This window comes from Mytilus californianus, unplaced genomic scaffold, assembly GCF_021869535.1.
Source record: "Mytilus californianus isolate M0D057914Y unplaced genomic scaffold, xbMytCali1.0.p SCAF_13, whole genome shotgun sequence".
NCBI classification, from domain to species: Eukaryota; Metazoa; Mollusca; class Bivalvia; order Mytilida; family Mytilidae; genus Mytilus; species Mytilus californianus.
Genome location: NW_026262615.1, coordinates 37,651,004 through 37,795,182, shown reverse-complemented (window position 1 = coordinate 37,795,182; position 144,179 = coordinate 37,651,004). Strand labels below are relative to the sequence as shown.

The following is a 144,179-nucleotide window of genomic DNA, read 5'->3' as shown; positions in this document are numbered from 1 at the left end:
TTACCAGGAAATATTGGCCATACCCTTAACCAAATTAAATTTGTTATACAAAAATGTATATGGACCAGATTCACATTCTAACAATAAATTGTTGTGGTCCTTGCGTGTGGCCAATGTCATTTGAAGCAAAAACTATTAAAATTTTGCCAAAAAGTTATTCAAATTATGATTGTCTTCATAAAAGTGCACAGTTATGATGATCATACATGTTCTTATACATCAGAACTAGTTGATTTTGTATTTGTAAGATATGTTAAAATATTTTGTAAAATAGATGTTTACTATTATTACTGAATTAAATTTTACTGAATTATAGGGCCAATATTGACCCTTCGTGAACCTATACTCCTTTGCTGAAATGGTTATCATGGTTAGTAGACTCTTTTTAGGAGTGATTTCCCATAAAAGACAATTTTGTTTGCACTTTTCTGTGTTGTGTGCAAAAACTAAAGAAGATAGATAGGAACTGTATATCATGTATATTAAACAGAAAAAATGATCAGCCATACAATATCAACAAAAAGAGATTTTTGTCACGATTTATATTCTTGTCTACAATGTTGGAGCATATAACCATTTTTGAAGATGCACAAAGACCAAGGTGAGCCACACAGGCTCTCTAGATCCTCTAGTGGAAGAAATTGTAGCTAGAAATAGTGACTGTATTTGGACCTTATCAAAATATACTCTTTTATTATTTAGGTTGACCTATAACTTGAAAGGTTTATACAGATGTTATTCTTATTATACCATTAAATCATTTTTAATTTAGACCGTTTTATGTTTCCACGGCAACCCCTGTTCAGAAGGATGTAGTGGTTGTTATTGATAGATCTGGATCAATGAGAGACTTGCATAATTCTAAGACATTACTACAGATAGCCAAAGAAGCTGCCATATCAGTCCTGGAAACACTTAATCCAAATGACAGGGTAATGTAAAAACGATTAAGAAGATCAGCTTAATAGAAATGGCTAGAAAGAGTAAGAGAGGGAGAGTTTCAAAGATCCTTTACCTCGATCTTAATCCAAATTATTATTTTTGTCGAGCCTGAGTCTTTTGTCGCAGAAAGCTCGACATAGGGATAGTGATCCGGCGACGGCAGTGGCGGCTACGGCGGCGGCGTTAGCTAACTTCTTAAAAGATTTATATTTTAGAAGGTGGAAGATCTGGATGCTTCATACTTTGTATATGGATGCCTCATGTTACGAAGTTTCCGTAGGTCACATGTCCAATGTCCTTGACCTCATTTTCATGGTTCAGTGACTTCTTGAAAAAAAAAGTTAAGATTTTTTGTAATGTTAAATTCTCTCTTATTATAAGTAATAGGATATCTATATTTGGTATGTGCGTACCTTGCAAGGTCCTCATGCCCGTCAGACAGTTTTCACTTGACCTCGACCTCATTTCATGGATCAGTGAACAAGGTTAAGTTTTGGTGGTCAAGTCCATATCTCAGATACTATAAGCAATAGGTCTAGTATATTTGGTGTATGGAAAGACTGTAAGGTGTACATGTCCAACTGGCAGGTGTCATCTGACCTTGACCTCATTTTCATGGTTCAGTGGTTATAGTTAAGTTTTTGTGCTTTGGTCTGTTTTTCTTATACTGTATGCAATAGGTCTACTATATTTGGTGTATGGAATGATTGTAAGGTGTACATGTCTAGCTGGCAGCTGGTGTCATCTGACCTTGACCTCATTTTCATGGTTCAGTGGTCAAAGTTACGTTTTTGAGTTTTGGTCTTTTTTTCTAATACTATATGCAATAGTTCAACTATATTTGGTGTATGGAAATATTTTATGATCTATATGTCAGTCACGCAGGTTTTATTTGACCTTGACCTCATTTTCAAGGTTCATTGCTCAGTGTTAAGTTTTTGTGTTTTGGTCTGTTTTTCTTAAACTATAAGCAATAGGTCAACTATATTTGTTGTATGGAAGAATTGTTAGCTGTACATGCCTGCCTAGCATGGTTCATCTAACCTTGACCTCATTTTCATGGTTCATTGGTCAATGTTTAGTTTACTTGGTTAATGTTAAGTTTATGTGACAGTTGTAATAAAGCTTCATATTTAGGACTATCAACATAATATCAATGATTAGTAAAGAAGGCGAGACATTTCAGCGTGTGCACTCTTGTTTATCAAAGATGGAAGATGGAAGATGAGAAGGGGATTAGAAAGTCATTAAGATGTTTGTGATTGTGGCTACTACATTTATAAATTCAAACTGCTCCTTGGGGCTTGGCTGGTGACCTTGCAACCTTAGGCGAGTACATACTCTACTGAAGCACCATGATTGCTTGACAGGAATCCTTAACATATGTATATATAATAAATGTTTTCAGAAATCTTTTGTTTGACTGACTTTGATATTATATGACTTCTGATATCAGTAAAAACAAATTGTGAGGTATACATCAACGAGATAGTGAGTCGGAGGTCAACATAAGTTTTATAGCAAACAGTTCTTATACTTGTTTTCTTGGCAGATACTTTTTTTGCATTTATCCTTTTCTATATTAAACTAGCAAATTGGAATCAATTTTTGTTGTTGTGTTATCTTATTTTATGTAACCATTTATGAGAAAATCCAAATTTACCATATTCTTGATAATGTAAATCCATGTTACCTTTATACTTTGCTGAAGCCATAAAAAAATAAGTAGTTATTTTTCAATACTTAAATTGACTTTTTACTGGAGTATCTAGGTGTCTGGCTTATATATAGGTCCTGAGTTGAAATATCAATATCATGAGATGTTGTATGAACTGTCCTTTCTGGAATATTTTTGCATTCTTATTACGAAATCTACATGACTTTTTTTGTAATTCCCAAATTGTAAACATGTCTATGGCTCTACTTAACATATTGGTCAGAAAATACACATATATAAGTGTCAATAGCATGAATACGTACATATACACTCAGCTAATCTTCATACAAGGATAAATAAATTCAAAAATATCATGACATAATGAAAACAGCAAAGGGTAGTACAGAGAAAATACACCTATTTTTGCCCTTATTGTTATACCGTTATGCATGGAGACCACTTTTTTTCAGTTTGGGGTAGTCGCTTTCGGCACCACTGCTTACATACCAGGGGCTAGTACAATTCGCAGGGAGTGTCATGGAACAGAATTAGCAAAAGCCACACCCCTTAATATTAAATTCATGAAGAGTCAAGTGAGTGTCATCAGTAGTGGTGGATCTACTAATTATGAAGCAGCAATGCAAGCAGCCTTCCAATTTTTTGTGAACACGCCAGACACATCTGATGATAGAGGTATTCTGTAATTTAATTAGTTATATATGTCATAAAAAACCTTCATGAGATCTGTAAAATAAATCATTATTAAATATTGCTATTTTCTTTAACACGCTTTGATCTTTTTGTATGATAATTTTTTATCTCAAGCTACTCGATAATGGGTTTTTCTCAGTCGAATTGAGAGAGAACACAATGCTGCCATTAACCAATGTCATTAATGTTGCCTAGGTAATTATAAATATTGATAAACATATCGTTTATGGTCTCTCTATTTAAGAAGGTTTCTCGGCTGTATCTCATCTCAAGGGCAATCCTGCAACAATCTGTTTTCAAAACCATAGATAATCTGTTAGGATATGTATGACCATGGATGATGATGAATATCGTTACTCTGTTGCTGATCAGCCAAACAATTTGACTGTCAGTGTGGGACTTTATTTTGCATGGTAGTCATTCATATTTTTGGCTATTTCTTTTTTTACAAACCATGTGTTGCAAGACAAGATGTTTGACAAATATTGGTTCTTTAAAAAAACTCCGGAAAATTATATTTCCTTAGGAGATATTACATGTTTTTTTTATAAAATATGTATTTAAAAATAAGAAGGCTCAGCATAGCATTAATTATAGTATTAAATACCATATAAAAACGTGTTGTCAAATAGGTACCAGCTTAGCATTGAAAAATGCAAATTTATATTTCCTATAAAATTTACTTTTTCAGGAAAAGTTATTCTGTTTTTAACTGATGGCGAAAAAACTGCCGGTGGAGAACCACTTGAAGTTATAAAGGAAGAAAATAAAAAGATGGGCAACCGTGTTGTGATATTGACATACGGTCTTGGACAGCGTAAGTATCGGCTCATTTTTTCGATTCCCCTTTTTTGTGATATATTTACCAGAAGGTTTTTTTTTAAATGAAAAAATAAAATTTAGAATTGAAGAGCAGAAATCTTGGTTAGGGATCTGAAAATAATTTATCTGTACTGATTTAAGTAAAAGGAGATGTGGGGTATCATGGTATTTATCAATGTAATTATTGAATCCTTTGATAGAACTAAACATTTCACTTCATCTACATAACTGTTTAAAAAAAGCACACACACACAAAATATATAATAGTATTGCAATAAGATTCATATTTTCCTGATAACATTACAGCAATAAAAAGTAACGCCAGTAAAAGATATCAAAGGACATCCAAACTCACAAGTCGAAAATAAACTTAAATTTAGTAAGTGTTCTGCAATTATATACTGTAAATTCAGAAATTAATGTGTGCATTTATAATCGTGAATCTCTGATTACTTGTAAAAAATAGTGATCTAATTAACATGAGTAATGCGATTGGAAAAATTTTGTGAATGAAAATCACTACTGAAAAAATGCATTCAAGTTTTTATTATTGCGAACCTGATACTGTCACAATAATTTTTGAATTTACAGTAACTTAATTGATGTAAGGATACATCTTTGATTTTTTTTCTAAGATATTTCAAAATGGTTACATTTTGCCTTATTCACAATGAAGTTCAATTCAAATCCCCTCCTTTTTGGTGGGGTTTGTGCTGCTAGAGCAGTTTTTAGTTTTTATGCCCCACTTAGGGGCATTATGTTTTTCGGTCTGTGCATCCGTTCGTTCGTCCGTTTGTCCGTCTGTCCGGCTTCAGGTTAAAGTTTTTGGTCAAGGTAGTCTTTGATGAAGTTGAAGTCCAATCAACTTGAAACTTAGTACACATGTTCGCTTTGATATGATCTTTCTAATTTAAATGCCAAGTTAGAGTTTTGACCCCAATTTCACAGTCCACTGAACATAGAAAATGATAGTGCAAGTGGGCAATCCGTGTACTATGGACACATTCTTGTTTATGTAATGTTTTGTAGACTGTTGCTTTATTTTTTCAACTTTTTTATGCCCCATTTATGGGCATTATGTTTTTCTGACTGTACGTCTGTTCGTCCGTCTGTCCTGCTTCAGGTGAAAGTTTTTGGTTTAAGTTTTTGGTTAAAGTTTTGGTAAAGATAGTTTTTGATGAAGTTGAAGTCCAATCAACTTGAAACTTAGTACACATGTTCCCTTTGATATGATCTTTCTAATTGTAGTGCCAAATTAGAGTTTTGACCCCAATTTCACAGTCCACTGAACATAGAAAATGATAGTGCAAGTGTGCAATCCGTGTACTATGGACACATTCTTGTTAGTTTTTGTGATGATATTCTCCTTCGACTTGATAGGATTGATTCTCCTTTTGGTATCATCTATTTGATCTCTCCTGATTTTAAGATGGGGTAATATTCGGAATTAAAGCCAAATATTAAAACTATAGATATATGAAGATGATTTGCAGAAAGTATAAAACAGCATTTAAATCATCTATCGTCAACTTTTCATACTTAATTTGCGCTTAAATGGAGAAAATGAAATTGAACAGTGACTAAATTTTCAATAACACCACTTGCATAAAGTTCCTTTGTAATCCAAAATTACTTTTGTATTGTAAATCTTAAGTTAACCAAAATTGGTTTCCAGTTGCATCATGGACTGAGGGTGTTTCATGTATCAAAGTTGGGTCTTTCTGACCTTGACTTCGACCTTTAACCCCTATGATAGTCAAACCTTGTCCCATTCTTTTTCGACTCATAACTAATTTACCTTAAAACATAGGTTAACCAAACTTGGTATGCAGTTGCATCATGGACTTGAGGTGTGTCATAGGCCAAAGTAAGGTCACTCTAACCTTGACTTTGACCTTTGATCTTATGATAGAAAAACCTTGTTCAATTCCTAACTGGCTCATAGCTTTTGTACCGTAAAACTTAGGTAAACCAAACTTGGTATGTAGTTGAATCATGGGTAGGTGGCATGTCATTTACCAAAGTCAGGTCACTCTGAACTTTGACCCTATGATATATAGTAAAACCTTGTCTGATATGTGGTCTGCACACAACTTTTGTACTATAGAACTTATAGGGAGACCAAACTTGGTATGCTGATGCATCCTGGGATGGGTGTGTGTCATATATCAAAGTTAGGTCACTCTGACCTTAAATTTGACCTTTGACCCCTTTAATAGTGAATAATTGTCTGATTTGTGTTTGGTGCATAATATTTGTGGTGTATCACTTAGATTGACAAAATTTTGGATGCAGAAACATCATATTGACATTGACTTTGACCTTTAAATTTCTAAATTTACAGAATACAAACCTCAGACTTATTCCTGGGTCAGTATAATCATTTCAGAATGACCTATCAGTAACCATGTGCCAATCTAACACAGAGGCAATGATTATATAAAATGAAAGTCTGAATACAAAAAATCTCAAAATTTCATTGTCTCATTGAATTTAATTTCAAAGAAACAATTAAAATGCATGTACGGAGGGTATTGAGTCCAGCTATGTTGACAGTTCTAATTTTAAACAGCAATAGCTTTGTCAAACTTTTATGGAATTATATTAACCTGGGATGACAGAAACCTCTCATGATCTAAAGACAGTATTCAGAGCAATATTTTGAAATATTTTTTTTTCATTGTTCTGTATTTTACTGATTAACGGACTTAGTTTTTTTGGCAGTTTACAGTAAGATACAGTCTAAGGTTAAAGTTTTCTAGACAGCAATAACTTCATCAAATCTTCATTGAAATTTGAGAAACTTGGGCACAAAATTTTTTAAGATCAAACTACAATATCCTGACAAAAATTTTGAAAACATATTTTTTAAACTTGCACAGTTGCTTCTTCCTGAAATAGCATCTGTGCAAAGAAGTTTGATTATTTTACCCATATTTTATTGATGAATGCACTTAGTATTTGGCAGTCAATATCACACAAATGATTAAACTGACAGCACCAAATAACAGGTGAGACACTGAGTTCTGCAGAATTCTTTACGAATAATTTAAATAAAAAAAGGGAGATCATTTAATCTGTTATCCAAAAATTTATTATGTTCGGTTCAGCAAACATACTGTAAACATGCATACAACAATATAATCTTTTGCATTGCATATAATTTTATTTCAGAATTAAGTGTAAATGCCTTACAGAAGTTGAAAGATATGGCCTTACAAACAAGGACTGATGTTAGTTATGGTGAAATACAGGTATTGTATTGTTACTAAAATTTTAGAGTACTTAAGATAAGTAGATGTGGTACGTATGATTGCTAAAGTGACAACTACCAACCTGAGTTTAAATGACTATGATGTAATTTATTAAAGGTCACAGTATGACCTTCAAAAATGAGAAAAATCCATACCATATAGTATGCTATGAAAGACCCTAAAGTGAAAAATGTGATACTATTTAATCAGGGAAATCTAACAGCCGAATTTATAACATAATATAATTAACAATAACAGAATCAATTTTCAATGATTGCATCATTATACATAATTCGGGAGTTTAAATACCCTGTTAAATGCCTATTTTTTTTTTTAGATTTGATTTATGCAATCTATTACGGTATAGCGAGTTTTTTTTCGCAGGTGTAAAATTTCGCGATTATAGGGGCAACAAAGTATACGAAAAATTTTGGCGGTTTTATTTTGGTGGATTCTTAAATACCAATTAAATATTTTGGCGGATACCGAAATGGTTGTAGCTAAAAAGTTGTAAAAATTGACAAACAAGTGCTAGTGTACTAATTAGTTTTAAAATAACCAAGAGTGACTTGCAACTCTAAAATATAATTTGACACTAATTGATAAGGTTAAAACTCTCACAGAGTACCTTACACTTATATTATTTGACACTAATAAACTAATTAACACCTATTAGCCATTTTATAAAATATATGTAATACTACGTATAATGCCCTTTGGCATTGATGTTGTTAAAACTAACATAAACCGTTATTGACCCGCCGAACGGAAAAATACATCGTTTACAAAAGCTCCAGCTCTTGGAAAGTATCGTACTTATGCATAAATTTTAGCGGAATTTATTTTCGCTATTTTCCTTTATCCACCAAAATAAGCGAAAATAAACACCCCGTGAAAATAACCCGCTATACAGTATTTAATTTTAATCAAAAACAGACGATGTTATCATATAGCTTGTAGAATAAGCAAAAAGAGTACTTTATGATGAATTTATGAACGGGTCACTTTGACCTACATTTTAAGCTTCATTGACTTTTATAGTTTTTTATCCCAATTTCAGATCTGAATAGATATATCAGTCTAAAAGAGTTTATTGTGTTACTATAAGTCACATTTATGCAATGAGAGTTAACAGTGAAGTCAGGTATCATCTTTCAACCAGATATTAAATCTGTATTTGTTGACATAAAATTAAACGAATCGACTCATAAGACAAAATAAATTACCTGCCAACATTGAATTGCTCAAATTGTTCTTAATTAAATAGCTTAAAATGAGTGCACATGTATTGGAAAATCCAATATCTGTATTTCTGTATTATCTATATTTTTCTTTTCACATGTTTAAAGATCGGTGAATTCAAGCACATTTCTGATCCTGACTTCCTCAGATCTTCGATGGCATCATATTACAATCGTTTCAGTAGCAGTGAAAAAATTCAGAACCCAATTTTTTCTGTACCATACCAGGATTTGTTTGGGATAGGTATGTTTATGTTAAGAGAACATTTAATGTTTGGTTCAATTTAAAAAAAAAAAATTATTAGTACCACAACACTAGATAAGGTATATTTTGGTTTTTCTTGAAATATTATTGTTTGACATCTCAATTATTTATATCCTAAAGGAGCGGTATGATTTAACTCTCTGTCTGTCAGTTGTACATTTCAGTCACATTTTTCTCAGCAACTACAAACCAAACATTTTTTTTTTATCAGTAAGTTATACTGTGTAACACAATTACAGATCTGACACTTGTTTACTTCCTGTTTGCTGGATACTTGTATGTTATTCCCATTGTTGCCCATATAAGAAGTTTCCATTGCATTTAATTTTCCTTTAGTGTTTACACATCAGAGTTATACTTGTTATTTGGTACCAAGCTGTATTTTAGGAAGTTATATTGTATAACACATTTTCAGAATCGTCATTTATCTATTCCCTGTTTGCTTCATTCAAGTATGATGATAATCAATGATTCACATATAAGAAGTTTCTGTTGCATTTTCCTCAGCAACTACAAATCAGAGCTTCTTGATAATATATACCAAGCATTCTGTTGGTTAACTTTACTGTGTAACACATTTTCAGATCCATTACTTACATGTATATACTTTCTGTTTGCGTCATACAGATATGCTCTTCAGGTTGTTGCACATATAAGAAATGGCTGTCACATTTTTAGCAAACCTGGCCTGAAGGGCCAAGTGAGTTTTTCTCATCACTTGCCGTCCTTCGTCCATCGTCACCTTCTTCGTCTTCGTCGTCTGTCGTCGTTAACTTTTACAAAATCTTCTCCGACGAAACTACTGGCCAAAATTTAACCAAACTAGACCACAAGCATCATTGGGGTATCTTATCACAGATGTTTTTTGACTTAAAAAGAGCAATGGATTTGGAAACAGGGATGTTTGAATAATCAAACTACACTAATAAAAGCCATTATACCAGTGTCAACATAAAGCATGGCAACACATAAACCTTGTGTTAAAAAATGGGAAGTAATTCTGTCAAACATAAAGCATTTTTTCAATTTGTTTTGATCATTTCTACTTTAAACAGAAACAATCATACCCAATAATTGGTTTTCTTGCTTCATTTAACATTATTATTCATTAAAACATTCACAGATTATCATTCAAATTACAGCTAATATTAGTATTATTTTTATTTATTTGTTCATTTTGACAGACATTTCCTTTTCTTTTATGGAATCTGCCATTTGCCTATGATCTTGAAAACTATATATATAATAGAGAGAGAGATACTTTAAATTGCAAAAATGATCAGCATGACAAGTTCTACAAATAAATCTACATGGTCGAAATCGTCTGTCAACTCCTTATTGGAGTAATTGCCCTTACATGACGATTTTATCATTTTTTTTGCGTTTTGCCTTAAATGTTAAAATATATAATAGATAAATAGACCTTTTAAATCACAAAAATGATCAACAAGACATTTTCTACTAAGAAGTCAAATTTTGCGGATATAGTTAGTAGACTGTCACTCTTTATAGGAGTGAATGCCCTTAAATTAGGATTTTTTTTTACCCTCTTTTGTGTTTTGATGAGCAAAAACTAAAGAAGATAGAGGGACACTAAACAGACTAAATGATTAACAATACAAGATCAACAAATCAGAGATTTTTGTCATGAATTCTATTCTTGTCTACAATGTTGGAGAGTGTCCTTTGTTGAATATGCACATAGACCAAGTGAGCGACACAGGCTCTTTATAGCCTCTAGTTATCAGAAACTACAAGTTATAGCTTCTTGAAATTTTGTACCAAGTTTAATATTGGTTGCTTAATCATGTGCTTATCTACCTTCTCTTGTCTGTTTCCTATTTCTTAAGGCTAGGACAATTTGATTTTCAGGGAGGGGAAGGGTGGGGGTGGATTTTATATGAAGCCAAATTTTTTTTACCATGCAAATCAAGCTAGAATATTTTTTTCAGTCAATTCAAAGCAAGAAATATTTTTTTGGACATGATACATGTCATACTTGCTGAAGATGAAGCCAGAATATTTTTTATGCCCCAGCCGTAGTGGAGGGGGCATTAAGTTTTACCCTTGTCCTTCTGTATGTCCGTCCGTACGTCCCAAAGTTGGTTTCTGTTCTCTAATTTAGTTTGCCTCAACCAAATGTTATGAAACTTATACACAATGCTTATTACCACATAACACAGATCAAGTTTGAATTTTGGTGGTGTCACTTCAACCGTTATGCCCCTTTACAATTAGAAAAATTGCTGAATTTTTCGTTTCTGTTCTCTAACTTTAGTTTGCCTCAACCAAATGTTATGAAACTTATATGCATTGCGTATTACCACAAAATACAGATCAACTTTGAATTTTGTTGGCATCTCTTTTACTGTTCTAGAGTTATGCCCCTTTACAAATGGAAAAATTGCTGAATTTTTCATTTCCGTTCTCTAACTTAAGTTTGCCTCAGCCAAAGGTTATGAAACTTGTACACAAAACTTATTTCTCAGATCAAGTACAAATTTGGGTAGCGTCACTTTTACCGTTCTTCAGTTATGATCCTTTATAACTTTATATGATATGCAAGATGGGCATCATCTGTGTCCCATGGACACATTCCCCATTTATTTAGCAACTGCATCAGACAGATTTTTTTTTTATAAAAACGGGGGACAAATTTTGTTTCTTCAATTTTTCTAATTGTTAGGTATTTGTATTAATAATTTTAATTCACGGAAAAGCAAGAGCTAATGTATCAATTTGTCAGCAGTAGCTCAAACTGCATTTTTTATTTATTGTATATTTTTAATTGTCTATTTTTAATTATGATGTAATTATAGGTTTAATTTCCTCTATATGCCTGCCTGTCTATAGACCTGGTGGAAATTTGGTGGGCGTTGCATGTTCTGATGCAACTGTCAGTGATATCATGTCTGACATTTCATACTTCAGACAAGGAGAGTTATCATATGCATTCATTATTGATGGAACAGGAAGAACTCTCATTCATCCATTGTTACCATTGCCCGATAGTGTGAAGGATGACCCAATATATGTAAACATTGAACATTTAGAACGCTCTACATCAGCTACCATGGTTATAGAATCAATGAAAATGTAAGTAAAGTAAACATAGCTCACCTGATGTGATCAAAAATACTATCCTGTGTCAAGTACTATCCTCTGTCTGATACTATTCTGTCAGATACTATCCTGTGTCAAGTACTATCCTCTGTCTGATACTATTCTAGCAGATACTATCCTGTGTCAGATACTATACTGTGTCAAATACTAGTCTGTCAGATACTATTCGGTGTCTGATACTATCCTGTGGCAGATACTAACCTATGTCTGATACTATCCTGTGGCAGATACTATCTTGTGTCTGATACTATCCTGTGTCAGATAGTGTCAGATCCTGTGTCAGATACTTTTCTGTGTCAGATACTATCCTGTGTCAGATACTATTCTGTGTCAGATCAGATAGTATCTTGTGTCAAATACTTTCCTATGTCAGATACTATATTGTGTCGGATACTATCCTGTGTCAGATCAGATACTATCTTGTGTCAGATACTATCCTATGTTAGATACTATCCTGTGTCAGATTTTTTCGTGTCGGATACTATTCTGTGTCAAATACTATTCTGTGTCAGATACTAACCTATGTCAGATACTATCCTGTGTCAAATACTATCCTGTGTCAGATACTATCCTGTGTCAGATCAGATACTATCTTGTGTCAGATACTATCCTATGTCAGGTACTATCATGTGTCAGATACTTTCCTGTGTCAGATACTATCCCGTGTCAGATACTAACCTGTGTCAGATACTATCCTGTGTCAGATACTATCCTGTGTCAAAAACTATCTTGTGTCAATGCTTTGCTTAACAGGGATCAGACTTTTGGTTGAGAAGACCATTTCCATATATCCTAGGGTCCATGGTGCAGAGGACATAGAAATAGCAGGCTTCTGTCTGTCTGTCCACTGGTCTTGTAAGTGCTCTAACATGTACAATACTCTGCCAGATTTTTCATGTTTTATATTAGCAATCTTTCAGATGAAATTATAAATCAATGCTGATCAACCAATTTTAAAAGAGTTATGCTTATTTGAAAATAAATTCTATGGAAAATTGCATTGTAAGCACTCTTGAGCCTACATTTCTTGTCGGATTTTTGTCCTGTCTGTGATGAAAATCATGGTAGGCAAGATATAGGTGTTGCATTTCCGGCAGCGGTAACAAAGGGGACGTCAACAATTGTAAAGTTTTCTGCTTAAGTCAGTTTGATTTGAACCACATGTGACTTATCAATGATATTTTATAAAGTTGTAATACCATCAGTATATATTAGTTTGATGACTATTTATAAGCCGTTCCCCTAGGTCATGGTCCAGTGACTTTGAATTACCAGTTATTGGTAAATTTCAAAGTTAAGTTTCTGCTAAAAAGTCAGTTTGATAGGAACTTCTTTTAAAAGATCAATGATATTTTCATTAAAGTTGCATTACTATCAGTACATATTAGTTTGACAATCTTTTTGACGTGCTGCCCTATATGTCATGGTCCAGCAACTTTGAATTAATTAGCATGTTGCTGTCCATCAGATTGTCTTTTTCTGTATTTTCTGCCGGACGGCAAGACATACCTCTTCGTCAACAGTTTATTATGAAATTTAAATGAAGTGAAAAATCAGTGCTGATCAATTATTTTTGAATGGATTATGCCCCCTTAAAAGTAAATGCTATGGAAATTGCATTGCATTGCATTAGCACTGGCCTACATCATGAACATTCAATGTTAACAGAAGTTATGCCCATAGGAATAAGAACTTTAATCGAAAATTGCATTCTTAGTGATACCTACATTTCTTGTATGGTATTATTGAAAGTTTAAAAGAATCAAATAATATATATAAGAGTTATTGCCCTTGGTCAATATAATATGTCCATTGGCAGGAGAAATTGGAATGCTATTGTTTTATTATAACTATTTTTGTAGTGGAAAAACAGGAAATGAAACACTTTATTCCAAGAGGACAGTTCCACGGGGTAACATGCTGTATGAGGGCATTGAAACTGAAAACATCCTATCACATTATTTTTGGAAACCAGTAAGTAATTTATAACATATTATTTGAATTTTTTTTTTTTTAATTTGATACTGAGAAGTTATTGAGGTGAGCAAATATGTATCAGTATGTTTTAAAAGGATGTTTATAAGAAATTCTTAAACAAGTATTCAAATTTTGTCTAACAAATGTGTTAATAGTCAGTTGAAGACAGGATGTATTATGTTATACCAATGCAATGTCTGTTCATCCGTCCGTCCAACACTTTGTATGATAACTAAAACTTGCTTTTACCAATTCTCATAAGATTTTAACACAACATTTGGATTGAGAGATGAAAGCTACCTTTATTTCTTTTTTTATTTTTGGGTTATGTTGTTCCAGAGTTACTGGACTTTAACCGTTAGATTTAAGGTAATTTTTCTCATGTCTTGCACTTACTATAGTATTCCCGGATTTATTTACTCCAAACTTTACCTTATTGTTTGGATTGTTAGATGGATTTAGCTCTCTTTGATTTTAAAATTTTATGTTTTGTAGTTCCAGAGTTACAGGACTTAGGTTCAGTAAATTTTTCACATACTGTACCATAACTTGAGTTTGCCTGGGATGATTTACTGGAAAATTTACATAATTGTTAGAATTAGTAAACATAACAAACTTTTTGATTTAAAAACAGTTCTGGAATGACCATCTAGAGTTATGGGACTTTAACCATCAGATAAGTAAAAGGAATTGATAAGATATCATGCACCAGTTCTAGTATGCTTGGATCAAATTACTACAAACTTAACACTGCTGTTAGGATTAGTGAATGTTGATTTGATTTTAGGGACGGTGCAATATTTATCAGGCAGGTGGGACCGGTGCAAATTCTGGTTATGACAAAAAAAAGTGAATGTCCTATACTGATTTGGGCTGTAAAAACTCAATGTCCTATGACTTGCATGCAGAAAAAAAGTATGTGTCCTATTACACTACAAACCACTAAGTCTGAAAAGCCCATATTTTGACTGGTCGACCACAGATTTGACATGATTCATCATAATCTTGACTTTACCCAAATTTAATCTCGACTTTACTTAATAAGTCTGATTGAGTGCTTGATAATCCTTGTATAATCTAAATATGATGTCAACAAATTGCGCGACCAGTCTTGACCAGTCTCGGCCAGTCTCAACCTGTCTTGACCTTTTAATTTAGTCTCGACTGGTCTGAATCAGCCCATCTATCTCAGTTTGGTAGTTGGGTTCATTGCTGTCAAATTTTAGGATTTACTTAAAAGGTAAAAAAGGCTAGAATTTTCAGTTCAGTTTAAATTCAGATAGTCACCCTTAAAAATTTCTATAATTTTTTCAAATCAACTTGGATTTTCATATAACTCTACAGCAATCTCAATCATGTCAATTAAATATTGATCTTACAGAATGCCAGGTTGTTTGGTAGTTTGGTTTATTGCTGTCAAATTTAAGCATTTAATTAATAGGTAAAAAAAGCTTGAATTTTCAGTTTGGACAAAATTCAGATAGTTACCTTTAAAAATTTGTATAACTTTTCCAAATCAACTTGGATTTTCATAACACTCTACAGCTATCTCAATTGTATATTGATCTTACAAAATGCCAGATTATTTGGTAGTTTGGTTTATTTCTGATAAATTTTTTGATTAAATTAGACCATAATTGCTTTCTTGAAAACTAGAATAGATAAAGTAACATTGTATATTTAAAATATATACATGCTCTGTTATAAACACAATAATTGCTTTGGGCCAGATCCAGGGGTGGGGTTCCGGGGTTGGAACCCCCCCTTTTTTTTGAAGAACAATGCATTTGAATGGGGACATATAGTTGGAAACCCCCCTTTATCCTGGGTTGGGACCCACCTTTTAAAAATGGCTGGATCCACCCCTGCATTGGTAATTCAGCATATGATAATATGCTTACTAGTATATGAGTTATGTCCCTTAATGTAAAATTTTGCCTTAATTCTAAATCAATAGGATATTTTGAAAATTGTATACATGTACATGTATATTAAAGGTAGATAAACAATGTAAATTGCAAATATACAGTATTTTTTCACGATAAGTTTCTACGATTATGACAATCATAAAAAATATCAGGGAAATTAGATGACAGGTCGAAGAGTTATTGCCCCTGACTTGTCAAAATCTATAAAGATACTAAGAAAATCATGTTTTATAAAAACAAGTTCAAATTCATCTAGAAAGAGTTTTCCTCATTTAATTTGTCCATTTGATGATTATTTCTTGCTTTTTAATGTCCATTTTTAATTTGTCTGTAAATTGTTAAAAATGAGTTAATTCATATGAATATGAAAATATCATGTATGTCCATGATAATATATCAAAGATGATGATTTAAGCAATTAAATAAAGAGCCGATATGTTATACTTGAACATTAATAAAATTTGCCAATCAGTCAGTTACTACAGTAAATATCATTTAAGTGTGTTACCTATTATAAAACATGTATACTGAGAAAAAAAGTTTAGCAGCATATATTTTTAATTTAATATATTTTAACAAACAAACTTCACTTTTAAATATAACAAATATGTTATTTTATATTGTGTTTTGTTATAAGCTAAACTATTATATTGATTGTACAAATGTTTTGTTTGGATATTTAGTTATTTTTTTTTTGTTTTGTTTGATAGCAATAGTTTGAACAATTAAATCTTCATGTCCTATGGTCACCAAATGTGAAAAAAGTGGAGACCCTATGCCTGAAGTGGATGAAAAATGTTTTTGTCCTACTTTGGTTTGCACCAGTCCCACCTGCCTGATAAATATTGCAAGGTCCCTTAATTTTGAAAATTTTCTGGTTTGTCATTCCTGAATTATTGGACTTTTATCAGTCATGCATATTTGACACAATATTTATATGCCTAAGGGTATCATCCAGCATTTTTTTCTACAGGGCCATTTTATTTGCTTCTGATTAAATGACTTCTTAACATCCCATTTTATTCTTGCAACAATTTCAATATGCATAATTAGATTGTACCATGCACTCGTGGCACAGCAACTGAAGAGAATTAAACATTATATCGCATGTTCATCTAGATCTTGATTTCATAATGAGAATCACGCTTCAGAAAGGCATGGCGTAAAAAGTTTAAGGTATGAAGTTTGATATTTCAGGATTGCTTAATATAAATAAACAGTCTCGCCTACTTTGTCATTGACATTATTTGTCTCATACAACTGTATGCAGAAATTCTAAGTTAATAAATTTTCAGATTTAATATAAAAAAAAACAGGTTCACACTTTTATTCAAAGGTTTAAACTGCCACAAAATAGTACAACAGTGCTGAAATTGAAAATAAACAAAAATCAATCAGTCAATCAATTCAAAGGATTCTATTTTTGCAGGTCAGTCGGAGTAATTTTTCCGTGTGTATTGTTGTTGGTGATAAAGATAAACAGCCTATACTAGATCCTCAGACTGTTACACAAGACAGTTTTGTTTATCATCGATTGGACTATACAACAGCAGAAGGGCCAAACTGTCAACACTTCACACGATTGGGTACAAAAGGTACTGTATTTTACTGTGAATTCAGTTGTGAACATTTTTATTCTGCAGGATTAATCTGACCTTGACCTCATGAATCATTGACAATGTTTACTTTATATGATGCTGCAGTAAAACCCTTATCTTTAAGACTTTCAACATAAAATCAATCATGGTCAGTAAGGCAGGCAAGACATTTCAGCATGTCTGACTGTGCACTCTTGTTTACAGTAATGGGCCATGTATAGTACGCATTTGTGTATAATATACCCACTTTTCATTCCCCCAAAATCATGAAAAAATCTAGTTTTCTGTAAAAAAGTCTTTCACAGGGAACTTATAAACCATTGTTTAATCTTTATTTAAGTCTATTAAAAATAAGAATATAATATATTGTTTGAGCAATTAAACATTTTTTGTAATATTTTTGTAAATAGGTTTGTTTCCTGCAGCACCACCGATCCTAATTTATAGGCTCCGACCAAAAAAAAAAAAAAAATAAAAACTTGGTAATTTTCGATGTGATCGGAAAATAAAGCTCTTTTTTTTTAGCTCTTCCTTTACCATGTCTCATCTTGTTATAATTTGCGCTATTTGTAAAAGTGTTTTTGGTGACTGAATGATAATAAATAAATGACTTGCTTATCTAGTGTGCTCACAGATCTGTTGCAGCCATAAACAAACATTCATGACAGTTTCACACTAAAAAAAATTCAAACACTGGTTCAAATAACTTCATAATGAGATTGATTAAAGAAATAAAAAATTGTTAAATAAAAAAAATGACCCACCAACCTTATTTTTTGGGGGCATGCAACCGGAAATATACCTATTTTTTTTGTCCTAAACAATGAAATGGTAGAGCTTTTATGTTAGTAACTTTAAATAATTTCATCAAGTTAAGTTAATAATCAAGATAATTTAAGTGGTCCATCTTGATCGGGGAGGACATTTTAGCGGAAAAATCAGATGTTTTATCACCAAAGTATATAGATTGTACATAATAGCGCCAGATTTTATAATAAATTTTAGTGAAAAGTGAAATTATCAATGCCCATTTTAACTATGAAAAATTATTCATAAACTTTTTTAAAAGAAAGTTGAATATTGTTCAGTACGTGATGCTTTGATTTGGCAGATACAAGGAGAAATTGCTCTTTGGCAAGTAAAGCAAAAACTTTTTTATTTATAAAAATTCATTGATAGAACAATATTTATATTAGTTATTTTCAGGAAATGGAGAAAACCATGTGTCTACCAATTCAGTTTTTTTATTACTTCTCAAAAGTGTGTTTTATTAGAAGCTTATATTATGTATAAGTGTTGTTTATTGATGACACATCATAGTTTGCATGTGTGTAGCAAATGTTTGGTACTGACATGCCTCTGGCTGCATGATCACTCCTTATTTGGTTATAAGGCAAAGGAGTGATACATACCCTTCTCAAATTTCCCCAGGATGCTAGGTAGTTGTTCATTTTGAGTTTTGCTGCTGACAGGGAAAGTCATACATTAGTTATCATAAAGTTACAAAATACCCACCCACCTCCCTTTGATCACCTTCAACTACTCACTGTATATGGGAGCAGTCTCAGCAAACCAGTGGTTTTCTTCAATTTCAAAACTCCCTTTCGAAATTGACCACTGGTCTAATTTCTCATTTCCCCCAAGTCATTAAATGTAATACATCTACATTTATTTCTCTCTCCACCGTCAATCTAACCCCCTTTTATCGTAGCCACCTGCTATGAGATGGAGCAACGCTTCATCCCCTTATAGGAACTCATCTGGTTCCGGTTGGTTGACGGAGTGTCCATGTCCATGGGGCTTGGTCCATCTATACCAAGTGTCGTCGACAGGGCCTGGAGCTAAATTTCCCTTTGCTGAGTACTTGACTCCCAAGGGCCAAATTATTTATATATTTTATTAATAAAAAATAGAAATTAAATAATCTTGTTGTCAGCAGCAAACTCATTGATATACTATTTGGTTATACTGGATTGTCTGTTTCAATCTTATAGGAATGTCCAAGTCTGAAGGTCTCGTTTATTGTCAAGGTTGTCAACACTGCAGGAGTATGTTAAGAAATAAGTTACAAATACAGGGTATAAAAGAATACCAGAGAACACCTAAACAAGAGAGCTACAAATACAGGGTATAAAAGAATACCAGAGAACACCTAAACAAGAGAGCTACAAATACAGGGTATAAAAGAATACCAGAGAACACCTAAACAAGAGAGCTACAAATACAGGGTATAAAAGAATACCAGAGAACACCTAAACAAGAGAGCTACAAATACAGGGTATAAAAGAATACCAGAGAACACCTAAACAAGAGAGCTACAAATACAGGGTATAAAAGAATACCAGAGAACACCTAAACAAGAGAGCTACAAATACAGGGTATAAAAGAATCACCAAGATCACCTTTAAAAAGAGGAGTTCTAACAAAGTCACAGTTTACTTAATCATGAGGAACACCTAAACAAGAATCAACTAGCTAAACAAGGTACATGAATCATTATCGATAAACCACAGAAAATAGAATACAGACTTAACAATGAATAAAGTCATTACTTGCTGCATCCGTCGTATCGTCAATGTCATAGTTGCTACTGTTAAGTTATGGATTTCAGCCCTTCTGTCATATACCTAAGTCCCTGGAGTCATAGAATAAAAGCTTATTATCAGTAATATCCAGTTTAATTATCTCCCCTTATTTGAAAGCATATGTTCAAAATTAACTTGCTTTAGAATATAAATCATAGATTTTTTTATCAAATATAACAGATAACGCATTTGTCTTGTTATTTCACAAAAGGTTTAGCTTGTTTCTAAATATATATTCTGTTTAATTTTCTTCACCTAAAGTCATCACATTTGTTCAAAAGTTATCTGCTATAGATTGTTAATCATAGATATTTATGCCCCCGCCGTAGCGGTGGGGGCATTAAGTTTTACCCTTGTCCGTCTGTACGTACGTACGTACGTACGTCCCAAAATTGGGTTTCCGTTCTCTAACTTGAGTTTGCCTCAACCAAATGTTATGAAACTTATACACAATGCTTATTACCACAAAACACAGATCAAGAATGAATTTTGGTGGCGTCACTTTAACTGTTCTAGTGTTATGCCCCTTTATAAATGGAAAAATTGCAAAATTTTTAGATACCGTTCTCTAACTTAAGTTTGCCTCAACCAAATGTTATGAAACTTATACACAATGCTTATTACCACAAAACACAGATCAAGTGTGAATTTTGGTGGCGTCACTTTAACTGTTCTAGAGTTATGCCCCTTTTTAAATGGAAAAATTGCAAAATTTTTATTTTCTTCTAAATATCAAGTAATTTTTAAAATTGGAGTTATCTTCCTTTGTCCATGATTATAGTTTAATTAACTACAATCAATGCTTTATACAATGCAATGTTTAATTTTGACTTCCACTGATAAAACACAGATCAAGTTGAATTTGGGTAGTGTCACTTTAACCATTATTGAGTTATGCCCCTTTATAAATCGAAAGATTGCAAAATTTTTAGTTTTTATTCTGTAACTTAAGTTTGCCCCAACCAAACATTATGAAACCTATACATAATATTCATTACCACAAAACTAAGATCAAGTACAATTTTTTTGTTTCTGTTTTCTAATTTTAGTTTGCCTCAGCCAAATGTTATGAAACTTATACACAACCGTTCTAGAGTCATACATGTTTACAAATAGAAAAATTGCTGAATTTTTAGTTTCTGTTCTCTACTTAAGTTAGCCTCAACCAAATGTTATGCTTATTACCACAAAACTCAGATCAAGTTCAAATTAATGTAGCTTCACGTTTACCATTCTTCAGTTATGTCCCTTTATAACTATATGATATGCAAGCGGGGGCATCATCTGTGTCCACTTGTGGACACTATCCACATTTATTTTAACAGCATTTATCTGGCTTCAGACCACAATTAATTCCCTTTGTTCATGGTCTAGGAATATAGTTCCCAATAATTATATGGGTTATTTCTTCCTGAGTATTCTGACTACTGTTTTCTTTGAAATGTTTACTATTTAAGTGGTCCTTTCAGTTGCATATATATTGAAATAAGTAAAACATATGGAAAAAAATTTATTGTTGAAAGTGAAAGGAGTGATTTGGCCAAAATGAAAGTAGGGAAGAAATAAGCCTTCGTCATTTATTCAAGATTCAAATCCTACCATTGGCATGTTAATAGGGCTCTCAAAAGAAAAAGCACTGATGGATTGTCCTAGGACGAGCATACTTTATTAGAATAATAATGGTCTATGAGCAGTTAAATATATTTCATGTTTGATGCGGTACAAATTTTTTAATTCAATTTGACTTTTACAAAGAATTGCATTGTAACCAATGGGAAGAATAATTGTGGTCTGAGGCCATCTACTTAAATTATTCGCCATTTTAGAATCCACTGCATTCTGGGTTATATTTTTTAAAGCATTCACCAAAACATTGTGATTGCTTTAAAATGTTCTAAACGATGGAAAATCAACCAAGGATGTGAGATGTTTTTATTCTCAAGAAAGAACAATCAAATTACCAATGATCCTTTAGATTCTGAAATGGCAAATTACAGAAAAGTGAAATGTCAGCCATTGGATAAATATGTTTCTAAAAATGCAAATTATTCTGCCTGAGTCAAAATTTGTATTTGTCTTAAAATGCTGTTTTTACATGTAATATAGATGTAACTGAAGGATGAATAGAATAAGTTTTATGTTACAGATAAGTCTGTTGTTATGTTGACTCCTGGTGCATTCCTAGAGCCATTTAATTACCTAGATGTAGATGAAACTAAAGCAATGATTACCAAGTATGAAGATTTTTTAACAGGGAAAAATGTTCTGAATAATCCAGGATTAAAGGTTTGTATGTGAAGTCATTAAATTTTGTGTTAAAATTAAACCAAATGTTTTCATAGAAATTAAAAGTACAGAAGAAGGATGGGCTGGTAGGTCACCAGGCTTCCAATTAATTCCATTCAATAGTTTGAGAACCTTTCAACCAATATCCTTTTCAAATTTTAGTATGTGTATCCTAATGAAGAAAATGATGTCAAGATTGATAATAGACATATCACTTTTGCTGTTCTGTAGTTATGGTCCTTGTACGCTTGAAAAATGGAGCTTCATGTCTTTTCCAAAATGTTCAAGTAATTCTTTTTAAATTTTAATATGCTGCATCTTATGACAAAATGGAGGGCACTTTCAGTATCAGTATGAAATATAAAACTTCTTGTTCTGTAATGTGAATTATCATTTAGTAGATATATTAAAGAAGATGTGGTATGAGTGCCAATGAGACAACTCTCCATCCAAGTCAAAATTTATAAAAGTAAACCATTATAGGTCAAAGTACGGTCTTCAACACGGAGCCTTGGCTCACACCGAACAGCAAGCTATAAAGGGCCCTAAAAATTACTAGTGTAAAACCATTCAAACGGGAAAACCAACGGTCTGATCTATATAAAAAACGAGAAACACTTATGAACCACATCAACAAACAACAACTACTGAACATCAGATTCCTGACTTAGGACAGGTGCAAACAATTGCAGCGGGTTTAAACGTTTTAATGATACAAAACCTTCACCCTTATCTGAAACAATAGTGTAACATCACAACATAGAAAAACCCACTGTAAAATATCAATTGAAATGGCTTAACTCAATCAAAAGACATATTAACACCATTGAACATACACTGAACAAATAAATTTGATCTATGATACAATGCAAATACAAAATAAATAAACTAAGGGAAGAATGATAAAAGTAACATGTCTTATACCGCAGTGAAATGTTAAACAATTTAAGAAAAACAATATACTTGAACAAAAATATCAGCAATTTGCAATTACTTTAAACACATAAAAATAATGTTGTTGTTAGGTATACGTGTACAGTTCAAATAGAGAAAGGAAATATTTTTACAAAATAAATAATTTTGATGTTCATAGTACGAAGAAGTGAAAATTTATAGTAATACCAAACAGTTATCAAAGCTGGTATATAGACCAGATATAACCCTGAATAACATTAAATAACAAAACATGAAAAAGCATTACAATTAGTATCAACAGGTCATAAACAAGAAAGTAAGATTTTTGAGTACTCGCAGTTACTGACAGCTAGTTAAAAGCTAAAAACAATTAATAATAAAAATTCATGCATCAGAGACTAAAATCAACTAAAACATATCCCAGGGATTTAGTATTTTAACGTCATGGACAGTCAAAGAAGACGTGACTTTTGCAATGCCAAAAATAAATGTATCGACAGGCAGTAGGCTAGTTAGGAGTTAACCTCTTTATAGATCAAAATGAACGTATGTGTGTCTTTACACATCCCATTTGAAAAGAATACAAATTTAGTTATGTTTTAATTTGCTGATGACAAAATCGATATTAGTGCCAATGTAAACTATATTCAAAGATCTAATTACAACATTGGTAAGATAACCTTTACTAATAAGTTTGTTTAAAGGTTCGATGAGTTTACACGGATCACATAGTGATTTCAGCGCTTTAAGTACAATATTACCGTAAAATTTAGGATGTGAAATACCGTTTTTAATCAGTTTTCTACAGGTACAGCCAAATTTACTAATCAAATCTTTCTATCTATGAAAGAATTTAGTAAAAGTTTTACATAATTTATGGTAATGAAATCCCTGACTTAATAATTTACCAGTGATGCTCTGATTACGTTCGTTAAAATCTATGACATCACTACACACACGGATATGAATTATCTTTTTGATATAAATTATCTTTCAGGAATCCATATTAAATTCTGTTTCCTCGACTTTTCCCGCTGAAAATATCTGGAAAAATAGTCGAGAGTTATCTGAATTTGTTGTATGGAGATATATCGGTACAGCAGATGGGGTGATGAGGCTATATCCAGGTGTTGAACTACCTAAAAACTATGACCACACAAGAAGGGGATGGTAAGTTGATATCAGATGAACAACTCAATTTATTTATCATTACATTATAGATTTTGTTAACCTTCCTTTACCTGCCCTTTCCTTTCATATGATACCTCAAATTTAATGAAAAGTTGATGATGTTTAATATACTGTCTGTCTGTCTGTCTGTCTGTCTGTCTGTCTGTCTGTCCTTTCATCCAACAAGTATTTTTGTCAAACGTATATCCTGGAACCCTGGATCTGCATGCATGAACTGACAGAGAACTGTCTGTCTGTCTGTCTGTCTGTCTGTCTGTCTGTCTGTCTGTCTGTCTGTCTGTCTGTCTGTCTGTCTGTCTGTCCTTTCATCCAACAAGTATTTTTGTCACACTTGTATCCTGGAACCCTGGATCTGCATGCATGAACTGACAGAGAACTGTCTGTCTGTCTGTCTGTCCTTTCATCCAACAAGTATTTTTGTCAAACTTATATCCTGGAACCCTGGATCTGCATGCATGAACTGACAGAGAACTGTGTGTCTGTTTGTCTGTCTGTCTGGCTGTCCTTTCATCCAACAAGTATTTTTGTCAAACTTATATCCTAGAACCCTGGATCTGCATGCATGAACTGACAGAGAACTGTGTGTCTGTCTGTCTGTCCTTTGCTCCAACAAGTATTTTTGTCACACTTATATCCTGGAACCCTAGATCTGCATGCATGAACTGACAGAGAACAACACCATGTCTACAGCTTATAATTATATTATTGTAGGTATAAGAGAACTATAGCCCTGAAAGGACAGGATGTGGTGTCTGCTCCTTACCTGGATCTTTGGGGCTCTGGGTACCTGATTACACTTAGTAAAACTATTACAGAAGGGAGGTAAGCCATTGTATCTTAATCAATTATTAATTATATAGTTTATTATATAACCATTACTAAATGTAGAAGGCAACCCTAAAGGAGTGGATTTAAACAATTTGATAATTTCAAAATTTATTCTTTGGCAGATTAATGTTTAAAAATTTCAAAATTTAATCTTTGGCAGATTTATGTTTGAAAATTTGATTGTCTGAATATGATTATTAATATAAGAGGGTAGGAATGCCACTATACTGTCAGGCGTCAAACAGTCATTTTTGGCTACCATTAGCTTCAAATTGATTAAAAATTTATTGTGATTCATCAAAATATACTTATGATTCATCAGAGATCTCAAATGATATTCGGTTACTGTTATTTTGGAGAAAAAATTAACGTGATTCGTCAAAATCAGTATCTTTAGATGTACATTTTATTGTCATGCACCAAAAATTACCATTCATGTCATTTGGCAACATTTTTACTGTTATTCGTCATGAAGGTACCCCCCTAACAATCCTCATATAAAGGAATGTGGGGGGGGGGAGGGGGGGAGTATACATCAATTTGACAGCAACCCAATGACTAAAATAACTTAAAGACATCTGGAAGTAGATTGATTCTCCTGTGTTGTAAAGAATATTAGGATCAAGAATTTAACACTCATCTTCAACCTTCATTATAAAAATAAGTAGATGTGGTATGATTGCCAATGAGACAACTATTTACCAATATTCATATGAAGTGGTTGTAAGCAATTATAGGCAACCATACCTCCTTCAACAATGACAAAAAAGAACCCATACCTTGTAATTGGCTATAAAAGGCCCCAACATAAAAACTATGAAACAATTCAAACGACTAAAACTAAAGGCCTAATTTGTATTGAAACTATATGACAGACATGAACCAAGGACAACCACTTTCATTACACGTTACATTTGGTCACTAGGTAAACATAATCACTATTTCTCTAAATTGTGAAAGGATACTGTTGTCATACCTGTGAATAAAAGGAGTGAGAGTACGCCTAATGTCAATGTGACAGCAGCCCAACACAATAAAATCAGTAAATACATCTATATGATAAAAGTTGAACAGATTTTCGAGGACTCATACAACAGCATAATCCTGATAAATGGACAAATGTTAGTGTCAGAATTCCAAAGAATTAACATTTGGTCTAAAATTAAACCTTAACAGTATGGGTCACACAAAATAACAAGATGAAAGACATTATAAAGATAGAATTTTATTGGGTAGTTTAGTTTTGATATTTTTTATTGAGCATTGTAGATGTCAGATTTTAATTCTGAGTTAAAGTTGCTGAGATCTGAACATACCTTAAAGAATGGTACATGACGTCACACAATAATTGATTTCATCCTGAATATGTTTGAAATAAATGTCACTGCATTAATGCGTATTAGGATGTGAAATATACATTAAAACTTTTTTTCAGTGGAAGTGGACCAGTATCTAGTCAGACTGTAGCAGTGATTGGAACAGATTTTACAATCAGCTATTTTTATCAGATGATGCAGAACACTTACCCAGATTGTCAAAATACCCAACAATACAGGTAAGTCAAAATATACAACAATACAGGTACAAAAATGAGGTAAGTCAAAATATACAACAGTACAGGTAAGTCAAAATGTACAACAGTACAAGTAAGTAAAAATACCTAACAGTACAGGTTAGTCAGAATATATACAATCGTACAGGTTAGTCAAAATACACAACTGTACAGGTTAGTCAAAGTATACAACAGTACAGGTTAGTCAGAATATACAACAGTACAGGTTAGTTAGAATATATAACAGTACAGGTTACTCAAAATACACAATACAGGTTAGTCAAAATATACAACAGTTCAGGTTAGTCAAAATATACAACAGTACAGGTAAGTGAGAATACACAACAGTACAGGTTAGTCAAAATATACAACAGTGCAGATTAGTCAAAATATACAGCAGTACAGGTTAGTTAAAATACACAACAGTACAGGTTAGTCAAAATATTCCACAGTACAGGTTTGTCAAAATATACAATTGTACAAGAAAGTCAAAATATACAACAGTACAGGTAAGTCAAAATACTCAATAGTACAGGTAAGTGAGAATACACTACAGTACAGGTAAATCAAAATATACAACAGTAGAGGTAAGTTTCATCTACAAAAGACTTATCAGTGTGTGGCTACAAAAAACAAATAAAGTACAAAGATGAAGACCATTGGTGACCCAAAATTCCAAAAGGTTTTGACAAATACAGCTAAGGTAATCTATAAGATGGGGGTAGAAAATCCTGAGTAATTGGAAGCATTAAAATTTCTGTTAACAGTTAATTTATACTAATGAATTTATCAATGATAATTCATTCCAACACAGAAGTGCTGACCACTGGGCTGGTGATACCCTCGGGGAGTCACCTCCACCAGTAGTGGCACTGACCTAGTGGTTGTAAATAAACTCATCATGGATACTAGGATTAAAATTGTGAAATATCCTAAGTCATCAAGAATATTGTTGCTAAAATTCATGTATTGATAATTAATTTCCTCCTTTTTTTTGTGAAATATCAAAATACTTTGTATCTTGTTACTTTAATTTCGATTTAGAAAAGGTTGTCATGCAAAATCTCCCCCTTAATTGTTTTAATTTGAATTTTACCATGCAGCGACTCTTTTCACAAAAAATCTTACATGTGAAAAATCTTACGATTAAAATTGATCATTATTCATACTAAAATGTGTATGACTTACAAGTACTTATAACCTTTATTAATTTTTGTGAAAAGAGCCACAGTTATTTTTACAGAAGATAGCTATGGGTATTCAAATTATGTGATATCTTATTTTACTTTTCAGTTGTTTTGTATTAGACAGCAGTGGTTACATAGTTATACATGAAGATTTTGTTAATCCTGATTCTACCTCGCCCAAAATAGAAAATGTTCATGTTATTTACAAGGTAAGTTAATAGGTAAAGAACCACTAATTTCGGCACTGTCAGAAAGAACATACAAGGAATTAGTAGTATATTTTTTAAACAAAATAGTTCTGTAACTTTGTAAATAAGTAAATTATTTGGGTAATTTGGGTATCAAATGAATGCTTAAGGACTTGGGATCACTTAAGAAACCTGAATAATAGAAAAAAGTAATAGGAAATTGAAATAGGAAGGCACATTTTACCTGTTGCTCAGATCAGAGGTCAGACAGAACTTTGACCCTTAAATTTAAGGCAATTTTTAGCTGTGGAGCAGAATCTGCTTACCCTTCCTGAGCACCTGAGATCACCCCCAGCTTTTGGTGGGGTTTGAGTTGCTCAGTCTTTAGTTTTCTATGTTGTGTTTTGTGTACTATTGTGTGTCTGTTGGTCTTTTTCATTTTTAGCCATGGAGTTGTTTTATTTTTGACTTATGAGTTTGAATGTCCCTCTGGTATCTTTCTCCTCTCTTTTAGCTAATGGCACAATTACTCCAGTATTCCTGAACTGATTTCCTCTGAACTTAATATTATTGTAGCTCAGTTGTGATATTTTTAGTTTTTTGGGTTTGTTGTGCAGAGTTACAGAACTTTAATTTTTACATTTAAGGCAAATTTTTGTTACATTATTGTAGGGATTGATGAAAGGAAGGTCCCTTTTTATTACTTTAAACTTTCTGGTGTGTCTCTCTAGAGTTATGGGAATTTAATTGTCAGATTTTAGTAATTTTTTCACATACTGTGCCATAACTTGAGAGTTTGCTAGGATTGAATGAGTAGAAACTTTACATAATTGTTTGAATTAGTGAACATAACAAACTGTTTGATTTAAAAAACAGCATCCTTAGGCTTGTTTTTCTACAGAGCCATTCTATTTGCTTATGATTAAATGTCTTCAAAATATCCAAATCTATTCTTGCACGATTTCAATATGCACAATAAGGGCTTATCATGAGGTCTTGGCACAGCTATTTATAAATATAGTTGCCCAATATAACTTAATTTGATGTAAACAAGCCTAAATTTTGAATCACAATGAAACAAATGAAAGTATTGAATCAAGCTGGAGCAAAATAAAGATTTTGGTCAGTGGTTGTATTTTTACTACCCTGCATGACCAGGGTTATGATTCTTGATTTAAAAGAGCCTTGGTGGTCGATCCGTCTTAAGTAGTACTACTGTATCACTAGCCTGTCAACACTGATGTTGTGAGTTCGAATCCCACACCTGGCAGGTGCGTTTGACTCCAATCTTATTTGACTAGAATTGTCAGTTTTCATACCGAAGAATGCTGGTGATGTTCTGGTACTCCGGCTTCATCAACCAATAAATACTGACCACCAACGAAATAGCCAAAAGTTCTGAAAGTGGCATTAAACACGAATCAATCAATTAATCAATCTTGCATGATTATTAATAAAAGCAGTTAATTTACCTGATATTTAAGTTTATATTCTACATATATATATATATATATATATATAGAGTCTATAAGAATCTACCAACCAGTAAACTTAATAGGTATTGGATCATCAAAATTGACAATACTACACAAACAGGGAAAATTATATGAGTCTAAAAGATTGTGTAACAATACCGATTAATAGATGGAAAACAAAACACTAAAAAGTGTTGAATATCATCGCACAAAGATGGAAAAACTGAACAGATGATATAAATTATACAATAATTGCAAATATTTCGGCTCAACAAATGGCCTTCCTCAGTGTTAAAAGTTTTAACAATACTGATATATAATGTATAAGGTGTAAACATAGATCAGTAATAATACAGGTAAGTTTTGGTCGATTGATTTTAATCCAAAATCCTGAATATCATAATATAAACATTAGACTGGAAATTTAATTATTTCTTTCTATTGATTCCATCTGGATGGAGGACACCCAGTGTTTTTATCCAAAACTTCTCCCGATTCTCTCTTTGCCTATTTTGCCATGTACAATCCTGTTCGATCACAAGGATCTTCATGTGATCAAAATCTTTCAGACTGTGATCTGGTAACCTGAAGTGTTGGCTCAAAGGACATTTGAAAAGAAGGGGATATAAACACAAAAACATCAAAAATAGTTTTCGAAAAGCAGAATCCATCCCTAGAAGCAGTCTGCTAACTTACAAAGAAAAACAGAAAAGTAAAAGAATCCCATGTGTGCTCACCTACCATCCATGCCTGAGAAATAGTTTCAAGACCATTCGTGATCATTGGACAGCAATCGAGAAACATTCTAAGTTATCCAAAATCTTTCCTGAGCCTCCCATGATTGCCTTCAAACAACCTAACAGCCTGAGAAATATACTTGTCCGTGCTGACCTTTCCAAACCTAACCATACTGTAGGCAATTGCCAGCCATGTGGGGATAAGCGCTGCAAATGTTGCAACCAATTGCAGCATTCATCAACATTTCACAGTAAGACCACAGAAAAGACATACAAGATCTTCTGCAATGTCAACTGCAAAAGCTCAAACGTGATTTACGTTCTTGAGTGTCCTATATGAGGTCTCCGATATGTTGGTGAATCTATGCAGCCATTTCACAAACGCCTTAATGGCCACAGGAGTAACCTCACAAAAAAACCGTATATTCCTGTCAGCCAACACTTCAGGTTACCAGATCACAATCTGAAAGATTTTGATCACATGAAGATCCTTGTGATCGAACAGGATTGTACATGGCAAAATAGGCAAAGAGAGAATCGGGAGAAGTTTTGGATAAAAACACTGGGTGTCCTCCATCCAGATGGAATCAATAGAAAGAAATAATTAAATTTCCAGTCTAATGTTTATATTATGATATTCAGGATTTTGGATTAAAATCAATCGACCAAAACTTACCTGTATTATTACTGATCTATGTTTACACCTTATACATTATATATCAGTATTGTTAAAACTTTTAACACTGAGGAAGGCCATTTGTTGAGCAGAAATATTTGCAATTATTGTATAATTTATATCATCTGTTCAGTTTTTCCATCTTTGTGCGATGATATTCAACACTTTTTAGTGTTTTGTTTTCCATCTATTTATCGGTATTGTTGCACAATCTTTTAGACTCATATATATATATATATGTATAATTGATTTGTTTGTTGTTTTATTTGTAGGAAAGTGCAATTGCTGAAGACCTAATAAAAAATAATATGATGAACAAAGCATCATGCATTGATTTTGAAACTATCAAGGAGCAGTTTACATACAGGGTAAATTTATTTTTTCTGCCTTTGAATTTTTGTTGTTATACATAATCATAAAATTAAAAGGAGATTTGGGGTTACATAATTATAAAATTAAAGGAGATTTTGGGTAATACCAAATGCCAAAATGTTTTATCAGAAAAAGATGATTGAGGGCATAGAAAAATGTGTTATTTAAAAAAAAACTATAAAAAAAAAACTTAACACAATAAGTGGGCTCACCATGTTTCTGTATGAAACCATCACATCTTATATATCTGACCATGCCTAGATATTGCCTTGATATTTATATGACATAAACCAACTAGTGTAAACATGACTTTTGTTCATAATGTCGCGACTGAATGTGAATTCAGGATATCAGAATTATATTTATTCTTTTCAGTCTTTGTACTATGAATCGACTCCATTAAATAGTTGCTGTAGTTTCGTTTTCACATATTAATTCTTTTGAAAATAGCAAGAAAGAAACAGCAGTGAAAATTTCCCTGTATTCTGTAAGATGTGGAAGGCAGTCTTATTTTCATGTATCAATTCTTGCTGCAAAAATAGCGGAATAAAAACTGCAGCTACATTTTTTTCCATGGTTACAGTAAGATGTTGAAGGTCGTCTCATTTACCAATATCTGTGACATTGGTACTGTTTCCTCAACTGTATTAAGGTTCTCGGTGGCCGAGTGGTCTGATCGAGTAGTTCAACTACTGTACCACTAGCCTGTCAACACTGAGATTGTGAGTTCGAGCTCCACACTTGCCAGGTACATTTGACTCCTATGTTAATTGACCAGGGATGCCAGTTTTCTGCCAAAGGTTAGGGGTTCTTGCAGGGCACTCTGGATTCCACTACCAATATAAAATGGCTGCCACGAAATAGACAATAGTGCTTACAGTGGCATTTAATCAATGAAAACTAATAAATCAAGTGTATTAATTGTATACCTGTTGTGGTTTCAGGTAGCAACAAATGGTGTTGATAGAATGAATTCCAATGCTAGATACAAGATAGATCCAGTTCCTAACAGCAATATATTTATTGTCATAAGACAGAAAGTCTACACAACTTCTACAAGGTGTTGCAGTGTAAGTCATTACCATATGTACAGTAAGAAGGAGATGTTGTATGATTGCCAATGAGAAAACTATCCAACAGAGACCAAATTACGTAAATATAAACAACTATAGGTCACTGTACAGCCCTCAAAATTAGCAAAAGCTAAATCCTATACAGTCAAAACTCATTGTGTCGAAGTCGGATGGATGAGACATATATATATTTGAATCATCCAAGGTTCAAGTCATTCCAGGTCGCAAGTTCATCATGTTCTACCATGTCAATATTGTATCCTTGTGTTGTCAGCCTGACATGTAATGGCAGAAACTTATTTAATATCCCAATCCATATTCATTGATAGAACATATACAGTATTAAAAATAATAATTAAATTTTATAAAAAACGAGACAGAATAGACAGTTCACATCTGATGTTCACAAAGATAAGGGAATATAAAAAACAAAAGTACTTGCAAAATGAAACAAACCGTTACATTGGTTTGGTGATGGAAATGGAAAATACATTTTGAGCACACTCAAGCCACATTTCTTCTCAGATTTTAATGTCTTGGACAATTTCGAAAATCAGTACATATCAAGTATTTTTTAAACAGGAGTTATCTCCCTCTCAAATGTAATTTATATGGAGAACTGGTTTGTAAGCACTCTCATGCCTTTATTTATTATCATATTTTTATGAAATTTTGTATGAAAAAGTGGACAATGTTGGTTAACTATTTTTGCAGGAGATAATATGCCCTTGGAAGTAGAAATAATATGAAAGATTTGCATTGTAATTTACTCACCTATTGGCGGATATTTATTAAAAAGTTCAAAAGAACCAAACAAAAAAAGATTATATCCCCACTGCTCTTTATTGATTGCATGATGTCTTTCTGTATGCCAACTCATCCGACAAAACTTTTCATCAAACTAGTCTCCAACACTACACAGAATGACTTTGTATTTGGTCATTATATTAGCTTAGCATTCTTATCTATCACACACTTACTTCCTGTTTTCTGATACTTTGAATTAAGAGTTGCCGTAGACTTAATTACCATGAATATGTTCATTTGCAAGGGGACATTGGAAAATTGTTCTTTTATGAATTAGGTTCATCTCAAATTAATGGGTGTATGATAGCTAGGGTGATAATATTGTGTGAGTGAATTCAATTCCTGAAGATAGACATGTTCACCTTACAGATTCATTTCCTTAGTTAACTGACATCATCAGAGTTCTTTAGTGAATTTTCCCTTTAGAAAAAAAAGTTAACCAACCCTTAATGTCGCACATTTCTCCAATACTTCTGAACAGAATGACTTTATATTAGGTCAGCAGCTCAACAGTAATAAGTTGTAACTTTTAAGACCTTTGTGACACCAATGATTCTTTTCTTTGACACTTTTATATACGAGTGGGTGTAAGCTTAGTACAACAACATGTGCATTCTTGTTTCAGTAGCTATAGGCTTATTATTTAAGCAAATGTATATATCCTATTTTTATTAAAATAATAATTATCTAATTATTTTATTTTTCATAGATTTACGGAATATCACCTGATTCCCATAAATGCAGCTCCAAATCATGTGATTGTTTATGTTACAAAGATGCAGATTTTGATTATTGCAAAAACACATACACTTTGTTAGGGTAAGTGCAACAATACATACACTTTGTTAGGGTAAGTGCAATAATACATACACTTTGTTAGGGTAAGTGCAACAATACATACACTTTGTTAGGGTAAGTGCAACAATACATACACTTTGTTAGGGTAAGTGCAATAATACATACACTTTGTTAGGGTAAGTGCAACAATACATACACTTTGTTAGGGTAAGTGCAATAATACATACACTTTGTTAGGGTAAGTGCAACAATACATACACTTTGTTAGGGTAAGTGCAATAATACATACACTTTGTTAGGGTAAGTGTTCACTCAAAGAGGGATGAAAGATACCAGAGGGACAGTCAAGCTCATAGATCGAAAACAAACTGACAACGCCATGGCCAAAAATAAAAAGACAAACAGACAAATAATAGTACAGATGACACAACATAGAAAACTAAAGACCAAGCAACACGAACCCTACAAAAAATTTGGGGTGATCTCAGGTGCTCCGGAAGGTTAAGCAGAGCCTGCTCCACATATGGCACCCATGTCAAACCTGATTGAACAGTGATAAGATTACTAGTAAATTGAAGATAGATTCAAAGGGAATTCAATAAAGGGAAGGGAGACAATTTGAATTTTCACGACGTAAAATCAGTATTGCGTATCCTGTTGATCTGATCCCACACTGTACTGGACACTAAGCTGAACCAGGTTTTTCGTTTGAAAAAGTGTTTTTTGTTTACTGTGGTTTTTTAAATACAAATTTTTCTAATTTAGCAACTTTTTTCCTTTTAAGTTTGAAACTTTGTTGTGATGAATATCAGATAAAGAGATGTAGACTGATTGCCTATGAGATGTTGTAAACAGTATAACTTCTCCAAGAATTTAAAATTGAAAAATATTCAACACATGACTGACTGAACAACACTGATAATTAACTCATGTTCTACACTTATTTGTGAATTAATGTGTTGTTTAGTCGCTAAGTGAAGTGGGCTTAAGTGTTACCCATGACTGTCGGACCATCTTTCTGTATGTCTGTCTGTCCCTCCTTCCTTCCCATTTTCATTTCCATACTCTTAAATTGAGTGTTCCTTATCCAAATTTTATGAAACTCGTACACAATACTAAAAAATCTAAACTGTCAGACAGAGGTCATATTTACTGTTCTAGAGTTATGCTCATTTACAACTTGGAAAATTGTAGATATTTTGTTTTCACACTTTACCTTATAAGTTTTCTCACATAGTATAAGCAAGCTTGAGTGGAGCATTCATGTCCTCAGACGTATTCTTCTTTTATTTAAACAAAGGTTGACTGTATATGTATATCTGTATTTAGCAACCCCTATATTGAACATGCTTTTTCACAGTGATGCTGCACAAACATGTAGTCCTAGAGACCCAGAACTTCAGACAGAAAATCTGAATGATGAAGAAAAGATTAAAAATCTTCAATTTTGCTTTGATCCTAAATGCTCCACAAGAACACAGAAATCGTAAGTTTTCTCTCAAAAATGGCTAATCATTTGAAGTTTTTCTGTACTCTACAGTAATTCCAATATCTTTACTGGTATAATTAGCCATTGGGATAGGGTAAAAAGGAATCTTCATACTAAATTTGTCATTTGGAGGTACTGAAATTTTTATATGTTTATATTCATTGGGAAAAGCAACAGGATAAGAGTTATGTCTCTTTGAAATGTAATTATATTGAAAATATCATTGTTAGGGATCACATTGCATGCCTTCATTTATAGAAAGGTATATATTTATTAAAAATTTTAAAACACAAAAAAAATATTAGGAGTTATTGCCCTTTGACAGATCAAATATGTGTAATGCTGGTGACATTAGAAAGCTGTTCTTTCATTATGTCTGTTTTAAGAAATGAGTCTTGATAAGAGACAGATGTAAATACTAGTAACTTTAAGTATAACCTTAAATGAATAAATTACATTTTAAAACATGTTTCATTTTTTTGGCATCCAACTGTTGATATATAAGTCATACTTTTGTTTTTGATTTATGATATTGTGACATGCTTCCATGATATAAATACAGATTTTATAGTATCTATTTTTGTTTGTTTTGTTCATACTTTGAAAAGAAGGGAATATTGAATGTTGATTCATGACACAATTTAAAGCTCTTGCAGACACTTTGAAACAGAGTACACCTTGGCCTGAATTTGTTATGTCATTAAATGTTTGTTTCTATTCCTTATAGGGATTGTTTTGGAGTGGCTGGATGTAGTTGGTGTGTTAGGGATTCCAATGACCAGGAACTACAACAGCCATATTGTGCCTTACAGAGTGTCTGCTACTTTGGACAAGTTGGATCTAAAGACCCATATAAAAACTGTGTTGGAGGTAATATTGTTTGTTATGTGGAAACTTTTCACACCTGTCAAAAATTGCCTCTAGGATTTATAGCTGTCTCAACACGCTAATTGACAATACATGTAATTTAATATGCAATTGACGATTTTGTTTTTATAACACTTTATAAAAAAGGTAGACATGTTTCTCTAATTCTAACCTGATTTATCCTTTTCCTGACCTGTTGATTATTTTTTTTTTAATCAACGTGTGGTTTGTTTGATCTCAGTTGTTCATTGGTCAATACTCAATTATGATGTCATATTTTCTTGCTTTCCTCTGAAATTCCCATTGTGATGTCATGAAAAAAGGCGACCATGCCTGATGACGTCACATAGAAAGAACAAATCTTTTTGCAGATCATTCAAAAAGAAGGATTAAACTTGTCTGCATATGATCTAAAAATAATTAGAGAAACAGATTCCACCACCAAATCTCGTGCAATACGATATTTATCCACTCTCGACAGTTAAATTTTAAATATTTAAAAAGCTCAGTGAGCCTCACGTTTTAAATTTAAAAAATTTACTGTCTCGAGTGGATAAATATGGCATCACACTTGATATATTTATTGTCTACCTATTGCATGTTTAATTAAATAGAATAAGTTTGTTGGGATCATAATTCTATGTTTCATTAGCGAACAGTTTTTATCAAACTTTTTATTCTATAAACAGACACAGCAACAAAAAGTTGATATTGACTGAAATAATGTAGTGGTAATGAAAAATATGTAACAACAATGGGCTTCAACAACCTTTTAAAATTAGAAAAAATAAGAATTTCAAGATTTGAAAAGTATTCATAGAAATTTAACATGCAGCCCCTGCGAAATGATGATGAATGGTTCATGAATGTTCATGAATGATTCATGAATGATTCATGAACACAATTCATGAATTGTTCATAAAAGATTCATGAACATTTAATGAACAAGACATGAACTACAAATGGACAAGCATGTTCATGAACCAGTGAATAATGAACTATTCATGAACAGAAAGTGTTCATGAACTCTTTAGTTCATAAATGTTCATGAACAAAATAGTTCTTGAACTTTTATTATTCATGAATAGTTCATGATTTCAAAGTTCATGAACTCTTTCTATTCATGAATTATTCATAATCTAATAGTTCATGAACATGCTTGTCCATTTGTAGTTCATGTCTTGTTCATTTACAGTTCATGATTTTTTTATGAATGTTTCATGAATTTGTTCATGAACAATACCAGTCCATGAATCATTCATGAACACATGAACTACTGTGTTCATGAACTGTTCATCAGTAATTTAATTCATGAACATTGTTTGTCCACTTGTAGTTCATGAACTGTTCATTTAAAGTTCATGAAATTATTAACAGTATTTCTTGAATGTTCATGAACCAACTCTGTTCATGAATAGTTCATGAGCAGATTAATATCATGAATGCAGTCAGTATTTTAAGACAAAATAAAGATTAAATAGACAACTGTAAACTGTAAATAGAATTTAAACATTTAATACTATGATGATAAATAAAAAGATGTATGAATTATTCTTCAATATATATATGTATTAAAAGTAATATCAACTGGGCAATAGCAAAGTCCAAATTACTACAAGAACACATTAGAATGATCACAGCCTCTCATGGGTGAAGCAATTGTTGACTTAAACATTTAACCATAAAATGATGATGGATAGCTCCAATACAACTTTTGAACTATGGATATGCAGGGTAAAACATGTGTCTGACTGTGGACCTATCACATAAACTGAATACATAAAACTTTGTGTTAGATAATGATGTGTAGATCATAAGTAATTTTCTCTTCCTTTCTGTAATTAGAATTGCTGTATCAGATGGCTGAGGACTTCCAACTAGAAATGCTGAATAACATCTTGTTCTCAGTCTGCTTGAAATTCTTCACAGTTATAGGAACAGATCTTTTAATTAATCAATAAATGCACCAGTTTCCCCCTGCAAAATTAAAAATCACTACACAAAGAATCAATAGTCCTTGATATTTTGTTAAAATAAACACTTAACAGATTCTAACAAGTATAATTACTTTTAATTTAATAAATGTTGTTTTTTATCTATTAAGATTACAAATTTTCAATAGATTAAGATTAACATGTATATTATTTCAGGACATTTGAAATAATTTAACCCCCCCCCCCCCCCCCCCCTTAATTTCTTCAATCTTCAATTTAATTTCCCCAAGAGTCTCAGAAGCATTATTAATTATCTTTATCTGGAAATAAAATATCTTTCATCTTTTTATACTTTGAACAAATCTATCAGTTAATCCTGATTTGAAATTAATCCAATACTGTCAAATTAAAGGCCACTTTCTGGTGTTGATATGCTCAAATGAAAGCCATTTCATAATGCTTCAACAAAAAGTTATCTAGCAAAGAAAATTTCAAAAATATTTCTAATATACTTATCTGATAACAAATCTACTTTATGTGACGGCTAGATTAATTCACTGCTCATAAAACATCTTCATTTGTATTTTAAGCGTCAAATCACAATTTTGCTGACGTAATTTATGACGTTTTTCTATTCCCAGTCATTCACGCATTTTTCTAATCCATATGAAATGCATTTCTGATCCAAGTCACTTAAATGCTTTGTAAAAATGGTAAACATTTGTCAAAGTCATTTAAGTGTTTTACACTGTAAAACGTATTTCACTAATGTTGATAATTATTGACACTGGTCTGCAATGTCTGGGGAGGAATGAATTGTCATTATTCATGTTAATCTGTGATTTTTTCAAGTTCTTCAATGTGCCAAGGAATTGTATATTTAAAAGGAATGGAAACGCGGCCGACTTCAAAGAAAATTGTATGATGCATCTCTAATTTGGGTGGTGTGTTAATTACATCCCGTCGCTCGAACTGGCTCATTACTTATCTGGCAGTAGTTATCGAACTTGGTCATTTAATCATGAAATAAAACAAGGAATTGTCTATTTAGATATACAATTCCTTAAATGAAATAAACAAAAAATACAACCTTAAACAAAGTTACTTCTGAAAAACATTTTTTTCTTGTACCTGTTCTTGATATTTCACGAAGGTATGCAACAATTCAGATCAATTAATAGATGAAATCTGACACTGTACCAGTTTTTAAAAAGATTTAAGGTAATGCAAAAAGTTAAAAAATAACTTTTCAATTTTGGAATATGACTGGTATAGAAAAGTATAAAGGAAGAAGTACGTGAACAGATGTAGTATTTTGTCTAGATAAAAGAACTTAGATAATAGGTGTTATAATAAACACCGGTATGGGATATCCAATTTGCAGGTATAAGCTATCATGTGTCATTGATAAGTTAATTTTTGTCGTATATATATTTAAGCAGGAACAGTGTATATTAACTATAGGCTGTCCCTGATTTAAGGTGTCAAAAAGAAATCACGCCGAGCTCACCTGTTAATAAATGCTAAATTATGCCGTGGAGCAATAATTTTTTTAAGTTAGAAACAGTTAAAACATTCCGACATTCGCATATTATTTATTTTAACACCGAAGGAATATTTTGCGACCTCTAGACTACTGCTCTTCTAGAAAAAAGGAAGGAACTGTTTTGCTTTTAAGCTTGTGGTAATTTGCTGCAAAGCTTAATAATGGCAAACTGCAATACCAAATAACGATTAAGTATAAAAATAGTATTTGACAAAAAAAATAAATTATTAAAATCGTGTATAAAACGGCACAATCAATCCCAATCGGAAGTCTTATATACATTTCTTGCCTGTAATTTCCGACTTCTTTGGTGTGGAACTTGACTGATCATAATGGCGTCAATGTGAACTATAAACATGGAGTTTGAAAAATCATAGCAAATTCGTTTTTATCACCATTTCCATAAAACCAACACTATGTGATAGAAAAAAGATTAAGCTTTTAAGTTGTATGTCAATGTCACATCTATTTCAAGTAGTTATTTAACCCTTACCAAAATACAAATTGTCGATGTATTTATTGACGCACTACTTCAAATTTTCAACATGTTTCGAAATAAAATCATTTACATTGTACCAATTACATTTAGCATTCGTAATTTAGACCAAACTGTAGGAAAATATTCCTTCTTTAAAATGATATCTCATTTTCTCACTTTGTTCTTTCTACTTTCCAATATTTAAAAGAAATCGTAGTACACTCCCAGATTGATAGACATATTTTGACAGAATAATGAAATTCGAAACTGAAATTTCGAAAAATCGTAGAAAATTCAGAAATTTTACCAGAAACTTAAAAAAAGGGCAAAATGATAGAATAAGGTTTCAGCTTCATAATGATATCAACTGTTTTGTTTTGCACTTCGTATTTGTCGAGCTTTTAGAAAAAAATCAAAACACAGTATTTTTTGTTTTGTAATTCGGATGAAACTCGCTCAAGTTTCAAGACCAAGGTCTATTTTAATGAGAATTTACATAATACAATATTACAAACATATGTTTGATGAGGCATTAAAATGATACCTAGGGCCTTACCTTTTTCATGGAATAAAAGTTTATTCTTGATTTTGGGTTTCTCTTTCCTTTTTATCTTCTCAAGCAAGATGACCCCGTGAATTAAAAGACCGATCTATATGACAGGAAATGGACCTCCGTCATGATTCTTTATGATTCTTTATATTATTCATCATACTTCCGACTGAGACAGACATGGATTATAGCTCTGCGGGTGCTTTGCGGGTATCCCGATTGATCTCGAGCCGCGTTTCCATTCCTTTTAAATATACAATTCCTTGAATGTGCTGTATGATGATTAAGAAAGGCACATGTTTGAACTTGGAGAAACAGTCAGAAATTACATCTTTGGAAGAAAGAAATGATAATTTGGCAGTTTACCATAGTAAAAACGAATCATGAGAAACATCTCAAAGTAAGTTACAGAGCTTAAAAAGTTTGTAGTCCCAAATTTTGTATGATTCTCAAAATGTACTTCTGCTGTCGTAGTGTGAAGAAGGAAAAAACTGCTGTGCTAATTTCTGTTGTCAAATGTAAAGAGAATACATTTTTATTGACATAATTTTGCTTTATTTCGTATACAAGTCATATGTATTCAATTTCAATTTCAAGTATTAAAGTTGTCCTTTTTAGGCTTTTAAACAATTTTCACCTGATGTTGAATTTCCCTTTAAAAAGATATCAATTTGCTTGATAAGATGTTCACTATTATAGAGGGAAAGGGGGAGGGGGGGGCTGGAGATAATGTACATGTATGAACATATGAAGCTGCTTTTTTTTGTCAAACCCCACACCAAGTCAACTGAAATAAATTAATAAATTATAAAAAATGTATTTATAATACTACAAATAATACACTAAAGAGACATCAGGGTTCTCAGGAAGTATTTTTGAAGGTGATAATGTTTGGTCATTGGGAGTCCCAGCACGGCAACAATGACCATCTATATTTTTATTGCTATTTTAATAAACATACATGAATTTATACTTTTGCTATTTAAGTGAATGTTGTCTCAAAATGATCGTAAGATCTGTCTCCGAATAACCTTTTGAGGTCATGCACCAATCACTTTTAATTGTGACCTCAAATTTTTGTAATCGTGATATCATGATATGGATGTCAAATTTTATGGGAACTTTTTGTATGACAGACAAATTTGCATACAAGTTAGTGAGAACCCTGAGATATGCCCCTCAGGCCTGAAACAAAAAAGAAATCTGAGTTGAATTTTGTAAGTCATAATTGAAAATAAGTTTTTCAAAGTTGATAAATTTATTGTTTCATAAAAGTTCATAAAATGTTCATGAAACTGTTATGAATTGATTTATGAACTTTATGAATTAATTGATTCACTAAAAGTTCATAAAATGTTCATGAACATCTGTTATGAACAATTTATGAACATTATGAACTGACTAACAGTTCATTAAAGTTCAGAAAATATTCATGAACTGCATTTTATGAACTTCATGAACTAAATTCATGAACTAACTTTATGAACTTCTTGTGAACAATCATGCACTGTTTATGGACATTCATGAACAGTTCATGATGGTTCATCAATTCATGAATTTCATCTGGCAGGGGAACTACAACAGAAAACAGAAAAAAATAAGTTTCAAATGAAAGAGTAATGTGACATGGATTGATGTCCACTATAATACATTTTATGTCCACATCAACAGGATTTTCAATATTGGTCAATCATCCTATAAATTCAACTTACCTCCCCTTGATTGATCCAGTCAGATCTGTGTAAGTGGACTGTGTAAGTTATATTTACCATTCTATGTAATACAAAAAAAATGTCAAATAGATAACTTAACACCAACATATATATTTTAAATGTCTCAAAAAAGCAGGGCCATTGATTCTTGTTATATTTGTTTTTTAAGATAACTGTAAAACTGATGATGAAGGAGGCATAAGTGGTGGATCTATAGCTGGCATTGTCATTGGTGTATTGGTGGTTGTCATCATTGCCTTTTTTGTCATTAGACATATCAGAGCCAAATCCAGTAACTCCTCATCCAATGGAAGGCCATCTTTCTCAACAGAACCAACAGCTACACAACGGACAAATGCTCATGACAATCCAGCATTTAGATCACAAAATCAAAGTGTATCAGAAAGACCCTCATTTCAGCAGCAATCATCAATACATAATCAGGGAAATCTTATGTATTATCCTCAAAATCAAAGTGCTGAGTACACTGTTCCAACAGCTCCTACAGAACAACCTCCGTCATATCATTCAGTGGTTTCTAACGGAGGTCAGCCACAGCATGGATATCCCAATAATTCAGATTTGGGAATGGAAAATAAATCATATATGTAATAAATGATATAATTTGCATTTTGAACATGAATTATGTATCAAGTAACTATTCTTATTTTTTAATGGACATGCAAATATTAGAATACTGTTTAATTATTGTCTTTTGATGTTGGGTTGTGGATCATCCTTGGGTTGTTATTTAATTAATTAATGAAACATCTCTATTAATCCTGAAAAGCAGTTTACACAGATTCCACTGTACACCTGCAGCTCTTCAGGGGTGCCAGGATTAAAGGAGGAATCTATATTCATACATACAATAACATGGTGTTCTATATTCACATTGAAATTAGTTGAAATTTTGATAGTACTCTGAAGACATGTACACACAGTGACAGATTTTATTTTATTTCAAGTCAAGTAATATATATATGTATATATATATTGTTGTGATGTATAAAATATAATATATGATAAAATTATGTGATAATCGCATATTCTTAAATAGTTTTTATCAGCTGATACTATCATTTTTGTTTTTTAAATTATGACTTAAAAGAAAAAAATTTGAATGTCATTTTTGTATAGACATCATTTTTATATATGCAGTACATTTATTCTTGGGCCTTCATATAGACTTCATCATGACATATACAACCTTGTGACATAACATAGCTTAAAAAGACCTTATCACTATTCAGAAATCTGCAACACTAGAACTATTTACGTCTTATTGCTATGACTTTTCCTTTGTGACATCAAACCAGAGCCTTTGTCCAGTAATAGCGAACAAATAGACATGAGATTTATTATGTTATTATTTTAATTGATATGGGGTTTTCCATTTCAAATTCATGATAAATGACTAGGTTGTTAGTGAGAAATCATTCACATGACCTGCCTCAAGGAACCAAAGAAAACCCAAAAAATCAAAATATGAAAGGGAGGATTAAACCCCAGCCAAATGGCTGTACTAAAATTTGTATGTTGAGACCACCACCCCTTGGGAATGAATGTTATAACAAAGATAAATGTTGTGTTTGGTTTCAAATGTTAGAGTTGAAGTAATGGAATATTTAGAAATAAGTATGCATTTATTGGTGAAATCTATAGTATGTATATGCCTCAACCATAATTGTACTTTAAAAGTACATTTTAGTATAGATTTGTGTATATTTTGGTCTTTCTTTGTAATGTTTAACAAACTGATCTACTGTTGTAGATATGTTGTATTGACCGATAATTTGCCAGGTTTTAAATTCGCCGTTTCAGAATCTTATGCATTCTGGGTAATATTTTCAAAAGTGTACCCCAAAGTGTTGTGATTGGCCACAAATGTCCTAAACAATTTGAATCCAACCAATGACATGACATTATTTTCATTTTGGGGTACGACCAATAAAATTACCCATAGTTCTTTAGATTCTGAGATGGCCAATTGTTTTGTGATAAGTGTAATTTTTAATTCTTTTACAATATAACTGTGATATTAATGTCGTTTTTGTGAAGAATATTATATTGCTTACAATGTTGATGATGTGTAATATGATATTTGTTTGTATAGTCATGTCAAATTTACGCAGAAATACTTATACAAATATTTCTCATATGTGGATAAAAATAATGATGTTAAATTTATCCTAATTTAAATTAAATCAGGACCATTATTTCATTGCTTAATATGCAGTGCATGTCATAGGAAATATTTTGTATTGAACACATATCGTTTTTATAAGTTTATATAGCATATGGAATATAACCTTTATATATAATTCCTAAACTTATCAATAAAGTTCAGTATTTAAATGAAATTCTTAAAACACTTGAAAATATAGTATATAAAACTTCTTTTACCCTTTTTACAGAGAGTTTAGTTTCTTTGTTTCCAATCTTCAGAAAAGTATGAATTTACACGATAAATGTATGGAATAATGTAAAAAATAGTTGAGTCTTCTGTCTGAGGGCTTGGATTTTTCAATGCCTATGTATGTTACTAAGATTTATGGGTTTCCTTGTGTTTTATTTTATCTATTTAATGCAAAAAAATCAAATATTATCAAGTGTTGTGAATTTTTGTATATTAATACCTATGAGATTTTCTAATTTGAATAGTTTTTTTTTGCTATGATTATTTATACAATTTGCATATTGTTAAAAAAGACATTTTTTTGTTCAAATGGTATACAGAAGGGTGTTGTAAGGCCCTTATTGGGGATATACATGAAGACAGGATGTTGTAAAAGTTTTATATGGTGATATATATGTATGACAGTGTAAAGAAATTCTATTTTATGACAAGTTATCTCAGTATTTAATAATTTTTAAGCAAAGGCAATGACTTAATTCCAATTTTTAAACTTTATTTAATTACATAGAAAAAATAGTGTTTTGTGTAATATGAATGTGTGCAAATGTCTTCACCAGAAAAGACACTAGTATTTAGTTGTAAAATGCAAAATGATTACATCCAAATTAAAGGAGCATCCTTTTAACTTGAAACGGGTAGACTTTAACCTTGAAACTTCCTGTTTTTATTTTGTTTTTCAGACTTGAAAGTTGTGTGTTGGATTTCTGATCCATTTCACAGTTTAAAGTCATTAAAATCACTAAAACTTTAAACTGCTACATTTCATTAATATTTCTTGAATGTTTTAAGAAAAACGATAAAGACTTGCATGAAGTAAATGGGATGAACTGTCAACACAACTTTGTTGATGTTGTGAATCTGGTATGAATTCAACAGTTTACTAAAAAGGACCCCAACTTTCAAGTCATCCCAAAATGACCCAAATGGCGTGAAACATTTCCAGATCCTTGTTGCTGTCTCATTGACGTATACATCAATCTTTACTTTTTTTGGGGAATTCATTAAAAACAAAACCGCTTGTTTTACATATGACATATGCTATGTCTTGTATGTTTTCTGTAAATTAAAGAACATCTATTTATGAAAACACATTTTATTATAAAATAATCATTGCTACCTCATTTGAAGCCAAATCAGGTTTTTGGAATGTTTATAAAATAACATTTCCTTATTATAATTGGAATAATTTAAACAAGAGTGCACAAACTGAAATGTATTGCCTGCTTCATGATTAATTTTATGTTCTAGAGACAAACATGTTCTACAAGTATCACATATATAAACTTGAGCTCATTTTCATAGATGATCTATGAAAATGAGGTCAAGGTCAGATAAACCAAGCAAAACAGAATTGTACACCTTACAATGATTCCTAACATAAAATATAGTTAACCTTATTGCTGTATCTGATAAATTGACTAAACCAGCTGGAAAGCTTAACATTGACCAATGGACCATTAAACAGAGGTCAAGGTAAGATAAACCAAGCCATACAGACATGTTCACCATACAATCAGTGCATACACCAACTTTAGTTAACCTATTGCATATATTAAACAAGAACCAGACCAAACAATAAAAATTTATTATTGCCAAATGAACCGTGAAAATCTGTATACAAAGTATGAAGCCTCTAGGTCTACTACTATCTAAAACAAAGTTTAATACAAATTGTGTACGCAGAAAGCTAGACAAAATTTTTAAAAGCCTTTGTTATATTTATTTAAAATATCTTTTTTAAACTATTTTCAATGTTTGTGCAAATATTATGAACACCTTCTTGGACTTTAAAATGGGTTCTGCAGATATAGAATATGAATTATAAAAGCATTTTATATTATTATTTTGATTTATCAGGAACTAAAACTATTTTTAATTTGTTATATTAAAAAAAATATGAAATAAAAAAAGGAATTTATTACTTTTGATCTTGTTTTCTTTTATTTTTGTCAGCTCTCTTTCGATCTTTAGTAGTTGCTTGCTTTCTGTCTGTTGTCCCTCTTTCAATTATTGTCCTTTTTTTCCAGAAAATTACACCACAGAATCTTTCAATTTGTGTACTATGAATTAGTGGTTCTTTGAAAACAAAACTGTTTGTCATTTCATTTTCTCTCAGTGTATGTTTTTATTTTCAAAATCTTCCTATATTATCCTTAGAAAATTACCCACTCTGAAAATAACCTCGTCTGTCGATCTGTCTTTTCTCCCAACAAATATTTTTGTCACAGTTTTCTCAGAAAATACTGAACAGAATTACTGCATATTTGGAAGCTGCTATACAGAGTGATGAGTTTGAATATGTTCGCACTTTTCGGGTCTGTCAGACACATACATGTAATACCTGTTTGCCAAAACTTTGAATTACGAGTAAGGGTATGCTTAGCATGACAAGACATTCATTCTTGTTTGTACAACATTTAGGTTCGACTAAGACAGAGTTGTTTTAATTTTAAATTTAAAAGGTGGACATTTTGTTTTATGTTTGATAATATTTTGAGATTGCTTTTGTCAAGGGTTACACATTTATTTTGAACCAGTCATCTTTTTGTATTAATAGCATTTAAAACAGAACCAGGGCATGTGTCAAAGAGACAACAACCCAAACACAGAGCAGATCACATTCAGGTTACTTTATTTCAGCCATCTCAACATTGCAACTATCAACACAGAACTTAATACCTATATAATGATTTGCATTTGGGTTGTATGTTGCGTTCTTATGATTTTTCAATTGAAATGTCCATTTGAAATTCACAGTTTTGACCTTGTGAAATAACCATAATCAATTATGTCTTCACATCATCCTCAACATGTTTACATGTTTACATGTTCGATTTTTTGTACAACTTTGATAAATACATGATACTTACCATCAACACACTAAATCAGAAAATTCAATTCTTTAACAATGCTTTAATTCCAAATTCACTGAATGAACCGTCACAGACCGCCTCGGTGGTCTACTTGTATCCTGTTTGACCCTAGTGCAAGATGTCCGTTTGATCCCTGGTCTGGACAAATGAAAGACTAAAATTAAAATTTGCAAAGGCCTCATATACTGTGTAGGGCTGAGATTAATGGATGCTGTTGTAACTTTAAACCAATTTTCATAACTTGAGTTCTTAATGTGAAATTGGCCTAAATAAAAAAACATAGCATTAAGGGTAGGTTGCTAATGATGACAAGTCTCCTGTTACCTAAAATGTAACATTCTCACATTTCGACTCATTTTAAAAAAGGGGGATGACACGCATTTTGGATGGTGAAAACAGAGGGTATAAAAGGTGGAAAAGTCGGATATAAAAAATAGTAAAATAACAAAAATACCAAACTCCGAGGAAAATTCAAAACAGAAAGTCCCTAATCAAATGGCAAATTCAAATAAAGCTCAAACACATCAAACGAATGGATAACAACTGTCATATTCCTAACTTGGTACAGGCATTTTCTTATGTAGAAAATGGTGGATTAAACTTGGTTTTATAGCTAGCTAAACCTCTCATTTGTATGACAGTCGCATAAAATTCCATTATATTGACAACGAGGTGTGAACAAAACAAACAGACTTAATAGGTAAAACTGTCACAAATAGGGGTACAGAAGTCAACATTGTGTTATAATCTTAATCAATATAAAAACACACAAATATGTCAACAAAGAAACACAAATAGACATATAGACAAAGCACATTAGCAAACACGAAAGACAAGAATACAAAAATTTACCATAGCACAATAACACAATGAGGGGATGTATAAGTACCGAGCCACGTCAATTGGATATTACCAAAAATAAATTAAACAGTAAAAGTAATATTCCTAAAGACAAATAAAAGAATACTAAAACACGTTATTAAGATGATAAACAGTATCAGTACCTAGAATCTATACTTCAAGACCATCGTGTATTATTTGTGAAATTGATACGGAATATTTATCAACAAGGTCTTGGTATCTTCCGATGAACTTTTTTAGATAAAGGACGAGACGTTCCAGGGGCGGATCCAGCCATATTTAAAAGGGGGTTCCCAAAGGATAAAAGGGGGGGGGGTGTTTTAACTATATGTCCCCATTCAAATGCATTGATCTTCTAAAAAAAAGGGGGGTACCAACCCCCGGACCCCCTCCCCCCCCTCTGGATCCGACCCTGCGTTCTTTGACATATCCCTGGTTCATCAACTTTCGGATCAGACACTGGTGACGTTTTACAAAGTCTGAGTAGCAGCTGCAAGCTCTTGAATACCGAATAAGTTGGGAAATGTATATCCCATATGCAGGTGCAGTTGGTATATTACTACTAAGATGGAGGAAATTTATAATTTCAAAATTAAAATTAAAATTATAAGGGGCTTAAACAATTGCCTTGGTGGCCATTCATGGTTGGTTGACAAATGTAGAAAAATAAATATCCCAAGGATGGTTGTTCACAAATTTGTTCAAAATGCCCAAGTTGTTCTAGAGGAGAAGATTATTGTAACAAACGACAACAATGAACGACCATTGATGGCAAAAGGTCAAACTCATTTTAGCTAAAACACGTTTTTCACATTGATAATCAGGACAGCCAGTCCAATCCTGTGCATTCAAGATTTACACTTTGCATTATTCTAAACAAATAGTGTTCTTTTATCAACAATATACCATCAAGATCAGCAAATGATGCGAGAATCTCGCTAAACACACTAAATCATAATATTTAATTCTTAATCAATGCTTTAATTCAAATTCACTTAATGAACAGTGGTTTACTGGTATCATGTTTGACTCTAGTGCGAGATGTTGCTGGTTTGATCCCTGATCAAGTCAAACGAAAGACTAAAATTGAAATTCGCAAGGGGCTCATATACTGCGACGAATAGATGTTATTGTAACTTTAAACCAATTTTCATAACATAAGTACTTAATCTGAAATAGGTCTAAATAAAAAAACCGTAACGTTAGTGGTTGGTTGCGGATGATGACAAGCCTCTGTTACATGAAAAGTAACATATGCTCAGCTTAGGAATCATTTTAAAAAGAGGGGATGAGAAACTTTTTGGATGTGGAAACGGGGTGAAAAAGAAGGGAAGTGGGATATAGGGGATAAAACAAGTGTCTTAGTGCCATACTTGTTTTGTTGACAAATTTAGAAAAATAGTTACCCCGAGAATGATTGTTACAAAAATGGTTCCGATTGCCCAAGTTGTTCTACAGGAGAAGATTATTGTAACCAACGACGACAATGGACGACCATTGATACCAAAAAGTCACGCTTATATTAGCTAAAGCACGTTTTTCGCATTGCTAATCAGAACAGCAAAAGCCGTGGTCAAGTCCACCAGTCAAATTCCAGTCCAGTCAGGATTTTACTCTTTGGCATTGTTTCGAACAAACAGTTTTGATGACTTTCTTTTAAAAAACAATATATTATCAAGGTCAACACAGGATGCGAGAATCTCGATTAACTTGACCCACTCGCAATGTTTACCAAAATGGTGTAATTAAATCGTCCTACTTTGAATTCACGGATGAAGATAATTAATGAATGTGATTTCAACAACCCTATAGATAACGGTTAAATCGTTACAAAGTTCTTAACCGCATTCCAACACTGAATATGGCCAGTAGAGTCAAATATTTATATGGTATACTTATCAAATAATATGCCCCTTATGTGCCTCATTCATTGAATCAAAATCCCTTCTTTGAGGTGCTTTCCCATACTTCCCAGGGGCCTCGGTGGCCGAGTGGTCTAAGTAGTTACTACTGTAATCACTAGCCAGTCAACACTGAGGTTGTGAGTTCGAACCCCGCTCGTGCGGGTGCACTCTATTCCAATCTTAATTGACTAGGATTGTTAGTTTTTCTATCGAAGGTCGGTGGTTTTCACCGGGCACTCCGGCTTCCTCCACCAATAAAAACTGGCCGCCACGAAATAGCCCAAAAACGGTGCTTAAAGGTGGCGTTAAAACACCAAAAATCAAAATCAAACCATACTTCCCATTTCGACATAGTATCTTGCATAAATCTGCAATACATTATGTATTCGGTGTTTTAAACAAGGAATAGAGCGTGAACTCACAACATAAATATCTAAAGAAATAGATAAAGATCTCATTAACTGGTATCTTGCTGCCAACCTCGCAAATGTTTTGACGCTACCAAAACCATGGTGCTAGGGGATCCATCAAACCTCTGGTCTAACAGTTGTGATTTCTTTGTTTGGGGGGAACAGATCAATGCATGGTCAATATGAACATGTTGGTATATTTTCCCACTGGAATTGCGACGTGTATTAAACTGTAAAATAATAAATATATATAAGTTATACAATTATTTATTACATTTGTATGACGCAAACACTCCTAGAAATTGTGATGTGTTTGTGAATTTGCAAAACAATGTAGCAGTGGTGCAATGAAAAAAAGTTCGATATCGTAAATAGATTTGTGGATCCTAACATGCATGTAAATTCGAAGTCAATGTTTAACCACTGTCGTTATGTTTCTTTTGCTCTTTTTACTTTTTAGAGGGACGTATTTTTTTTTATCTCGGGGGGGGGGGGGGGGGGGGGGGGAACTTGTATTTTCAATTACATAAACATGATAAAGGAAGAATAACTTGTTTTGGAAACTCGATGTTGAATATTGTTTTTTTTACGTAATTTAATTTTAAATGGAAACAAACAATATGTTTGTCACTTTCATTCTATAATAATTACCAATAAATAACAATTTAACAGTTTAAACAGTGTAAAGATTATAAATTTCTCATTTTACTCCGCTATAAATTCAGAACCAGACTGGCCATAATACAGATTACGATTTGAACTTTTCTGACCTCAGTAATGATAAAAATAAAATTCAAAGAACCCGTTAATCTAGCTAATTCACTCTCTCTATTTTTGTAAATTTGTGATACTTTTTGACAGACATTGAGAATTGGCCCCTGCTACTAGTTACCGCATTCTAGTGGTTATCAAATCTAAAAATAATTATAATAATTATTATATTTATTTATTTGGTAAATTAATACCGTTCACGGAATAGCTCGAATGACTTTAAACCACATAAACGAAATCATGCATGATACGGTACTCAATATCCCAATCGAACCAACCTTACTATGCTTTAAACACGTGGGAACTATAAACAAAGTAACGTTTTACATGTTCGACATATTCGAATTTTTGTACAACTTCGAACATTTATTTTTTATCAAACCATGCCCCTCCCTCACCACCCAAAAATGAAGATAAATGGAGGGTATCGTACAAAAACAAAAGAAATCACTTAACTACGTCATTCTACAACTTTTCACGTTGTATTACAAAATTTACTTGTTTCCTTCTGAGTTAAAAAATCGCTTTCTAATAACAATTTAAAGATTTAAACAGTGTTAAGATAATACATTCCTCTTTACGCCAGTATAAATTCAGAGCCAGCCTGGCTGCAATACAGTCTATTTTCTTATTGAAACAAGTGGACATTTAACAATATTATCGCAGTTAAAAAAATCATATTTTTAGGTAAAACAAACTCGATCTAACTCTAGAACAATAAACATAGTACATGTTAAATTATATTTAATAATAATATGCGATAAATCAATTGCTTTCTTTACTCGATAAACCATAAACCAGACATACGCATAAAATGCAGTGCATGACCTTTGAATTATTCTAATCGTATTGATCAATATCGGTCTGTCTTGTGTAGTTTGATGACGATACACATTGGAATACTTTTAACTATTTTTCGTTCGGACTTACCCAATAAACATAAAAAAACGCAAAATTTAGGTAAAGCTTAAGACTAGTGTATAGCTGAATATTAAAAAAAGCTAGAATTATATGCATGTTCAAGTGTTAGGTATATGTGAGAAGAACAAAAAAAAAAAAAACAGATGAAATTATCGAAAGATATCTAAAATAATGCTACATAATAAGCGTGTAGTAGCTTCTCTGTACACATTGCACGTAGACAAAAGAAACTTTCGAATTTAAAATGAATTAGATATTTCCTTGTGCCTTGTTTGTGATCGTCAATTGTTTCTCATATACGGGAAATAAAGATAAGATAAAACATATTTTATCTTATATATTTTTCATAATTCTAACAGTTTGAAAATGGTCGTTATTAACAAAAAGTATGTCCACAGTAACACAACAATTATTTGGAAAGAGTCTACACAGGTAACACCAATGTATCTTTATATATTTGGATATCAAATAGTCTTTAAATTAAAACTGCGGAAATCGCATTAGCTCCAATTAAAAATGTTCGCTTCTCTGTTTAAAAATAACAAGTTTTTAAAAAAGTAGGAATAAATTAAGGGTCTGTGACTTTTTTCAAGATATAAGCCATTGAAAATTTGGCGGGTAATAATTTTCTCAACATTTTCCATACATTTAACATTTGCAGATTTTTTCTATGAATAAAATACCATGGATTTTATAAGATTTTAAAATATGGCTTTTTAAACTATATGTTATTATGATATCAATAGAAAATAAGAGGCTAGTGGGCAGCTTCTTAAATGGAACTACATGGATAAAACTAGAGGATTTAAAATATTGGACAAAAAGTCAAAAACAAGAGGAGCGAACATCCTTAATGGAACTTAGACTCGGTTAAACATTATTTAGAAAATACCAAACTGCAAGGTAAATTTAAAAAGAGGGGTAAAAAAAAACTCGACAAAATGAAACGCTCGACTAATTCAAGACACGAAACAGATCGAAAACTATCATATTCCTGACTTGATACAAACATTTTCAAGTGTCTCCTGCTATTCATCCATTGCCTGCGACGCGAATCAACACTCACTGAAAATGCCATAATTGGAAATAAGAACGAATTGCTAACTACAGATTTAATGACTATTCTAGTATCTTACGAATCGTGAATACAAAAGATGTGGCATGTGAGTAGAGACACAAATATATCGTTTCAGTCTATCAATTGGTGAAGGTGACCGTATAACTTATGTTGTGTCGATTTCAGTTGTTCTTCCTCATACCTCTGTTGGATCATTTTTGTGTAAAAAGAATCCCCTGCTAATGATATCTGAATAGCATGAATATTAAAGAGGGTAACGTATCAATTGAGATATGCAAACGCCATAAGATCAAGGAGATGGTATGTTACTGTTGGGAAATGGGAAATTAAGAATTAACGCATTTGACGTAGAATATAGTTCGAAGTAGTCCATCTGTTTCAATATAAAGGGAAAGATCAAGATATGAAGCAGACTTAAGGTAGCACAATACAAAGATTTTATACCTCCTATTCCCCAGTTTTAAAATGCTGTAACTTTCTTTATAATGCTTGAAAATTTATAAAATTGGTATTTATGGATAGCGAACAGATTACTCTTTCAAATCAAAGCAATGTTAGTATTATACAACAATTATGTTTATGTAATTAATTATAATGTTAACTGTGTCTACAAAATTTTACAAGAAATTTCCACTTTCAATTGAAATTAGCTTCTTCATGGTTATCCCGAGAGGGTTGATTTTATTATATGTTGTTCCTAGAGCCATTATCAACAAAAGGGTGTCTCAGATTTTGGATAGAATGTATAGATCAAATTTTACACCTAATCAAATATTATCTACTTTTATGTGGTAAGGATGTTTACACTAATTAGAGATTTATGAGAGAATGGAATATGATAGCGATAATTTGAGACACCCTTTTGTAGCTCCTGCTGTGTTGATTAAGATTTCGTTTAAATTTCCTGTATAGTTATAGAGATGAAAGAGCTAAATTCATTCAAGTGAACTGACCAAGATTTTGCCATTATATATATATAATTAATTGCATAATAATTGATTACATAATGATTGCATAACAAAAATATTGCCTCCATTTAAAAGATAAATATTTTATCTATCTATATATACCTCTTTTATTAATTTATATGCAGTCTTAAGAAAGTAACAGCACTTTAAAGGTTGGAGATTGGAAGTAAAAAAATCTTTGTATTGTGCTACCTTATAAGAGTTTCGTATGTATTTTTTTATCTCAAGTTAAGTGGGAGATATGAAATACAAGGACTCACTGATATCTAGATTATTAGGTGACAGGACATTATCAATATATCTGATAGTGAAATTAAAGAAATTTGTTAGATAATATTCTTTTTGTCTTTGGGGATGTCTTGTATGAGTTCTGCTCTGTATGAGAGAAAACACATTACACAGAATAATATCCAAAAAAATTTAAAACACATATTCATGCATAAAATTTTATGTAGTTGCATAAACAACATTCGTTAACATGGAAAAACATCTCCACAAAAAACACCCTAAACATGCTAAACCGGAACTTTTTGGTTTTTTTTTCAGTTAGCAGTAGTAAGGAAAGCTCAACCATCACCAGCCGGTAATTTTTTTCTTCTTTAATGTTTGTAGGTACCTTTGAATTACTTCAAACTGATTTGAGATGTTAAATTGTACTTCTACATGTTCGTAGTTTTTTTTTTCATTTATGTGCTGCATTTGTAAAGATGATTCTCAAAGAATTAATAGAAAGAGAGATTAATCTCGTTAGTTTAACTTACAAATATTGTAATTCCATTCGTGTTTGTCTAGTGTTTTGTTTTTAGCTGACTTGCACAAAGGGCCAGTTTGAGTTATATATATAATTGTCGTCCGTCTTCATCATAAATCGTCAGTAAACTGATTAAACTAAATAAAAATAAGTAATGGTAAAAAAAATTAAGGAATCCTTGAAGTCATTTTTTGAAAAATTAGGGCAATAATAACCGCTGACTGATAGAGGGACAACAGATAGAAAGCAACTATTAAAGGCTGTTAGAGAGCTGAAAACAATAAAATAAAACAAGATCAAAGTAATAAATTCTTTTGTTTCTTTTATAATTTTAATATGATATCAACAATTTATTAACAATTTATAAATAGTTTTAGTTCTTGATATTCAAAAAAATTATAGACAATATTTTTATACGCAATTTCTGCAGAACCCTTGTAAAAGTCCAACAAGGTGTTCATAATATTTGCACAACCATTGAAAATAGTTGAAAAAAAAAGATATCTCGCCCTGCCTAAAATTCACATATATTCCATTGCGGGCTTCAATTTTCAATATGACACCGGTATTCTCCCTAGCAACATGTCTTACAAATGACAATTAAAAAAAACCATATCAAAATTATGAGTAAAACACTATAAAAAGGGACAAATAAAATATATATGCACCTCTATTGTAATTAAATTGATTCCGGAACTGTACATATAACGTTAAACCTTAATAACAAAAATTCACGATTTCACAGTAGTAAATAAAAATTTAGATGACAATTTATTTCTCATTTCTGAAAATAAATTCACTAATAAGCTCATGATATGCAAACAGAATAACTTTGAAAACTCCATAGTGACAAATAAGGGTTTAAACTTGCCATTTTTCACCAAAAGAGGCAGAATCCATGAAATATATTTTTCCAAAAGAATTTTATAAAAAAACACACAATTATTCAAAAGCAAAAATTAGATAAAACAATATATATTACAAGGCTATTGATAATTTTTGTCTCGCTTTCTGCGTACACTATTTGTATTAGGTTTTTTTTTAATTTCAGATGCTAGTAGACCTTGAGGCTTCATACTTAGTTTTTCAGATGCCTTCTGTTGCAAGGTTTTCATCTGTCAAATGTTCATTGTCTTTGACCTCAGTTCATGGTTCAGCGACTGCTTAAAAAAGTTTTATGTTTTTATGTGAATTTTCAACTTAGTATGAGTAATAGGATAACTATATCTTGTACATTGGTTCTTGTAATGTCTACATATCCGTCAGACAGCGGTCACTCCATTAGACCTCGACCTCATTTCATAGACCAGTACTGAAGGTTAAAGTTATACGATTAGGCCGGTTTCTCATATACTGTAAGCAGATGGTCAATTATATTTGGAGTATGGAATGATTGTAAGGTGTACATGTCTGTCTGGCAGGGTCAAATTTAACCCTAACCTAATTTTCATGGTTCATTGTGAAAAATGTTAAGTTTTCTTGTTTAATATAAAAAAAGAAGATGTGGTATGATTGCCAATGAGACAACTCTCCACTAAAGACCAAATGACACAGAAATTAACAACTATAGGTCACCGTACGGCCTTCAACAATGAGCAAAGTATGTTTATCTGATACTATAAGCAATAAGGTCAACTATATTTGATGTTTCAACGGTTCATTGGTCAATAATTAGTGTTCATGGATTGGTTTGTTTCTTGTATTCTATAAGCAATTGGTCAAATATATTTCGTGTATGTAATGATTTTAAGGTGAACATGTCTGTCTGGCTTGGTTTATCTGACCTTGACCTCATTTTTACGGATTATCCATGAAAATGAGGTCAAGTTCATTTGATACTTGTAGTAAACTGTATCTTTAGGACTATCAACATAAAAGTAATCATGAAAAGTATAGCAGGCCAGACATTTCAGCTTGTGCACACTTGTTAAAAATTTTTCAATTATAACAATGGAATGTTATTTTAAAAATATTCCAAAACCTGATTTGGATTCAATTGAATTAGCAAAAATGGTTTTGTTTTTTAATAAAATACATTCGTATAAATATATAATTTATAGAGAACATGCAAGAGGTAACATATGTCATAAGTATTTTGAAATTTTTTCACACAATTTGGGTCATGAAAGTCCTTATCGTTTTCTAAAAACATTCAAATACGATTTATGAAATGTAACAGTTAAAAATTTTATTGAGTGTTATTGACCTTAAACCGTGAAAATTCTCAGGAAATGAATTTTGAGAAACAAGATAAACACGAGTAATTTCAAGTTTTCAGTATACTCGTTCCAAGTTTAAAGAATACGTCTTTAATTTGGCATGTGATCATTTTTGATTTTACAATTCAGTGTCTTTTCTGGTGAAGACATTTGTACGCCTGCATATTGCATGATAAACAATGCACTAGTTTAATTCTTGAAAAATAACCTTTTCTATGTAGTTAAATAAAAGTTTCAAAATTCGTAATCGGTGATTGCCTTTGCTAAAAAGTTATGAAATATTAAGGTAACTTGTCATGAAATAGAATGGCTTTATAATATTAGATTTGAGCTTGATCACGACTGTCATACATATATATCACCAAATAAAACTCTTACAACATTCTGTCTACATGTATTCCAACAAATAAGACCCGTGCAACACCATTCTGTATACCATTTGAACAAATAACTGTCTTTTTTAGTAATATGCAATTTGTATACATTATCATAATAAGCACTCTATTCACATTAGAAAATGTCATGGGTAATGAATTAAAGAAATTCACAACACTTTATAATATATTTGATTTTATCACATTAAATAAAGGGCAAAAATACACATCGAAAACATAAATCTTATAGAAATACACAGGCATAGATAAATACAGGCCCTCACATAGACAGAAGACAAAATCATTTTTTACATTATTCCATGCATTTAAAAAACCCTAAAACATACAAAGGGTAGAAGTTGAGTCTTGAATAAATGTCGAATAGTGGAGAGACTTTAACCATAACATTACATTTTTAATGCACCCACCTAACACAAGGCTAGTTTATGTGTCATTCGAAAGATCATCGTCTATACCTTCTGATTTGCCCGCTCGTAAAACATTCGTACGGTGTATTTTTTGTCAAATCAAGATCAAAGGTCAAGGACGCATATTTTCCAAGGTGTCAGCTTTATTGCATATTATGTCTGCTTTCGTATAAAATCATGTATGCTAACAATTTAAACTTTTGACAGAAAGATTAATAGTCACTTATCAAGCGCACTTAGAAAGCTTGTATTATTGGCTTCTTAAACTGCTTTGTTCATTGCGTTAATGCAGAAATTCATCCACAAAAAAATGATGTGTTCAAATTATCATTGTACTAGACATTGTAACGTTCTGAATGCCTGTTCTAAGTAAGAAACCTTAAAGCAATACGTATTTTTCAAGTAACTGATTTTTGACACGTTGCAGTTGCATTGACTTTGATCATGTTGATTCTATGTCTTACCTTTCTGTAATCATCTATTGAGGAATTTAGAATGTAGGAAGAAACTTAAGTCCCAACTCCCTAAAACAAAGTTTACCTCAAATGTATTTTTCAAGCTATTGGTCATAAAGATCTGCAAGATTTCAAGTAGTTATAAATCATTTGTTTTTGTAATTTTGGTCTAGAGCTTTCCCGATGAAGGTAAATCAAGAAAAACACTTCGAACGCCTCAAATTAAAACAAAAATAATTTTTATTAAATAATATTAGTAGTAGATAAAACATTTAATAACGCCAAATAAAAAAAGTAAAAACACGTTGAACTTGAAATAAAAAACTGCGATCTCATTGCACAAAAATAACCCTTTACCACCCTGTATGAAGGTTTGATGTATAACAAACTTTAACCAGACTGTTTCTTGTTAAATGTAAAAAAAGTAAGTCAAATACGGAAAAATGAAATACATATTTTCAACATTAAGCTCTGGATACTGTGTTGTGGTCATGAGCAATCTTCTGTCCAAATTTCATATTATTCCATGAAGGCTTATTCCATTCCATTCTGATACTCTAATAAGAACCCAATTTCAGTGAAACATTAGGAACATTAAGAATTTAACAAAAAAAAGTATGAACTATGGGTTTTTCTTTTGTCCCAAGATGGATTCATTTCTATTCGTGGGATTCCAATAATCATTTATTTTTTGGGTATTGGTAAACCAGGAATTTAAATGTTCAAAAAGTGCACATTATTTATAGGCTTGAATACAGACTTTTGTTAAACCAAATATATAAAATACCCACGAAAATACAATTTTTAATCAATACACGAAAAATTGGAACCAACAAAACTATATGAATCATGAGTTATGATGAGGTAAACACACACAAAATTATCCTATATGACAGTCCAAGAATACATGTCCTGCATACAGAAAAATACATCTCTATAAAAATGATATTCACAAAGTAAACTTTCATATTTACACAATAAGAACAATAAATATAATAATATCAGCTATAATAATAACTATTTAAGAATATGTGAATATCAAATATTTTATCTAACTTTATACATCACAACAATATATAGTTAAATGACTTGTCTTCAAATAAAATAATAAAACTATTAACACAGAAATATGTCTCGCCTTTTTGATATTTTGAAAGTAGAATTAAAATATTGAAATTAAAATAGCAATATTTTAACTAAGTAAGTTATGCAAAATATTCAAAGTCAATGAACCATGACCTAAGGTACAGGGCCAAACAATCTCCATAAAAATGAGATGTGCCAATGGTAATACAACTGAATATCAAATATCATTGACCTACCACTAATTGTTCCCCATTAACTGACCTAATCACAAACTAATACTAAACTAAGCATTCGTTTCAAAGCCAATAGACCTTGACTGAGGGGGCAGGGTACTATAACAACTAAGGGTGCTATAAACAGTTTCGTATAAAAAACTAGGGGTTATTCCCCGACTAAAAATAACCATGGAGGGAAATCCGTTTTTATTCATATAATTGGTGAAAAAGTATCATGTTTTTTGTATTTGATTGTATAAATTAGTTAATTAGCTTTCAATTTAAACAGGTTAAATGATTAAAATAATTTTAAAAATTAGATTAAATATACAAGTTTTGAGGGAAGACAACACTGTAAACATCCTGTTATTTTGGCGGTGAAAATTGAAAACTTATTTGCAGCCACTGTAGCTCTTTTCGAAGCAGGAAACCGTACCCTGAAACATGATTGTTATTAAAGGGCAGGTAAAAACCTATGAATTTCATACAGTTTTGATTATGGGAAATGTGCCTGTATCATGTTTACATGGGTATGCACATGAGCTGATTTCAGGTTTTTTATGTTCAGATTAGGCAACTTTTCCCCATTTTCTCTGGATAGAACTTTTTTACTATACTAAAAGTACACTATATTTTTATTTCAATATAAACTAGAGACAATTCTGATTCCAGTGATATCTAGTTTTATACAAGTATCTTTATTAACCATTCCCCCACTTAGGGTCACTTAGACATGGTCCCTTAAAATATGACGTCATAGAAAAAAACTGTTGATTGCACCCTAAACCAATATCAAATGAGAATACAGAGCATCATGTAATTGTATAATTGAACTGAGATTCCTTTGTTAATCAGATCACTCCTCAAGAGCTGCAAGTGAACAGTGGAATAAGTGTACATTCCTTTTCAGGAATAATAATGTGTCACGTATATAAGTACTTATAACCCAACGACAATACATAACCCAAAATCAAATGACAATAAGTGTACAGTATTCCAATATTTGTCCATACAAATAAAAAATATTTACTTGATAAATAATTTATGTTCAGTGATACAAATCATATCATTTATTACATATATGATCTTTTTTCGATTCCCAAATAGGAATTATTTGGATACCCATGATGTGGCTGACCTCCGTTAGAAACCACTGCAGAATATGGTGGAGGATGTTCTAAGGGAGCGTTGGGAACCGTGTACTGACAATAGGGTCTTTCTGATGAACTTTGATTTTGTGATCTAAATGCTGGATAGTCATGAGCATTTGTCTGTCGTGTAGCTGTTGGTTCAGTTGGGCAAATTGGCCTTTCATTGGAAGATGATATACTGGATTTGGCTGTGATATGTCTAATGACACAAAATGCAATGATGACAATCACCAATACACCGATGACAATGCCAGCTATCGCTTCACCTTCTAGGCCTCCATCTTCTTTAGTGTTACAGTTATCTTAAAAAAATATATAACAAGACTCAATGGCCCTGCTTTTCTGTAGATGAATGTACTGTATATGTACTTTTTGCGCGGTGTATTTATTTTCACGAATTTTGCGGAAGGTATATTTTCGCAAAAATGAATACACACGAACAAAAATACAATTTTCATGCATATAAAAACCTGGAATACAATATCCCAAATGATCTTGACAATTGTACATGCATGTTTGTTTACCTTGAGTACCCTCAAGACCCTCAATTGTACTGTGATATTGTAAAAACAACACGAAAGCCAATTAAGAATTAAAGATATCACAGAATGACCCACGCTGGTATGACAGTTTTGTTGTGTAATTAATAACTTAATCGGATAATCATCTCCATATAAACAAATGACAGTTTTGATGATTGCATTGATCGAATAATATTTTATGAACTTAACCAAATTAAATCAATTTCAGACAAAATTACAAGTGAACAGTTTAAATAAACTGAAAAATTTGGCTTCAAATGTCCATGTTTATTTTTTAACACATATACTTCTACCATCCCCCATTTAATCCATCAACGTTTCAAAGGTTTCTCTTTCACACTATTAATCATTAATCCCTGAAGGGTACCTACTATCTAAAATATAAATACTTATTCATTTCCCTATTAAACAGACCGTTATTTATATTTTGTTTCAATTTCGGTAATACCGCAAAATTAAGTACACACGAATATGTCGGCAATTCCAAACACGCGAAAATAAGTACTCGCGAAAAAAAGTACATACACAGTATATGTTGGAGTTAAGTATATGTTTGCAATTTTCATTATTACATAGAATGGATATACTACTTACACAGTCAACTCTGGTTTTCTTAATGCTGACGAAACAGAGATAAAGTCTTTAGCCGACGGAAGTTTAATTCAAATGGAGCTGAAGTGAAATCCGTCAAGGGAAGATAAGTTGAATTTGTAGGATGTTAAACCAGTATTGAGTATCCAATTGATCAGGTGATATTATATATTAAAAGAGAGGCGAAAGATACCAAAGGGACATTCAAACTCATAAGTAGAAAATAAACTGACAACGCCATGGCTAAAAAACAAAAGATCAACATACTAACAATAGTACACAAAACACAACATAGAAAACTAATGACTGAGCAGCACGAACCCCACCAAAAACAGGGGGTGACCTCAGGTTGAAGTGAACAACATTCAATATCACGATACTTTTACATTTGAAAATGTTTTTTACTGTTTTCTGTAGTTGCATGTTTAAATATTGTTTTACATTTCAAATATTGCTTTTTTTAAAAACATTTTTAATTATAAAAGGTAGTTTTAATGACGCCTTTGATTGGTTCATGTTTTTTTATTACAACTTCGGTATGTTGGTCAATATTGTTGCTGTGTCTGTTTATAGCTTAAAAAGTTTAATAAAATTGACAACTTATATTTATTTCTTTTAAGTCTGGCTTCGGAATGGAAAATACTATGTTTGTTTGAACATTCATTTTTTATAATGACCCAAGCTAAACATTATTCAAATGCCCTTCTGTCACCTCTCATGGCATGATAACTAGTGCAATCACTTTGATGCCAAGAACCTAACCATATTTAATTAAACATGTCTGCCTATTTTATAAGTATCATGTAAACAAAAAATTATAAATTGTCTGATTTAGTCATACGTGTACTATCTATTAGCATGTTGAAATATCTTTAAATAATAGAGGCTATTTTTGGTAGGTGCGAAAAATTTCGATATATCAGACAATATTACCTTCAACACAATTATCATATGGGTCTTTAGATCCAACTTGTCCAAAGTAGCAGATACTCTGTAAGGCACAATACGGCTGTTGTAGTTCCTGGTCATTGGAATCCCTAACACACCAACTACATCCAGCCACTCCAAAACAATCCCTAAAAGGAGTAGTAAACAAACATTCAATGTCATAAACAGTTCAAGTTAAGGTGTTCTCTGTTCCAAAGTGTGTGTGCAAGGATTTTATATTGTGTCTTGAATTGATACACAATACCCCCTTTTTTTCAAAGTATACACAAAACATACAAAAATAACTATCATGAACTGTATTTATATCAAGGAAGCGTAGCCCAATATCGTAAAACAAATACTAATGCCATCTTAAAAAGAATGACTTATAAATGAACAGATGCAAAAAAATAAAAAAAAAAAAAAAACATTATGAAATGTAAAAAGTAAAACAACAAAAATACCGAACTCCAAGGAAAATTCAAATAAGAAAGTCCCTTATCAAATGGCAAAATCATATGCTCAAATACATCAAACGAAAGGAAAACAACCGTCATATTCCTGGCTTGGTACAAGCATTTCATTACGTAGAAAATGGTGGATTAAACTTTGATTAATAGCACGCTAAACCTCTCACTTTTACGAAATTCCATTATATTGACAACAATGTTTGATCGAAACAAACAGATAAAGGTAAAAATGTAAAATATAGGGGCAAAGCAGTCATAATCTTAATCACGATAAAAACAAACAAATATGTCAACTAAGATTCAGCATATCAAAGAACTCCATATATTTAATTTTTGGTCCCCGATTTGGACAGATTCAGCATATCAAAGTACACCAAGAATTTAATCAATCTATTTATTAATGGAAAATATGAGATAAGTTTTTTAAAAGAGTTCGAAAAAAAATATATAGCATTCTGAAAAGTAACTTATACAGAATAACAAACAAACCTATCACGAAGTTCTTCACAAAAACAATTTCCAAAATATCATTCCCCAATTGAAACAGTCCTACAGTCATCCCCACGATATCGCATCAAAATAATGCCGGATTTAAAATCATCTTTTCTGCCACAACGCTTAGAAAAGCACAAATATTTTGTCAATCCAATTTTATCTTCCCTTAGACCCTCATGAAATACATTGAAATATAACAAACAAAGAATAAGATAATAATCAAACAAATACACGCATAAGCTAATGTATAGGGAATTCATACATCACACACTTTCCTTTATTCATTAATTTCCATGATTAGTTCAAAAAATGTTAAAATAAACAAAAAATTCAATTTACTTCATTGTTCCTGTCCTGGAGTGGTAATATCGGAAACTGGACATAATCATCTCTCCATATTAACAGACTTTTTTTTGTCTTAAACATCTGTTTGTTAAGTAACATTGCCTGTTCCTTTATCAGCATAAGATGAAAAATTTAAAGCTCTACTTTACCATTTTATAATCGAATAGTGAACAGTATAGTTAAAACTATATTTCTTCTCTAGAATTAGCTTACCATGATGCTATATCTATTTTCATCTATGAATTTTTAAATTTCTATTAATTGTGCAATACAGCTCTGATTAAATATTGTATATAGCATAGTTTCTGACACAGAATGAATGTGGTCTAAGTACTTAGATAAATTTTAATTGGATATTTACCAATTATGGTCCAATATCCAAGATCTAAATACATGGTTAGATTCAGCATATCAAACATGTGTCAAAGAACCCCAAACATTCAACTTTTAATGAAATTAAGTTAAACTTTAATTTTGGACCCTGTGGACCAATTTGATTACGGGACCCACAATCTAAAATCTAAACAGACACTTAGATTCAGCATCTCAAAGAACCCTGTATATTCAATATTTGTTGAAATCAAACAAAGTTTAATTTTGGACCCGGTTTGGACCAACTTGAAAACTGAGCCCAAATTCAAAAATCTAAATACACTGTTAGATTGGGCATTTCAAAGAACACCAATAATTATATTTTTGATGAAATCAAAAAAGTTAAATTTTTGACCCAGATTTGGACCAACTTGAATAATGTCCCTAAATTCAAAAATCTAAATACACGCTTAGATTCAGCATATCAAAAACCCCAAGAATTCTATTTTTTTTTTAAATTAAACAAAGTTTAACTTTTGACCCTTTGGACCTTATTATGGACCATTTCGAAGACAAGCCCCAATTTAATATCTAAATTCACGGTTGGAATCAGCATATCAAAGAACACCAATAATTACATTTTTGATGAAATCAAACAAAGTATTATTTTGAACCCATATTTGAACCAACTTGAATACTGTGCCTAAATTCAAAAATCTAAATACACGCTAATATTCAGCATATCAAAGAACCCCAAGAATTCTTTTATTTTTAAAAAAAATAATCAAATTTTTATTTTTGACCCTTTGGGCATTAATATGGACCATTTCGAAGACATGCCCCAAATTTAAAACAAATAAATACACGGTTGGATTCAGCATTAAATCAAACAATTTAATTTTAGACTCTTTTGACATTAATATGGACCAATTCAAAAACAGAGTCCACAGTCCAAATTCTAAATGACCGGATATAATCAGCATATAAAAGAATCCAAATTATTGAAGACTTTGAATTTAACCCCATTGAAATTGGTTAAAAAAATAAGCAATGTATAACAAAGTATTACACAAGTATTGTTTTTTGCCCCTTTTGTCCTAAACCGTTAGGGTCATCACCCCAAAATCAAAACCTGTTTGGTCCTTAATTACTAAACAGCTACAAAAATAATCCCAAAAATCAATCCCAACCTTCCTAATGTGGATTGGAACCTTGTGATATAATTTTATAAAGATACATACCCTTATACCCAAGTTATTGTCTGCGAACCGGTAAAATGCCTGTTTTAGCCCCGTTCTGGCCCTTAATTATTTAACAGCTACGACAATAACCCCCAAAATAAATTCCATACTTCCTATTGTGGAATGAAACAATTCATAGAGATCCATACACTTATACTCAAGTTATTATCTATGAACCTGTAAAATGCTTGTTTTTGGCCCCTTTCTGGTCCTTTATTACTAAACAGCTTCAACAATTACCCCCAACACCAATCCCAACCTTCCTATTATGATATGGAACCTTGTGGAAAAACTTCATAGAGATCCATACACTTATACTCACGTTATTGTCTGCGAACCAAAATGTCTTTGGACGACAAGCAAAATGATTGTTTTGGGTCCCTTTTTGCCCCTTAATTACTAAAAAGCTATGAAAAAACAACCAAAATCAATCCCAAACTTCATATTGAGGTATGAAACCTTGTGCTAACATTTCATATAGATCCATACACTAATACTCAAGTTTATATTGTCTGCCACCCAAAAAGTCTCCGGACGACAAATTTCTTTAGTCGTCAACGCAGATATCGCCATAGCATAATACGAACGCAAAAAATTTTAGATCGTATAAAAACTCAGCAAGCATGACACAAACCCAGTTAATCAAAATTGTATGAATTTCATAGATTTTTACGTGGAAAAATCTTGCTGTAGTGTATATTATCCTCCTCTGGAAAGAGCTATTGTAGCTATAAATAAGTTTTCAACTTTCTTTACCAAAAACACAGAAAGGTAACAGTGTTGTCTCCCCTTAAAACAAGTATATCTATTATAATTTTTAGTTCATTTTGATCATTCAACATGTTTAATTGAAAGCTTACTAGTTCTAACAAATACAAAACTAGAGGCTCTAAAGAGTCTGTGTCGCTCACCTATGTCTATGTGCATCTTCAACAATGGATACTCTCCGTTGTGGACTAGAATAAAATTCATTACAAAAATATCTTCTTTATTGATCTAGTCTTACTAATCATTTATACTTTTTTAAGATTCTATTAATCTAATATAGTTTTTTAGATAGTAGGCAACAACACAAAAAAATTTATAAAAATCGTTATGAAACTCTAATAAGGGGTCATCAGATGATTCAAACCATGTTGACATATTTGTAGATATTGTCTTGCTGATCATTTTTGCTCCTTTAAGTTTTTATCTATCTATTAAAGTTTTTCCAATATAAAGCAAAAATGCAAAATAGTGGTAAGAACCATCATTAGTGGGCAATAACTCCAATAAGGGGTCGTCAGCCGATTTAAACTATTTGATTTCTTTGTAGCTCTTGTCTTGCTGATCATTTTTGCTTATTTAAGATTCTATATATCTATAATACTTTTTTCAGATATTAGGCAAAAATGCAATAAAATAGTAAAAATCGCATAAAGGCCATTAACTCTAAAAGGGGTCATAAGACAATTTCAACCATGTTGACTTATTTGTAGAACTTATCTTGCTGATAAATTTTGCTTTATAAAGTTTCTCTCTATCTATTTATTTTCAAGATAATAGGCAAAAATTAAAAAAAATGGTTTAATCGTCATTTAGGGGAAATAAATCCTATAAAAAATTGTCTGACAGTTTGGAAGTAAATGGACAAGAGGTATATCCCATCAGTCCAAACATTTTATTCCTGACAGATTTTCTCTATTTTTAGTAGTTTATAATGGACAAAACTTGCATTTTACCGCTATGTTCTATTTCTAGCCATGCCGGCCATCTTGGTTGGCAGGCGAGGTCAAAGTTTGGTTATATATGGATCAGCAGTTTCAGAGAAGAAGATTTTTGTAAAAGTTAATGACGACGGACGACGGACGACGAACGCCAAGTGATAAGAAAAGCTCACTAGGCCCTTCGAGCAATTTGAGTTAAAAAAAAGTGATACTTTTTCACCAATAATGTAAATAAAAAAGGATTTCCTTCCATGGCTATTTTCATTTTGAAAATAACCCTTAGTATTCTATACAAAACTGTTTAAATCAACAACAATGTATCTTTCTTTAGGGCATACATCCTTGAAAAAATTTTTTTTTTTTGCACTGATTTTCTAACTTGTCGGATTCATTGCTGATATAAACTTTAACATAAATATGATAAAAATGGAAAGAATTGTACAAATGAGAGCGCTTATACTAGACTGGACGCGCAGAATGAAGGAAGGATGCCCAATATTTCTCTGTGCCCTGCACCACATTCGGTGTTTAACAAAAAAATGGATTTTTTTTTAGTTTACAAAGGATTAAATCATTTAAAGTATATTTACTCTATACCGCCATCTTGGATTGTAAAATAGCATTACACAATCAGTTAAGTCCTTTGCTTATGTCTGCAAGTTTTGAGATAGATTGTCAATTAATATGGCAAACTTTTTTTTTGAATAAAAAAATAGTGATATATTGCATTCTTTAGACTGTACCAAATATTTATTTTTGTTCGAATCAATTTTTCAACTAAGCAATTTAAGAGGAGATAACTCTAACAGTAAAAATGTTATACAGGAATGTTAATGAAATTTTCATTTTTTACTTGTACATTTGTAGCTAAAAAATAAATTAGGTGAGTCCATTATTTAATTTTATTTTCTTAAAGCATATTTTAAAACCTATTTTCCCATAATTTAATTTAAAATTCTATCAAATGGATTTCAAATAATTTTTTTTTTCAATAACAATCTATGTAAAATTGAGCAATTTTGTATGACTTGTAGCTTGAAAAATAGCACCATGACCGAAACTTTTTAATGAATTTTTTTCATAAACACATGGCAAAATCTACATTTCTGCAAAGTATTAAAAAAAATCCATCTGAGGAAGTATATACAGATGATCGACCTTGAATACTCTGATTCAAGAGAAAAAAAACAATGACCGATGACTGCTTTACATTGGTTTCAGTTTCAATACGTTTCAGGGTGTTATTTCGGAAAATTCCTAAATTTTTAACTGCATTTTTGAGATTTTCATACAATTAACAAAAATGGGAGACAATTAAGAATTAAGAAGAACAAAATTCTATCAAAATATAAAAAGTGCTTTTTTGATTTTTTGAAAACGTATCCTGTTTCTTTTCCCATGGAATCTGTTGAATATAAACATTTAAAAACTTTCAGTAATGTAAAATGACAAAAGAACAAAGATTTCTTCTCATCCTATCCAAATGGGTAATTAAGGTGGCTGAGGTGTCTTCCTACATTTTTGATTTTTAAGTAGCAGATAACATTTGGCCTAGATCTTTAATGAAATGTGCAAATATTGAGAGTAGTATGTAATTCACGTAAAAGACTTTTCATGTTAATATAGAAAATAATGTATTTTATTATATTTACGGCTGTATTTTCTAAATAAAAACACAATATGTTTGTTTGATTAGTTTTTTTTTTATCTTTGCCACATATGGGAAAATAACTCAAATAGTAGGGGAGATAACTAAGATAAAGTAATTTTTATAATAAAAAGTGTTGTGAATTTATGTTAGTTAATATTTAGCAAGAAAACAAGTCTAGTGACCCATTTTTTTCTTTTTCTTATCTGATAGCATGTTATAAGAGCTATCTTCTCACATTTTATCTTAAAATTCTATAGTGTAGTTTTCTTTTTATCCCACAAAATTGGATTGTCCATGCATAATCTATACATAATCTGACAATTTTGCACAACCTGTAGCGTGAAAAAAAGTCCGCTGACCCATACTTTTGATTATATTTTGGAAATGAGAATGATAAAAACTACATCTTGACAAATTATTAAAAAATTCTATGGACTTTAATTAAGACCCCAATCCAACATAAACCAGCAAAGTTATTGGAATTACTACAGAGTACAGAAAAACTAAAAGATTAACCATTTTTGAAAGAAAACTTACGATTTCTGTGTTCTTGTGGAGCATTTAGGATCAAAGCAAAATTGAAGATTTTGAATCTTTTGTTCGTCATTCAGATTTTCTGTCTGGAGCTCTGGGTCTCTAGGACTACATGTTTGTGCAGCATCACTGTGAAAAAGCAGTAAAACAAACTTATATGTCAGAGGTGCTTAATACAGAAATATATATATACTGTCAGCCTTTGTTCAAAAAAGTAATAACTATAGAAAAACTAATCCAAGAATTAAAATATAGAACGAATATTCAACAAGTGACCAAACAACAATTCACAAATGCATGTAGAACATGAATTTATAACCAGTGTTGTTATGTCAAGAGCTGAATATTTTTTTTATATTTCAATTCTTTGATAAGTTACAGTACTTGCAACCCTAGGCGTTATTGCTTGACGGGAACTTGACTGATTGGTGAATGATCCATGACGGATGTTTGACTGATCGATGAATGATCGGTGATCGATGACCCAGAGAATCCGTCAGATATGTCAAATAAGCTATGTGAGAGTTACCGTGACAACAGTCAGAGATCGATCAGTCAATTAATTATATGGAAGGATCGGACAGATACATTGATAATTAAAATTCTTATGTGAAACGAACTCCGAAGTATTTACACCTTTACTCAATAATTTGTAATCAACCTGGTCAAAATAATATATTAATAAATATAAAATATATGAATTACTTTTAATGCAGTGTATGTGATGTTTTCATTATCATATTTTTATCATTCTGCTCAATAAATTGCATAATTGCAGAATAATGATATCGTCAGAATGTTTTTGTATCAGTAAAAAGAGATAAATGTTATCATGGTAAATAAGTACCCTGTTAAATAATCTTGCATTTTAATGCCACTACATGACTTAGTTTTCATGAAATGTAAATAATATAACAGTAAAGATCATTTATTTCTTTATTCTGATAGAAAGCATGATACGCCATTGGCTCTTTTTTTTGTAATAAAATGTGAACGATATAAGGATCAAATTCTTAAACTTTTTTTTTTAATTGATTGCAATTATTTCTTTATTTCAATGAAAATCCACAGTAAACAAAACACACTTTTTCAAAAGAAAATAGAGGTTTAGCTTGGTGTTTAATAAAATGTGAACGATATAAGGATCAAATTCTTAAACTTTTGGTTTTTTTTAATTGATTGCAATTATTTCTTTATTTCAATGAAAATCCACAGTAAACAAAACACACTTTTTCAAAAGAAAATAGAGGTTTAGCTTGGTGTCCAGTACAATCGAGAAAGGATCTGATCAACAGGCTACACACTATTGGTTTTAACTCTTGGAAATTGCAGTTGTCTCCCTTTATTGATTTCCCTTGAGTCTATCTTCAATTGACAAGTAATTTTATCACTGTTAAGTTAGGTTCTAGTGTACACTTACCCTAACAAAGTGTATGTATTTTTGCAATAATCAAAATCTGCATCTTTGTAACACAAACAGTCACATGATTTGGAGTTGCATTTATGCGAATCAGGTGATATTCCGTAAATCTATAAAATATAAAATAGGAAGATATTAATAACAATAGGATACATACATATGCTTAAATAATAAGCATATAGCTACAGAAACAAGAATAGATCTGTTGTTGTACTAAGCATACACTCACTTGGAATTCAAAGTGTCAAAAAAAGGAATCAGGTGTCATAACGGTCTAAAAAGCGCACACGTGTTACTACTTGTCACATTTGAGCTGATGACATCATATGAAGTCATTATATTCAGTATTATTGGAGAACTGTGTGACACTAAGGGTTAGATAATTTTTTTTTTTTGGGGGGGGGGAGTGTGGGGATTCACTGCAAAACTCATGTCAAGTAACTGATGAAATGAATTTGAAGGATGTAAATGTACTGAATTTACTTACAAAATTTTATCAACCTATCATACACGCAATTTTGAGATGACCCTAATTCATACAAGAAAAGTTTTCTGATGTCACCAGCAAATGCACATATTATATTTTGATTTTGTCCTAAGGCAATTATTCCAACAAACATAATCGTGTAATTAAGTCAACCTCAACCCTTTATTCAAAGTATTAGAAAACAGGAAGTAAGTGTATGATAATTTCGAATGCCAAGCTTATGACAAAAAAAAAAAGAAAAGTCATTTTGTTTAGTCATGGGGATATTGTGTGATGAAAATTTTTGTTGGACGAGCGGTCATACAGAAAGACGTCGTTAAATCAATTAAGAGGAGTGGGGTATAATTTTTTTTTCTTTGGTTCTTTTAAACTTTTTCATAAATATCCTTCAATAAATGTAGGAATGAGTCAATTACAATGCAAATTTTCCATATACTATATATATATAAGAAGATGTGGTATGAGTGCCAATGAGACAACTCTCCATCCAAGTCACAATTTATAAAAGTAAACCATTATAGGTCAAAGTACGGTCTTCAACATGGAGCCTTGGCTCACACAGCACAGCAAGCTATAAAGGGCCTAAAAAATTACTAGTGTAAAACCATTCAAACGGGAAAACAAGCGGTCTAATCTATATAAAAAAACGAGAAACGAAAAACACTTATGAACCACATCAACAAACGACAACTAATGAACTTCAGATTTCTAACTTAGGACAGGTGCAAACAATTGCAACGGGTTTAAACGTTTTAATGGTACCAAACCTTCACCCTTATCTGAAACAATAGTGTAACATCACAACATAGAAAGACACACTATAGAATATCAATTGAAATGGCTTAACTCAATCAAAAGACATATTAACACAAGTGAACATACACTGAACGAATAAATTTGATCTATGATACAATTTAAATACAAAATCAATAAAATGAGGGTTGAATGATTAAAGTAACAGTATTATACTGCTGTGAAATGTTCAACACTTTCAGAAAAACAACAATAAGCTTAAACAAAAATCCGCCATTTACAATAATATTATACACAAGTCAATGAAAATAATTTTGTTGTTAGGTATACAGTTAAAAAGGAGAAAGGAAATATTTTTACAAAATAGATAATTTTGATGTTCATAGTTCAAAGAAGTGAACATTTGTAGTAATACCAAATACTTATCAAAGCTGGTAAAATATAGTCCAGATATAACCCTGAATAAGTAATCATTAAATAACAAAAAAGCATTACAAATAGTATCAACAGGTCAAATAACAAGTAAGTACGATTTGAGAGTACTCGCAGTTACTGACAGCTAGTTAAAAGCCAAAAACAATTAATAATAAAAAAATCATGCATCAGAGACTAAAATCAACAAAAACACATCCCGGGAATTTAGTATTTTAACGTCATGACCAGTCAAAGAAGACATGACTTGTGCAATGCCAAAAATAAATGTATCGACAGGCAGTAGGATAGTTAGGAGTTAACCTCTTAATAGATAAAAATGAACGTGGTTGTGTCTTTATACATCCCGTTCGTAAAGAATACAAATTTAGTTATGTTTTAATTTGCTGATGACAAAATCGAAATTAGTTCCAATGTAAATATCTTTCTTTTTTAAAGGCATATTATCTCCTACAAAAATAGTTGATCAATATTGATAATCAAAATTATCCAAGGCTTTGCTGATATAAATTTTTCATACAAAATAATGGCATGAGAGTGCTTAAAATGCAATGTTCCATATATTTAACATTTAAAAGCCAGATAACTCCTGTAAAAATAATTGATCAGCACTGATTTTTTAACTTGCCCAAGACATTGCTAATATAAACCTTTAGCATAAATTCTATAAATAAAGGCAACAGTAGTATACGGTGTTCAAAAGTCATAAATCGATTGAGGGAAAATAAATCCGGTATATAAACTAAAACCGAGGGAAACACATCATCTATAAGAGGATAACAAAGGAACAATTGGAACACTGAAGTGCAACAAAAACAAACGCCAACAAAAATAGAAACGATCTATTCGATAACAATTACCATATTACTGACTTGATACAGTACATTTAAAGAAAAAATAGTTTTATGGTTAGCCAAACCTCCCGCTTTTATGACAATGTTAAAAAATATCGCTAAAATGACAACACTACGTTACAGAAATACAGCGCAAACACACGCAAGAACACTCATCACAGAGAAACGCACAAACAGATAATATTATAGTCGACACAACATGCAAACGGCAGAACAACAACGAACATCTTCCATCAATGACAGACACCATAGGACATCGAAAACAGTGACGCACTTACGTAACGAACATGCAATCTCGAACTTTATACAATTATTTTCACTATACCACTCCAAACAATTTTCATGACAATGATGGTATTGAAAGGCAATTTTATAATAATTTGGACTACAAACGCTAAGACATGACAAATTATCCAACCAAAACATAAAAAATAAATTCATGGAGGTAGGATGTACAAAATACCGAGACACGTCGTATAGCAATGCAAATCACACAAGGTATAACAGTCATTTTCGGGAATAGGTCACGCTCGGTACTTAGCAGACAGACGACATAGATGTTAAAATTCTTCATCATCTATTTTTCAACGGACATAACTCCTTTTAAAATAATAGATTTACACGGATTTTCGATTCTGGCAAGGCAATATCGATGAATTTAAAATTTACTAAAGACATTGACCTTTGATATCAAAAAATCATTTAAATCCTACAAGAAATGTAGGCATGAGAGCCCTTACAATGCAAATTCCCATATTGATTTTATTTCTAAGGGCATAACTCGTTTTACGATAGTTAATCAGTGATCAATTTAAAACTTGCTCAAGCCATTGCTGATATAAACCCTTAATATAAAGCTTCCTTAAAAATCCTACAAGAAATGAAGAAGGCTTTTTATATATATTTTGTTTTCGTTTCCAAGAGGCATAACTCCTATAAAATAGTTATAAGCACTCATTTTCAAACACATCCTAATAATGGATAATATAAACCTTTAATTTAAACATCTGACAAGTATTGTATGTTTGAGAGTGCTTTCAAGAACGGACAGTCAATTACTAACAGACACGCTGATTGATGGACATAATTCAAATACAGTCCATGAAAACTAAGAGAACCCTTGAATAACTTATTCTTAAAGTTATCAATTTTTTAAAGGATTGTTATTATATTGTGCTGCTACACCATTGTACAACGTTAAAGGGAGAGTTGAGTGCTCCAAAACATGGTTAGCCTAAACAATTTCTGCATATTTATGTCGCATGCCAGAAGCCTGTAATTCCGTGGTTTTCATTGGTTGCTGTCTATCATATTTAGTTTTGTTCATTGTTTTGTACATCAATCAGGCTGTTAATATAAAAAAGAAGATGTGGTATGATTGCCAATGAGACAACTATAGGTCACCGTACGGCCTTCAACAATGAGTAAAGCCCATACCGCACAGTCAGCTATAAAAGGCCCCGAAATGACAATGTAAAACAATTCAAACGAGAAAACTAACGGCCTAATATATGTTCAAAAAATGAACGAATAGCAAATATGTAACATATAAACAAACGACAACTACTCAATTACAGGCTCCTGACTTGGGACAGGCACATACAAACAGAATTTTGAGGGGTTAATCATGTTAGCGGGATCCCAACCCTCCCTCTAACCTGGGACAATGGGGTAACAGCACAACAGAAACTTTTAGTTTTCCTTTTGAATTGTTTTACATTTTGTTATGTACTGGCCTTACTACAGTCAAACTTTGTTGTGTTTAATTCAGTTGCGTCGAAATCCAAGATAATTCGAGGTATTTTGTAAACCCCGGCAGAATTCCTGTTTGTTCTTGGCATTTCCAACTTTGATGATTCGAACTTAGATGATTGGAAATCTTGATTAACCTGAGTATATTTTGAAGTGCCCTCAAAGAATGAACATAAATTTACCTCGATGCTATGAAGTTCAAAATAAAAGAAATTTTAGAAGGAAAAAAAAAATAGTTCGAAATTATGTATCAAATATTAATACTGTAAATTCAGATATTACTGCGAGGATTTTATTAATGCGAATAATGCGACTGGGTTGGTATCGCAATAATAAGAACTCGCATTTTCATAACTGAAACATAGATCTGTATGCTGTTTTTTTCGAAATCGCAAAAAATAAACTCGCATTTTTGTCTTTTCTTGAGAAATCGCAATAATAAATGCACGCAATAATTTCTGAATTTACAGTAATGCATGTTTTATTGTGCATCACAATAAGCTTCCTTGTAAGATATATTTTAATCAGTTTGTTTGTATAACAATCAGATTGGCAAATATAGTTGATGTTTGACCATGCGAAAAATAATGCTTGTGGAACACATTTTAACAGAGATAATTACGGAATGAAATAATACACCCAAGCCAAGAATTATTAAAAAAAATCAATGAATAACGAAACTTATAATAAACATGAATGAACTCACAGTTCAAACTTTTGTTGCAAATTTAAGACGTGACCTCAGCAGACAGCGGCTAAGAAGAAAGTTGAAAAATAATACATTTGTAACAATTTATTCGTCTCGCAAGTACTTTTGTACTTTATATATCCTTATCTTTGTAAACATCAGATGTGAACTGTCTATTCTGTCTTATTTTTTATGAAATAACTTATTTTTTAATACTGCATGTACCATCAATGAATATGGATTGGGATATTAAATGCGTTTTCTTCAAACACAAGATACAATATCGAAATGGTAGAAAGTAAAATCACAAAAATACTGAATTCCGAGGAAAATTCAATCGGAAAGTCCCTAATCACATGGCAAAATCAATTGCCAAAACACATCAAACGAATGGACAAAATCTGTCATATTCCTGACTTGGTACAGGCTGGTTTTATAGCGCTAAACTGCTCACTTGTACGACAGTCTCATCAAATTCCGTTATATTTACAACGATGCGTGAACAAAACAGACATGATAATAAATAAAATAGTCAAAATATGGGTACTGCAGTCATCACTGTGTTACAATATCAAAACAAACAATCATTTACAAAAAAGCACAAAAGCCTCTATCAAATTAAAAACCACATTCATTGCTTCGCGTGTCTGACGTCAGAAAATGTAAATGTCACATAAGAAGAATTTTTGTCGTTCAATGTTTATTCAAAACAATTTAATAATTTCACATGGGGAATGTTGGTATACAGGGTATAAAATCAAAAGTTATGTTAGAATTAATTTCAGAAATATACCGAGATTTAAAATTGTTCAAAAGTTCTGAACATAACGACATATAATAGAACAATAACATAATGACGGGATCTTTTAAAGTACAGAGTCACGTTATAGGAACCAAAGATCACAAAAAAGTCGCATAAACAAAACACACCAGCAAAAATGAAAGATAATACAAACACATTGACGGGATGTATAAGTACCGAACCTCGTCAAATGGATATCACAGAAAACAAACCAAACAGTAAAAGTAATAATAATAATAGAACAAAGACAAATGAAAGAACAATATAACACGTTGTTAAGATGATAAACAGCGTCAGTACGCAGAATCTATACTTTAAGACCATCATGTATTATTTGTGAAGTTGATACGGAATATTTATCAACAAGGTCTTGGTACCTTCCTATGAATTTTTTTAGAAAAAGGACGAGACGTTCTTTGACATACCCCTGGTTCATCAACTTTCTGCTCAGTCTGATGACGTTTTACAAAGTCTGAGTAGGAGCAGCAAGCTCTTGAATATCGAATAAGTTGGGAAATGTATATCCCATATGCTGGTGAAGTTGGTATATTGCTACTAAGGTGGGGGAAATTTATAATTTTAAAACTAAAATCGTCTCGTTTGTCATAGATTCTGGCACTGAGATGACTGTGTATGTCAAATTCGAGATATAAGTCTTAAAATTAGGCGGAGGAAGCCGTGTCTGTTGTTTCTTTAATTTCTAGTTCTGGGGGATATATTAATGGAACCCAATCAGAAAAGTTCGGATTGTTAATGGAAAGAACTTCATCAATATATCTGAAAGTGAAATTAAATAATCTGGCTTCTTTGATCTTCTTGTTTTTGACAAGTGTCTGAAGGAACTCCGATTCATATGAAAATAAGAAGAGGTCGGCAAGGAGAGACGCACAGTTCGTTCCCATAGGAATGCCGACAATTTGTTGAAAAAGTCTACCTCCAAATTCAACAAATATGTTGTCGATAAGAAACTCCAGCATACTGATCACTTGTTCTTCTGTGTAGCATGTTTTACCCTTTTGTTCACTATTAACAAAATATGCCTTATGATATCCCAAAGTAATACATTTATAGCGTATGCTACCATTTTTATGATGAAAGGCATTGTGGATTATTTCTTTCAGGCGATTTTTCAATTTCACATGGGGAATGGTGGTATACAGGGTTGAAAAATCAAAAGTTTTGATAGAACTAATTTCGGAAAAAGACCTAGATTTAAAATTATCTAGAAGTTCTTTAGTATTTTTAAGAATCCACATATGGTTAATACCACTACGCGAGTAAACAGTTTCACAGTATTTCTGAAGACCCTCTTTCACTGCGGACAGAATTTTAGTCAATCTAATGGACAATTCTTTAGTGGAACATGCAGATGAGCCGGCAATGTACCGTTTTTTGTACGGAATTTTGTGAAGCTTAGGTATCCAATACAAACAAGGTAAGTCTTCCGATTTGGTGTTCAATGTAATGTTCATTGAAGCCATGAAGGACTTATGATTTGCTAAAATCTCATCCTTGTCAAATGATATGCTTTTGTATGTGGGATTACCTGAGTGCTCATTTATTCCTAATTCATTTACAAGACATTCGTAGTAATACGATTTACATACAAAGACAATATTATTTGAAAGTTTGTCCGCAGGAACAACAACATACTTATCATGAAGAGTTGATAGATATTTCACGGCCTCTTTGTCTCTGAAAACGGACTTTGGTCGATCATTCACACAGTTTTTCAACTTATGAATGCGACGTTTTATCAGAGACCTGATAGTTTTGACCCATTCTTACAAAGTGTCCAGTTCAACTTCTTCTCGTTTAGCCCATGCTCTGGCGTAGTCCTCAATGGAATCCATAATTATTTTGAAATTATGGTTCCAATTGATGTGTTGGGGTTCTCTAAACTTAGGACCATGAGAAATCACCTTTCGGAGATTTTCATGTTGAATTATGTTTAGATCCCCAGTTATAACATGACCAGAGGGGCTGTAATTATAAGGCGAGTGGGAACAGTCACATGTCGGTGGGTTTTTGAGGTATTGTTCAAAGTCAAGGTCTTGCAATGCTTGTTAATAGTTAAATACTTTAGGTGCAATGGTTTTGGTGTAACTGTGGGATACAATAGGAACAGACTGATTTTGAAAATAAATAGGAATTTTAGATTTTACCTCCTTGTGATGTAGAACGTTGCAGATGTTGATTGCATCAATTCCTCTATTGGTAAAGTGAACAGGAAGGAATTTTCTCTTTTCCTCATGTAAAGGTTCCGATCTTACTGGTTTGAAAAGACGGAAAAGAGCTACATCACAAATAATACTGACTAGTCTGTATATTGAAGAAAATGTAACGAAACATCCTTTGTCAAGTGAATAATCTTTCAAACATTTAAGAAAATTAACAGGCAGTGAAAAAAGAATAGTTCTAATGTAATGTAACCCTAGTGGATGATGAAGATGTAAAAGAAGGTCATCAAAGCTCCCAGAGGGCGATCTAGATTTTGAAGACTTTTTTACATTAGGCCGATGGTAATGTTTTTGCCCATGACTACGTTGTTGTCGTAAGGTAGTATTAAATAAACTCATTACATTAACATCACTCCAGGCAGGACTGGACAAATTTCCTACTCCTTTGACATTATCATTGCAACCATATGGCATTACAGTCCCTAATTCCCTTATCCAGAAATTTTCTCTATCTTTGCGGAAAGGAGTACTTAGTACAGGGCTATTTGTGTGGTGATAAATTTTCTCGATGATGCGTACACATCTCAAGACCTCAGATATCTTTAACCTCGAATGAGTTGAATAGATATGTCAGGTCCCTCCAGTTTCAACAGATCAAGGTTCGGCTGTATAGGATTTTGGTTTTGTTCATTGTTGAAGGCTGTACAGAGACCTATAGTTAATTATATTCACATCACCTGATCTCTGGTGGATAGTTTTTTTTATTGGTGATCATACAACATCTCCTTATTACTGTACATATGGTAATGACTTACACTGCAACACCTTGTAGAAGCTGTGTGGACTCTCTGTCTTATGACCATAAATATATTACTGTTAGGAACTGGATCTATCTTGTATTTAGCATATGAATTCATTCTATCATTACCATTTGTTGCAACCTGAAAAATACAACAGGTATAAATTCAATACACTTCATTGATTGATTTTTGGTGATTAGATTCCACTTTCAGCACTATTGGCTATTTTGTGGCAGCCATGTTTTATTAGTGGAGGAAGCCAGAGTGCAAGCCAGAACCACCGAACTTTGGCTGGAAAAAAAGCATTCCTAGTCAATTAAAATTAGAGTCAAATGCACCTGCACCACCTGTGTGGGCCACGACCTCACAACCTCAGTGTTGACATGCTATTGGTACAGAAGTTGAACTACTTGGACCACTCAGCCACAAAGGACCCTAATGCGGAAATAGTAACAATGTCACAGATTCTGATAAATGAGACTGCTTTCAACATCTTACTGTAAAAACTGAAAATTTAGATGCAGTTTTGTTTTTCACTATTTCTTCGAAAAGAACTGATGCATGAAAATAAGACTGCCTTCAACATCTACTAAAAACAGGGAAAATTTCACTTCCGTTTAATTTTTGCTGTTTTCACAATAAGAATTAATATGTGAAAATAAACCTACAGTATAAAAATGAGGAGATGTGGTATGATTGCCAATGAGACAACTATCCACCCAAGTTCAAATAAAATAGATGTAAGCAATTATAGGCACCAGTACAGCCTTGAACAATGAGAAAAATCCATACAGTATAGTCGGCTATAAAAGGCCCTGACATGAAATATATGAAATTATTCAATTGAGAAAACCAACGGCCTAATTATTAACAAAACAATTTACGACAATCAAATAGGACAGACACGAACTAACGACAACCACTGAACTACAGGTTCCTGACTCTGGACAGGCACATAAAGAATGTGGCGGTGTTAAACATGTTTGTGAGCGCTCAACCCCCCCCTAACATTGGACAGTGGTGTTACAGCACAACATAAGAACAAACTATAAAAATTTAGTTTAAAATTGCTTAACTCATCAGATCGACACAAAGCACTTCTCATCAGATCGATACAAAGCACTACATTATGGACACTCGATTCATAGTACAAAAACAGGACAAGAATAAATATCAATCTGAAAAAGACATCTGCTATAATTTAGATTAATTTTTTTGAAAGAAGTAGAGCCAGGAACCCAATAAATCGCCCTTTAAATGTGTTATATTTTCGAACTTCAATTATTAAACTAAAACTTATGTATGTGTTATTAAATGTATTATGTTTAAAAGTATGTTCAGAAAAATTGTATATCTGGTTCATATCTATAAATATTATTAGCCTGAAATAGGAATAGATTTCATTTTCGTCGATTTTTCGAGAAATGTTCAATTTTGTCAACCTTTTATCATTGCTTTATATATGGCGCCACTCCTTCCCCATTGAAATTTTGTGTTTAGAAGTAATATGGTATACAAAGAATATATCAGCAAAAATATTTGTGGGCAAAGGGTGACGCCACTGTTAATTTTTCAGAAACCCGTTACATATTTTGCAGAATTCTGCCTAAAAACAAGTTTTTACGAAAATCATCTATATTTATGACGTCACAAATGATCCAAGTGGTGGAAATCGGTTAAAAAAATTAAGAGTTAGCGTACCAACTCCTTTATAAAATGTTGTATCATTGAATTTTGTGGAATCTGTCTTTCAAAGATGAACAACAGAAAAATACAGATATCTTGCTGTTCAAATTTTGACATTTACAATATCTAATTTTGTTACAAAAGGAATGAGCGTTGAAGAGGCCTTTTAGAATTAATTGAAAAAGATGAAAATTAGTCATATTTCCAATGCATATTTCCTAGTTTACCTGTTATTTCAAATTTTATTAGAGTTTCTCTAATTCTTAGTAGATTTAACTTTTTCCTGATCTGCTGATTATTTTTTATTTCATCAATGTGTGGTTCGTTTGATATCGGTTCCTTATTAGTTAAAATTCAATTATGACGTCAAATTGTCTTGCTTTCCTCTGAATTTTTTTTTGTGATGTAACGGAAAAAAGGCGCTTGGCGAGCCTCGCTTTTCATGCTTTTAAAATTTAAAAATAAACGATATCAAGTGGAGAAATAATGTATCGCACTTGATGCATTGATAGAATCTATATATATACATCATACGAAATCACATAAAGGTTGCACCAAAGAGCTATCAAATTGGCATGGACATTTACGAAAACTCCTTCTATTAGATGAGTATTTTAAAAATGAAAGTTTTTCTTATCTAAATATTTAAAGTATCTGATCTTAAAAGGCAATAACAACATCATGGTTAATTTGTTAATTTTGTTTTATATCTTCATGATTTAAATTTATAAATTTATAGCTGGGCATATTGTTTAAACACCTGTATTCTAATGCACTAATGTTTGGTGAGCTCTAGATGTCTTCTGATAATTTGTATTGCTGTCACATTGACGTATATGTCCTTTTATTCATATTCATTTCTTAACTCTTGTTTTAAATGCAAAAATGGTGTTTTTTATAAAACATCTTGGCATTTGGTATTACTTAAAATCTCCTTTTTTTTTCTTATGTATAACAACAAAAATTCAAAGGCAAAAAAAAAAGATATACCCTGTATGTAAACTGCTCCTTGATAGTTTCAAAATCAATGCATGATTCTTTATTCATCATATTATTGTTTAATAGGTCTTCAGCTATTGCACTTTCCTGCAAATAAAATAACAAACAAATCAATCATACATATTTAGAATATAAACTTAAATATCAGGTAAATTAACTGTTTTTTTTAATCAAGATTAATTGATTGATTAAGGTTTAACACGACTTTTGGCACTTTTTGCTATTTAGTGGCAGTCCGTTTTTATTAGTGGAGTAAGCCAGAACCACCGACTTTCAGTAGGAAAACTAACAATCCTAGTCAATTAAGATTGGAGTCAAATGCACCTGCCACATGTCGGATTCGAACTAACAACCTCAGTGTTGACATACTAGTGATATAGTAGTTGGACTTCTTAGACCACTTGACCATGGAGGCCCCTTTCAAATGTTTTTTTTTTAAATCAAGAATCTTAACCCTTGTCATGCAAGGAATAGGAAGTATATAACCTATTTACTGTAAATTCAGAAATTATTGCGTGCATTTATTATTGCGATTTTGTCATTTTAGACTAAAATGCGATTTTAATTTTTGCGATATTGAGAAAAGTCCTGTTTATTTCATAGAAAAAATTTCAAAATGCGAGTTTAAATTATTGCGATTATAACCCTGTCGTATTTTTCGCACTAATAAAAACATCGCAATAATTTCTGAATTTACAGTATTTGGCTCCAAATAGATTTCATTCATAGGTTTTTCATTGTGATTTAAAATTTACCAAATTTTGCTACAAAACAAAATAGGTAAATGTACTGTACATTTCTTAATAAAATTAAATCAACTGAGTGATCTCCCTTTATATGGCTTAGTACCAAGATTGCATGTGTTGTTGTGCTAAGCTTACCCCCTGACAGATCCGAAAACGGCAAACACGTAACAAACTCATCACTTGAGCTTCTGACAAATATGAAGTGATTTTGTTGAGCAGTATCTGAGCAAAGTGTGACAAAAATTATAATTTAATTCAGAACATTGAAAATTCGAAGTATCGTCAAACATAAAGTAGGTATATGAGTTTCTGACAGATTTGACAAGTGCTCACATGTTTCAACTCAAGCTGCTAATCAAACACAAAGTAATTCTCTTTAGTAATTTCTGAGAAAAGTGTGACGAAAAATAAATATTTGTTAGACAAATGGACAGACAAATAGCAGGACAGACAAGGTGATTGTAATTTAAGGAGTATTATATTCAATATAAGAGGGCACTGGTTCCTAGACGTTTGGTAAAACAAACACAAGTAAGTCTAATGTAAGTGATATACAAATTACCAAAATAGTTTACTTATTTACAAAGTTACAGACCTATTTAGTCTAACAAATGTACTAATTTCTTGTAATATCTTTATGACTGTGCCCAAATTAGTGGTTCTATACCTATTAGCTTACCTTGTAAATTACATGAACATTTTCTATTTTGGGTGAGGTAGCATCAGGATTAGCAAAGTCTTCATGTATAACAATGTAACCACTGCTGTCTAATACAAAACAACTGAAAAGTAATAAGATCATGAAATAATTTGAATAACCACAGCTATCTTCTGTGAAAAGCAACTGTATGGTAAAATTTAAAATAAAAAGGGAGAGATTATGCATGACAATCTTTTTTCATACAAAATGTAGTAACAAGATACAAAGCATATTAATATTTCAGCAAAAATGGATAAGATTTAATTTTCTTTAATAGAATTTTAACAACCATTTTCTTGATGACCTAGAATATATCATAATTTTAACCATGGTATCTATGATGAGTTTATTTACATCCACTGGGTCGATACCACTACTGGTGGAGGTTTCCTCTACATGGGTATCACCAGCCCAGTAGTCTGCACTTCTGTGTGGACATGAATTTTCGTTGATATGGTTATAATTATAAATTAACTGTTAACAAATATTTGAATTTTCGAAATACTCAGGATTTGTCTACCCCAGGAATAGTATGAATAGATTTCCTTAGCTGTATTTGGCAAAACGTTTTGGAATTGTGGGTCCTCAATGCTCTTCAACGTTGCACTTTATTTGGCTCTTTTAACTTTTTGGATTCGAGAGTCACTGATGAGTCTTTTGTAAAGGAAATACGTGTCTGGCGTTAAAAATTTTAATCATGGTAGCTATGATGAAATCTTTTTTGCAATACATTGAAAGTACTATCAAACGATAAAAGGGGTAGAAATAAGGTGATTTTTCTGTCAAGAAGGGAGATTTTGACTGTCTCCCATGTAACAGGTTCATACAGGGGATTTGAAATTTTATCGGAAAAAGAGGGCATATCCATTCTAGAACTGCTGCAGACATGCTATTAGTGAAGGTTTGAAAAATACACATCTACAATCTGAACAGTTTAGAAAAAGAAATATAAACTGTTGACACAGAGATATGTATCTCCTTTTGTAATTTTGAATGTATAAATGCAAATATTGAATCCAAATGTGAATATTTAAACATATAAACTATGCAAAACATTCAAAGTCAATGAAACATGATCTAAGGTGCAGGATCTAATAATCTCCATGGAAAAGATAAATGCCAATGCTTTATAAAATAGTATACCAAATACCATTAACTTCTCATAAGTGGTTACCTAATCACAAACTTTAACTTGTAAACAATGTAAAAGTTTTAAAGTCAATGAGCCTAAATAGGGGTTGGGGTCAAATAATATCCATGGAAAAGAAGACTTACAAATGCTAATACTATCATTGACTTAACATGAGTGGTTCCGCTTAAACTGATATAATCACAAACTTTAACATTTAACTGTAAACTATGAAAACATTCAAAGTCAATAGACCATGACTGAGGGGGCCGAGCCAAATGATCTCCATTGCATTAAGATGGCCAATTTTTATGCATTTGCATACCAAATACCATTAACCTACTACTAGTGGCTCCATATAAACAGACCATATTACAAACTAATACAAGTAAACTAAGCAAAGGTTTCAAGGTCAATGGACCATGACTGAGGGGGTAAGGCCAAATAATTTCCATGGAAATGAGATGTGCCAATGCATATACAACTACATGGCAAATATCATGGACCTACCACTAGTGGTTCCATTTAAACTGACCTAATCACAAACTAATACATGTTAAGTAAGCAAACGTTTCAAGGTCAATAGACCGTGACTGCGGGAGCAGAAACAAATGGTCTCCATTGAAGTGAAAAGTACCAATGCTAATACAACTGCTTACCAAATATCATTGGCCTATCACTAGTGGTTCCCCATAAACTGACCTAATCACAAACTAATTCATTGTTGAAGCCATTGCCGAAGCCGCCGTCGGAAACAGATTTCGTCAAAGACCTATAGTTGACCTCTTCATGTTTTCATTTATTTTTCAATTTTCACTCACCTGTACTGTTGTATATTTGACTTTCCTGTATTGTTGAATATTTTGACTTACCTGTACTGTTGTATATTTTGACTTACCTGTACTGTTAGGTATTTTGACTAACCTGTACTGTTGTATTTTTTGACTTACCTGTACTGTTGTGTATTTTGACTTAGCTGTACTGTTGTATATTTTGACTAACCTGTAGTGTTGGGTATTTTGACAATCTGAGTAAGTGTTCTGCATCATCTGATAAAAATAGTTGATTGTAAAATCTGTCCCAATCACTGCTACAGTCTGACCAGATGCTGGTCCACTTCCACTAAAAAAGTGTAAATGTAAATACGCATTAATTCAGTAACAATTATTTCAAACATATTCAGGATGAAATCAATTATTTTGTGACATCATGTTTTATTCTTTAAGGTATGTTCAGATCTAAGCAACATTAGCTCAGAGTTCAAATCTGTCCTCTACAATGCTCAATAAAAAATATCAAAACTAATATACACCAAACAATTCTATCTTTATAATGCATTTCTTCTTGTTATTTGCGTTACCCGTGTTGCTAATGCTAAGGTTCAATTTCCAGACACAATGTTGACTTTCTGGAGTTCTGACGCAAACATTTGTCCAAGTATGCAATGCTGTGAGTCCGTGAAAATCTTGTTTGAAACTGGTATCATATAGATGTATTGACTGACTTTATTTTGTTTTGCTGCTGTTTCATTGATGAATAACACTTCAGCTCCTTTTATACATAGGTATGAGAACAGTATCATGTCACCATTTACGTAGAGCAGAACTGGTTATGTTTACCTTATGATCAAATGTAATGTGTAATGAAAGTAGAATATGGCTGTTGAATTCTGGATCCTTACTTGGTTTAAAAGACTATTTCCAGATATATATTAGTTATTTGTGTCATAGGGTTGCTGTCAATACACTCATCATAGATACCAGTATTGTAATTTTGTATTTGCGAAAGACGCGCGTTTCTCAATGGATGTATAGCCTTATATCTTTTAATATATATACTTATTTTAGATAACAAAATCTTCAAATATAAAATGCCAAACATAATTTATAAATTCTAAAGCTCCTTTTGTTAGGATTATCTGCCACTTTCTGTAGTAGTTTTACTAAGTGTAATCGGGTACCCAAATCCCAAAAGATCAAGGTAGGAAGCAGACACCTAACCCTTTCCTTTAAGAGCTATCGTTGTTTTGTACCTGTGGTTTGGTACAGATACAATGACTTACCTCCATTCTGTAATAGTTTTACTAAGCGTAATCAGGTACCAAGAGCCCCAATGATCCAGTTAGGTAGCAGACACTTAACCCTTTCCTTTAAGAGCTATCGTTGTTTTGTACCTGTGGTTTGGTACAGATACAATGGCTTACCTCCATTTTGTGATAGTTTTACAAAGCGTAATCAGGTACCCAGATCCCCAAAGATCCAGGTAGGAAGCAGACACCTAATCCTTTCCTTTAAGAGCTTTTGTTGTTTTATACCTGTGGTTAGGTATAGTTACAATGACTTACCTCCTTTTTGTAATAGTTTTACTAAGTGTAATCAGGAACCCAGATCCCAAAAGATCCAGGCAGAAAGCAGACATCTAACCCTTTCCTTTTATAGCTATAGTTGTTTTATACCTGTGGTTAGGTATAGATACAATCACTTACCTCCATTCTGTAATAGTTTTACTAAGCGTAATCAGGTACCCAGATCCCAAAAGATTCAGGTAGGAAGCAGACACTTAATCCTTTCCTTTTAGGGCTGTAATTGTTTTATACCTGTGGTTTGATGCAGATTCAATGACTCCATTTTGTAATAGTTTTACTATACGTAATCAGGTACCGAGATCCCCAAAGATTCAAATAGGATGCAGACACCTACTCCTTTCCTTTCAGTGATATAGTTCTTTTATATCTGTGGTTAAGTACATATATAATGACTTACCTCCCTTCTGTAATAGTTTTACTGAGTGTAATCAGGTACCCAGATCCCCAAAGATCCATAAATGGAGCTGACACCACATCCTTTCTTTTCAGAGCTACAGTTCATTTATACCTGTGGTTAGGTATAGCTACAATGACTTACCTCCCTTCTGTAATAGTTTTACTTAGTGTTATCAGGTACCCAGATCCCCAAAGATCGAGGTATGGAGCAGACAACACAACCTTTCCTTTTAGAGCTAAAGTTCTTTTATACCTATAATAATATAATTATAAGCTGTGGACATGCTGTTGTTCGGTTCATGTATGCAGAGGGCCAGGAGATAAGTGTGACAAAAATACTTGTTCGAAAAATGCACAGACAGACAATGTCAATTCAATATTCAATATAGCCGCACTATTAAAATGAAGGTATAATTTATATATAACTAATATACCAATCATACTAGTAAAATACAAAATTAAAATAACAGTATATAGTTGGTTGCGTCTTTAGAAATTTCTGCATTTACCTTTATCAGAAACACTCCAAAAAATAGAAATCATAGATGAAAAACTACTTTAACACGTAACGAGTTATATGACCAAAAAGGGTCTAAAAGAATAACTTAAGCCATCTTAGGTCAAAGAGAGGCAAATGATACCAAAGGGACATTCAAATGCATAAGTCGAAAATAAACTGACAACGCCATGGCTAAAAAAGAAAAAGACCAACAGACAAACAACAGTACACAAAACAACACAACATAGAAAACCAAAGACTGAGCAACACGAACCCCACCAAAAACTGGGGGTGATATCAGGTTCTCCGGAAGGGTAAGCAGATCCTGCCCAACATGTGGCACCCGTCGTGGTTCTCATGTTAGTACAAACCCGGTGATAAGTCTAATTCGGTAGGTCACATTCGGGGAAAAGATGTCAGGATTGTAATTATGACAATTGGAACATATCCGTTGTCATCTGTGAAATGGATATTCCATAACGGTTAACCAACTCGTGATGGCGTCTTTAAAATTTACGAAGTGACGATTTCAACTTCACCACTTGGAACTCTTGGTTAAATATCTTCCTTGTGAGCTGTAACCCTCAATCAAGGAAATCATGAACGGAAATACAAGCCGTGGAATATCGTATCAACTGGGAGATATAAACTCCGTATGCAGGCGATGCTGGAATGTTGCTACATAGAAATGGAAATTTTACATTCGGGAAGCTGAAATCATCTCTTAAAACTACTAAAACTAAGGTCAACTTTGCCTAAGGAAATTGGAACCTTATTTTTTTGAACAATTCCTAAATTGAAGTCATATAACTAAAGTTTTGGTGATTATAATGTTATGGAAGTCATCGAACCACTGCTGCATATATATACTTAACTATGTCATCTCTGTACATTTTTAAGTCTTTTACAAATCCATTACATATAATTGACAAAAGAAATTTCATTCATTAATTTTTAAGCGAAAAATGTGGCTGCTTATTAACCTGTTGGTTACCTTCATTTTGCGGAAGTTTATATAATTACCAATTGTGACCTTGATAAACAATCAACAGAGAATCATGAAAAAGGTGAAAAATAAGTGAGATAAAAAAAGTGATGTTTATTCGTTTTTTTAATTTTGTTTATGAGTTCCAAATAGTTAATAACACTTTGTCACTACAGTTGTTAAATGATTTGGTGTTTAATTTTTTCTTTCAAAATCAATCAATACTATCTTCTGTCCATGTTTGTTTAATTTATCTTTCATTACGGGGTTTCCCTTCGTATTTGCACTGTTTGATTGCTGAATTTCTATCGAGATGTGTCATAGATAAGGTCATTGCATACAGAAAAGCTGTCGGCAAATTACAGAATGCGGACAATGATTTAATTGCAGTACAATTTTGAAGATTTGGATAAAATAAAGGATTTTTTTTTTGAAAGAAAGTCGAAGTTCACATGTTTTATCGTATCACATAGCCATTCAAGTATATTAAACATTTTTGTTAAATTTGAGGTAATATATGAATTGAAAGGAACAGTCAGGTAAAGGAAGGTTAACAAAATCTATAATGTAATAATAAATAAATTGAATGAATTGTTCATCTGATATCAACTTACCATGCCCTTCTTGTGTGGTCATAGTTTTTAGGTAATTCAACACCAGGATACAGTCTCATCACCCCATCTGCTGTACCGATATATCGCCATACAACAAATTCAGATAACTCTCCACTAGTCTTCCAGATATTTTCAGCAGGATAAGTCGAGGAAACAGAATTTAATATGGATTCCTGAAAGACAGTTTATACCTAAAATATTATTCACATTAAAGAACAAGAAGTTTTATATTTTCATATAAATTGTTAATACAGAGATATGTCTCGCCTTTTTTGTTATTTTGATAGTAAATTTCTTATGTTGAAATCAAAATAGCGATACTTGTACATGTAAGTTATGCAAAATATTGAAAGTCAATGAACAATGACTGAGGGTAAAGAGCCAAACAATCCCCTTGGAAATGAGATGTACCAATGCTCATACATCTGCACACCAAATATCATTGACCTACCGCAAGTGGTTCCCAATTAATTGACCTACATGTAATCACAAACTAATACATGTTAACTAAGCAAAAGTTTCAAAGTCAATAGACAATGACTGAGGGAGCGGCGCCAAAAAATCAGCAAATGTGAAATGGTTAGTATCAAACTTGACGTCATTTTCTTCATACGGAAACAAAATACTTACATTTGAAAAGGATATTGGTTGAAAGGTTCTCAAAGTATTGAATGGAATTGATCGGAAGGCTAGTGACCTGCCAGCTCACACTTCGTCTGTTCTATCCAAAATAGTATCGGGGTTTCTACCAAAACATTTGGTTTAATTTAAACACAAATGACTTCACATATACTGACCTTTAACCCTGGATTATTCAGGACATTTTTCCCTGTTAAAAAATCTTCATACTTGGTAATCATTGCTTTAGTTTCATCTACATTTAGGTAATTGAATGGCTCTAGGAATGCACCAGGAGTCAACATAACAACAGATTTATCTGTAACATAAAACTTATTCAATTTGTTTTTCAATTACATCTGCACTACATGTAAATCAGCAATTTTGGATGAATACAAAATTTTACTCAGCCAGAACAATTTGCATTTATAGAAACATTCATCCAATGGCTGACTTTTCACTTATCTGTAATTTGCCATTACAAAATCTAAAGGATCATGGGTAATTTGATTGTTCTTTCATGAAGTAAAAATATCTCACATCCTTGGTAGAATTTCCATTGTTTAGGACATTTTAAGCAATCACAATGTTTTGAATTACCCTTTAACAAATATTACCCAGAATGCATTTGATTCTAAAATTGTGAATAATTTAAGTATATACGTGCTATTAGAATTATAAAGAATCTATAACTAACACTCTATAGCAGATAACGTTTGAACAGATGAATTGATTTCAGGTGAAAATAATTAAACTGTATTATACATCTGGAAATAAGCTAAACATTACACTTTTTGTGAAACAACAAGATAAATGCGTTATCTGTAAGATTGAGGGATATATCAAGAGTCAAATAACATACGTTAAATCGAACATGAATTGAAAATTACATTTTGTGTTCACTTTTTTCCCCTTTTAGTGCTGTATTTTTAGGACATGATATTTTTTATGCTGTTTTAAAAATACTAAAACTTTAATTTTACTACAAAATGTATGAATACATTTCTGTCGATAAAATGGGCATTGCTCATTTCCTTTTTCGCCAATATGGATAAAATCAAAGCATCGTCAGTGCTGTGATTCAGCCAATTTTCAGCTTATAAGATATTTTACTCTGATCTCAATTTCAATTTCTTTTTTTCATTATACAACCCCCGAAAAACATTTCAAGACCGCCATCAGAACTTTGGATAAGTTATTTTGGCGAAAGATGAAGAAGAATTTCTCAATATTGATGCACAATTTAAAAGTGCACTGATTTTTCACATCTGTTTTCTAAATATTTTTGAATTTATTAATTTTGATATGGGTGGAAAGAAGAATTTCCAGAAAGAGGCATTAAAAATGTACATTTTAACAACAGCAACAAAATATTAAGTATTTATTAAAATGTGACGAAGACATAATCGTTCAATCAGTTTAATTCAAGTCTGGAGCAGGCATGCCAGTAACTGCTAGTAGTCCTTTGTTAATTTATGTATCATTGTCATTTTGCTTAGTTTCTTTTGTTACCTATTCTGACATCGGACTCGGACTTCTTTTAAACTGAGTTTTACTGTGCGTATTGCTGTGTGTTTGTTTTTTCTACATTGGCTAGAGGTAAAGGGAGAGGGTTGACATCTCACTAACCATGTTTAACCCCGCCACATTGTTGCGCCTGTCCCAAGTCAGGAGCCTCTGTCCTTTGTAAGTCTTGTATGATTTTAATTTTTGTTAATTTATATGTTTTGGAGTTTAGTATGACGTCCATTTTTACTGAACTAGTACGCATTTTTGTTAAGGGGCCAGCTGAAGCCCGCCTCCGGTTGCTGAATTTTCTCGCTGTGTTTAAGACTCATTGGTGGCCTTCGGCTGTTTTCTGCCCTTTGGTCGAGTTGTTGTCTCTTTGACACATTTCCCATTTCCATTCTCAATTTTATTCATTCTTCATTAGAAAATGTAAAAAGAAATAAATTTCTTTAATTCCAATACATGTACCTGCACAAATACCTTATTCCATTAAATATTAACATAATGGTAATAAAACAACTAAATATTATTGCAGATTAGACTCAGTTATGCATTTGTTTTATTGTTTTAAGCAAATAACTGAACATTTTAACTTAAATTAATCTAGATTCTTGATTTTTTGTTATATTTCATCTACATATTTTATATTGTGTATGTTCTTTAAAAATCATATTTTTAATCCTCAACAATTCATCCTTCACACATAATTTACAGAATATTTTTATTTAGTATGGCTCAAAAGTTATATTATAGAAATACTATTGATATCAAGAATATTGTGTATTGAGCTGAATAATAAAGTGTGTTTTATTATGTAATACAGAAGTATTAAATGTGGTCAATTAAGATTGGCAGTACCTGGTATATTGGTACATTTAAAACTAACTGCTTTAAATGTAATTGTTTGTAAATCATGACAATTGTCAATCCTACTGGTATTGTATCAGTCCTCTTAATTTGCACAAGAAAGAATTGGAATAATAGTATTAGACCCAGATGATTTTGGGACATGCTAAGGAAAATCACACCGAAAAATTACCAAATGTTTTATTATTATTTTTTTCAATAAGGTAGGGTCGGAGCCTTTAAAATAGGGCCAGCTGAGCAACTTTCAACACACCTATTTTTGTTTGGCCTTAGAACTTTAAATTTATTGATAAAACAAAAATATATAAAAAAATATTAAATTAAACAAACAATATTATGTATTATTTGTATCTTTAAATATGGTATTCAGACTTGTATAGTACGTGATCTTTTTTCTCGAAAATTAATATTGCCAGGCAGGGGTACGGATTATAGAGTACGGTAAGCAAGAAATAAGAGATACGCTTATAATCACACTTTATTTGAATGTACCGTAGTTTCATAAGACGTTTTCAAGCATTTACAAAAAGTTTTTTTCCTGAATTCTCGTCACGAAAATGGGGGTGCGGACAATGTACCAATGCGAACTTTACAAGCTTGAATAAGGTAGTCTTTAATAAAGATTAAATAATGGTTTATTAGTTCACTTTGAAAGGCTTTTTAAAGTGAACTAGATTTTTTTCCTCGATTTTGCGGGAAAGAAAAGGGATATAAATATTCATAAATGCGTACTAAACGTGGTCGATTACAGTAAAAAAAGTACACATGCATAAATGTCTCGCCTGCCTTACTGACCATGATTGATTTTACTTTGAAAGTCTTAAAGATAAGGATTAACAATAAGTATCACATAAACTTAACATTGTCAATGATCCATGTGGTCAAGGTCTGATTAAATCTGCAAAATAAAAATGATAAAAACTCAAATCATATTATAAAACAGTACCTTTTGTACCCAACCGTGTAAAATGTCGGCAGTTTGACCCTTCTGCTGTGGTATAGTCCAATCGATGATAAACAAAACTGTCTTGTGTAACAGTCTGGGGGTCTAGTATAGGCTGTTTATCGTTATCACCAACGACAATACACACTGAAAAATTACTCTGGCTGACCTACAAAAATAGAAACCTTTGAACAGAAAGTCTGAACCTGTAGTTTTGTCATTAAATCTAAACATTTATGAACTGAGTTTTTCTTCATACGGTTGTATGAGTTAAATAATGTAAATCCCAAAGTAGGCGAGACTGTTAATTTATATAAAGCAATCCTGAAATATCAAACTTCATACCTTATACTTTTTACGCCATGCCTTTCTGAAGCGTGATTCGCATTAATGATGAAATTCTGATCTAGATGAACATGTGATATGTTTAATTCTCTTCAGTTCGTACCATATTTTGGTTGTTTATATATAACAAAAGCTGTGCCACGAATACATTGCACGACCTTTTTGTGCATATTGAAATTGTTGAAAGAATAAAATGGGATGTTAAGAAGTCATTTAATCAGAGGCAAATAAATGGCTCTGTAGAAAAACATGTCTGAGATACCCTTAGGCATATAAATATTGCATCAAATATGACTGTTAGAAGTCCCGTAACTTGGGAATGACACAATCCGGAAAATTTTCAAAATTAAAAGCAACTAAACATTCACTTATACTAATACTAACAACAGTGTTAAGTTTGTAGTAATTTTATCAAACATACTAGAGCTAGTGCATGACACTTAATTAATGACCTTTATTTATCAAACTGCCAAACTTTAGAATGTCATACCAGAACTTTTTTTAAATCAAACAGTTTGTTATGATTACCAATTCCAACAATTATGTAACGTTTCTAGTAAATCAACCCAAACAAACTCAAGTTATGGTACAATATGTGAAAAAATTACTTAAATCTCACAATTAAATTTCAATAACTTTAGAACCACAAACCAGAAAATTTTTAAAATCGAAAGGAATTTTCATCTAACAATCTAAACAATAAGGTAAAATTTGCAGGACATCAACCTAGGAATACTGGATTAAGTGCGCGATATGTGAACAGTTTCCTTAAATTTAACGGTTAAAATCGAGTAACTCATAAACAACAAAGCCCAAAAATTAAAAGGGAGCTTTCAATTCTCATGTTGTTTTTAATTAATATGATAATTGATTTACAAAGTGTTGACTGAGGGATTGGCTGACATCGGTATATCATAAAACATCTGTTAGACAAAATTTGAATACTTGTTTTAGAATTTCTTATAGTCATCTTTATAAAACATTCTGATACATAAGTATTTGCTCACTTCAATAACTTCTCAGTATCAATTCCCAACAGAAACATCTTCGATGATATATTATAAGTTACTTACTGGTTTCCAATAATAATGTGACAGGACATTTTCAGTTTCAATTCCCTCATACAGCATGTTACCCCGGGGGACTGTCCTTTTCGAATAAAATGTTTCATTTCCTGTGTTTCCACTACAAGAATAGTTATAATAAAACAATAGCATTTCAATTCTCCCTGTCAATGGACATATTGTATCTGTCCAAGGGAAATAACTCTTATATATATTATTTGGTTCTTTCAGACTTTCAATAATGCCCAACAAGAAATGTAGGTGATCACTAATAATGCAATTTTCGATAAAACAACTTATTCCAAGGGGCATAACTTCTGTAAAAATTGCTTATCAGGACTGATTATTCAACTTCTCAAAAACTTTGCAAATATGAGAAAATTCATGAAAATCTATTTACATTTAAAAGGGCATACAAACAATTGATCAGCACTATTTTTTCACTTCATTTAAATTTCATAAAAGCTTGAGAGTGCTTATAACGGAAATACATTTTTCAATTGAGCACAACTCTTTTAAAAATTGTTGATCAGTACTGATTTAAAACTCATCTGAAACATTGCTAATATGACACATCAAAAGTCTTGGAAGAATTAAAAATGTGAAAGCAATTACAAAACCAGATAGACAGACATACAGAAGCCATCTATTTCTATGTCCCTGTGACATGAACCGAAGGAACAGGAAAAGGCAAAATCAAAACCACAAACACATCAAACGAATGGACAACAACTGTCATATTCCTGACATGGTACAGGCATTTTCTTATGTAGAAAATGGTGGATTGAACCTGGTTTTATAGCGCTAAACCTCTCTCTTATATGACAGTCGCATCAAATTCCATTATACTGACAACGACGCGTGAATAAAACAAACAGACATAATAGGTAAAAATGTAAAATAGGGGTACAGCAGTCAACACCGTGTCACAATCTTAATCAGAACAAAAACGAACAAATATTTAACAAAGAAGTCCAAAAAGCATATATTACATTTAACAACCTCGTTCATTGCTTACTTATTTTTGTATTTTATTTATGTATGCCAAATCAGCCCATAAAGGATCGAGGGATTTTAAGCTCTGGGACAAAATCGTAATTTTAACATTAACTCTGGCGTAGAATAGAGTGTTTGAAGTCAGAATGTAAACGTCACACAGATAGAGATATAAAATAATTTTGTCGTTCAAAGTATGCAAAAATTATAATACAAAAATATCACAATGGTGGGATGTTTAAAGTACAGAGACACGTCATATGTATCAAAGAAACATAAAAAGTCACACGGACAAAACACACAAGCAAAAATGAAAAATAATACATACAACACAATGACGGGATGCATAAGTACAGAGCCACGTCAGATGTATATCACCAAAAACAGGCTAAACAGTAAAAGTAATATCAATAAAGACAAATAAAAGAACACTTGAACACGTTATTAAGATGATAAACAGCGTCAGTACGCAGAATCTATACTTCAAGACCATCATGTATTATTTGCGAACTTGATACGGAATATTTATCAACAAGGTCTTGGTACCTTCCGATGAACTTTTTAAGAAAAAGGACGAGACGTTCTTTGACATACCCCTGGTTAATCAACTTTCTGCTCAGACACTGGTGACGTTTTACAAAGTCTGAGTAGGAGCTGCAAGCTCTTGCATACCAAATAAGTTGGGAAATGTATATCTCGTAAGCAGGTGAAGCATTGACAATGGATAGTATCTGACACAGGATAGTATCTGCCATAGGATAATATCTGCCAGAAGATAGTATCTGACACAGGATGGTATTTGACACAGGATAGTATCTGACACAGGATAGTATCAGACACAGGCTAGTATCTGAAACAGGATAGTATTTGACACAGGATAGTATCAGAAACAATGTGTCCCCGTGCTTGTGGTGTATGCTCTTGTATTTTTGGGTTGTTTGCCTGTGAGAGAGCTTTACTTCGATGGAGAGTTGTCTCATTGGTACTCATACCACATCTTCTCATATCTATATAGTCTGACACTGGCTAGTATCTGACACAGAATAGTATCACATACCGGATAGTATCAGACACCGGATAATATCTGTTTAGAATAGTATCTTTTATCACCAAAAAAGAGCTATAAAAATAAGAATATGTGGTTTAATTGCCAATGAGACAACTCTCCACCAGAGACCAAATGACACAGAAATCAACAACCATAGATCACAGCAAGGCCCAAAACAACAAGTAAAACTCATACCACAGACAGCTATAAAAGGCCCCGAAATGACCAATGCAAAACAACCAAAAACGAGAAAACAAATTTCCCGATCATTGTAAAAGCAATTAACGAAAAACAAATATGATACGAAGCAACAAACGACTTTACTTACATTTTCATTGATTCTATAACCATGGTAGCTGATGTAGATCGTTCTAAATGTTCAATGTTTACATAAATTGGGTCATCCTTCACACTATCGGGCAATGGTAACAATGGATGAATGAGAGTTCTCCCTGTTCCATCAATGACGAATGCATATGATAACTCTCCTTGTCTAAAGTATGAAATATCAGACATGATGTCACTGACAGTCGCATCAGAACATGCCACGCCCACCAATTCCCCACCAGGTCTATAGACAGGCAGGCATATAGAAGAAATTAAACCTATAATTACATTGTAATTAAAAAATAGACAATTATAATAATACAAAAGAAAGGTTATTACTCTAAACTTTAGCGAGTCTAAACCAACATTTTTCGCATCTACTTTATTTGACGTTTAGCTCTTTCCAATTTAAAAATTTACTTGATGTATTTAAATAATGTCCAAGTTTTACATATTCACAACAATTTGTATTCACGATATTTTACTACTTGCCAAAGTTACAACAATAAATTTCTCGCTAAAATTAGTTTACAGTATTAAATTATAGGTCAGCATTTGGGATGTGTTTTCAATCAATCAGTATTTGCTTTAAACTAAATGAGTAACCATTATTATTTACTGATGGAATATGTATAATCCAGATTAATTTTAAATGCTGCCAAATGTATGCTTTTTATCCCTGCAGTAAGCAAGGACTTAAAACAGGATAGCTAGCTAGCTAGAAAATATGCTCCAGGACACACCTTTATTCAATACTCATTGTAAGATATATATAAATATCTATTTTTATATTAAATAAATAACAAAATGTAATTTGAGCTACAGCTGACAAATATATACCTCAGCTCTTGCTTTTCAGTCAAATAAAATTATTAATACAAATACCGAACGAAAAATGTGGAAGCAGACAACATAGAGTAGATAAGCACATGATTAAGCTAACCAATAACAAACCTTGTACAAAATTTCAAGAAACTATAACTTCTAGTTTCTGATTAAAATGTGATAAGCATTTCATATACGTGCATAAATTGAAGAGCATATACGTATTAGGCAAACTGAAAGTATATAAGTAACGGATCTAAAAATGTGTTACAATGCAAAATGCTTGGTATCTAAATATTATCAAGAAGCTTTGATTAGCAGCTGTATTTGTACGAGGCTAAGACACAGGCGTAATGCCAGCTTCAGTGAGCTGTTACTCCTACTTTGAGCTGAGTACAAATAAAGCTGATATTTAAAAACACTCAACAGTTGGTGTCGTTATCCTGCAACTAATTTTGTACATTGTTTTGCTTTGAAAGACAAACAACTCACATTTATTTCCGATTTAAAATCCTTTGAGGCCCGCGTAGTAATATTAAAATCACACAATCAGCAGATGACGGATAATTCGAAAAGAACCGCGCATGGTCAACACTAGTACATCGCTCAAAGTAAGTAAGTATTTATTATTATATAAAAACTTATTTCAACAGTACAAAAAAAATACAAAACAATGTCCGATTAAAGACAAAAGTGTTTGCTTTGTCCTACGCTTCAGAATTTCAACTGTCCGTGTAATCACTGATTATTGACATTATTGCATTGTTGGTTTGTGATCTACAAATTCAAGTTTTCACAGACTGAGCAATACGTCATTGGAATGTGATTGCAATACATATTCTGAGGTCAAGAAACTTCATACAACACTTGTCAACAGCAATACACCAAAAAGTCCGGCAGTGGGCGGTAGTATATAATAATATCTGCTGGGCTGTTAATGTATCATAAGACACCCAATTGCAGTGAAAAAATAAAAACTTCTGATATGTGCAACAATGCCAAGAACATATAACAGTTTCCAACAAACAGGTTGTAAAAAGTGTTAGATCTGTAATTGTGTTATGCACATACCTGCGAACTTTTCCTTATCTTCATGTTTTGATAGAGTATAAACATGATTGTGTTTAAATTTTTAACTCCTCTGAAACTTTTTTAAGAGCATTACGTCTATATAATTGAGTTTTATAAGGGCCAGGTCAAACCTCTCATGTTTCAATGTATATACCAAGTATAAATATTGTAGTTGCTGGGAAAAATGTGACTGAAATGTTCAACTGACGGACAGAAACTTTAATCATTAAAAGCTAACATTAAACATGGGAAATATTCTCTAAAAAACACAAACATACCTATCCCAAACAAATCCTGGTATGGTACAGAAAAGATTGGGTTCTGAATTTCTTCATTGCTACTGAAACGATTATAATATGATGCCATCGAAGATCTGAGGAAGTCAGGATTATTAATGTGCTTGAATTCGCCGATCTTTTAACATGTGAAAAGAAAAATAAAGATATTGGAATTTCTATTATATGTGTACTCAATTTAAGCTATTTAATTAAGAACAATTTGAGCATTTCAATGTTAGCAGGTAATTTTTTTGGTCCGATGAATCCATTCGTTTAATGTTATGTCAAAGATTATATATTTAATATCTGGTTGAAATATGTTACCTGTCTTCATACTGTGGATTCATTATTATTCGTTGGATACCAATTTCCGTGGTTTTCATGGGTATGGGTGAACCACGAATTTAAATGTTCAACGAATTACATATTTTCTATCAGGTTGTATGCAAACCTCGAAATCAAATATCCACGGAAAGGCAAGTTTTCCGCAATCCATGAAAATTGGTACCCACGAAAATAAATGAATTCACAGTAGTTGTTAACTCTTATTATGTAAATCTGTCATATAGTTAGTAACATACTAAACTCTTTTAGCCTGATATATTTATTCAGATCTGAAATTGGGACAAAAAATAATAAAAGTTTATGAAGCCTAAAACGTATGTCAAAGAACCCCTTTCATAAAATACTTTTTTGCCAATTCAACCAGCTATCCCACGATAACATTGTATGTTTTGTATTGAAAATCAATAGTTTGAATAAATATTTTTTATAAATTTGGCTGTTTGATTTCCTTGACTAAATTGTATCATATTTTTTTTTCAATTTGGGGCCTTTCAAAGCTGACTATATCATGTATATGGTATGGTTTTTAGTTTATTTTTTGAAGGTCGTACTGTGACTTTTAAAATTACATCATAGTAATTTGAACTCATTTTAAGTACTCTTAAACTTTAGTAATGGCACAATAAAGATAAGAAGATTCGGTATAAATGCCAATAAAACAACTCCCCATCCAAGTCACAATGTGCTTAAGTACACAATTATAGGTCAAAGGACGGCCTTGAACACGACGCCTATGCTCAATCCGAACAGGAAGCTATAAAGGGCCCCAAAATGACGATTGTAAATCAATTCAAAAAGTAAAACCAACAGTCTAATCTATATATTAAAAAAACGAGAAACGAAAAACACTTATGAATCACATCAACAATCGAAAACCACTGAACAACAGGTTCCTGACTTAGGACAGGTGCAAACAAATGCAGCGGGTTTTCATAATACATGTGTACCTGTATTTCACCATAACTAACATCAGTTCTTGTCTGAGCGGCCATATCTTTCAACATCTGTATGGCATTTGTACTTAATTCTGAAATAAAATTATAAGCAATGCAATAGATTATATTGTTGTATTAAATTATTGTAGTGTTTTTGCTAAACCGTACATAATAATTTTTGGATAAAAAATTAAATGGTCTACATTGTTTTAATTATAATATTTGTTAATAAGTCTATATACGGAACTCAAGTGTCTCATTTGTTATTTGGTGCTATCAGTTTAATTTCTTGTGTGATATTTACTGCCAAAAACTAATTGCATTTAAAATTTATCAATAAAATGTGTGTTAAATAACCAAACTTCTTTACTCAGATGCGATTTCATGAGGACGCTTCTGTGCAAGTTTTCAAAATTTTTGTTTGGCTATTGTTGTTTGATCTTTAATAGGCATTTGGTCCAGTTTCTAAAAATTCCATGACGCGTTGATTAAGTTATAACAGTCTAGAAAACTTTAACCACAGACTGTACCTTTAAGGTCCTCAATGCTCTTCAACTTCGTACTTCATTTGGCTTTTTTTAACATTTATGATTAGAGCGTCATTGATGAGTCGTTTGCAGACGAAACGCGCGTCTGGCGCAAATACAAAATTTCAATCCTGGTATCTATGATGAGTTTATTTACTGTAAACTACCAATAACACTAACTCAGTAATATACAGAAAAATGAAGAAAAAAATTATATTTCAAAATTTTGCTCTGAAACATGAAAAGGCTTCTGTCGTCCTAGTTTTATATAAATCCATATATTGTCAATCTTAATGTTTCTACAAGCATAAGATACTGGTACTACTCTTTAATTCTGAATTTTATTTGTTCATTTTTAAATTATAAAAACACTTCAGGTAAAATTTAGCACAAATCATAAAAAACGGTAATTGGGCCGATACTTACGTTGTCCAAGACCATATGTCAATATCACAACGCAGTTGTTCATCTTTTTATTTTCTTCCTTTATAACTTCAAGTGGTTCTCCACCAGCAGTTTTTTCGCCATCAGTTAAAAACAGAATAACTTTTCCTGTAAAAGTAATTTTACAGGAAAAATTAATTTTCATTCTTAAATGATAATCTTAACTTCTCGACAACACATTTTTATATGGTATTAAATACTGTTATTAATGCCATGCTGAGTTTCCTTATTTTCCAATACATATTTGGGTAAAAATGTATTCATCTAAGGCATGTAATGCAATACAATTTTCTGACGTATCTCAAACTACCAATATTGCCAAACAATTGCTAAAGAATGAATCATCACCAATCTACTGTTAAGCAACTGTTCAGGATTTCAATTATTCTGATTATCGCGGAGTCATTTCTGGTTTGATTTTAACCAAATATAAAAAAGGAATTGTCACAGCTTTGTGGTTGTATTTTTGTTTTGGAGAATTTTGTTTTTCTGATGTTACATTATACTTTGTATTATACTTAACATCCGATAGCAATTAAAAATGTAATGTATACAAGATGAAGTCCCATCTATCTATTGATTGTATATGTCAATATTAGTGACAATGCTTGAGCAAACATTTATACTAACAAAGCAAGTAAGCCAAAAAAAAAAAAACGTTTACTTACAAGCATTAGGAAAATTGCTCTAAAGAAAATAGCAATTTGATAATGCTTCATAATATGGATCTCAAGAAGTTTTTTATGATATATTTAACTTATACATGTTATATTCAAATTATAGTTTACCTCTATCGACAGATATGTCTACCGTGTTCACAAACAACTTGAATGCTGCTTTCATTGCTGCTTCATAATTAGTAGATCCGCCGCTTCTGATTATACTAACTTGACTCTTCATGAATTTAATATTAAGGGGTGTGGCTTTTGCTAATTCTGTTCCATGACACGCTCTGCCAATTATACTAGATCCTAGTATGTTTGCAGAGGAGCTGAAAGCTACTACCCCAAACTGAAAAAAACAATGTTCATAATTAAAGATGTTCCCTACTCTGTTTCAAAATAACAAGTTTTTTTTAAAAGACTGTTATACATTGATAGTATCTAAATAAAGGAAATAAAACAGCAGAACAAAAAATGATGGTCTGATTGCTTGTTTTTGAGATATAAGCCATTGAAAATTAGGCAGGAAATAATTCTGTCTAGTCTTTTCATACATTAATATTATCACCTTTTGTCTTCAAAAACAATGATTTTGTATGATTTTTTAATATGGCTTTTAAAACTACATTTATATATGTAATAAAATTATGAAAAGAAAGCAGGGGGTAGCGGGCAAACTTTTTAATGGCACTGCATGGATGAAATCAGAAGATTCCGAATGTCTTACAAAAACTCAAACACAAGCGGAACAAACATCTCTAGGGAAAAAACGCAAAAAAATGATAATAAATTGTCATTAAAGGGCAATGTATACATTAAGAAGTTGTCAGACGTTTTCCTCCGTATTGTCTTAACTGTAGATCTTGTTTTTCTGATTATTTTTGCTCATTTAATTTTCTGCTATCTTTTTATGATAATTGTTAAGATAAAAGGCAAACATGCAAACATTTAGTAAAATCCTCATAAAAGGGGAATAAGTCCAATAAGAAGACTGACGATTTCGACCCTGTAAACTTATTGTGGTACTGTTTTTGCTGATCATTTTTGCATTTTAAAGTTTATGTCTATCTATTATAGTTTTGAAGATAATGTAAGGCATTAATAAAGTTAAGGTAAAACTTGTCCTTTAAGGTAAATAACTGCTATCAGAAGTCGTCTGACAGTTTTGGCGTATTTGGACAACTGGTTGAGCTCAACATTATAAACATTTTTGCCCATGTCTGATTTTTTTTTATATTTATAACGTTTTCAAATAATAGACAAAACTTTTCATGTCAGCCATCTTGATTGGTAGGTGAGGTCATTGGACACATTTGTAAAACTAGATAAAACAATGACGATTGTTGCCAAGTTTGATTTCATTTGGCCCAGTAGTTTCAGAGGAGAAAATCAAGACGAAGACGACGGCAAGTGATAAGTGAGCTAAAACGAAATCATTTGAACATTTTAAAGGTCACAGGTTCTTTTAAATGACACATCAGGTCATAAGGTTACCAGCAAAACCCACCAAGGTAGTAGTTTGGCTTAAACTTAAAATTAACTAAAAGAAAGTAGGGGGTAGCGGGCAAACTTTTTAATGGCACTGCATGGATGAAACCAGAAGATTCCGAATGTCTTACAAAAACTCAAACACAAGCGGAACAAACATCTCTAGGGAAAAAACGCAAAAAAATGATAATAAATTGTCATTAAAGGGCAATGTATACATTAAGAAGTTGTCAGACGTTTTCCTCCGTATTGTCTTAACTGTAGATCTTGTTTTTCTGATTATTTTTGCTCATTTAATTTTCTGCTATCTATTTATGATAATTGTTAAGATAAAAGGCAAACATGCAAACATTTAGTAAAATCCTCATAAAAGGGGAATACGTCCAATAAGAAGACTGACGATTTCGACCCTGTAAACTTATTGTGGTACTGTTTTTGCTGATCATTTTTGCATTTTAAAGTTTATGTCTATCTATTATAGTTTTGAAGATAATGTAAGGCATTAATAAAGTTAAGGTAAAACTTGTCCTTTAAGGTAAATAACTGCTATCAGAAGTCGTCTGACAGTTTTGGCGTATTTGGACAACTGGTTGAGCTCAACATTATAAACATTTTTGCCCATGTCTGATTTTTTTTATATTTATAACGTTTTCAAATAATAGACAAAACTTTTCATGTCAGCCATCTTGATTGGTAGGTGAGGTCATTGGACACATTTGTAAAACTAGATAAAACAATGACGATTGTTGCCAAGTTTGATTTCATTTGGCCCAGTAGTTTCAGAGGAGAAAATCAAGACGAAGACGACGGCAAGTGATAAGTGGGCTAAAACGAAATCATTTGAACATTTTAAAGGTCACAGGTTCTTTTAAATGACACATCAGGTCATAAGGTTACCAGCAAAACCCACCAAGGTAGTAGTTTGGCTTTAACTTAAAATTAACTAAAAGAAAGTAGGGGGTAGCGGGCAAACTTTTTAATGGCACTGCATGGATGAAACCAGAAGATTCCGAATGTCTTACAAAAACTCAAACACAAGCGGAACAAACATCTCTAGGGACAAAACGCAAACAATTACCACAATAAGTTTACAGGGTCGAAATCGTCAGTCTTCTTATTGGACTTATTCCCCTTTTATGAGGATTTTACTAAATGTTTGCATGTTTGCCTTATATCTTAAAAATTATCATAAACAGATAGAAGAGAATCGAGATGTTTGTGCTTGATTGGTAGGTGAGGTCATTGGACACATTTGTAAAACTAGATAAAACAGTTAAGACAATACAGAGGAAAACGTCTGACAACTTCTTAATGTATACATTGCCCTTTAATGACAATTTATTATCTTTTTTTGCGTTTTTTCCCTAGAGATGTTTGTTCCGCTTGTGTTTGAGTTTTTGTAAGACATTCGGAATCTTCTGGTTTCATCCATGCAGTGCCATTAAAAAGTTTGCCCGCTACCCCCTACTTTCTTTTAGTTAATTTTAGTTAACATTTAGATAGATACCAATCAAACACAAACATCTCGATTCGTACTTGATCTCTGTCTTGTGGTAATAAGCATTGTGTATAAGATTCATCACATTCGGTCGAAACTTAAGTAAGAGAACGGAAATAAAAAAAAATCAGCAATGTTTCCAATTGTAAAGGGGCATAACTATAGAACGGTAAGAGTAATGCCATCCAAATTCACACTTAAATTAAGAAAGGAAACCAATTTAGGAACGTACGTACGGGCGCATAGACGAACAAGGGTGAAACTTAATGCCCAATCCTCTACAGCAGGGGCATGGAAACAAATTTAGGTTACGAGACATTTCTTTTCAGCTCTTCTTGATCTTATTATTTCTACATTACCCTGTCATTTGGATTAAGTGTTTCCAGGACTGATATGGCAGCTTCTTTGGCTATCTGTAGTAATGTCTTAGAATTATGCAAGGAATTCATGGATCCAGATTTATCAATAACAACCACTACATCCTTCTGAACTGGGGTTGCCGTGGAAACATAAAATGGTCTAAATCAAAAGGATTAACTGATATCATAAATATCTATATAAACCTTACAAGTTATAGGTCAATCTTTACAATTAAGTAGAAGGTTTTGATAATGTCCAAATGCGGCCTTTATTTCTAGCAACACATTCTTCCACTAGAAGCTCTAAAGAGCCTCTATCAATCATATTAGTATACGTACGCGTGCATCGTCAACAATGGTTACTCTCTAATATTGTAGACTAAACAAGAATTCATGACAAAAATCTCTTTTTGTCAATCTTTTATTGCTGATAATTTTGTTCTGTTTATACAATTCCTACCTATCTTCCAAAACACAAAAAATGGTAAAACATAGTCTTTTAACGGCAATCATTTCGACTAAACTTTTTGGCTAAATGTTAATAGTTTTTGCTCTAAATGACATTTGCCACATAAAAGGACCACTATAATTTTTTGTTTATATATGTATTTGAATCATTTACGTCTTTGAATAACAAATTTAATTTGGTCAAAAGGTGTCGTCAATGTTTTTCAGAGGATAATAGACCTTTCGGATGCATAGAAACAGGCAAGCTGACTAAAATCAGGTAAAATATCAAACTTTTCAAGCTGTCAAAATGATTAAAAGAACAGCAGACAGAAAAAGGTTGTTGTTTATTTAAATTTGCATAATTAAGATTATAATAAAAGGTTTTTGCATACGATATTATGAATGTCACATTTAAGAGCCAAATTAAAAAATTAAATGTACTTAGGTGAGGTTTAGGAATTTTTGTCAGATTTTCACACTCATTGTTTTTTTCCGGACGATTCACGGCAAATATTTCCCCCCATGACACTGGTACCCTTTTTTCTTTTCATATAAGACTTCATTTGCTCATAAAAGGTCATTTACATAATATCAGCAGATTCAAGATTTCTTTTCTTTTGCTTTTAGACCGAAATAATACAAAAGCAAATATAAGGTAAAAGTCAGAGTCAGTCTTTTCAAGACATGTTTTTAAAAATAAATATCTCAAAAAGGAGCTCCATAGCCCATTTATATTTTTAGCTTATTTTGTTTCTCAACTATATGCTCTTCTGACTTGTTATATCAATTTTAGATTTTTTTTTTAATTTCACCTTAGTACATCCTTAAGGCCTTTGTGGCCATACTCATTTGACTTATTTGTTGCCAATCTTTTATGTAATCTAAAGTGTCTATCTATCTTTTGAAGTTTTCAAGATAATTGAAGAAATATAAAAAAAAATGTCATCAATATTCAAAAGAAAAGAGTCCCAATAATGAGTCTACTGACAGTTTGAGCCATGTTAAATTTTTTTTTATCTTGATTTGTCAATCATTTTTGCTATTAAAATGTCTATCTATCTATCATGTTTTTCAAGATTATTGGAAAAAACACTAAACATTGGTAAATTTGCCATTAAAGACTTACTCCAATAAGGAGTCAACTGACAATTTCTGCCATCAAACTTATTTGCAGATCTTGTCTTGCTGATTATTTTTGCAATATTATATAGTTTCTCTTTATCTATCACGGTTTTAAGATAATCGTAATTTATTTAAATATTACCCATCTCTAGCTCAGGGGATTAATTTGAAGGTTACATGAATACGGAAACAATGAGGTCGAAATTATTCACTTGCAAGTGAATAATTTTTCAGTGATGTTTCCAAACTTGCTGCTAAAATTGAATTATTATTTCAATATTTCACTTTGATTATTAATTGAACAAAACAAAACATTATTTTTCATTTCTCGTAACTATATATGCCCTATTTAAAGTTGTTTCAAAATAACGAGCTTTTTAAAAGATTATTATAAATTGATAGTATATAAATAAAGGAACTAAAACAGCAGAAAAAATGAAGGGTTCGTGTGCATGTTTTCGAGATATAAGCCATTGAAAATTTGGCGGGAAATAGACTTTTCATACATTTAATATTGGCACACCTTTTCTTCAAAAGAATATGTAAAAATAACAAGGATTTTATAGGATTCTCAAATATGGCTTTTTAAACTATATGTAATAAAATTATGAACAGAAAAGTAAGGGTAAGCAGGGAATTTTTTTTTTAATTGGCACTACATAGATAAAACGACAGGATTCTGAAATTCTGGCAAAAATTCAAAAACAAGAGGAGCGAACATCCGGAATAAAACTTTTATTTTCAAAAAAAAGACTTACTTTCTTTTTATGCTTCAAAGAATGCAATCTTTAGTTTGTACACGAGAAAACAATAAACTAACATCTAAATCTATTTTCAATTTTTTGTTGGGTAGGTGTCTCATTGATTCCAGACCCATATATCAACATAATGATATCAAACATAATCACCTGAATCTTGGATCGTAATTGGAACAATCATTTAGCTTTAAGGATGGATAGTTTAAATAAATTCCATCCTCCTTCCCAAAGTACTGCCATTTAAGGTTTGGATTACGCTCATGGTTTTCTTTCATCACATCTTGTATTTTAGTTGTCGGGAATGTCCGTTCTGGCGAAGAATAGGATGATATTGTGACACAGGCTTGGTTCATGTTAACCTGTCATTAAAATAAAAAAAATAATTTAATTAATTCATTCAGGTTAGATCCATAGGATTGGGAGTTCAGCAGATTATAACTCCCCTTCAAATCTTTTTTTCTTTACATTTGAATAAATTATGTTCGCTGCTCTGTTTTAGAATAACAAGCTTTTTAAAAGACTGTTATGAATTGATAGTATATAAATAAAGGAGATATAAGCCATTGAAAATTTGGCTGGAAATAATTCTCTCTAGACTTTCATACATTTAACATTGGTACCTTTTTTCTTAAAAAAATATGAAAAAATAACAAGGATTTTATAGGATTTTCATAAATAACAAGGATTTTATAGGATTTTCAAATATGACTTTTTTTTTTAACTATATGTCATATAAATATGAAAAGAAAAGTAGGGGTTAGCGAGGACATTTTTTAATGGCACTACATCCCATTGGATGAAACCAGCGGATTCCGAATATCTGGCATAAATTCATAACCAAGAGGAGCGAACATCCTTAAACTATCATAAGTGATTATATAAAAAAAACATTAATTTTGAAAGGCAAAAACAATAAGATATGACTGCAGATATCCATTGATTCTTATCAATACTGTATGATAACAAAGGTAGATTTAGACACTACAATACGTTCAGCTGCAAAGAGGGGCAGTAGGAGGGGGTTTCATCCTTAATTCTTCCCAAAAATACAAAAAATACTTGAGTTTTTTTTTCCTGAACCCTAAAAAACTATCATTAATTCCCGAGTCCAGATTAGTGTTAATCCCAAATTCATGCGAAAATAAAGGCAAAATCCAAACTTCCCGAAAAAAAGTCCTTTAGTACCAAGTTCTTATCTGCTGAACTCCCCATCATATGGATCTGACAATGATTTAAGATTGAATAACTCTGTAAATATTTCATTTTTATCACACAAACCTTTGTTCTGAACTGACTGCTGTAAGTAAGTCCCGTTGCATGACAGCATTGGGGCATTGATGTAAAGCTTGGAAAACTGTCTATGTCCTCTTCAACGGCTTGTTTGATTCTCATCAAAGCTTGAATAGGCCCATCAAATTTGGTACTTAAGGAAGCCGAGATCTGCAAAATATAAACCACTTAGTTGCACTTTACCCCAGGAATAGATTACCTTAGCTGTATTTGGCAAAACTTTTAGGAATTTTGGTTCTCAATGCTCTTCAACTTAGTACTTTATTTGGCCTTTAACTTTTTTGGATTCGAGCGTCACTGATGAGTCTTTTGTAGACGAAACGCGCGTCTGGCGTAAATATAAAATTTAATCCAGGTATCTATGATGAGTTTATTTACATTACATTTGTATTATAATGAAGTATAGGTTGTAATCCTGTAAATATAGACAATGCAATTTCCAATTGGAACTCGTTTTACGGCTAAAACTGTAACACTTTCACTAGGAAGTTTCGTGAAAATTTATATATTCTAGAATGGAAAGCTCATATGCACTACTATTTTTTCAAAGGTCAACATATATGGCTGTGCGGCATACTTTCAACATTTATATGCCCCGAATTTCAAAGAGTTCAAACTTCTGTTCTACCCCTCCCTTCACTTTAAGTCTTCCAGAGATTTCAATTTGGCCAATATTCATATGTATTTATACTGGTAAGATTTCCAAGTTATGAAGATGAAACATAGAGATTATATCTGGGAACCAGTAGGTAAACAAAACAAAATTTATATGAAGATTATATATCTCCCCAAAAGAGGCGTGGTTTGTGAAACAGCTATATTTACAAAGAGCAAACTATAAGGATAGTTAGTTATCTTTAGAAAGCAATTTCCTTTATTGAAGAGGGTCGATAATTTTACTTCAAACGTAATAAAATGGTTAAAATGGTTAGCCTTTAAAGGGGCACTAGCTGTCAAATTCATGTCCACCGATTTGACTCAAATTCTCATATTTGATTTATAACATACTTAAACGTATATCGAAATTACAAAAGGTATGAAATAAACAGTTAACAAAGCATGTAAAATTTTCTCGAATATACTATATATATATAAGAATTTCGTGTGCATTTTAGTCTAGACGCCATCTAATTAACTATCGAGATGACCTCCGAATACTGCCGACGATCACATAACCCGATATAAACATAAAATTTAACATAAATACAAATAGATTGCGACCTCGTGCAATTGGATTTTCATAGGTATGTAAATTTTTATGTTATAGGTTAAAAAATAAGTTAATTAACGTTTTATCCTGAATAAGAATGATTTTTTTGTGGATCGAATCAGTCAACGAATTGGTTCACCTTTGTTTCACTTTCAATGTTGACATTCTTTTCCTTTTAATTGTTGAACACGAATTATGCACGCGTAACCAATGTCTAGCTAATGGGTTAAATTGAAGGTCACATGGATACGGATTTAATGAGGTTAAATCATTCACTTGCAAGTGAATAATTCGTCAGCGATATTTCTTTGCCTATTTTGAAAAAAATTGGACCAAATTGGCTGCTTAAAACGAATTGGTATTTCTTTATTTCACTTTTATTAATGATTTAACCAAAGGAAATCATATTCTATTTTTTTCATATCTCATAGCTAGTTCGCCTTTAAATGAAATCTGATGTTTAACACTATACATTTGTGTGTATGTTTGTGTGTATGTAGGATTTAAAAAATATTGTTTTATGCTGTAAACCAACTTATTTTCAAGGATATCTTGTTTACACGCTTTCTGGAGCCTGTTTCATTATTTTATAATTTTCTTGATGTACTTCTATAAGAAACGATCCAAGTTGTACATAAATCACAACAATTTATTGTTCATGTTATTTTTATATTCCCGCTTTGAAAAATTTGGGGTTATACTGTTTTACCTCTATCTGTCTGTCAGTCCGTCTGTCCGTCCAACGAATATTTTCCGCCGCATCTTTCTCAGGAACTACATCTTAAGGATTTCTGAAATTTAGTTTCAAGGTTTATATAAGTCAGTTATACCGTCTGATGCGTTTTCAGATTCATCACTCAACAACTTCCTGGGCGGGCAGGGTATCGCCAGTGAGCAGTAGCTCGCAGTTTCACTTGTTCTTTCCGTGAACGTTACGGAAAATAAATTGCTCACAAAAATTAGTTGGTTTACAGTATTTAAACACTGAAGATTACCTCTGTTACTAGTCCTTCCCCATCCAATAAAGAGTTCGTGTAACGTAGCCTGCTATAATGTTCCTAAAAAAATTAATAATAAATAGAAGGTAATAAAAAAAACGGTACACCATTTAAGGATGTACTTAGGTGAGGTTTAGGAATTTTTATCAAATGTTCGGACTCTTTGGTTTTTTCCCTATGATACAGGCTAAAATATTTTGCCCCATAACACCCATTAATCTTTTCATAAAAGACTTCAACAGCTCATAAAAGGTCATTTACCAAAATTTAAGTAGATTATAGATTTCTTTTCTTTTGATTTGAGACCCAAATAATACCAATACAAAAATATAAGATAAAAGTCAGCCTTTTCCTGCCATTTTTAAATAATTAAATACATTCGATATATTTTATCTCGAAAAGGAGCTCCACAACCTATCAATATTTTTAGCTTATTTTATTCCTTAACTCAAGCTCTTCTGACTTATAGTATCAGTTTAATATTTTAGATTTTCTTAATGTTACCTAAGTACATCTTTAAACGGTCATTATGTTTGCACCTGTCCTAAGTCAGGAATCTGATGTACAGTAGTTGTCGTCTATTCATGTAGTTCATACGTGTTTCTCGTTTCTCGTTTTTTTATATAGATTAGACCGTTGGTTTTCCCGTTTGAATGGTTTTACACTAGTAATTTTTGGGGCCCTTTATAGCTTGCTGTTCGGTGTGAGCCAATGCTCCGTGTTGAAGGCCGTACCTTGACCTATAATGGTTTACTTTTATAAATTGTTACTTGGATGGAGAGTTGTCTCATTGGCACTCATACCACATCTTCCTATATCTATTAAACTATATTCAAGATGGCATTAATCTTCAGGCAAAAATTTAAGGCACAGATAAATACAATGCAATTCAGTTACAGTAAACAGATCAAAGAAATGAGAGAGAAAAAATAAAAATTTCAAATTGATTAACCAGTGTCAAGGTATATCAAATATACTCCCTGGAACATCTCCCAATCAATCGCAGACAACAAAAAATCATCAATCCACGTGTGCTATTAGCGACCCTTAAGTGCTAATAGAAGAAACTGTTTTTTATCTTTATATAATTTAATTTTGGATGTAACGCGTCTTCTGATTGGCTGACGTTGTTTTGTTTATCAGCTCATAGACATAATTTTGTCATGTGACCGTGACGTCATCAACGTTTTTTCATGGTTTACTCAGGTTTAAAATGGAATTTAGAATTAAATTATAAGAAATGACTGTAATATTTGTAGGTTTTTTTTAATCGCGCAATTTCACTTTTCTGTATTGTGCTGGATATATCATATAGTACATAGATTACAAAAGTAGTTTGAGCAACAATAGTCAATAAAGTGTAAACCATGCAAGAAAGAAACTCGAATGGACCAATCATAATCAAGTTTTAGATGAGAGTACGATTTAGGAGATAACTGTATTGTATTTTAAGCTCCGACGGCATCAATTTATGATTTGATGGTCGCAAATTAAATTCTGCCACCGGAGCTTAAAATACATTATTGTTATCTCCATTCTAATGAAACTGACAGAAAACAACGTCAAATTATACTTTTATATCTATCATACGTCGTCTGCGCTTGAACGTACGTTTTGCATAGTGTTCAAACCAAAAAATTTAAATTATACTTTTCAAGAACATAATGCCAAACTTCCAACCAGGCAAAGAACAATCGATAGACTAAGTCGCAATTGATGCCATGAAAATTGGTGACGTTATCCAATCAAAATGAACGTTACAAACGATGTTGCATAAGAATTATGATTTATTTTGGATATACAAATATTTTCAATAGTCAGTAAAGGGTATAACTTAAACATTTTACTGCAGAAAATAACAGGCATACATGTACCATAATTGTGGGAATTCTGATAGAGTTATCTATCCTGTCATTAATTGCGTTCAAATAACAAGTGTCCGTTATTGTCTAAAGAAACGATGCCTGTAATAACGCCTTTCAGTTTTGTTAATATCTCGGGTGATTTCTATATATTTACATTATTATTTGCCTGCAATGTTCGGCAAAACAACGTGGTTACAATTATACCTTGGTTTCGGTCAATATCGTAGCTTCTACGTAGAGCTAAGTAGATTTTGACTAATGAACGAATATCTAGCCTAGGAGCTAGATAGATGCAGATAGGCCAAAAAATATATATTATCTAGAGAATGAAAACTACATCGGAAAGGTTATTAATAATGACGTCATTTAAATAGACTGGATGCATAGCATACCGTTCAAAAAAGATATACATCTAAGACAACGCGGCTGTATATACTAGCTGCCAGGGTATTGAACGCAACCCAGTTTGATGTATTTTAATGCTAACTTTATCTTTGTTACTATTTTTGACGGTATTTGTTTAATATTTTCACGTATTTTAGCAATTCGCCAATAACACCTCACGCTTAAATGGTTATAAATGATAAATCCTTCATTTTCAGTTATACAATCTACAGTGCATGGGGGGAAAAAACTGAAAACATGTTTACAAACAAGATGGGTCAAGCCAAAAAATAACACCATGCGTGTTACTACAGTTTGAAGTTGTCCCCCCAAAAAACATTGAAAGTGTAATAACAAGCATGTTGTTACTTCAGGCCTGACCCCGACTTGTTTATAAAAACATCTGCGCAGTCAGTGACGTATCCTAAATGCGCAGTAGATTTTATACCTGGGTTGAAGGATTCATCATGTTCATAACCATTTGATCGTAAGGCATCATTGACAATTGCTAAAATAATCCCATATACGTGAAAATATCAAATCAATAGCACTTAAAAAAAAACTAAAATGTGATCCCTCTATAAAAGGGTATTCACTCTATGCAGATATTATTACCATATAGGGGGTTTGGTCCCAACCTGCAAAATACAACAAACTGGTTATCACTGTGTCAACATTGTTTCACCGAATATGGCGCAAATAATAATGTAATCGTATTGAAATCACACGTGGGTGCGTGACTCAGTGGACAAGACCGTTGGATATAGTACTTAAGTAATTAATGTCCCGGGTTCAATCCTGACTCTTGGCGTTGGAACTTTCAGTACATTAAAAGGGTTATTTTCACCCTCCCACACATGCTTCTGGTACCTAGCCCAGAGTTTAAACTAGAATGGGTACTGCAGGGTCCTCGGTAGGTCAACGTGGTACTTCGAGTACTTCGGCTTCATATAATTACAGACTATCCGGTGTTCTAACACTCTCTTGGTGTTGGGTTGGGGATTATCCGTGGTTGTTGGTTGTATAGAAGTTAGTGACACATCTCCATTAATCTTTATAGGGAGTTTACACGGATTCCACTCAGTGTACCATCGCAACTCTCGGGTGGTGCTTCGCATATCGGAGGAATGTACGTACATACACGAGATCTTAACAACAAAATAAACAGCGGTAATTTTGAAAAATTCGGACCTGATTTGCGTTTCACCCGACGAAAATGTCCGGCTGTGATAACTGAAAGGCGTTATAACAGACATTGTTTCTTTGTACAATAACGGCTGTATACATTGTACATGTGATATTTCAACACAAATCATGACAAGAGGAGATAACTCACAGAATTCCCACAATAACTGTATGCCTGTTGTTTTCTGTAATAAAATGTTTAAATTATACCCTTGACCGATAATATTTATAAATGAATACAGATGTGATTAGAACAAAATGAAAACTTGACATTTATTAATTAATGGGTTATTTGGATTAATTTATTTTCGTTGGTACCAATTATCGTGGATTGAGGAACAATATACCTTATCGCTATTTAGTCCAATCCGGAAAAAAACAGTCATTTAGACAACTTCCTGTTTGGGTCAACAGGGAAACAAACAAAGGTCATCAGTAACGAGCTGAGGGAGGGAAAAAATTAGAAAGCGATCAATAGGAAACTTTGATAGATTATGATCCGCTTTTTCGAAACTCAAATTATAGTCAAAAAAATATTTTGTTTGAAGTATTTACGATGTTTTAAACAGGTCTCATAAAAAAGTATCATTCATGGTACATTGTTTAAATAGGGCCCCAGATAGCTTCAACTGTAATTTTAGAACTTATCCGGAATGGAATAAATACGATTAGGTGTATTGTATTTCGGGGGATACTTTATTTTGTAGTTTTGCCAAAGCCATCTGCATACAAGCCTATAGAAAATTTGTACTAAGTTGAATATTAAAATTTGTGGCTCATCTTAACCTGTCAAATGAACGAAAATTGGTATTCCACAGTTTATATTTATTCCAGTCAGTATACTATTTATCGTGGTTTATGCAACAGTCATGATTATAAGTCATTGTAATGCTTAAGGGTCTGAGAAAATCTGCTTGGGCTACCATCTTTTTGAACATATTTCTGAAATTCATATGCAAAATACACTGACTCATAGTGTTCAAACCAACAAATTTAAATTACACTTTTCAAGAACATGATGCCAAACTTCCAACCAGGCAAAGAACAATTGATAGACTAATTGATATGATTGCAAGGGTTGAGCATTCACAAATTCACAAGCTTAACCACATACATTGCATACTTTATTTGGTGGAAATGACTTAAATGAGGATAATATATGGATTAACATATGGATATATCATGAACACATCTGCATCACTCTCCATCCACCCTGTAAAGAATGAAAAAGATACATATTTATCAACATACCTGTACTTTATTAACTCCTAAAGCGTTATTGGCTATGTCTGTAAGAACCTGTGAAAAGCTCCCTCCATCAACATTTACCGCATGGCTTACACTACTTATGCACACTAATATAGTCAATTGTTTGGTTAGGTATAAACCACTTATTTTCATCATGTATATATGTAGCTGACTAATTTATCTGAAAATAGTAAAAAAAACAATACATTTAACTTGTATTTTCAACAAATAAAAAATATACCTAACTTAGGATGACCTATCTAATATTCTCTGTGATACATATATAGATGTCTGATCTCAATGCATCCAATGCAATAAATATAGACATTAAAATAGTATACCTTTTAATTAGAATTGGGCATGAAATTTTTCAGCTTTATCATGTTATTAATCAAAGAAATATCTGTTATGAGAAAAAAACTTAGATATGAGCCATTGTCTAATGGTCTACAGGGGCGGATCCAGACATTTATAAAGGGAAAAGGGGGGGGGGGGGGGGGGTTCCAACTATGTGTCCCCATTCAAATGCATTGATCGTTCAAAAGAGGGGGGTTCCAAGACCAAATGTTAAAATCATTCACGTCAATAGAAGCCAAGAAATCTTCGCCCACACTTTTCATTGTACAATGAGTGTTGTAAAATTTCAAACTATTGGCAAATAGGAAGTGATCACATGACAGATGTAAAAATTGCTGACTAGCTACAACTCAACATTATGAAGCTGCAGATCAAATATTAAATCCTTTCTTTTCAGAGAAGCCAAGAAAACTTTGACGACAGTTTTCTTTTTACGATGAGTGTTGTATAATTTCAAACTATCGAAAAATAAGAAGTTGCTTAACGGCAGATGTAAAAATTGCTTACTCACTACATCTCAACATATAAAACTGCATACCAAATATTAAATCATTCCCTTTTGAAAGTTTTCTTTCTTTCGGACGAACGGACTGACAGAGTTGAGCCATAACTAGACCTGCTCCCGCATTTGACAACGCAGGTAAAAATGTGAAGAAATAAAACAAAACATCAGTTTTTCGATTTTAAAAGATGTGTTGTAAAACATGCTTGCAATTCAGGTAACCGTCATTACAGAATCTGTGGAGGTCAGTTCAAATCCATTTTTCTATGACTCAATATGGATTCAAAACTGAATTTGTGAAACTATATCGAGTAAATATGAAACAATAATAGAAAGTTTTACCCTTAACAAAAGTAAGCGTGGTAACGTCTTCTCACACATAGTGACGACGCTGATACTGTAAACCAACTAAATTATGCGAGCAAGTAGAAAAATAACTCGAATATAAATCGAATCGAATATGTAAGACTTGGATTTTTTCTTAATTAATCTTCATCAAGTAAATTTTAGAATCGCGAAATTAAATCGCCGCGAAATGGGTTAGTAAGGGCTAAACGCGAAATAAAGTATCCGCGAAAATAAGTTGGTTTACAGTAACTTCTCCTCAGACATTGTGATGTTGCTTATGATGTCTGAAAGCATTGATATCAGAATTATGGAGCGACTGTGCAGAATGATATAGGTGAAAGGAAGTACGAAGAAAGCTAATACTGTCATGCATTTTCAAAGGGATCAATCTTATGTACTCAGAAAAGTTGCTAAATCAAAAATATGTTGTTATAAATTGTTCTTTGCAAACTTTTACCAAAAATCTAACTAGTATTAAGATAGCCGTCGATAACAGCCTTCACTTATATTCATGAGCCATCAATAATATTCATGAGATAAATTGCGTTCGATGAAGTGTTGTAAGACACTATCGATTATTATGATAAAATAACTTTTTTTTATAATGTTTGATACAGTTTCAAACAGGCAAGTCCATGGGTGTCTTCTTCGCGGTCCGCGTTTACCTAATCAATTAAAAATGAACTATTAGACTTCTGAAAGGTCTGCGTCTTTCAACTACCTTTGAAATGAAAGAAAATAGACAAGGTTAATGCTTCCATAAACACAGAACCAAGAACTGATCTATTTAAAATTCTGTGAATAGTGAAATAATGTAAACTGAAACAACAATAAATAAAGGTATGATTAAATATAGAAATTTAACGATTACTAAATATAGATACAGAAATTGAACGAAATAGATGAAATATGCATAATTATGCATAATGAAAACGGGACAGTCATCTGGAGAAATTAAATAGAACAGTTCTTATACATATATCTGACTTTTCGAAGTATTTAAATATTTAACAATTATACATTACACGTAAACTGAAAGAAATTAAAACATGTAAAAGGAATTAATTGCCATATGGGCATTCCATAATCTGTTCGCTGTCTACAAATGTAGTCCCATATCAAAAGTACTACATACCGTAAATGCGGTAGTTCATCTTCCATTTTAAACAGACCAGAAAAACTCAATTTTTTTACAATTAAAGAGAAAAGCAGAAGAAAAAAAACAAACAGTAACTTTATCAATGACCTTTCAATATTAAAAACTACAAGGATCAATCAGAGTCTTGACATAATCAAGTTATGAGAATCTATTAGTTTGTCCAGCCGTCAAATGTTTATTTTTACTTTGTGATATATAGGGGTCCCCCATCCTTTGCTGACAAACTCGTGACCCACGTGGAGAATCTTTTAGTTTGTCCAGCCGGAAATAGTTGAAATAGTTAATTGTGACTTTGTGATATACAGGAGTAATCCCCACCCTTTGCTGACAAACTCGTACGGGTCTAAGGCATACGTGCTATGGGCCGCTTTAGAGGCCATTTCTACTTCTTTCTCTGGTATAATGGCCCACGTGGAAAATCTCTTAGTTTGGCCAGCCGGCAATGATTAATTTTGACTTTGTGATATACATTGGAACCCAACTCTTTACTGACAAACTCGTACGGGTCTAGGGCACAAGTGCTATAAGTCATTTTATAAACCATACCTACTTCTATCTCTGGTATAATGGCCAACGTGGAAAATCTCTTAGTTTGGCCAGCCGGCAATAGTAAAGTTACACTATCTGATATACTTGGTACCCCCATCCCACCAACCCTACGCTGACAAACTCGTACGGGTCTTGGGCATAAGTGCTTTGGGTCATTTTAGAGGGCATGTTTACGTCTGAATGGCAATGGCCTGGTAGTGTTGAGAGTAAAGACTCTGATTTATTTCTGTAGTTTTGAAAAATGATGTGTCATGGAAGTAGAAACTGATAGTTTTTATTTTTTTTCCCATTAACTTTAAATCTTCTTGTTTGTCTGATCTGTTTAAAATGTAAGACATGTAGTACTTTTGAGATGGGACTATATATGTAGACAACGAACAGATGGAATGCCCATATGACAATGTATTCCTTTTAATTCCTTTCAGTGTACGTACAATGTATATTTGTTAAATCACTGATGAAAAATATTTAAACACTTCGAGAAGTCAAATATAATTATTTATAAGAACCTTTACCTTTAAATGAGTTCAAACACCAAAACTTTTCATTATGTTACAAATTATATGTAATTATATACTTTTAAAGACGTTTTAGTCAAATATTGTCTATCCTGTTACTATAACCATAGTAACCATAGTAACAAGATAGACATAACAGGATAGACAAATTACATCATTTATGAATGCTGTTGTGAAATAACTACTCCCTTTGATGCAGTGATAATGTCTTTTTTTCTGCTGTGATTTTGGTATCCAACAAGTAATTGCACTATTTACAATTATAATATTGATGTAATTAATAAATTTGTTGGTAACAGCATAGACGCGATAAAAGGGTACCCACTAATTTTTTCACTAAATGTCTTGAATTTTCTTTTCTCCACACTGGTCATGCAAGAAACGTGCTGTGGTATATTTTTAGGATGCTTTGTGCTTTCGAAATTATCTCTAAACAGTTCCATCTCTATAGAGAGAAACACTTTAACAGTTGATCTAGTATCGGTAACGGGGACAGAGATGCATTTTATGTACGCCGATTGAATTAGTGTGTAGAAAAAAAATGTTACATATAATAATATAAAGCTGTGATACTTCATTATTAACATTCTAAAATAGTTCCTTTTGCAGATATCACGGCAATCAAAAAGTAGGAAACAAATCATTTGAAATATGTTGCCCTGACCCTGTATGCACATAAATTTCGCAAAAATCGGACTTAAACATATTTTAATCTTATCAAAATAGATCTTAATAGTGTTAATCATTGACGTTCCGATTCATAAATCCTACAAACTTTCATTTAAACAATTACAACTGCATTTTTAATTAAAAACTAAAATTTAAGTATAAGTGTACTGAAAATTCAACATTTTTTTAAACGACCCATACTTAGCCCCATGAGGGGGAACCGGACACCACCCCCCCCCCCCCCCCCCCTGCCTAAATCTGCCTCTGTTTAGTAATATACATACATACCATTGACTATGTCTGTTGTTATGTCGCAATAAATAATCGTTCTTTTCCAATGTTTTGGAATTTCCATGATGTTTGACAAGTGCGATGAACAACCCGGATACGTACAAATTATTTGTAAACAAATTTTTCCGCGATAGGCTCCAGTAAGTAATTACATTAATGGAAAATAACTCAGTCAAGCTATCAAGCTTCTGCTTTTAAAATCAATACGTGTCACGCGGTCATATCAGGTAAAGAAAAAAATAAAACATGATGATATAGTACAGTGGAAATATTACATGCATATTGGCCGGTATGAAGACAAAACAAGTTTACGTATATTATTGTTTCATTCGAGCTGATTGATAAATCAAAGTACTGATATACTGTTAACTCGTATGAATCCAACATACAATATCTTATATTTTCATCAAAGAAACAAAATCAAAGAAACGTTAATATGCTAATCATTTATATATCAGAGAAATAAATACTTGTATCTTATGTCTCTAATTATATAGCCATCAACTACAAATGCCATTGATTTCAAACTAGAATTTGTTTACCAGTCTAGGAGGCTGAGCGGTCATTTCTCCAATCTAGTTCAATCTAAAATATGAAACTCAGTCAAATCAAATCAAATCAAATAAGTTTTATTTTAAAACGGCAAGTTTACATTAAGCTTTGAACGAGCTGCTTTTGAACCGAAATATATAATAAATTAAAGACATGCATATTATATACAGTGCGTGCAGACAAAATAGGACAACACCAGACATACAATAGTTTACCAATACACAATTGTCACATAAAAGGACAGTCTAGCATAAATGCATATTGAATTAAAGTTAAGCAATCACATACTGTAGCAACTAAAACTAATAGCACTTAATCTTCATTAAAAATATTTTCAAATCAATAGTAGACGACAACGTCACACATAGTATATTAGGAAAAAAGGGGGGGGGGGGGGCGTGTTATCCGGCAACATTGGATTTGGGATACAGAAGTGCAGCTTGGATTTAAAAAAAACATCCCCAATTCATATATCAAAGTCTTGTGAAAATCACACAACGAGCCGTAAATGTACATCATGCCAAAATCGTAACCCATTCATATATTTCTCATTTATTAGATATGTACATTTAAAAAAAAATCTTATAAATACAATGGTGTGGCTTTCTTGTCTACGTCAGACACAAAGACGACTGTGTGAATAACACAGTAATCTGTACCTTGAGCATCGTACCCTAGTGTATGTTGCAGTAGTGAACCCTACACTATTTTCAAAATATATTAATGCAATATATATAATTTGCTGTGAATAATCTTGAACTTTTGTTTAATACCTTTATGTTTCTTTCTCTCCGTAAGGTACGAAGAGGTTTGTTAGAGCTTTTAAGCTTACAATTCAAGAGCATCGTCCTTGTGGTCCAGATGCAGCTACACAATCAAATATTTTTTTAATTTCCAGCCTTTTTTTAACATATAATAACCTCTATAGATAAAAACATTGCATGTTGTAAAAGATTATATTTGAGATATGCATATGCTCCCTCCCTCTGGGGATCTAATTTAGAAAAATAAAATATCTTTTATAATTAATTTGATCCAAAAGGATAAAACAGCTTATACACTGATATCTAATAGAAAGATGAAAACTACTGATCCATGAACATTTTACCTTAGTGAAATTGCAACCCATTGACGAGGATCGTAATGAGAGTACCTTCATGACGAATAACGGTAAAAAAATATTGCCAGATGACGTTAACGGTAATTTTTGGTGCATAAAGATAAAATGTACATTTTCTGTATGACGATAAAAAAAATCGGACTAATTTTGACGAATCTCGTTAAATTCTTTTCAAAATTAACAGTAACGGATAAGTATTTGAGACCCCTGACGAATCCGGATAAGGATATTTTGACGAATCACGATACAATTTTAACCAATTTGACGCTAACGGTAGCCGAAAATGACCGTTTGACGCCTGAAAGTAAAGGGCATTCCTACCCTAATTAATATATTTGACATACCAAAAAGGGACCTATTCCAGAAGCACGTCTGTGTATTACGGTCAAGTTCATAAAGGGAGTCGATTCGTGCAGGCAATGCAACTATTTTGTATTTGGGGGGGGAAAGGGGGGATGCTTAGACCAAAACATAATTGAAGAAAAACTAAAAAAAAGAATTATTAAAGACCTAGCATATATACTACAACGGAGCAAAAATTGAAGAATGAGCATGGGCATCCGAAAAACACATCAGAATACTGCGTGTTTAAATAAACAGAAAAGTCAAATCAAAATGTAAAACTAATTTTCTGGACGCCGGGATCGGCCTATTTTAACAACAGGAAATCGAGATTGACTTGTTTGAAGGTCGGGAATTTGGGAGAGAAATACATCGGGATACGAGGAAAGCCATATGTTTAGCCACGGGAAATTTGGATTTTTATGCTCAAATTTTACAGGATTGACAAAAAAAAATGCTCCTCGGACAGATCAAAGTTGCCACCTTCATTATACTTCAATCAGAATAGGATCTAAAATAACTTTAAGGGGAGTCAACTAAATTTGGTTATTGTACATGTAAGATATATAGTCATTACTTGTAGAATACTAGTTTCCAATTAAGATGGCTGTGCCCTTTAACAGTGAGCAGTTTTTAACGTATGTTTCTAACGAAAGCACGTGCTCTTCATCTTGGAAACAATCGTTTTGAGGGGTCTTCTCAAAAATAATTTTGACGACATTGGAACGCTGGTGTCTGAGAGCACCCTTTCCCGATGTCAACAAGCAGACAAAACTTCCTACAAACAAGCAAATTATACGGTCAAAAATACAGAGTGGTTTGTTAATTTTTCACATAAAATTTTAAAAGGACAAAAATATAAGCATGGTGTTGTGCGTTAAAAAAAAGGACAATTGAAGTATTAACATGTTATACACCCGCCAATTACACAACGTTTAACTGTCAAAGGACAGCTATGTAAATAACTGCATGTCACCGTACGGCCTTCAACACTGAGTAAAACCCATATAGTATTCTATAAAGTAAAATATAGAATTGAGAATGGAAATGGGGAATATGTCAAAGAGACAACAACCCGACCAAAGAGCAGATAACAGCCAAAGGCCACCAATGGGTCTTCAACGCAGCGCGAAAATATAAAGGCATTGGGGATTCATCTGCAAGCTATTAATTTTGCGTATTATATTACATTGTGTCACTGTCATTAAATTATTTTTAATTTGAAATATCTTCTTTATTCGGCATTGGCTATTGTTACCCGCAAAAAGTAACAATTAGAAATAATTATTGTTACTTCCGAATCAGAATAGGATCTAAAATAACATTAAGGGGAGTCAACTAGATTTGGTTATTGTACATGTAAGATATATAGTCATTACTTGTAGAATACTAGTTTCCAATTAAGATGGCTGTGCCCTTTAACAGTGAGCATTTTTAACGTATGTTTCCAACGAAAGCACGTGCTCTTCATCTTGGAAACAATCGTTTTGAGGGGTCTTCTCAAAAATAATTTTGACGACATTGGAACGCTGGTGTCTGAGAGCACCCTTTCCCGATGTCAACAAGCAGGCAAAACTTTCTACAAACAAGCAAATTATACGGTCAAAAATACAGAGTGGTTTGTTAATTTTTCACATAAAATTTTAAAAGGACAAAAATATAAGCATGGTGTTGTGCGTTAAAAAAAAAGGACAATTGAAGTATTAACATGTTATACGTCCGCCAATTACACAACGTTTAACTGTCAAAGGACAGCTATGTAAACAACTGCATGTCACCGTACGGCCTTCAACACTGAGTAAAACCCATATAGTATTCTATAAAGTAAAATATAGAATTGAGAATGGAAATGGGGAATATGTCAAAGAGACAACAACCCGACCAAAGAGCAGATAACAGCCAAAGGCCACCAATGGGTCTTCAACGCAGCGCGAAAATATAAAGGCATTGGGGATTCATCTGCAAGCTATTAATTTTGCGTATTATATTACATTGTGTCACTGTCATTAAATTATTTTTAATTTGAAATATCTTCTTTATTCGGCATTGGCTATTGTTACCCGCAAAAAGTAATAATAAGAAATAATTATTGTTACTTCCGAAACTAATTGCCATGATGTATTTCCGGAGAGGGACCCAATTTCATACGAAAATTGCAGGTAATAATAATTTAGTTTTTTTTTATTGTTACCTGCAGTATTTGTTACCCATAAAATATATAAAAAATGTTTGATTTGTGAGCAATCTGTGATATAGATTTAAACAATTAAATTTTGATGTAAAATCATTAACATGACTAAACTTCTAGATATTCCAGATTAGGTGATGTCGCATCTTACAAAGTCTATTCAAATTATTTTTGCTAAGAATTCCGCTCAAGCCGGTGCTACGGACTTCTTATTATGTATAAATGTTTAAATTATCATTACTATATATGTTGATTAAATGATTTTTTATTCATATAAATGTTTTTCAAATATGTAAACCGAAGACAGTACAAAGTATTCCAATGCTACACACAAAAAAGACATAATTTGCAAATGTAAAAATTTCGCTGGTAACAAAACTACAGGTTATCGTCAAATTCCGTATGAAATTGGGTCCCTCTCCGGAAATACATTTCGGCAATTAGTCTCGGAGGTAACAATAATTATTTCTTATTGTTATTTTTTGCGGGTAACCGTAGCCAGCGCCTTTTAAGTATTGGTCAGATGTTTATTCCGAAGTATGTAAAATATTTTCTCACTGCAAAATTTTTGGTAATAGGTAAGTACTTTTATTTGACAAAGACAGTTTTGAATATTGAAATGTTCAAGCAAAGAATAACATACTTGACAGTCATATCCAACATCTTAATTTCACACATTTATATTCTTTATCAAATCACGGGCACAAACAAGCACTTACAAACAACCACTATCAAAGACTACCAGCTAAAGTGTGTTCATACAGCTGGATGTATAAATACGCAGCCTCGTATGGTAAAATGGTAATGTTTGCCCATATCCAACATGCAATGTACCTTCATTAACCAGTGGCAGTCCACATATCTCGCCCTTCCTACTTTTTATGCCAAACCTTCATTGGAACGCCTTACCCTACTCAGTGACATATATGTCAGTAATTTGGATCCTTCAAGAGACTCCTGACTAAAAATTAAATCTAAAGTCACTTGTTTTAACCCTTACTGTTAAATATATGTATAGCACCTTTATTTTGTTTTTTTTTGTGTTTTCAAAATTATTCATGCGCACACCAAAAAGTGACATAATACCTGATGACGGTAGTCACTTAGTGGTAGAAGTAGAAGAGTAGACAGCTTTGTTGATTTTACAAAGATATTGATTTGCCTTTAAAAAATGGTATGAACTATCAGAACTTGTTTCAATAAAAACAAGAAATATCAAGATAGATCACATATTTTCCAAGTTTTTTCCAGATTCCTAGATACATCTTCATATAAAAATAAGGAGATGTGGTATGATTGCCAATGAGACAACTATCCACCAAAGTTCAAATAAAGTGGATGTAAGCAATTATAGGCAACTGGACGGCGTTCAACAATGAGATAAACCCATACCGTATGGTCGGCTATAAAAGGCCCAGACATGAAAAATATGAAACAATTCAATTGAAAAAACTAACGGACCAATTTATAACAAAACTATTTACGAAAAACAAATATGACAGACATGAACCAACGACCACCACTAAACCACAGGCTCCTGACTTGGAACAGGCACATAAAGAATGTGGCGGGTTTAATATAAAAAGAAGATGTGGTATGATTGACAATGAGACAACTCTCCACAATAGACCAAATGACACAGAAATTAACAACTATAGGTCACCGTACGGCCTTCAAAAATGAGCAAAGCCCATACCACATAGTCAGGTATGAAAGGCATCGAAATGACAAAATGTAAAACAATTCAAACTAGAACACTAACGGCATATTCATGTACAAAATATTGAATGAAAAACAAATATGTAACACAGCAACAAACGACAACCACTAAATTACAGGTTCCTGACTTGGGACAGGCACATACAGAATGTGGCGGGGGTTAAACTGAACGTGGACGGATACTTATGCATCCCAACAACAAACAGACAATAAGTACAGATCTGAGAGTACTCGCAGTTATATTACTGACAGCTAGTTCAAAGCCAATAAAAACTAATAAAAAATCATGCATCTAAGACTAAATTATCAATCAGTACAAATCCAACATCTAATATATTTGGTGTAAAGATGTCATAAACATGTTGGTGAGCGCTCAACCCTCCCCTTAACCTGAGACAGTCATGTATGGTAGTCACAGTTTAAAATACATTTTGTTTGTGTTTACAAGAGTGCACAAGTGGAAATGTCTCTCCTGCTTTACTTATCATGATTGGTTTTATGTTGACATTAATAAAGATAAAGTTTTACCACAAAGACTTAATATTATCAATGATCCATTAAAATGAGTCCAAGGTCAGATAAACCAAGCCAGCCTTACAATTATTCCATACACCAAATATTGTTGAACTGTAGCATATACAGTATACAAGACACAGACCAAACCATGCAAATGAGATTAAGTTCAGAATGAACCCAGCCAGACAGACATATACGCCTAAAAATCATTCCGTATATCAAATATTGTTGAACTGTAGCATATATACTATACAAGAAACAGACCAAACCATGAAAATGAGGTTAAGTTCAGAATGAAGCCAGCCAGACAGACATATACGCCTAAAAATCATTCCATATATCAAATATAGCTTACCTTTTGCTTATAGTATCTTAAAAAAGGACTTGAAATTGACCAATGAACCATGAACATGAGGTCAAGGACAAACGATACTTGCCGGACAGACCTATACATCTTACAATTATTCCATACACCAAATATAGTTTACATATTGCTTTTAGTATTAGAAAAACAGATCGAAACACCAAAACTTATCATTGACAAAAGACATACTATCTGAGAAACACCGCTGATCAGGTAACTTAAATCACTGATCCATGAAATGAGGCTGAGGTCAGGTGAACCCTATCTGGAGGACATGTAGACCTTGACAGACAGAAAGTTTGAAACATAAGGCATCCCAATACCAAGTATGAAACTTCCAGGTCTCCTACCCACTGCAATACAAAGCTTAATACAAATAGTTTATGCCGACTCTAGATTGTTATCCCTATGTCTCGCTTTGTCACTTTCATCGCAGTCAAGAATAAAACTTTGTTGGTTTGATGTTTTGTTTATGAATACTCCATATTTCTCCGGCAATCTTTAAATGATGTTTTGGGTAACAAACTTTTCAATTCTAGTAATGTTAAGTCCATCGTTGGTGTCATTTCATGTGATTGGTCAAACATAATTCAAATGAGATAAAAATTATGCAGACAGGATTTATTCATTTCTACTCTTTTAAATATTTTCAAGTTTAATTTTATGTTAATAAGGCTATACCTTTTTTTAAATTTATCTTTTCTGGATATCTTTGATGCAATACATGTACATATTAATTTGAGTGCATATCTAATTTTACAAAACAATATTTTTTTGATTTGAGTTATCTAGATAGATCATTGTGATAGGTAATAAGTTGTCAGTTAGTGAGACACTTGTTTCTCCAGAAAATAGATAGTTTGTTTGGTTGTTTTGTTTGGTTGCTGTCTCATTGAACTATATTCTACAGCTCCTTTTATCCAGAAAAGACTTTTGAAATAGCTACTAATTAACATATGGATAATCAACAAATGCTAAATGATATAAAATTCAAGTGGCCATTTTGGTCAAGTTAGGGGTTAGGTAAAAGATGAGGGAAAGGCACCTGCATTTACCACAACTGCCACCTGATACTATGATTTCCAAAATATACAAATCCCATTAGCTTAATTTTGTTAGACATTGGCATCAGTATATTGCAGTTTGCATGAAATGTATCATTTTTGTAGCAAAATTCACTACAGGCAGCAAAAATAAATAAAACAGCTCTATTCAAAAAGATTTTTTGAAACATTTTAATTTTTTTTTCTTTCGTCTATGGGGTCAAAGATATTAAAATAACATTGTGCACTCCAACATTGACATGTATACATGTACAATCATTAACTGATCACCTCCATAATTTTCACTATTTCTATATCACTATCTTTTTTTATTCTTCTTTAGTTTTCAATATGCTCTATTCATCATTGGAACATCCAGGTAAAGTAGGTCCTTTCTTTTGATCTTGTATTTTTACATGGATTTTGACAGCACTTTGCATATATAAAGTCACCAAGTATAGTTGATCTGTCGTGGGTTCTCATGTGGATTCTGACAGTACTTTGATTATACATGTAGTTCCAAGTATTATTGATCTTGGCGTCCAATGCCGATTCTTAAGTTTCAGCACTTTACATATATAGTTCCCAATTGCAAGACGAGTTGATCTTCTAATAAGAATTCTGTCATTACTTTGCCAATAGTTCCCAACCTAAAGTTGAACATTGAAAAACCTTTAACAACAAATCATTACTTCCTCTTACATGTATCATACAACCCATTATTCAGTATTTGCAGCCTGAAATTAAATTTCAGAGTAATTATGTAAGAAACCAATGTTGAGGTTACTTGTACATTTACAAAACAAACTTCCTACTTTCAATGTCCAATTTACCCTATTTTTTTTATTTGAATGTTGCAGGAACCACGCATTTTTTTTATTTGACCTGATCATTTATTTTTTTAAAAGGAGGCATTTAGTAAACTGATTTTTTCTTAATTAAAATCTATTAAAAAAAAGCTGTTTCACTATGGAAACTTTAAAATAATTTTGTGTTGTTGTTGCAAAGTGGTAAAAAAAATAAAAAATAAAACAAATTTGACTTCAACAGAATTATGGAACACATTGTTTGTCTCTGAACAAAACCATACATTTTTTGTATCTCTTAACAAACATGCTAAAGTGCCTTTATCAGGCAATTTAAGTAACAAATGAATAATGTTAAAACAAAGCAAAAATAAGACCTTAAAGGTTAATATTATATTTAGGTATATAAGGGGACTATCATTTGAGTCTGAGGGGGGAGTGGCTAACAGATTTTGGAAATAAATATTCTGGCCTCCATTTAGGTGAAAATTATTAATCTTGCCTTTTCATGTTATTACACAAGAAAATAATTATTCATATATTATATCTTAAAAATAGTTTGGCTCGCCATAATTAAAAGGTTTCCAATAGCTGCAGATAATCATAAATAGTTTTGCCTTCCTTTGTCTGTAGTGACGTTTTTGATTTCAATAAGAGTAATCTATGTATTACTTATCAATTATTAAGTCAGTGATTTCGTTACCACAATTTACTTTAAATCTTTACTCCCAGTTTTTGGTTGAGTTCGTGTTCCTCGGTTTTTAGTTTTCTATGTTTGTGTTTTGTGTACTGTTTGTCTTTTTCTTTTCAAGGCATAGCGTTGTCAGTTTATTTTGCGACTTATAAGTTTGAGGGTCCCTTTGGTATCTTTCCTCTCTCTTTAACTAAATTCTTCCATAGATGCAAATATTTGGTTGGCAAGTTTGGCTGTACCCGTAGAAAACTTCCTTATTTTTCCCTTGATGTTGTTTACCCAGCCCGGAAATTTAGATACAATTCGGGTAACTTCATCAATCCTTTAAATAAACCAATTCTAAAAGGTTGCCAATTCAAGACTGTAATCATATCTCTGAATATAGTTGTTTTTTAGAATAAATGTAGATTTTGTTATCAGTATTTTAAAATCAAACTAATAAATATGATTGTTATATACATATGTGTATTACCGGTTCTACAATCTGTTGATACCTGTAATTTTGGTATAGCACAAATCAAGGTCATGTTTTCTCTGTCTGTTAATGACGTCTTTGGTTGTGAGATGTGTACTGGTTGATTTTTTATTAGTTGTTATGGACTTTGTCTTTTTTGCTGTGGGCTGTATAAATAACATGCCACGTCCGGTCTGTGCTTTTATTACTATTTTTTCTGTTTTGTATCGACCTGATGAGTTAAGTACTTTTCAACTGATTTTGATAGTTTGTTCATATGTTGTGCTGTTACAATACTGTCCCTGATTAGAGGGAGCTGGGGTTGGCGCCCGCAAACCTGTTTAACATCGCCATATACTATATATGCCTGTCCCAAGTCTGGAGCATGTAGTTCATTTGTTCTCGTTGGTTCATGTCTGTCATATTTATTTTAAAGAATTGTTTGTTATAAATTAGGTCGTTAGTTTTCTCAATTGAATTATTTCATATTTTTCATGTCGGGGCCTTTATAACCGATTATCAAGGCTCACACTACTTTTGAAACTGATGGGGAGAAGTGGTGAGACTTGAAAAAGAAGTGCTTGTATGCTCGCGGCGCTGCAATATCAGGTTTTTACTAGTATGATATAAAGGGCCATGTTCATCCTATTTATTTCATTTTTTAATAATGTTCGATTCATACCTGAGTATACAATTAAAGTAATAGTCCCGGTTTATGTCTTAAATAATCACTGATTTATAGTTACACAATTATATATTTCCTCTTTTAAAAAACTACCTACTAAATTAGCACTAAAAAGATAAAATTGAGAATGGAAATAGGGAATATGTCAAAGAGACAACAACCCGACTAAAGAGCAGACAACGGCCAAAGGCCACCAATGGGTCTTCAACGCAGCGAGAAAATCCCGCACCCGGAGGTGGTCCTCAGCTGGCCCCTAAATAAAATTGTGTACTAGTTCAGTGAAAATGGACGTCACACTAAACTCCAAAACATATAAATGAACTAAAATTAAAAAACATACAAGACTAACAAAGGCCAAAGAACTTTTTTGTATATCCAAAAAGAAAAGAAAGTATACTAGTCCCAGCATATATCAATTGAAATTCAATTGATACACTATTCTGTTAATCATGTTTATGAAATTAATAGTTTTTTATAAAGAAAGATATATAAATTTAACAAAATTAAGCAACTTTAATCAAATAATTAAAACAATGCATTTACATAGATATATTTACACTAAGCAAGGAGATCTGACCAAAAGTCTGTAAAAGTGCATATGGAATGGGTAATCATTATTCTTCTGTCAGCTGTGCATTCGTGCGTCCGTAGTTATTATCGTAAGAATACGGATTTAAATCATAGGTTTTCTGCTTCCGATGAATCCCGCCTCCGATCTGTAGTTCGAACAAATATTTCAATGGCGGAAGAAGAAAATAAACCATGTTTGACAAGCGATTTGGAAAGGAATATGACGCTTTTAATGCAATAAAGGGATGAAACATCAACTAATGAAAATTTTCATCACGTTCTAATGAAGTAACACTTATTTCGTCGAAAATCATAATGTTTTGAAGTACGCTCTCGAGTAACAAGTACCGGAAGTGAAAGAAAATAGTTATAAAATTGTCTGTTTGAAATAATATACAAGTAATAGTTTTTCCAAAAAGCTTGCCGGTTTTTAGCTTATTATGTTGAATTTTTTTTTTGCTTCGTATTATCATCTATTTAGAATATTGCTCTGCATATAATGGGGGTGGAAAAAAAGTGAAATAGATGAAAGACCAATACATAGTATTTTAAGGGTTACAATTTTAATTTTGTGCTTTGTCATTTTAAACTCATGGAAAGGGCCTAATTCTAAATCATTTGCGTTTTTGCCTGTACTTGTTTCAATTAACTTGTTTTCATGAATCAATTTTTCAGCAGACATATCATTTTTTACGCTCTGTTTGAGAAAAGTGTGATCAAGATCTTTCATTTATTGTCCCGATAAACCAAATCATAATCCGTTAAGATCCCAAATGAATCTATATTATACCGGGAATTGTTCCTATATGCAGGTTCCAGTAACGTATACGGGTATACGTACATAGTTACTGCGGGAAAATGTTTAAGGAGTAAATCGGTTTAAAGTCTTCTGAAAAAAATTGACAAATTGGCATGTTATGAAGTAAAGTAAATACATGTGGGACTCTCTGATCGTTACTTTCTGTCTGTCTTCTTCTTCCCGGTTTCGAGGAAGACTCTGCAATTAAGTCTTATTGACTCAGGCGGATCTCTGGTGTTGGGTCTTAGCACAACACTATGTTTCCATCTTCTTTGCTGGAGCGATTCCCACTGAAGTTGGTCTAGTAATTTAGTTACACATCCTGGAGAGTTATCCTGATAGTAGCAATAGACAAAGCGAGATGATCGTCTCTGTACTTGCTCGACATCTCGTGTGATGGTGATTTGGTGCGGGTCCCATACCGGAGAAGCATAGGTAGGTCTTACAAGGGTGGAGTATATTGGTAATCTTGTTAGCCGTTTTCGTAGCTTTGAATCAATCCGTCAACCCCTTTTAACTGGTGTGTACAGTTAGTTCTTACATAAGAAAGGAAACTGGGTATCCATCCAAGACACAAAATCAGTACATGCACAGAAAAAAACAAAAGCAAAGGAATAGCGCTTTTAATGATGTATGTTGCGGTTTAACACAACTGTCCCATGTTAGGGATGAGTTTGGCATCCACAAACATGGTTCCCCCCGCCAAGTTCTCTGCGTGCCTGTACCAAAGTGAGCATGTATTTCATTGGTTGTCGTTTGTTGCTGTGAATTACACCTGCTTTTCATTTATAATTATTGTTTTGTACATAAATAATGACATGCTGTTGGTTATGTCGTTTGAAATTTTTGTCATGTCGGATCCATTTATAGCTTTCAATGCAGTATGAGTATTTCTCATTGTTAAATGCTGTAGAGTGACGTATATATGCTAACATCTATGTCATTTTGTCTCTGGTGGATAGTTACCTCATTGGTAATCATACCATATCTTTTTTTATATTTTTATGTAATAAAAAGTAAAACCACAAAAATACTGAACTCCGAGGAAAATTCAAAAAGAAAGTCCCCAATCAAATGGCAAAATCAAAAAAAACAAACACATCAAACGAATGGATAACAACTGTCATATTCCTGACTTGGTACAGGCATTTTCTTATGTAGAAAATGGTGGATTGAACCTGGTTTTATAGCTAGCTAAACCTCTCACTTGTATGACAGTCGCATCAAATTCCATTATCTGACAGGCTAATTATCTGGATGTTGCAAACATAGACTTAAACTATGGTTTTGAACATTTGCCAGCACTATTCAATACATTGATCAAAGTTCAACGTTATACCATTTGTTTTCAGAACATTATGAAACAAACATCTACATGAGGCTGTGATTATTGTTTTCTCAGATATTAGCAACCGGAGTTCGTTCCTGTTCGTTGCCTTAGGGTCTCCTAAATTTGTTGTGTATTTAATTTTGCTATTTAAAAGATTTTTTGTTGATTGTATATTTTTGAAAGTTTTTGTAAAATTATCAACCATTATTTATTTATTTGAAAAATTAGTGCTTGAAATATTGTAAAGACATGTATTCATTGAAGAAACCCAAGTATTGACTTTCTTTAGCTTTGGTGTTTATTTGGTTGCTGTCTTATTTATGATAACCTACATCTCCTTTTAGTTACACAAATGTATCTAAAAACGCTTTAGATATTATTACATACATGTATACTTGCTTTCAAAACGGACCTTTACCGACTCTTTTGTGTATAAAATACCCCTTTCCAAATTAGCTACATGTATCAAACATATGAAGTCTGATTATTTTCCCATTTGGAAGTTGACCTTAGAAGTAGACCGTTTGGTCTTCAGAACTTCACTGTATACCTAGTCCGAATAATTAAACCGTCTTGAAAGGCTATATTAATTTTTTCCTGTGATGACTTCATGCGCAAAAATTAGACATCTTTAAAAATTATTCCGACTACACTGTACCGTGATGGACATTGGCGTGATAAGGAATTCTACACATGTTTATATCACCCCACCTCTCCGCCAGACCCGGGATAAATGAACGTTAAAATTAATCGAAAATAATTCATTTGCATATACCAGTTTTCTCATTTTTTATACTTTTGAACTATATCAGTTGATAGACACTTATCTCTAATTTTTGTTAACTACAGACAGAAGCATCCTCGATCCTTCCTATGTATGTTTTATGAACATACTATTTGTAATGGCTCTGCACAATCACCGCAGTGTGTTTTTTGAATATAACGTAACTTAGGTTTATCACTGCGACTACGTGTGCAATTTATACATAACCAAATCGTTAATGATTCGGCTATCTATAGATAAGTGTGTAATATTAGTATCCTGTATAACGATACGCATGAGTGATAGCTGTAATTTTATTGATGCTTTGTCACTCAGGAACTGATCTAATACACATTAACAAGGTAATTATGAAGACGAAAGTTATAATAATATTCAGTTATATCTGGTGCAAAAACAATTGAATAAAAACAGACAGAACAAAACTCAATTAATTTGAATCACTTTTGTGTTTGACCTTGCGTCATTGAAATATATATTATTTAACACTTCACAAACCGCCTCGGTGGTCTCATGGTAGCGTGTTCGCCTCGAGTGCGGGAGGTCGTGGGTTAGAACCCCGGGCGGGTCAAACCAAAGACTTTAAAATTGGTATTTGCTGCTTCTCCGCAAAGCACGCGGCATTAAGGAGTAAGAGCAAAGACTTGTTAGCTCGGAGTCATAATAATGTGTCCGGGTAAGGTGACATGTCTTCCTGTTGACTGTTACCTTGTGAACTTGCACGTTAAAAATCCGGCCAGCACGGTCTAGTACAAAGCAGGGCTAAATTTCATATTACATTAAAAGAGAGGCGTTGTTCTCGTTCTGAATATGCATATTAATTTGCCGCTGGACGTTAAACAGTCATCCATCATCATCATCATCATCATCATCATCATCATCATCAACACTTCACTATCAACTTGAACGAACACTTCACTGTCATTTTCATGACCTACTATCATGATTTCTTTCCTGCCTCACTTACGGATACGCTTACAATTAATAGATGAACCCCAATTTTACCCAAGCAGACGTTAAGAAAGCCTTTACTTCATACGAAATAAGCTAATACTTACCAATGAGAATCCATTTACAGAATTATTCCATTGTGACGTGAAGCGTATGACGATTTATACCGGCTCTCAAGTGACCCGGTAACAACCAATCTGTTAAGTCAATGCGTTCACCTCTTTTCTAAAGAAATAAATCGTTGATGTCTTTGAATATCTTTACTTATTAATGAAAAATTGCTTATTCATTGACTTGGAAAAAAAAATTGAAAGTTGCCGATGAAGAAGGCGACTGAACGGGACTATTGTGAACACCAGGGCGACTAGATATCGCTTTTGACGGACGGAAAAGTAACCTTCTCGCCTTAGTCGTCTGCTAGCGTGAGCCCTGTGGATAAGGTATGGGTTTTTTTCATCATTGAAGGCCGTACGGTTGCCTATAATTACTTACATCCACTTCATTTGAACTGTGGTGGATAGTTGTTTCATTGGCAATCATATCAGATTTCCTTATTCTTCTATTGTCGCGGACACATGGTATTTATAAAATTAAATTTTTTTAAGAAGTATTGCAAGTGGTTATTTTGGAAGACAATGTGAATGTCCTATCTCCTTTTGACATAAAAAAAAATTGTTTATAAAACCTTCCAAAAAAGCTAATGTGGATGAATAAAAGAAGGTATGGGATTATCAGCAATGAGACAGATTAAAAGAAAGAAAAAGAAAAAAGACATATAGCATGTATAGATGCATGTATAGATGTGTTTTTAAAATGCTAGTCATGGGTACATGTACATGTACATGTCTATGTACTCAGTTTTGAAACCAGTGAAGAAATAAACACTAAACACTAGATCATTAAGTTTCCCTTCGAGTATAAATTTGCCAACAAACTTTTTGAGGTTGTTTCCTACAAATTGTGCCAAAGATTTATTTATTTTACAGAAGTTTCTTCACTGGAGAGCCAGCGGAAATCTGTTTGGCATGACTTATGGAATTCATATTTCCGTTTTTTTAATATTCCCCGTATTTTTTTGCCTCTGTTTTCCGATTTATCTCAACTCGTCATTATTGTTTGCATTCTTTTTTGTCTTAATTGCCCGATCTAGGTGTTTTTCCAAGGTATCTATCAATCTCATCCAAGAACAATTAAAATGCTTCTTCCGTTAGATGGCGGATAAAAACCTTATTGGCATTCCCGGGTGAATGAACAAGGATAGCGTAATGTTTTTGAGACCTGGGTTCGCATTCTTATTAGGTCTTTCCACTTTTCTGTGGAAAGACCTATTGTATTTGTTCTGATTATTATTATTCTTTTTTCTTCCGCCAAATTTTGTTCTTGCTTAAAATTTTTGTTTCGCAATATGTCGCTAAGATATTTCTTATATAGTATCATACAGTTTATGCGCTTTTTATTTTCACCCATTCTAAGCCGAACAATTTTCTTTGTAAGAGTTATCTCCCTATTTACTGTTTATCAAGTGTGTGCATCTCCTTCGTAACAAAAAAAGATATCGATAAAACTCTTTTTCTAAATTATTCGTTACATCCTCAGGAATTTTTGGCTAATTTGGATCGAAGTGATTCGATGAAATTTGATAGGAGTTATCTACCTTTACCAAATAAATTTGTCGGTATGTTTTTTAAACTCATAAACCGTTAACGGTATAACCCTGGAATCTTTTTATTTGAAGTCCCTGGGTCCTAACTTAGAAAATGAGGGCAAGGTCAAAGGTCAAGGTCAAGTTCTTAATTTTGACTTTTCCTTGTTTTTGCATTTTCTCCAACACTTTTAAAGATAAATATAAAACACCAAGTGCAAAATGTTTGCTTTATTGAAATTAAGATATGTTACGTTTGGTCTGAAACAATCTAATGGCATCTTATAGGAGTTAATGCCCCTGAAATGTCTAATTATAAGGTTAATTGATTATCACTTCGACTTGTTTCATTATAAAGCCATTTGACCTTTAACAAAAGGTTGGGTGACACATGACCTTGAGAAAACCGGAAATAGTCATTTTTGCACTTTTTTCATGGAAAAGTACTCGGAATCCATATATTTTGTAATTTAAATACATAAACTTATTACTTAAGACCAGAAGTGACTTTTGATAAACCGGAAGTGGCAAATTATGGTTTTCAGGCAAAAGTATATAGAAACTATATATCTTTGAAATCAGTGTGAAAGAAGCTATCATTTGAGACCGGAAGTTATCTCCCTGATCTCAATCAAAAGTATATAGAAAACACTTATTTATCGCATCAGTATGAAGAAACTTATATTTGGATGCCAATTTTAACTTTGAGTAAACATGAACTAGCTTCTTTTCAATAACTCTGATAAATAATGTGGGATGAACTTCAATTGTTCTCTGAACAATTGGTTTTTAATTTTTCTTATTTTGGTTATAAATCTATCCAGTTTTTACTAAGACTTCTCGACATGAACATTGATGTTTTGACTTAAATATATGTTTTTTACGTGTTGAACATTTGTTTTTTTACATTCAATAATACATCTTAATAAATGAATAAGTTGTGAAAATAATTCTATATTTTGATTAAATTGAATTTTGTCAATCTTTACCTACCTTTTGTTCACACATTGTTGTCAATATAATGGAAGTCTATGCGACTGTCATGCAAGTAAGAGGTTTAGCTAGCTATAAAACCATATTTATTCCTCCATTTTCCTGATTAGAAAATGCCTGTACCAAGTCAGGAATATGACAGTTGCTTGCCATTCGTTTGATGTGTTTGAGCTTTTGATTTTGCCATTTTATAAAGGACTTTCCGTTTTGAATTTCCTTTGGAGTTCGGTATTTTTGTTATTTTGCTTTTTTTGGGAATCATACCAAATATTCCAGTATTAATATTTACGTAATTTGATTGTTTACTTTTAAAGTTAAAGAAACTACTATGAAAAGTGTCTCGCATAAAACATTTTAAATATGTCGAAGTAATGTATCGGGTAATATCAAGAAAAAAATTTACCAAAACTCATTGGGCCATTATATTTGACTACCAAGAAATGTATTTATAGTTTTCCGGTTATGATTCAGTAGAGTTGTATTTCAATTTCCTTCAAAGTTCATTTATAAGTGATTTATACTTTTGATCAGTAGCCCTCTTTAATTGTTTCAAAACAAACAATAGCAGATATGATCTTGACAAGTATTCAAATATCAGTCTACCAGGAAGTTATTTTTTCTCTTTTTGTTTCAGCTTCCTTAAACGACTGCTTTAGATTATTCACGCGATGTTGAGGTTTTACGCAGCAAATGTATGTATTGGTCCCCAATGACAGAAAGGTTAAGTTTACATCTGTGCAGTACAACTTATCAGATTAGATATATATCATCGAATGAAACAATATCATCTCCGAGAGGTTAGGGTTGCAATGTTTTTTCTAAGTTCTTTGCGATAAGATATAGCGCAAACAACTGTTTGTTATTATATCATAAAGTTTTCATTAACAGTCACTATTCCGAGAATTTAATCCTGACGCTATTCGTTTAAAATGGTAAAAGATGTGTTCCGATAGATTTAGGTAAAACTCTATGCTGCTTTGAAAATTTTCTATAACTCATTGAATGATTTAGTGGTTTCGAGCCTTATCATATTCCCTTGCTGTCTTTTATAATTCCGTTTCAGTTTTGATTCCAATGTTTTATAATTGCTATTCGCGGTAGCTTAGTTCAGATCACGTTTAAATTTTGGTCTAAATGTTTAAGAATTACCTTGCGCTGTACCTAAGTTCAGATGGTGTGTGCTACATATGTTATGAATACACCTATTAATACATCTTATATTATGTTTAAATCGATACTTGCATATATCATTAAACAATGGTTGATCTTCAATAGGAATAATTTTAGCTTTGTGAGTTTTTGAGTTTTTCTTATGGTGACATACATCAACTTAAAAAAAAAAACTTAATTCAGAACCCGTTTTATTTTCGCCATCCAATGATTAAAAATTAAGGTTTGCACACGAAGAGTTCAATTTGTCAATATCAAAACAGCGAACATTCTCTACATTAAAGTTTGTAGTCATCATTTCATTTATAGGTTTGTCTTTCAATTCTACTGTCTGGATTAACATTCGTCATACTTTCACTTCTTGAATTCACATCCTAAACTGCATATTAAGTACAAACTTGCATGGTCAAAATACGGAAGAGGCTTATATCCTACTGCATTTTCCTTCATTGTTGCAATATATATCATGCTTGATTTTCTCTATGAATCGTTTCGAATTTTGATATCGGGTCTCATTGTTTTAATTCAATGTACCATATGGGTATTGCTCATTTTGGAAAACCAAATGGTGACCTATAATAGCTCAAATGGTTGCCCTTTGCTCTATGGATGAAGGTCGTGTTCTCATTTTTTCTTTTGCTTGTTTTCGCTGCTTCTCAGAAATCGTAATCAATCTCCATAAAAGATTTTCACGAAATTATAAGTTAAAAGTTTTAACTGAAAAAAGAAACGGTGTCAATTAATACGTTTTTCTACCCTTAGAAGTACAAAATAAGACGTCTAGTGATGTAACCCATTTAACATACATTATAGAGACCTACAATCTTTTGGTTGTAGATACTTGCTTTATGACCTTAGAACTAGAGGTAACTCTGGTGTTTTAGATTATGACATTTGCTGAATCTGTATTTCTAAACATGATATAGCATGTGGTCTATCGAATAAGGTTTGAAGACATATGATTTGAAACAGTAAATAGGACGTGACCTTGTGTAAACCGGAAATAACCATGTTTTGCATTAATTTCATTTAAAAGTACATAAAACCATACATTTTTAACTTATATGTAACTTATAATATAAAAAACGGATTTGACATTTTTTAAACCGGGAATTGTATATTTTCTCGCTAATTTCATGAAAAAGTAAATGAAATCCATATCGTTTTAGAACCACACTTGATTAAGCTGTTGTTTGACACCGGATGTAACTTTAACTAGACCGGATGAGGCGTATAACCTCTCTTCTTTCATGACAAAATTCTATAACGTATTATGTTTGGAATTAGAGTGAAATAAGCTATCTTGTGACACAATAGCTAATTTATTTCATCCAAATTGTCATTCAGATTTTGATGGAATTAACTTCAATTAGGCGCTGAACAACTTTTATTATGTATTGACTATAATTTGGAGATATGCTAGATAAATAATTTCTCAGTATATTGTATATTCATATACTTCCTCAGCAGTCTTTGAGACATGTTAAGGACATTTTTGTACTTCTGTACTTCGTATTCCTACAAAAAGTATATTAAGTCATCTAGATGTAATGATTTATCAGAAAGAAAAGGGATACAAAAACACAACATGATGTGCATATTAAAAGAAATCAGGGCATTTTTTATCCATATATACAAGCTATTTCAGTAATTTTTTCGTATTTAATTCCCTATACAGAAAAGATTAGAGGTAACAGTAAATTATTGATGTTCAAATCTCAAAAATTCATAAGTACTATACAGAATAAAAGCTGAGGGAAATGAATTCACAATCATACGAACGATAATTGATACGTCAAATAGGTAAACGTCTCCAGTACACTAGATATTTTTCTCTTCCCTTTTCTTCAATTCATGCATCACCCGCAATGCAATTTCATATTGGGTCAAAATGTTGCAATTTGGAATTTGACACAGTCGGTAAATACACAGATTTGACGAAATTTTCTGCTTTATAAATCTTAGTTCAGTAAAATATTTCGCATGTGAGTTGAGACACAGACCTAATTAAATAAAATAATGTACTTTAGCTGGACATACATAAATATTCCTACAATACTATCACATTTTGGATTTCATGTTCTTTAAAATTTCATTTCACTCTTTAGCTCACCTGGCCCGATTTCCATCACTTGGCGTCCATCGTTTGTCGTCGTCGTCGTCCGTCGTCCGCCGTCCGCCGTCAGTTAACTTTTACAAAGATCAACTCCTCTGAAACTGCACAGCTACATTTAACAAAACTTGGCAAAAATCATTATTCGGTTATCTTGTTTACAAACTGTGTACGATGATTCCGCTTGTCAACTTAGATGGCCACTATGGCTATAAATAGAACATAGGGATAAAATGTAAGTTTTGTTTATTATTTTGAAAACCGCTATAAATAGAGATAATCTGACAGGAGCAATAATTTTCAGAATGTTTAGCTCTACCTATCGTCTATTAACGTCAAAACTGTAAGACGACTTCTTATAGGAGTTATTGCCCTTAAATGACGAATTTTACTACATTTTTTTCCATTTTTGTCTGTTATCTTGAAAACTATAATACATAGAGAGAAATTTTAAGGCAAGCATTGTCAACAGGACAAGATTTACAAAACAATCAGTGAAGCGGAAATCGTCAGTCGACTCCTTATTATAATTATTGCCCTTTAACTACGATTTTTACCAATTTTCTTGCGTTTGCCCAAAATCTTAAAAATTAAAATCGGTAGATAGAAACAGCAAAAGTGAACAGCAAGACAAGATCTACAAACAAGTCTAATCGCCGAATTCTTCAGTCGAAAATTTTTTTTAAAGTTATTGCTGTTTAATGACTATTTTTACCAATTATGTGCGTTTTTGCTTATTATCTTGACAACTATAAAAGATAGATAGAAATTTTCTATAACAAAAATGATTAGCAAGAAAATAAGATATACAACCAGGTCCTATTCAGCCGAAAAAAGTTAGTAGGTAAGAATGATTGCCCTTAATGGCGAAATTGTTTACCCTCTTATGTGTTTTTGTCAAAACCTAAGATAGAAACTGTGGACAGTAATCTACGATGGTGAAGATGCACATAGACCTAGGTGAGGGACACAGGCTCTTTGGAGCCTCTAGATGTTATATATCGTCTTTTTGTGGGTTTTTTCTTGGAGGGGGAAACCCTGGACAACAACCTAAAGAGAACATTTATCACATATTTTATTGTAATACCCCGTTGATAAGGGTCCATATTTGCCTTAATATTCCGTAAAAAATTAATTTTAGCAATAAAATTAAAAAAAAAGATGACAAAGTATGTGAAAATATCTGTCTATTACAACAGTACAAATTAAACAACCTCTAACACATTACAACAATTGTGACGTCATAACTCTGTACTCTCATGATGATAATCATAATTTTGACAAATTAGACAAAGGACAAGGTACGATAAGCCCCCGTTTTTATTACAATGTAATTATCACTGTTTTTGCTGTCTAGATAGCCATAATTTTCTCCGGGTCACGTAGGCGCACGCAATTAAATTTTAAGAAACACAGGCCAAAAATCGTATTTGTTTCTACTTTTGGCGTTTTTGATGCCCTTTCACCCCCTCACCTCACCTAGTTGCTGAAATTAATGGTTTTGATGTTCATCCAAACAAACTTCGAACCTAAGGGAATATTTCAA

General features: G+C 32.3%; 2 protein-coding genes across 2 annotated transcripts in view; one reads left to right on the top strand and one right to left on the bottom strand.

The window, feature by feature from the left end:
• Positions 1-47,109, top strand: part of LOC127723607 (VWFA and cache domain-containing protein 1-like) — a 50,044-nt gene extending 2,935 nt beyond the window's left edge. Inside the window, exons 2-20 of the mRNA XM_052230300.1 lie at positions 773-932; positions 3,070-3,292; positions 4,002-4,127; positions 7,307-7,386; positions 8,736-8,871; positions 11,712-11,988; positions 13,878-13,989; positions 17,350-17,515; positions 22,250-22,389; positions 24,302-24,474; positions 25,207-25,317; positions 26,759-26,878; positions 28,169-28,271; positions 31,411-31,506; positions 32,455-32,580; positions 34,100-34,209; positions 35,549-35,674; positions 36,405-36,547; positions 42,934-47,109. Coding sequence (XP_052086260.1) covers positions 773-932; positions 3,070-3,292; positions 4,002-4,127; positions 7,307-7,386; positions 8,736-8,871; positions 11,712-11,988; positions 13,878-13,989; positions 17,350-17,515; positions 22,250-22,389; positions 24,302-24,474; positions 25,207-25,317; positions 26,759-26,878; positions 28,169-28,271; positions 31,411-31,506; positions 32,455-32,580; positions 34,100-34,209; positions 35,549-35,674; positions 36,405-36,547; positions 42,934-43,376 — 2,971 coding nt within the window. The 3' untranslated portion in view covers positions 43,377-47,109. The remainder of the gene's footprint in view (positions 1-772; positions 933-3,069; positions 3,293-4,001; positions 4,128-7,306; positions 7,387-8,735; positions 8,872-11,711; positions 11,989-13,877; positions 13,990-17,349; positions 17,516-22,249; positions 22,390-24,301; positions 24,475-25,206; positions 25,318-26,758; positions 26,879-28,168; positions 28,272-31,410; positions 31,507-32,454; positions 32,581-34,099; positions 34,210-35,548; positions 35,675-36,404; positions 36,548-42,933) is intronic.
• Positions 47,110-60,246: 13,137 nt separating this feature from the next.
• On the bottom strand, positions 60,247-121,889 carry LOC127723932 (VWFA and cache domain-containing protein 1-like). The gene is made up of 24 exons (XM_052230648.1): positions 121,799-121,889; positions 117,412-117,589; positions 112,724-112,786; positions 110,507-110,668; positions 109,379-109,587; positions 106,899-107,058; positions 103,680-103,902; positions 102,874-102,999; positions 101,933-102,012; positions 100,641-100,776; positions 98,468-98,846; positions 96,105-96,216; positions 94,690-94,855; positions 91,547-91,686; positions 90,750-90,922; positions 88,794-88,904; positions 86,893-87,012; positions 84,741-84,843; positions 83,307-83,402; positions 80,646-80,771; positions 71,883-71,992; positions 70,466-70,591; positions 63,715-63,857; positions 60,247-61,950 (listed from the first exon to the last, which is right to left on the bottom strand). Exons 2-24 carry the CDS (start codon positions 117,562-117,564, stop codon positions 61,571-61,573), a joined length of 3,597 nt encoding a protein of 1,198 aa, XP_052086608.1. The 5' UTR covers positions 117,565-117,589; positions 121,799-121,889; the 3' UTR covers positions 60,247-61,570.
• Between the last annotated feature and the right edge of the window lie 22,290 nt (positions 121,890-144,179).

Bases quoted from the DNA above. Each gene is read 5' to 3' on its own strand.
- LOC127723932 (XM_052230648.1), bottom strand. From the start codon at position 117,564: ATGATGAAAATAAGTGGTTTATACCTAACCAAACAATTGACTATATTA. The intron at 94,856-96,104 runs GTAAGTAACTTA...CTATTTTTGTAG, and splicing joins CACATTATTATTGGAAACCA to GTCAGCCAGAGTAATTTTTC. The intron at 63,858-70,465 runs GTAAGTTTTCTT...TACTCCTTTTAG, and splicing joins TCCACAAGAACACAGAAATC to GGATTGTTTTGGAGTGGCTG.